Below are 135,398 nucleotides of genomic sequence, written 5' to 3'. Positions count from 1 at the left end.
TTTCGCTCGTTAATTTAGAAATGCAAATGCTTTCGATTGGTTTTATCTTCAATTGAAGACCGACTTAAACCCGCCGTGACATCCTAAACTAATAACGCACCAAGAAGTATGTCGTCCAAATGCTAGGGTAGTCCTTGTCGAGGTCAAATTGCATTGGATGCTCTGCTGACCAAAAAATGAAATCGAGCAACAAAGTTTGTACATAAAGCGCGTAAGGCCGGGAAGGGGGGCCTATTGGCTACTGGGTGTTTGCTGCTACCATGCATGATCTTTAATAAAAGGTATGAACTGATGATGATGTTCCCTTAATTTGTCTGTCCTCGACTCTTCATGAGTCTGAACGCTTTAAATTTTTGTTCGCGGAAGGTAAAGGTGCTTGAGTTTGGGTTTTTCTGTTTCCTCATCTCTTTGATGATTCTAGGAGATACTACATACGATATTCTGGATCACTATAAAATTTTCAATAACCTAATAGACCTCAAATCAAGATCAATGTGTACATCCTAAATTGAAATTAAAGTGTACATAATGGTTAATTGCTCCAATGCTAGTTAAAAGAGTACAGAACATGATTTACATACATATACACATAGTACATCTTTTTTATTTTATTTTAAATACAACGATATATTTTACATTAAGGGGAGGGAGAGTTCGTTTAAGCCATACAATGAGCAACCTAATTTGGTATCGAATTTACCATCTACGAGATTCGAACCTAAGACCTTTCACTCACAAGTGAAAACAATAACCAGTTCTGAGTGGCCATAATACATGTATAAATACTGGTTAAATACATACATACATTCATAAAACTAATAAACTTAAACAAATATTTATAATCAGTTGAGGCCAGTTCCTAGTACTACAAAATCGGGATCGGAACAGATCTGAGCCAGTCCGGTTCTGTTCTTAACTCGGTTTTTTACTTTTTCGGTCAACATGGTATTTTTCAATTTTTTTTTAATACGGTCGATTTGGTTTTCCAGTTTGGCGGTTTTAATACCCACCCCTACCTAAATAGATAGGGAGAGAGATGGAGTGTATCATGACTCTCTTACTTGGGACAAGACACATAATTCCCGGCTGAATTTTGGACTTTCTTATGACCGTTCAATAGCTTTGAAAATATAGGTGGCAAATCAATTCATTGAATTGTTTATGGGAAACCATTAACACCCGTTTAGTTTGATTTCATCATAATATGATGGTGAGATAGGTAGTGGTGATGATTGTGTAATACCTTTTTATGTGAAATCAAACTAAATTGGTAGTGGTGATGATTGGTCCGTTGGATTTTCCGATCAATAGTCTAGATTTTTCTGCTAAAAAGGTAGAAAAAAAAAGATGGAAAATCAGAAGAAGAAAAAAATTTAATTGTTACTGTTGGCTACACGTGTCAAAATCTGGAGTGTTGGATTACAAATTTTTTTGTAATCCAACAATCCATATTAATTAAGTTAGGTAAAGTTATTAAAAATTATTAAAAATACAGAAAAATATACAAAAAATTATAATTTTTTTCTATAAATACCCAGGGGTGGGCATGGTTTGGTTCTGCCTAGTTCCACCCTCAAATTTGAACCGGGAAAGATCAATGGTTCAGTTCGGTGCAGTTTCATTTAAATTTATTTCTAAAACCGTACGGTTTGGTTCACAATGGTTCTGGTTCGCTTCATGGTTCCGAATAATAAATCAATTGAATCTTGGAAACATATATTTAGAGCACGTAAAAAAATCAAAGGATTTTCATGGTAAAGGATAGTAATTGGATCACACAACGAAGAACATGCATGACCAATCATAAAGAATGATGAACTACAATAGAAAAAGATTTAAAAATATAAGGGAAATACCCCAAAATGGGACAATTTCTTAATCTTGGGACAAAAATAGGACAAATCGACCATACACACCATGTACAAAATCGAAATTACTATAATACCCACATATAAATACTAAAAATCAGAAGCCCATTGCATCACTTTTCTCATTTGGAAGAGAGGGATGCCAAGAGAGCTCTGAGATCTCTAGGTTTCTGGGTTGAGCTTAGATCTCTGAGCTTCGATTTCGAAGAAAGGGAAGTCCAAAGAGAGGTGATAAGAGTGAGCTGGGTTTTGGGTTGACTTCATACCTTTGATTTCGAACAAAGGGATGCGAGAGAGAGGTAAGAAGAGTGAATTGGGTTTTGTACCATATTTTCCGTTTTGACCAGAAAATTCCATTTTTTCCGGCGATTGAAGCTTCGGCAGGCATAATAAGGTAGAGTGTTTAGTTCCAAGTTCATTCATCAATGATTTATGGAATAAATGAGTTGTTTGTAAGATGAATTAATGAGTAGAAGTTAAATTAGGGTTTGTTTTCATGTTGGGGTCTATAGGCTGTGGAATAAATTTCAGGTTTTGACGGGCTACAAAACTGGGATGAAACAATTTCTGGTTCAAGTGTCTAATTGCAAAAATTTGTGAATTTTTTTAATGTGCATTTGGTGTGCATATGGTGTGCATTGCTACATCTTAATATGAGAAGCGGGATTGTTCACTAGTTATAATGCACGTATGTTGTTCCCCGGAATTTAGTGAATATGACCACAACCTAGTTGGCCTCGATGAAAAACAAAATTAAGAAAAAACTTAGAGGATGTTAAAGATCATGCGTGTCCATGAAATAACAACAATGAGTATTATGTTTTCCACGTGCACAGTTAAGCAGTGATTGATATGCATAACAAGACTTTTCAAACTACCAATGTAACCTTATATATGTAACAATTATGTTTTAATTGTATCCACTATATGTAACTGTTGACCCTAAAAACTACCAAGCCTACGTGGCGCGCAGGCCGATTAATCTATAAGCTAACTACGTCATTCAGTTGTGTGCAGCTTGGCCGAGGAGTAAAATATGTTGATGTTGCGTTGGGTGCGCGGCTGACTTCTGCGTCTTGCGATTGCGGCCGAGGAAGGAACTTGTCTCGGCCTTCGGGTTCTAGAGCCTGAAGACAAGGCTGCTAACTTAGTGAAGTTCAATATCAAATTCGGCTTCCAATGTGCCGAATGTAGTAACTCGTAACACCTCACTTCGCCGAGGCTAATGAGATGACCTCGACCAACAAGGATTCGGAAATCCTTTTCGACCGAGACTTGGATAGGTAACCAGTTGGCCTCGACGCAGTGCTGTTTGTGCTAACTGAAGATGCTGCGAGATTGGCTGATTCTACGGCGACAGTGCTGTTTATGCCAACTAAAGATATCACCGGTTGCCTCCATAGTGCTGTTTATGCCAACTGAAAATGTGTCGGCGAAAAAGAAAATAAAAAAATCTCAAAGTTGTTGAGAGGGTTTGCGCAGGGCAGTTTTGTATGTTGAATTGGAGGTCCTTTTCTTATTGCCATTGCTTCTGTATTTATAGGACTGAGGTACTTGCTTGGCACGGCTAGATAATTGTGTAGAGTCTGACTGCAACTCTAACTAGCTGAAATAAATCTGATTCGTGGCCTTCAGATTTCGCAACTTCTAAAATAAAGCTTATCTAGGCTTTGTCATACCACACCAGAAACCTAGCCCATCTAGGCTTCTGATCTAATTAAAAACCTCCAGTAGAAAACTTTATCACCATGCAAAAACCTAGTCTACCTAGGTTTCTTGTATCATCATTACCACCTAGGCTTATCACATCTCTACCAAAAGCTTAGCCTTCCTAGACTCCTTGTCTTATCCATCACCCAAGGCCATCATCATGTATCCTGATCCTACCTAAATAAATTTTAAAATCCATTTTGAACTATGCCGCACACCCACATCCGGATATCAACTTGAACTGTGCTAACATGTTTCCAGTTGGAAATACATCTCAACCTTCATAATAAACTATTATTAAAAGATAATTATGATAAAACATCATAACATTATCCTTTAATAATAACAAAATGAATTACTTCTATTTCTCATCCGACGGTGTGAAGCTATGCTCACTCAACGGCCTCGATTACGCGGGCCGAATGTGTAAATTTGGGCCCAAACAGTAACAAGACTTTTCAAATTGCTGGCTACTGGCACAATTTGGTGATTGTGGAATTTGTGTAATGTTGGTGATTGTTTGTTGCAAGTTAGAGCATGAAGCTGCTATATAATTTCTCATATAAATTGAATAATATGATGTCCATGAAAGTTTTAAAAGTTTTAAAAAGATGATTTGAAGAGATAATTCGGTCTCCCTGTTGTCTTGGCCTTTGGAGTTGGAACTGAATTTCGATTTCAAGGTTTCGCCCATTGGATTTAAAAATGCAAATGATTTCGGTTGGTCTTATCTTTAATTGAAGACTGACTTACATTTACTGTAACATCCTAAACTAATAACACACCAAAAAATTTGTCACCCAAATGCTACGGTAGTCCTTGTCGAGATCAAATTGGATTGGATGAAGTCGAGCAACGAAGTTTGAAAATAAAGCGCCGGAAGGCAGGGAAGGGGGCCCTAATGGCTACCGTGTTTTTGCCACTAACATGCCCTTGTGACTTTTGACTAATCAGCTAGCTTTAATAAAAGGTGTGAACTGATGATGAGGTTCCTTTAATTTGTCTTTCTTTATGTGTCTGAACGCTTCGAATTTTTGTTCGCCGAAGGTAAAGGTGCTTGAGTTGGGTAATTTTTTTTCATCTCTTTCATGATATTTTAGTATAGCTGTATAGACATTCCGGAGCACCATAATATTTCAATAACTTAATAAATTCTATTCATCTCAAATACTCCGTTCTCCATCTTTGATATATTATCAAGCATTCGTTTTTTTCTCTTCTTTTGTACTTACAAGTAACAAGTCCATTGTTAGTGCCTAATTACAGTGGGTTAAAGAGAATTACCTTAACTATAAGGGCAATTTACCACTTGTTTTTCTCGTAATTAGATAAATTATAGTTCATCGAAGCCAATTCCGGGAAGGCATGCATTTTCTATCTCAAGGTCTGCTCGTTCATTTTCGAATGTTTTGGTTTACTTATATCTTTAATTAAAGAGTTGTGGAAATTTGGTAATTGTGACATTTTGGGCTTAATAACAAACTAACAAGTGCGTGACTCAGGTGCTACGATGACCCACCGGATGTAGATTAGCTGTCATTGTCAAGATGTCATTGTCAAGATCTTCATCAGATGGTCTGCTGATCAAAGTTGAAACCAGTGGAAGGAGAAAAGAACTTTGTGGGTAAAGACTTAAATATGATTTTCCTCATATGTGTGAACGCATTGAATTTTTGTTCACGGAAAGTAAGGTGCTTGGGTAGGGTAAATTGGGTTCTCTTTTTTATTTTATATCTTTCGATGATTTTCCTTGAATAAAACTTTTGTAACCAAGTCAACTAGTATAATTGATTTAGTCTCTGCGGGCAACTACTTTCTCATCCCTTGCTTGCTACTTTGTATCTACCCCTCTCCATCTTTGCTTAGTTTAATGCTTAGATATAGCGGTAGGCACCATCCAGTTCAGTCCAGTTTTGCTTAAATTTATTACTAATCTTATAATTTGTTCACGGCGGTTTAGTTATGGCAGTTTACAGTTCTAACCAAAATTATATATATGAGATAGGATCGAAGGACAAAGATTTTGATAAATATTTTTGCACTTCTTCTCAACCTTTAGATCTAGTTTAATCTAGAGGTCCCTCGGTAAAACTTAAATTGTTCTTGCTGACATGGCAATGACAGATGGGTGCACATAGTCATAGCAAGTGTAAGTCTCGGCTTACAGATTGCCTTGGGCTGCCAGCCGTTGGGTCGTCGGCAGGGCATCTTACTTATAAAAGCAAACGGCCCGCGTGACCACTTAGGCGTCGTGCCTGGCTCTTGAAGGCGTTTTAGGCTAAAGGTGTAGGCGAAATCGCGCCTCAGAGGCCATATCCTTCTGAGTTGACGGTCCCTTGATCTTCTAAGCTGTACGCAGCTCGATACAGATATCTTGGGCAACGATTGTAACTTGACTCCACTGGTCGTTTAACTAGTATTGCAACACTTTAGAGCCGAGTTACGGTCATGAAGAGTTGCAAGCCAAGGACGGACCATCTAGTCACACGAATTCTTTCATGGGCAGGGATCCTGCATTTTACGTCTCTTCCGGTTAGAGACCTGGGCTCTCGCATAATTGAATCCTTCAGTCGGCTAAGTTTTTTTAGGAAAAAGTCTATTGTGGTCAATTCTGGGAGTCGTCTGGCGAAGGTAGTCAATGCATTCAGGGGGATTGAGCAGTCGAACAATCCATCCACTTCTGGATATTCCGAAGCATTTTACCTTCTCGCGTTAGAGAGCTAACCCAAATAGGTGTCGGGGAATAAGATTACCCTATCGCACTGGAAAGCATACCCATATGGGGTGTCGAGGAATTAGTTTACCCTCTCGCGTTGGAGAGCATACCCAGATGGGTGTCGGGGCATTAGTTTACCCTCTCGCTCTGGAGATCATACCTATATGGATGTCAGGGAATTAGTTTACTCTCTCGTGCTTGAGAGCATACCCAGATGGCTGTCGAGGGATTAGTTTACGCTCTCGCACTGGAGAGCATACCCAGATGAGGTTTTGAGCAGTTGTTGTAGGCAGCAGTTGAGCCAGGTTTGTGAATGACTTATTGGATCTTTATTGAGAATAAATAAATGTATCAACTATGCTGGAAAGTAGAAACTGCATAACAACTAGGATAATCCTTGGCCTGCGAGGTCTTGTTTGTCGGACTGCTTAAGGTCTCGAACTTATTTGGATAGGCCTGGACGAAGTTCAGGAGGTGATGAGAGATTTCCCCAGGCATTCCTTCACATTGCTAAATGTGGACCAAGAGTGCTCTGACCTGGCAAAGATGCCATTAATCCGAGTCATCTTCAATAGGGGTTCAATGTTGGTTTTCGCTACTTGTGTAAGCTGTGCAACTGGCTTGTCGATGTATTGTCACACCAGTCTTCCTTCGTCAGCTTCTCGAGGTACTGCTTCCATTTCAGGCAGTCATTGGTAATGCAATCTAGCCCTTAGCGGAATGCGCAATAATTTGTCTGATCCAGTTTGGTAAGATCACCCTTCATGGGTGGTGGCAGTTCGAACCATGGTTCATTCTTGAGCTTACGGAGAATCTAGCCAATCGGAACTATGAACTTGGTGAACGTTTCAGGCGCTGAGTTATCTCTGTTTAGGGAACAGTCCATGCGCCTATTTTTTTACTTGTTCCTGCATGATTGTTTGGCCTCGTCCTATAGCGTGTGCTTCTCGGCCAATGTTACAACCCCACCCACTTTCTATTTTTAAAAAAATGGTTTTTAGTTTTTAATTGGTGAGCCCAAAGGGCCCACCCCTGAATTTTTTGTCCCCCGAGTTTCTTATCTCTTCCTTCTCATTCCTCTCTTTCTTCCATTTCCTCGTACTCTCTCTCTAAACACTTTCTTTTATCTCTCCGATGCCGAGAAGGAAACCGGCCACCACCAGCGTTCATTCCTTCACAAATTTAACCCCAAATCTTGATACTTCGAACCTTTGGGACATAGGGAACACGACTGTAGCTTTGCATGCAACATCAGATCAACTCCGAGCGCTCTGCCATTGAAGACCCGAGAACTTTGAGCTCTCACCTTCAATCTCAGCCCTGTTATCCGCTGCATGTGCATGCATACTTTCCCCGAAGACGAACTCTGGCGAGTTTGTTGCTGTGGGAGCATGGATCATTTCGAATTCGAACCTAAGTAATTAATTACCTTGTTGTTTGGTTGATCAGTGCCAGGTGTGTGTGTGCAGTATAGTGTATGTGTAGGGTGGGCTGCGCTGTGTGTGTGTGTGTAGGTGTACCCGTGTATGTGTGTGTGTGTGTTGTTGTGTATGTGTGTGTGCGTGTACAGTGTGTGTGTGTCTATGTGGGTGTGTGCGTGTGTGGTGAGTGCGTGTGAACGAGTGTGTGTGTGTGTGTTATGCCGTGCATGTGTGTGTGTTGTGCTGTGTGTGCATGTGTGTGTGCAGGTATGTGCATGTGTGATGTGCATGTATGTGTGTGTGTGTGTGTGTGTGTGTGTGTGTGTGTGTGTGTGTGTGTGTGTGTGTGTGTGTGTGTGTGTGTGTGTTGTGTGGGTTTGGGCTCAAGCCCAAACCACCCCCCCTTTGTTCCTAAACCTATCCAAACCCAAAACCTAATAAGTCCTAACCCTATTTAACCTAAACCTAAACCCTAATCCGGATCCAAACCCAAGACCCATTTCCATTTCTTGAAATTCTATAGTTGGGTAGTTTGATAAATTGTATATTTTTGTGCTTAGGTGAAGTTGCTAGTGGGGATTTCGTTAAACTTTTTCCGCATAATTCTACTGCTATGGAGTATCTGTGAGTGGACCCCTTTCTAAAATTTGCATAATTTTATAGTATTTGCATAAATGAAATGCATGCCTTACGAGTTTATGAATTGATTTTTATGTTAAGCATGTTTATGAAAAATGTTGATTATCGTCTCGTTATTTTGTAAGGAATAAATTATTGGCCTATATTGAGCTATATTTTAATATATTGTATTTTCTATAAAAACGATGAACTGGTAGACTATCTGATGGATGACGATAGGATGCTAGAACATGTTTTAGAAACCCCTCTTTATAGTATAGACGATGGATGACTTTATACTATAAGGTGGTTATTTATGAGAGGTGTAACTATTTGTGTGTACCTAGTGGACACTATGTCGCCTGGGGCGAGGATCTGGTGTTGGCAGTTAGGCCGGGAGAAATCATCCCTAGCTACGAGCTGAGGTACACGGAGCAGGCATTGGGCTGGGAGTTGGTAATCTCTGGCTACGGGCGCAGAGACCACGGTGCTGGCATATGGCTGGGAGTTATATTTTTATTCAGTGATCTTACTAGCAGTACATCGCGTTACGAGACAATCTGTGAGACGTTTGATATTTTGTGTTCCACGATGTCTTTTGAGATATTTTTGGCATGCTAGGATTTTCAGTAAAACTATCACTTATTATGCTAGTAGTTTTTTTTATATAAACTGTGGGGGTTAGTATCTTGATAACTGTTTTATTATTATTGTATATATGAACTTGGTCCACTCATCTTTGTTTTGCGCCCCCATTTAGGTCTTAGAAACGAGGACTACGACACAACGTACGAGGCATTCCCCTACCAGTAGCAACCTATCACTCACTTGTTTGATATCCTATAATGATCTTTCCTTGGTGAAAACCAAAGAAAGTTCGTTGAAGTTTCGAACTAAGTGCGGTGGTAAGGCAAGGAACCAGTCTTGTGCTTCACCTTGTAATGTTGTGGCAAAAACCTTGCACATGAAAATGTCATTCTTGTTGTAAAGAATCATCGTGTTGCAGTAATGCTTCAAGTGCCTGTCTGGATCTTCATCTCCCTTGAAAAGGGTGAAATGTGGCGAGCTAAACTTCCGCGGTGGCTCCATCTGCCGATCTCGTTTGTAAACGGTGACCTGCTCATGTTTGCCATGTCTCTTTGAAGGGAATCGTCGGTGGTCTCAATGCGCTGGAATCCACGCAGTTGTTCTACTACGAGCCTTTGTACTTCCTCTTGGATTTGCTCCTAGTGGGGCAGCAGAGCCTCTAGTTGCCCTCGGTGTTGATCTGCGAGTCCATGTTGCTTTTTGGCATATCCTGCTCGCCTGTGCCGCGATTGCGGTGCATGTGGTTCATTATGTGTTGCTCACCGTCACTGTGAAATCCCGTTCCTGGATTTCACTGTTATAATCTACGTATTTGTATGATTGAGATTTTATATTATTTTTCAAGAATTTATTTTAATTTGTTTGAATTAAGATTTTAATTAAATTAGTTACGAAGTTTGAAGTTTGGAGATTAATTATTTAAAATCCGTAGACCTTTCGAGGTCACAATTTATATCGTTGAATAGATTTCGAGATCACGAACGTATAGGCGAAAGCCACTTGCGAGTTCGAGTTTTAACGGTATAGTTACAGATATTTGAAGTTGTGTTACTAAACTATATATTTTAATTTATTTTAAAACTCCCACATAGTGGGAGAGGGACCAGGGACAAATGGAAAATAAAAGGGAATGGACAGAAAAAAAAAAAAAAAAAGGGGAAGGAGGGTCTGATTTCGACCCGTTTTTGGGCAATTTCGACCATTTTGACCCATAAACTTGACCTGCTCATATCTTCTTCATCCGAGCTCCGTTTTGGGTGATCTTGGTGTCCATGGAAATCTCTTGACGAGCCCTACAACCCTGTGGTGTTAGATTTCCCATTTTCTGATCCACTTTTCCAGTTCGAGGCAGCAAAGTCCCGTGGGTTTTCCGGCGATTGTGTCATTTTTCCGGTGATTCCGGCAACCATTTCCTTCGAGTGAGGTATGAAACTTCATCTACTCTTCATAATATCCAAGTTGGTATGCTTGGTTTGTGCTTTCGTATTCGTTTTAGAGTTGGGTGTTTAAAACCCTAGAAACCCGGTTTTCCCCGATGAATTTGGATGGTTTCCGGTTAGAATTCGTTGTTGGCCTAGTTGTGAATAATGTTTCCCTTGTTGAGATCTTCATTCTTGTAAAATATGAGAATTTTTGGAAAAAGTCAAATTTTCCGATGTGTGGCATTCGATTTATGAAATGCTGTTGGTTGAGTATATTTAGATAGGTCCACCACTTAGATATTCTAACAGTTGACGATACTTTAAATTCTTATATTTATATCATTTGTGAATATGGCTTGGTGTTATAAATGTGATTTCTATTGAAATGTGATTTTATATATTTAGCCGTAGACATATGTTTATTAGCATGATTTGGCTTGTGTACTGATGATGGTTGTGATATATGTGAGTTTAATTATCTTTTTAGTAATGTGAATGATGAGTATGATTATTGTTATGACAATGTGATCCTAGAATCCTATTAGAGGTATGTTGTAGCACTTATATGCTTGGGTGACATATTAGTGGTGACCTCGAGGAGTGATGGTGTAGGTGACTACGTTGTAACTCATAGGGGTTGAGATGTGGATAAGTTGAGGTGTTGAGTTTACTACACCATGTAGTAGTTGTACATTGATGGCCCTGCTTGGTATATCCGCATTAGGGGACCATACGCATCCTAGGAGTGATCATGCTTGGTATATCCACGTTGGGTGATCACTACCTACCTGATTATTTTGACCCCTTCTTGGTTAATCCGCATTGGGGGGTCATTAGTGGTCCTGCTTGGTTAACCCGCATTAGGGGACCATACTATATATGGATCGCGCTTGGTTAGCCCGCATTAGGTAATCCTTATGGCCATGTATGCTTAGGAGTGATCATGCTTGATTAATCCGCATTGGGTGATCATTTCCTAATAGTTGTAAGGGTGACTCTGCTTGGTTAATCCGCATTGGGGGGTTACTGCCTACTTGGTTACTTTCTTAAAGGTGGCTCTGCTTGGTTAATCTGCTTTGGGAGGGGGGCACTTCCTGTTTGGTTACTTATGTGGGCTTCAGTTGAACTGCGTCCCTCTAGCCCTAGTTTTAATTTACATATGAATGATGGTTTTTGAGAATCTTGATGGTTTGAATGGGATAAGTTGTTGGATGTCTGGGTGACTCATTCGGAGTTGTTAGAGACTTGATTATGTTTTCATATTTACGAACTTATATTTGAGGTTATAAACTATGATCAATGGTCTTTCTTTTTATAGATTATCTCATACTTGTAATTTGGTTCCGTTGAGTAGTCTGGAATCCTTGCTTTTGCTCATTTCCATAAGGTTATCTTAGAATCCTAGATTCAAGTGAATGAGAATTACGCACAATGGATCTTGTGCATACAAATTAGAATTATCATGTTATTATTCATAACTCAAGTAGGGAATTATGTAGAGTTCTTTAATTAAACTCGTGAAATGATGTGCTATCTCACTGATTGATTAACGTAATTAAATATTAATATTGTGCTTCGTGATTCCCTGATATGTTACAAGCTATGGATAGAGATATAATGTTGGAAGCATAGTGATTAGTATGATGTAGTGAAATGTGATTTGACTTGTATATTGGAAATGGTTGTGTCATGTGATTGAAATGCCTATTGAATTGCTTGGGAGATGTGAGATCTAGTAATGGACCGATAACCCATTGTGATGGGGATTTGTTGCTCGATATTAGTTCGTTTTGTTGAGTCTTCGTGAATTGAGTAACTTGAATCCTGTCTTGTTCCTTCGAGCCATAGTTATGCTTCTTGGACTTCCGTTCAGTTCTGTTGAATGGTTCAGAACTAAGTTCTGTTTGGATTCCGTTGAGTGATGGTCCGGAATCCCTTCTACTATACGATTCCGTTGAGTGATGGTCCAGAATCGTATCCTTGTTTGGATTCCGTTGAGTGATGGTCCGGAATCCCTTTTACTCTGCGATTCCGTTGAGTGATGGTCCAGAATCGTATCATTGACTTGTTAGTTTCTTGGATTGATATCAACTTCAGAGATGTAGGCTTCAGCCAAACTGTGTCGCTCTAGCCCTGCATTTTGGTATATGATGTGTTGTTGATTGATGTGATTGTGGAATAATGTTGGTTATGATTTTTGTCATTATAATTAGACTCGTTGACTATTTTGGGTAGAAAATAGCATGATGATCCGTTGATTGTTCTTTGAGATGTTGCATATTATGAATTGGAGAATCATGTGAAATGTAGTGATTTATATGAAGGATGAAGTGGAAAATATATGTGTGGGCATAGCATACATGCGTGCATGACAAGATGATAATTGTATATGGCTTATGGTTGATGCGTAGTGTGGTACCCTATGTTTTTTCACTATAAGTATTTTACGAAAAGATTAAAGTTTGACGAACGTTGAACTACGAATGGCTTGATTCCTATTGAGGGTACGTATGCAGTCTAACGAAGAGGTTAGATGCAGCCATAAATTGTATGAAAAATGCTATGAAATTTGAATCTTGATTTATACTTGGTACATATCCCGAAGGCGGGGTATGTTAGATGTACGGGTATTGGTGACGTCACGTGTCGATTCTGGACGTATGTTGGGATCGGGGCGTGACAGTCACACTTAGCGGGGGCTGCCAAAGGAACTTGAGTTGGACTGCTTTCGTGCTCTCTTTGGTCCGTCATGTGGCTGCCTACTCCGGTGCCTCTCAGGAGGATATCCTTATGGCCTAGCCTTGTGTGGACGCTTTGCCTAGAATGTCCTAAGTGCTCATCAGAGTGTGGACCCAACCTCGAATGCACACTGACTTGTGAGCCAAGTCGGGAGTAAACACTTCTCTGCGCACCGAGGCTGGAGAATATATTTTCTCGAGAGCCCAAACGTGAGCGCACACTACCCGAAAGCACGGTTCGTGACGGGCTGAGCAGCTCTTTGCCAGGACGTCGTTGGAATGAGTCATGTTCTTTCTCCATTGTCCTACTTCGAGACACTTCGTCTGGGGCGCTTTGCATCTCGATGCGCTCAAGGAGCTAGTTCACCAACGTGGTCTGCTATGCAAGGGCGCTCGTCAAATTAGTGACCTGTTGGGGCAGGTGGTGCTCGCCATTTAGATTGGAAGAGTTCGGATAATGGGTGTCTTCATATGTGGTAAAAGCATAGTGGACTGCAGGTACAAAGCTTGAGCCCATAGCAGGCATTCCTGCAGAAAAGTCATTGTTCTAAAAATCCCTGCTTAGGCGCTAGGCGGCTGGCCACCGTCCCGATTAATGCCTAGGCATTTGAAAATTAAGAAAGGGTGCCTAGACATGCTGAGGCGCCCGCCTAGCCGTCCAGATCCGCCTAGGCACCCACCTAGGTTGCAAATCACTTAGACAAAAAATAGATAACTTTCATTTTGTATTTTATTTTTTACAATAAATTATTAGGGACTTATTGTATACTTAAATGAGCACACACTATATGTTTGTTCCCCATGTATTCATTATGTTCCAATACTTCATAATATATATATATATATATATATATATATATATATCATTCTACTTTGTAGTTTATAATGAAATTATATATATTTTCAGTATAAATAGACACTTATATACACGAAATATAGTAGATTTACTTAAATACGCCTAGGCGACTGCCTAAGCCTCGTTTAGCCCACTAGGCGCTAGGCCCTAGCATGCCGCCCGACTAGCGCCTAGCGTCTTTTAAAACCTTGAGAAAAGTAGGGTGAAAATAAACGTAGGCCAATCGCGAGATCGATGATCAGAATCTGGATTGTCGGAAGTGGCCTCAGATTGGATTGGGCCGTGGATCGAGTATTCAGAGCGGGTCGTGGGGCGGGCGAGCCAGGCTGGATGGCAGGGTCGTGCATTGCGCATTGGGCCTGCACATGATTGGGTTTTCCTGGCTGTTAGGCTGCCTCGTCGTGGCTTGCAGGCTGGGTGGCCTGGGTTTAGGCCCGTTAGGCTGCCTAGCTAGTAGCAACTGCTGTAGTTTGGGCTTAAGTATAGGCCTCCTGCCCTAGGCCTGCTATGGCAGCCGGTGTAGGGTGGGCCTCTTACTCATAGCCTGTTGATGCCTTAACAGCGTGTGTCTGGGCCACGGCTTGGGCTGCTGCTGCTGTGGTGGTCTTTGTCGTGGATTGCAAGGTGGTGGCCGTGGCAGTGGTGTAGCTCTATTGCAGTGGGGTTTCTCCCGTCGTCGCCTTGAGTCTTGAGGATCGCTGTCTCGGGGCTATGTCCTCATCTCCACTCTTCGGTCTAAATCCTTGTACGTACATGGTTTCGTTCATTGTGGTTTGTGAATTTCCTACCATTGTATCATTTCTCCAGGGATTGATCATGAAAATTTTCTAGAAAAAATTAATTTATACGACATGTGAGAAATTCAACGTAACAGAAAATTCAAGAAACTAAATGCATGAGGCTTATTCGAGTATTTGAATCAACTCTCAATGAAAGCACCAATTTGTTGACGCAAATTTCTGCCGTCTTTAACTTTGATGAAAATGCACCTGCAAAACAACCAACACCTTTGATCAAGAACCTAAGCCTCACGTGCCCACGAGGTGGGGGGGATTAGGCCAATGGATCTCCGATGCCCAAATTAGTTTCTCTGAGTAGAGTAAAGTGTTTATGGCTTTTTTAGGGTAGCAAAAGCTTCTGAAATTTGGTAGAATATGGGGTATATATAGGGGGAGAAGACTGGCCATAGTGTTAGGGTTATACCCTACACATGGTGGCATCCTATTGGCCAAGGTTTATGGGGAAATATTCTCAAGATATTAAATAGGAAATAATACCTTGAGATAATGGAGTAAGTATCCCTAATTGATTTAAATTGGGATTACTTACTTGATTGGAGTCAATCTTTAATTGGGGAATGTATTAAAGATATGATTTGGGTAATTGATCCTTATCTTTAATGCTTTGACTTTTCCTTGCTAAGGGCATGGGCTGTGGGCAGTCGTATTCAACGAGTGAGACCTTTATGGGTGTGAGCTGCGTGTGGGAGTATTTGAGGAGCTTGCCCATTTATTGATGGCAATCTTGTCTTTCTTGAGCAAAAGTCCACATGTCGCCTCTAGAATTTTTGGGATTATTTTAGGCTCCACAATCAACACGTGACGTCACCACATTCCTGTCTATTTATCATGTCTCGCATCCGAGACAAGACCAAAACACAAACAATGATTCAACCACGCAGTCATTTTCTTTTATTTCATGGCTGCATCTAACCTTTACGTTAGATTTCCTACGTACCCTAAGAAGGGATCAAGCCATTTGTAGTTCACCATTCATTACACTTCGACATTTCTTACAGTACGTTCTAACAGAAAGGCATAACATTCTTCAATCAATTATTAGAACTTGACAAACTTGACTTACTAGATTCAGGCTACATAACGAACCCACATGACATTCAAGATTTCCATGATCAATCATATAAATCACTATGTTTTCAACATCATACCGCAATCCATAGTATGTGACATATCAAAGAACCAACGAAATACAATATTATTCTCTAGCCAATTTGATCAACTAATTTGGTCATGATAATAACTAATGTAGACTATTTTGTTAAAAAAAGATATTCCGACACAATTGTTTGGTTAGAACAACATCATCGCAAATAACATATGTTGTCTTTAACACCTTCCCACATTCAATAAACCCCACCCGACCATCCCCCCACTTTTTTTTTTTTTTTTTTTTGGTAACAAATGAGATTATCTACACTAAGATGAGGGGGTGTGTGCTAAGCCTCACAATGCGCTAGCAATAATGTGGTTCAAATTTGCCTTTAGCAAAAATTGAACTTAAGACCTCTCACTTACAAATGAATCGTCCTAGCTTTTAATATAAAAAACCTCTCCAAAATCTAAAGCTTTATTTTTCAGAAAAAAGAAAAAGAAAAGAAGAAAATGGGTTTTAATTATAGTCAATGGCTTATGAAGCTGTTAGTTGTGCATAAGTGTATGACATAATTACCATGAGGTTTTATGACATAATTAATAGTGTATGATTTGACTTACGATATACGTTGTAGTGACTTTTTTTGTCAAAGAAGAATAATGCTTGGCTCGTCGAGGTTGAGGAGGATGCTTCGTGTTCAATTCATAAAACTTCGTGTTTATAGTTAAAACCATTCATACTATAAATCATTTTGAAAATATCGTTTCTTAAAAAAAAATCAATTAAGTATAAAATTGTTTAGTTAATCAACTATAACAAATAAATTGACAGTTTACAATGCTTTAGCCGAATCCTTCTATTCGTAGGTTGCGCGCTTGTTGATTAAAAAATTCATAGGTTTCAAATTGGTTTTATCTTACTTATGCCACCTTAACATTCTAAACTATTAATGCACTAATAAGTGTGCCGCCTAGATGCTACAGTGAAGTGTTTGTGTAGGTTAGTCCTTGTTGAGATTAGATTGCATGCTAGTGAGTTTGGTAGTGCTAATGATTGTGTAATATCTTATTATGATAAAATCAAACTAAATAGATCTTGGACTTTTAATAGTTACCTATCAATAACTCAATAGGTTGATTTGTTACCTGTGGTCGAAAAGACAATTTCAAAACTTGGCAATCTCCAATAGTAAAGAACTATATTCTTAGCCCTCCATAATTTTGTAGTTTGAAATTCAGTTGTTTTTATTTTTTCTAGAAATTAGAAAAAAGTACTCAATAGAAAGTGTTCGGAAAATTCTCTAAAGAAATTGGCCATTAACTGACTTCAAAATTTTGCAAAAATTTGCGTAAAGCACTTGAAGGGAGGCCCTATCCCATATGCCCCTTTCTCAACTTTCTTCAAAGAAATTGTGCTAATTAACTTGAAATATTCGCAATTTTGTCTGTAAAACGCGTAAAGGAGCCTCATCCCATGTGGCCCCATTTTATATACCAAGGGGATATAAGGGGATGCAGAAGATTAAGAATCCAAAACATAGTGAATTGAAGGATAAATGCCCTATTCATAAGGGAAATCCACCATCTCTCATAATCAGGCTAAACTCTAGTTTACCGAAGCCAATTTGGGAGGTGTGTGTTTTCTATCTCAAGGTTTGCTAGTTCATTTTCAAATTTTTTAGTTTGCTTTTATCTTTAATTGAAGATTCGTGACATTTCATGTTATCGTGATATATTAGACTAATAATCAAAGGATATACAACAAGTACATAATCCTTACATCTTGTCTTTGTTAATATTAAATTTCATTAGATTCTCTACTGATCAAAGCTGAAACCAATGGTGGAACAAGACAATCCAATATTATATTTCTAACAAAATTTGGGGGTGACATGTGAGTTTTGATTAGTCAGCTTTAATTAAAGCATATATTTAAAAGAAATTTTTAAGGTAGTAGCATTTTTTTATGTATGTGAAAGTGAATAAGCCTTGTCTCTCCAAATTTTTAATTTTTGTCCTCCTGGGAGCGTCTGTAACTTTGTGCACAAACCCAATAAGGAGAACAATTTCAATTTTTTTTATGGTAAACTTTGATCTAGTTTCAGGTGCAACTGATTCTCTTTCTGCTATCTGATCTAAGAGATAGAGGGGATGGAGTTGATTGGGTTCATTCAAGTTTTCAACATCATCATCATCGCCATCGGGACGCTGTTGTACATGTGCTGCAGACCATTTTCTTCTTCGTCTTCTGCGACTGATTCTGCTGTTGTTGATTCTGCTGCTGTTGCTGATGATGACGATGCTGATATCCCCCCATGTCAAGAAAAGTATGATGTGTTTATCAGCTTCAGAGGTGAGGACACCCGCCGTACTTTTACCAGCCATCTTCACGCTGCCTTACTTGCGAAAAAAATCACAACCTACATTGATGACAAGCTTAAGAGAGGAGATGAAATCAAACCTGCCCTTCGAAAAGCAATCGAGGAATCCGAGCTTTCGGTGATCATTTTCTCAAAAGACTACGCTTCCTCCGCTTGGTGTTTGGATGAGCTTGTGCATATCCTAGAATGCAAGGAAAAACATGGCCAGTTGGTTATACCCATTTTTTACGACACCCTTCCATCGGATTTACGAAAACAACGGGGGAGTTATGCACTTGATCTACTTGAACAACGTTTTGAGAACAATATCGACAAGGTGCGCAAGTGGAGGGATGCTTTGACAAATGCAGCAAATATATCTGGCTTTGATTCAAAAAATTATGGGTAACTAACTAATTCTTTAACTTGTATTATATTATAAATTTTCTTTAAACTTGTGTTGATTTTATTTGTGCTAAGATTTTGTAAGGTATATAGATTTAAGACTAACTATTACTTTCCTACATAATTATACATATATATATGCCAGGACGGATGCTGATTTGGTTAAGAAAGTTGTAGAGGATATTTTGACCAAATTGTGTCACGAATCATCATGCGATTTAGAGGGCCTGGTTGGAATTGAAAGCCGCATCGAGCAAATTGAATCGCTATTAGGCATTCATTCACAGGACGCTTGCATCAGTGTGGGTATTTGGGGAATGGGTGGTATTGGCAAGACCACCCTTGCTGAAGCCGTATTTAACAGACTCTCTTCTAAATTCGAAGCCTGTTGTTTTCTTAGAAATGTTAGGGAAAGAGAACAAAAAGATGGGCTAGAACACTTGCAAAATACACTTCTCAGTCATATATTAAAGGAAGAAGGTCTATCCATAGGATCAACTTTTGTTCGGGATAGGCTTAGCCGTACAAAGGTCCTCATTGTTCTTGATGATGTGCGTGATTCAATGCAAATGGAAGGTTTAGCTGGCAATCGTCTTCGGTTTGGCAATGGAAGTAGAATCATCATCACAAGTAGAAATAAGGGCACACTTAGGCAAACCGTTGAAAAGGATAAAATCTATGAGGTTGGGAGATTAAATCCAGATGACGCTCTTCAGCTCTTCTGTTCGCGTGCTTTCAAGAATACTCGTATAACAGATTATAAGGGGTTGGCAGAAAAGGTGATGCATATTGCCGGAGGCATTCCTTTAGCTCTTATACTTCTGAGGTCCTCATTCCTAAATTGCAAGAGCAAAGCAGACTTGGAAGATGAATTGGACAAATTGAAACAATTTCCTAATGAAAATATCCAAAGAGTGTTGAGACTAAGTTATGATGGATTGAGAAGAAATGAGAAGGAGATATTTTTGGATATAGCATGTTTTCATAAAGGGCATGGTGTGGATGAGGTAAAACAATTGTTAGATGTTCGTGGATTCTCTGCGACGGTCGGAATTAGAATTCTCAGTGATATGTCTCTCATATCAATTGGTTCAAGATGGGGACGAGAAACCATAGAGATGCATGATCTGCTTGAAGAAATGGGAAGGACAATTGTTCAGGAACAATGTATTGAAGATCCCAGTAAGCGGAGTAGGTTATTCAACGATAAGGATGTTTATCATGTATTGAAAAGTAACAAGGTAAGAGTCAAATGAATTCAATTTTTTTTTTTTCTTTTCTTTTCTTTTTGTAGAAAAAACACATGTGAGTCACATCTTTATTAGAGATTAATAGAGATTGTACAATTGATTGTGTAATTATATGGAAAGAGTAGCGTTTTTGCATTTATAATAAAAAAGTCAGATTCTTAAAAAAAAAAAAACGTTTTTGCATTTATAATAAAAAAGTAGATTCTTAAAAAATAAAAAAATTAATTTGATTGAATTTTTATTGTGTTAGGAAGTCTTTGGAATATGAACAAATGTTTGTTTTTTAAGACAAGTAGAGGAGGATACAATTATGTTGGATATTTTACTACACACTTGTACATCATTACCATCGCAAATACTCTAAATTATTATATAATGTTGTAGAATTCTTTTTCCAAATGCGCATTACATTTTAACATGTTGAAAAGATATACATATATTCACATTTAAACTTTCTTCTTATTGTCAGGAAACTTCAAATGTTGAAGCCATATTCCTTAATTATTATAACATTGCAGAGCGACCATTGAAACGTATAGACTTCAAACTGATGTCTAACCTAAGATTGCTAATTGTGGATGGTGGCTACAAGATCAATGCTTCTCTAGACCTTCCCGATTCTCTTCGTTATCTTTACTGGCCTAGATATCCAATGAAATCTTTGCCGTCAAATTTTTGTCCGGAAAATCTAGTTGAGCTTCACATGCCCAATAGCAAAGTTAAGAAGCTTTGGAAAGAAGACCAGGTATATTATATTATATGCCTATTTTAATTCTTGTATAAAATCAAGTGTAGAAATTATATTAATTCTTTATATTTCTATTTACTCTTGTTACAGAGACTTGTCAACTTAAAAGTGATCGATCTGTCGCGCTCTACAAATCTAACTGAAGTTCCAAGTCTTTCTGGGAGTCTAAAAATTGTGAACATAAATCTCTGTGGCTGTGAAAGTTTGGTTGAAATTCATGGGTGTTTTCAACATCTTGACAAGCTTACTCGTCTTGATCTTGGAGACTCGATCAGTCTCAATTATCTTCCAAAGATGCCAAGAAATATTAAATACTTGGATTTAGAAGGCAGTGGTATAAAGGAGTTGCCTGAATCAGTGTGGTCTAATGAAAATATTTCTTACTTGAATATAGGTTATTGCTATTACCTTGAGAAACTTCCAAGCAACAGTTGTAAGCTGAAAGTATCTGGTAGTTTTGATCTATATGGCTGCATATCTCTTCGCGAGTTTTCTGAGCTTCCCAGGGATATAACTAAGTTATCATTGGTTCGTTGCAGCAGTCTTGTGAGTCTACCAATCAACATTTGGAAGTTGAAATATCTCAAGGAACTCAATCTCGTTGGGTGCTCTGAACTTGAACATTTCCCAGAGATCTTGGAGCCAATGAAACATTTGGTGTCTCTTCGTTTGGAAGGGACGGCTGTACAAAAGCTTCCTTCGTCATTTGGAAATCTAATTGGGCTTCAAACTTTAGACCTTAGTGGCTGCAAGCACCTTAAGGTTGTCCCAACAAGTATCTACCGTTTAACCAAACTTCAACGTCTCAACTTTAATGCCTGTCGGGAACTTGAAAAATTGCCTTACAGCTCTGTCGGTTTTCTCTCTTTAGAGAAACTAAATCTCAGCAACAGCGGTATATTGGAAATCCCTGATGGTCTCGTTTGCTCAACCGCATTGAAATATTTGGGTCTGTCTGGAACCAAGATTAGGAGCATACCTGCAAGCATCAAACAAGCTTCTCGATTGTCTACACTCAACATAAACAACTGCAAGTGGCTTCAATCTTTGCCAGAACTCCCAGTGCAATGTAATGTTGAAGCTGAAGGCTGCACGGCGCTGATGAGAGTGGCAAGTTCAAGAAATAAGACTGAAAAACAGGCAAGGCTCTTATTATTTTAGTATTGTTTATACATTATAAAGCGCAATGTAATAGAAAAGTGTGTAATACCAAGTTTGTTATCTTTGATCAAGTCCAGCAGCATCTTGATATTCGCCTTTATAACATAAACTTAGACATTAATTAATACGCCAGACTTAAGGCAAGGTAAATATCTCACGACCAAGCGCGATAGTTTGAACATTCGACACCATAAAATTCGCAATGGTTCGATGGCAGAATTGCAAGGAGCGAAAAATATGAATGACCCAATTGGACTAACACCGGCAAAAAACAGTGTTCTTGTTTGAACAAAAGAAAGATCAGCAGAACAAATTTTATTAAGGGGGTAAAATATTACAGCAAATTAAGGTCGAAAAAAGAAAGGCACAGCCCCAGTTTAATAATACAATCATAAAATTTGTAACAACGATAAAACTATAGGGGTCTTCGCTTCAATAGGACTAGGAACATTCCTAAATTACGGAGAAAAATTATAAGCTAAAGGAAAAAAAGAATGAAGACAAGGCGAGATGCATATACAAAGAAATGAAATACAAAAGACACATTACAGGCACAGTGATTTCAAAGCATAAAACTTGGCCACGGCCCGTAACACCCACGATAGAAAGGCTTGGAACGGCGAATAACAGACACTAAAACGAAGCAGAGCAACTACCTGGCTAAAATGCACTCCAATGATCAGAGTCTTTTTTGGAGTCTCCAATGACGTCCGGAAAGGCCCTGAAGACCCAAATGGGTCCGAGTCTCTTCTTGGAGTGAATGATGTCCTAGATGGAGAGGACCGAAATGCGTCCAAGTCTCCTCTTGATGTTTGACTGTCAATGATGTCCTAAATGGCGCTGCTGAAAACCCAAAAAAATCTGATTCTTTTCTTGGAGTTTGACTGTCCAGTGACGTCCGAAATGGACCTGAAGATCCGAAGGGGTCTGAGTCTCTTCTTTGAGTTTGACTGTCCAGCGATGACCTAAATGGCGCCGAAGAGCCAAAAGGGTCTGGGATGTCATCAAATGTTGGAAAACCATTACCCTGATCAAAATCTCTACTGCTGCGCATAGAATCAAATCTTCCGAGTGTTTCTGGTTGAGGAAAAAATCCAGTATCTTGTGTGCTTCTGAACGAATCAAACCTAGAGAAGGTGTCAAATGAAGTTTCTGAGCTATCCTTGTACCTTGGCGGTGAATACCCTGAATTGAAGGCTAAGAGTGGTGTGCTAGGAACAGAATCGTCGAAAGTAAAAGGGCGGCTCTTTTGGGAAAAGCCACCACCTTGTGATGACCCAGTCCTGATAGGGTTGAGGCCGAACTCCCCAGGGCCGGAAAAGTAGTGATCCTTATTACTCTCCTGATCCATATCCTACATCAGACACGATTAAGAGCAGTTCCAGCACAATCAGCATGCCAGCAATAACAACAAATATAAAACCACAAAAACAGAAAGCTTGAAACTGCTACGTAACCGACATGCTATTAGAAAAGAAAGCGGATTTACAAGTTCCTGCATTTTGACCTGGAAATATTCAATTTTCTCTCTAGCATCCAAAATTTCTTTATCCAGTTCTACTGCAAAGAACAAACGGAATCGCATCAAAAGGTTGAGAAAAGACAACTGAGAATGGAGCAAAACTGCAATAAAGTATAATGAAAGCTTATCAAAAAGAAAGTATAATGAATGCCATGCACTAAAAACATGGGAAGTGCCAATCATTAAGATTACTAATACAAAAGAACCGATCATGAACTTCAAAAACCGAACAGCCTCCCTACTTAAACTTGATCAAAATCTTCTCCACGGAAATGAGCGATATTAAGAACAAAGTAAAACCCACAATCACAAGAATCCCAAGTCTTTCGGATTTTGTTATGATTTGACACTTATCAGGAAGTAACATGCACACAAAACTTTGTTGTTCAAGCTGAAAAAATTGGGGAAACATTAAAGTTCTAAGTACCTTTTTTTATCAGCTTCAGTTGCTTCTTTGAATTTTGAGTTCAGTGAGTTAACCTCCTATGTACTCAGTTGATTTACAAGATGTTTCTCCAATTCTGGTACTCTAGGTTTCTGCTGATTGGCCTGCTGCTTTTCCTCAGCATGAGAAGGAGCAACTGGCTTCAGTGGCCTTCCTCCAGCTGGGGTTGCCATGTGCCAAGCACCAGGACCAAGGATCGGTTGCTGTTGTTATAAGCCTTTTAAAATAAGAAACTATTCTCCATCAAAGAAAGACATATGGTTTAAAGAAAAAATAAAGTAATTTGTTTTACGGATGAATACCAGATGCAGGTCTCCAGGCTACATTGCAGCATTGGAGTAATTATTTGCAGGTTGAAAAATATTGGATAAATCAAGCATAACATTGTTTGGTAGCACTGCTGGAAGAGGGCATCCCTAAACTCTCCATCAAATATAGGCAACACAAAACTCTCTGACAGAAAGCATGCTTATCCTGATCGGATAAATCCCACACCTGCTTTAAAACCTCTGACAGATGTCAACAAGAGCATAAAGTTAAGAGTGGGGGAACTTATAGCTTCCAAAAGTTATGTTTGTCGTCATACTATATAGGTGCATAACTGTAACAATGGACAGTGTCCATGCCTGCACAATCAGCTCAAAGAAGTGCACTACATGAGCTTTTAACACACCCTGAAGTTTCATATGCGATAACGACATGTTCTCTTTCAAGATAATGTGGCATGATGGATGGTCATTCTATCAATCTAGAGTCCTAAACTGCACGTTCAGACATGACTCAATTTAATAGTACTTATGGATGATTGTATGTCAATTGGCCAGCCTAAAATTACTCCCAATTACAAATAAAATTTTATATCTACAAAATATTTTTGGCATCAAGTAAGTTTTTATATAAAAACACAAACACATCATGCAAAGAATGAAAATCCACCAGCAAAGCATTTAGCAGAAAAATATGCTTGATCCAGCCCGTTGTGTTCAGGAATTCAAGCTAAATGCTACGAACTAAACATTGTCAGTCATCCACCACCCAAAAGAGGAAAAATAACAACTTTAACTCCGGGTTAGGGAGAGTACAAGTTTTGCAAAGATGCATCAGTTCAGTTACATTACAAGTACAATATTGTAATGTAATAAACAATCCTAGGTCAATCCTTGGGTCATATAACACATTTCTAAAGTCTGCTTACCACCTAAGGTCGAATGGATACACCAGAAAATAAATTAATGACATGATAACATAACTCTCTCAACCTCACTATCTGCAGTATAAATCCTTCATCTACTTATTTTCTACCATTTGAACATCAATTCCGCATTTATACTAACATGAAATAAAAATCTCATCTTAGATCAGAGAAGTACGACATCCCGACCTCACATTAACCACTTCAACTACAATCAGACTACAAATTCAAAATCAATCTGATTTGGAACACATTTCCACCAGCATCAGATCCCGATCAACCACTATAATAACACAAATATAATCATACACACTACAATACACATCCAATTATACATATATATACAAGAATATACATATGTGTATATATATATATAGAGAGAGAGAGAGAGAGAGAGAGCATACCTGCGCAAGGACCAGTTTGGGGAGACCGGAGCCCTGGAAGAAAGCGACGGCTTCATTGCCACTAATCCGGCCATCGGGGTCCAAATCGGCTCGTCGGAAATACGCATCGAAGAGATCCACATTCGCCGATTGTTTCTGCGCCGACGCCATCGCCACCGTCTGATTGTTTCGCGCGCTGAGGCTACCGTACGCGCAAGGAGCGCCGGGGAGAATCGGAAAACCACGAATTCGGAGGACGAATATTTCAATGCCTTAGAAAACGACGACGGACAACGGGGATTTGGTTGCCCTTCTTCTCCGATTAGGAGGACAATCAGAAGACGACGGAGCACTAACAGATGCCAATAGTTTGAGGGAAAGGACGATGGTCGTTAATCGATTTTTCCTATCGATTTTTTGCGACAAAAGCGGTATTATTGTGATATTTCAAAACTGCCACTGGCTCTAATTTTCGGCTCTGGAACAAGAAGAATCGAAGAAGATCAAAGAACAAAATTTAATATGAGGTGCGTAGAACATTTTCATACATTTCCACGCACCTTCATAGATTTAATACTTGTTCATCCAATTAGTATTCTGAATAAATTTACAACTAGTAATGAAATTAAGGTAACGTGCTTTTTTCTTTTCTTAACTATGATATTTCAGCCCATGGAACGCTTTTCTCAAGCTTAGATTGTATCCCAATCAATAATCAAGCAAAATGCAGAATTTTGATATTACATGTTAGTTCTGATCCATTTTTAAAAATCATATGCATGGTACACGAAAATATCTTTTTGGCAGTAAAGAACAAAGAAGGCTGAATTATTGAACAACAATGTGAAACGTTGGGACATAAAAAACAAAATATTTTTTTTATGTGTATTATACTATATGAATAGCTTAATATATTCTATAACATGTGTCATTTGTTCGTGATCATAAAGATGTAAATAGATTTTGATATGGATGCAAATAAATTTTACCATATTCCACACATTTTCTTATGACCTCTTGATAGTCTCGAAAATAGAAGTGGCAAATTAACTTATTAGATTATTAATGGATAATTATTAAGATCCGTTTAGTTTGATTTCATTATAATGTAATATGATGGGAAGATTGGTAGTGATGATGATTGTGTATACCTTATTATGGTGAAATCAAACTAAATAGGTTTTAGACTCTTAATGGTTATCCATTAATAATCTAATAGATTGGTTTGCCACCTGTGCTCAAAATGGCAATTCCAAATCTTTAGGCGATCTCCAATAGTGAAGAACTATTGCTAGCACTCCATGATTATGTAGTGTGAAATTCACTTGTTTTTATTTTTTCTAGGAATTAAAGCATCACTTGTAGCTTGGATTTGGCTTGTAGCTTAACATCGTAGGTTTGACATTCATTGGCTTATATGTTAAACGAGTAGGCTTTGATATTTAAGAAGGCTGATTTCACATCTAGCTTAAACAACTTCTATTTGTTCTTTGCAGCCAGTGCAATTAGAGTCCTAATTGTGTCTAACCTTGCAACAGGTGCAAATGTTTCATTATAATCTACCCCAAACTTTTGTGCATAGCCTTTTGCAACAAGTCTAGCTTTGTTCTTTTGAACTGAGCCATCTAAGTTCAACTTTGTTTTGTACACCCATTTTCAGCCCAATCACAGGTTTATCAGATGGTATTTTCACTAGTTCCCAAGTCTTATTTTTCTCAATCATCCCAATTTCATCTTCCATTGCCTTCTTCCATGCGTCATCTTGTGCAGCTTCATTATAGCACTCTGGTTCAATGATACACACATGACATCTTTCATAAATCTCGCTCAAACTTCTATATCTCAGTGGAGTATCATCAGACTGAGGTGTAGAAATTGCATTGCTTGATGCACCTGAGACATTAATTGGAGAGTCTTCAGTTTGAATTTGAGAACCTCTAGATATAACTTGTTCCATAGAATCTGGACCTTCATCAACTTCTTTCATTTCCAGAGATTCATTTGCAGAAAATGGAATGCATACTTCATTGACTTTATGTTTCTCCCAATCCCACTTGCCATTCTCATAAAAAATCATATCCCTTGAGAGTATCACCTTTTGTGTTTTAGGATTAAGCACTTTATACCCTTTCTCAAAAGTGCCATATCCAATGAAGATACCAATGACACTAGTTTCCTCCAGTTTATGTCTCAGATTTCCTGGAATAAGAAAGTAACACACTAAGCCAAACACTCTAAGGTGCTTAATTCCAGGTTTTCTTCCACTGAACTTCTCAAAAGGTGTCACATTCTTCAATGCTTTTGTAGGGCATCTGTTTAGTAAATACACATATGTGTTCACTGCCTTACCGGCTTACCCCACAGATTATAGGGAATCCCTTTATCATGCAACATGCATTTTGCCATTCCCACTATAGTTATGTTCTTCCTCTCTTCAACTCCATTATGTTGGGGAGAATATGCAACAGTGAGTTGTCTCTCTAATCCCAAAGATTTACAGACCTTTTCAAATTCACTTGAATTGAATTCTCCACCCCTATCTATTCTCAATTTCCTCACAGAATAACCACTTTGAAGCTCAACCATAGCCTTGAACTTCTTGAACACATGGAAGACTTCTGACTTGTGTTTCATGAAATAGATCCAACACATCCTCGAGTAGTCATCAATGAATGTAATGAAGTATCTATTTCCACTCATTGTTGGTGTTTGCATGAGGCCACATACATTTGAGTGTATCAGCTCTAGTGGCATCCTTACTTTCCAAGTTGATTCTCTTGGAAAAGACTTCTTGTGATTCTTTCCCAATGCACATCATTGGCACACACCTTCACAGTCATGCATCACAGGTAGTCCAATAACCATATTATGTTCCTGCAACTGCTTGAAACTCTTATAATTGAGGTGTCCAAGTCTTCTATGCCACATTGTAGCACACTGATGCACACTAGCCTTCAACACCAATTGATCATTAGATTTGAAAACCAATGGAAAACACCTGTTCCCTTTTTGCTTCACACTAACCACCAAGTTTGTCAATGTCCTGTCATTAAAGATATCCACCTTATAGTCACCAAACACAAGGAAATATCCATGCTCAGTCATCTATCTAACACTGAGTAGGTTCTCTGCAAGTCCAGGTACTAGCATGACTTCTCTTATATGTCTTTTTCCCTTCTCAGTATCAATAACAAGAGTTCTTTTGCCCTTCACATCAACAAGAACTCATGTGCCAACTTGCACTTTTGCTCTAACACCTTTATCAATGTCTACAAGTAGATATTCTCTAGAGGTCATATGTTACTACATCCACTGTCAATATACCATATGTCACTCACAACTTTTACTTCAGTTGTTTGCTTAACCAGGAAAAGATTTCCAGGTTCCTCCACTTTGTTTACGAAGTTCCCTTGCTGAACATTCTTATTAAGATTGCAAATCCTGGCAATATGACCAAGTTTGCCACACTTGTGACATTTAACCTTCCTTTTCAGCCAACACTCTCCATAGTGTAGCCTATCACAGTATACGCAAGCACCACCAGTGTTGCTAGTTTCATTCCTTACACCTGAAGTGAACTTGTTGTTCCACTACTTTCCTTTAAACTTGAAATTCTTCTGAAATTTTGTTCCACCAGCATTGGTATTTTGATTACCAAATTTACTAGTCTTGGACGAGATATCCAAACTAGCAAATGCATGGTGAAAGCGTGAGGTCAGCAGGTATGAGACGATAAAGAAACGCACTTGGGAGTAGCATTTGATCACTTTTATTTTCCTACTGCCCAACCAACCCCCTCAAGTCGTGAATGAGAGGCGCTTGGGAGTAGTGTTTGGTCACTTTTGGTCACTTATTTTTTCAAGGTGCTTGGAACACGGAATGATACATTAGGTGTCATTATATAAATAGTGAGATATTTGTGTTAAAAATTTAACAACTTAAAAAATAAAATTTTCCACCATTTTTATAATAACACGTGATATACTACCCGTGTTCAGGTAACAATGAAAAATTTCTCCATGTCGTGAATGAGAAGCCCCCTCTCTCTCTAAACATTACCGTATTTATTGTCTCTTTTTCTTAACACCTTCCCACATTCAATAAATCCCACCCCAACAACATCCCTTCTTTTTTTTTGTAATAAACGATATTATCTACACTAAGGTAAGAGGGTTGACTAAATCTCACAATGAGCTAACAATAATATAGTTCAAATTTGACTGTGACGAGAATAAAAAAGCCCTATGCATGTTAGTTTTGATTCATTTCTAAAAATCAATAATCAAGTGAAAAGCAGAAGTTCTATATTGCATGTTAGGTTTGAACTATTTCTAAAAATCCTATGCAGGTACAAGAAAATCATAATTTTGACAGTAAAGAGGAAAGAATAGTGAAATACTAAACAATAACGTGAAAAGTTGGGACGTAGAAAACAAGATGTTTCTATGTGTATTATAACTATATGAATGGCTTACTGTATTCTATAACATGTATCATTTGTTCATTATTGAACATAAGAATATAAATCGATTTTGATATGGATGTAAATAAATTTTAACATGTTCCACACATTTAACAAAGTTTTAAAACTCAAAGTGTGGTGCGAGCTCAATGGCTTTTTTGTACTTAAAGCGCATAAGGCTGCGAAGGGGGGCTACTGTGTGTTTGCCACTACTGTGTGACTTGTGAGTAGTTAGCTAGCTTTAATAAAAGGTATGAACCGATGATGATGTGCCCTTAATTTGTCTTTCTTCTTCATTTCCATTTCTTTCCCATCATCTCTTTGGATATTTTCTTGGAGGCTTCGTATTCGGAGCACCATAACTTTGTGCAAGTAGTCAAATCAAGTCAACTGATACAATTGCAGAACTAAAATATAATCTAGTCTCTGCAGGCAACTGCTCTATCTTCCCTTGCTTGCTTCCCAATTTCTACCCGTGCCTTCGCTTAGTTTAGTGCCTAAAGAGAAGGAGAGAGATGGAGTGCACCCTAATCACTTACTTAGGCCAAGGCACATAATTTTAGGCAAAGTTCTTGATTCTCTTATGATCTCTTGATAGCTTTAAAAATAGAGATGGCAAATCAACCTATTAGATTATTAATGGGTAATCATTAAGATCTGTTTAGTTTGATTTCACTTTAATATGATGTTTGATTTCCCCATAATATGATGGTGAGATTGGTAGTAATGATGATTGTGTAATTGGTCTGGAAGATGTGTTGAGAGACAAACAGTTTCCTTAGTTCCTCAAATTAGTTTACTGTCTCGGGTGGAAAACGACAATACCAGTTTAGAGATCCGCCAGAAAAGGTGGAAAGGAAGAGAAGACATCGCTCTTCGTCGGTGTGCATCTGATATGCCATGGTGGACTCAAAGAGGTTAAGGTGTTCAATCGGGTCTTCCCTTCCAGTATAGAGTTGTAAACCAAGCTTTTGTTTTGTCTTCACTTGAAGGGGGTGTCGAGGATCCTCCTTGTGAGAAGGCCAGGCCTGGGTTGGTTCCAGTCAGGTTTCTCGCCATGACGTTCGGCCTTCAACTTGTTTACTTCCTTAAGAAGCTGTAGGACAAAGGGGTCCTGAGTGGAGTCATGTACCACTGGAATTTTGTTCCGTAAGTCTCCATCGTCTCTCGGAAGTAGGAAAGTTTGAGCAAGAGCGTGTGATTTTTTCTTGGACTCGCCGTACTGACTTCTAAGGCTAGTCTGTCGGAATACCTCCGAGTCCCCTGTACCTTCATGTTCCTCTAGGACCTGTCGTTCCTTCCTTAAATGGGCAGCTGGCCTAGGTCGTGGGAGGGGACCGAGTCTTTCAGAAACCCTTGGGTCATTGATCTTCGAGCTTATGTGGAGGGGATTCTCTCGACGTTGCTTTAGAAAGTCTTGGCAGTTACAATAAAAGGCTTTCGATCCTTCCAACCCTTATGCAAGGAGGTGTCTTCCTCCACTTCTCCTGCTTCGGATCAAAGCAGCTGGGTTGAGAGAAGTCTCATGTTGATTAATGTTTTGATGATTAGCTCGCTCCTCATCAGAGATACCCATGTTGAAAGAAGGTGACCCTCCGTGTTGGAGGGCACCCAGATGATGGTTGATGTCCACATGGGCAACAAGTTCGCATGTTTGAGTACGCCTAGTTTTGTGGAATGTCTCGAAGAGCTTCTCATATTGTTCTTGGAGGATCTTATTCTTTATTGCTATCTTGTTGTTCTGAGCCTCCAGCTCCTCGACTTTAGCTTGAAGAACGAGCTTCTTTCCTTCCTTCTTTCGTTGTTTCATCCTAGGTGCAAGAAGGGTGTCATTCTGTGTGTCGTGGCTTCCTTCGATCCCCATGTTGGAGAGGGATGCCTGGCTAAAAGAGAGTGTACGAATGGTGGAAACCAACTTGACAAAGCTGAAGAGAGTGGGAATAAGTGTCGTTCCTACAGACGGCGCCGAATGTTGATGCACAAAATCGATGAAGACTTTGGTACAACAGAAAGTGTTAAGTTTGTGACATTCGCTAGATTGCTTTGGTCACTAGTGTGGATAAGTATGTAAATGGATAGAGACAGGGAAGCAAACACAAGATGTACGTGGTTCACCCAGATTGGCTACGTCCAAAGAGTAGAAGAGTTCTCATTCGTTGTGAAGGGTTTACACAAGTACATAGGTTCAAGCTCTCCTTTAGTGAGTACTAGTGAATGATTTAGTACAAATGACATTAGGGATTATTGTGGGAGAATAATCTCATTTTATAGAATAGAGTTTCTAGCTTTGTTCTGACCTTGACACGTGTTATGCTGTGATTGGCCTTTGATGTTGACACGTGTCGCCCTATGTATGCTTTTATTTAAATTTTGGTTGTGTGGTTTTTGCATGGTGAGATATATGAGGAGTGATGAAGGAGCTATATGAAGTGACGAATGAGCTACATTCACTGTATGTACAAAAGGGAAGATGCTTTTATCAACACATCTTCAAAACAATTCAAGTTTGCATTTCGGAGTTTGAGGACTAGTGTTAATATGTTCAAACACATATCTTAGGTTTGTAATAAATGTACTGGCATTTCCACATTGATCTTATATAATTGTTTTATTAAAGATAATACAAAATATTTTTTGAACAATGCTCAGTGGAATTTTTACCATAAAGCATATATTTCTTACCTCAATTCCCATTGGAAATGTCTTTCATTTTATTTTTTCCAGTGAGGTGTTTTAAGATAACCCTATTGTATAGAAAATAATATTTGCGACAGCCTAGAGCAGTATTTAAGGGTCAGAGATTATAATTGTGACGATTGTACACTCTCACAAATATAGATTATTTTGTTCCAAAAGGATTTTCTAACACAATTGTTTGGTGACACACCCCGATCTGAAATGTCAACTAGGACTCCGAATCAAGTTATGTTGGCCGACACCTGGAAGGTGACGAAGCCATAAAGTGTAGTGATGTGGAAAATGTGAATAAATTTAAACCTAAAAGTGCCTAAATACAAGAGTGCGCTGTGAGTAAGAATAAACCCAATTCACACATGATGACAGAGCATAAGTACAATATAGTAAAATAGGATGAGAATTATACCATTAATGGTAATCGTCTACACCAAGATTTGCCAATAATCCTCGTCGGTACGAAAACTCTGCTACTAGAACCTGGAGGGGCGAAAAACAAGGATGAGTGGGCTTGGAAATAAAGTTTTAATAAAAACATTTTGAAAATGTTATAACCCCTCACCGTAAAACCTGTACAATTCCCAGAAAATACTACGTAAGTATAATAATCAATGCTCAAGGTAATGAAAATAGAAGCATGCCATGTTATAACATTTCAGCACTACTATATGTAAGCCAGATGTGCAATCGATCTAAACTAACATGCCAGTCGGAGTCACCCAATGTGACCTATACGACTGGACCTATAGCTCATCAATCTGGCTAGCAAACGAGTCAAAGTCACCTAGTGTGACATGTACGACAGGCTGGGTATAAATATGTACGCTCAAGTGCTATGATCACGTAAAGGCTATGCGATAAATTGTGGGTCACCTACGAGTCAGAACCACATATTGTAGTCTGTACGACATGCTAGCACTAGACTTGGATCCAAGGTGAGCGTGCGGTGTGAGAGGTGAACAATCACATGAAGGCTAGCCCTGGCCTCGGACGGGAGCACTAATACCAAGGTGCAGCCATGATGAGCTCTAAATAAATGTATGCATACCAACGCAATACAACCCATTCAATCACATAATACTCACTTGAACCTCACCTGAGTCTCCTCAGCATCACATCATACAATTCACAAGTATAACAATGCAATATTTAAAATATAAAATTATTTAATCATGATATGATATGCATAACTCAGTTCAAAGCATGCATAACTCAGTTCAAAGCATTTGTGGAAACTATAAAGTTTATATATATATATATATATATATACACACACACACACACACTATAAAAAGGAAAAATACTCACTCACCTGAGGTCCGCGCTACAACTTCCTAGCACGAATATCGAGGCGTTACGAATGATCGTCTCCTAGAACAAATATTCAGTCACGTCTCATAATTCTTATTGATAGAACATGTAACTTGATCCGGAAGATCCACATCTCAAATTTCCGATATGTAACTTCCAAAGATCCACATTATGCTTCTAAAACATCATACTAAAGTTTCATTACGATCCAACAGTTGGATCTCCGCCAATTGTAAACTCAAGTGACGGTCAACGTTTTATTTTATGAACTTATAAATTCAATTCAGGAAGATCCGTATGTCGGATTCCCGATCCGTAAGTTCCTATGATCTTCAAATATTACATACTATAACATATTAAGGTTTAGTGACGGTCCAACGGTCGGATCATCGATTGCTATACTATTCAAGTGGCGGACCTTAATAGAACTAAGTTCAAACGACGGAAATTTCATCAATCGGACTTCACATATGAAATTGAAGTATTAAATTTAGCCTAGAAAGGTCAGGGGATGCCTCAACCCACGCGTCGCCACCACACGTGGCAGTCGGCCCCCCTCAAATTTTACAGGCACGTAGAGTAAAAAACATATGGGGAACAATTTATATACATGGGCTGAGGTCCAATTCGGCTGGGAAATGCTCCAATTTGTCTCAAACCAGTCGAAAACCCTAGAAATTGGGTGTGGTTCAATTCGACGAATTTGCAGCTCTGATGTCCCTAAACTTGTTTGGGCCTTGCTCCTGACCTCCAGAGAAGGTGAACGAGGGTGGTGGTCGACAATGATGGTTGCAGAATCGGTGGATCACCATCGTCGTGGCTTTGGGACACCCACGACGAAACTCATCGTGAAACGGGACCTTATCCGCTCAAATAGTTGGTGATCAATGAAGGAGGAGGGGCGTGAGGGTGTTTTCAGGTGATGGGGAGTCCTGATTCGTGGGAAAAAGGGTGCAATGTCGCAGGAAAACTACTCGGGATGTCCAGGTTTAAGTCTGATCGAAGGCTGGGTCGAGGGGATCCGGCCTTGGTTGGATGCTTTCCCCCTTCTCTCCTTTCCCTCCTTGTTTTCTCCTCCCATTAGTCCATCTCTCTCCCCTCATCTCCAACTGATTTACCCCCTCTTCTCTAATTGGGCAGCCAATGCTCTTTCTTCTTTCTCCCTTCTTCCTCCGTTTCTTCTTCTTTTTCCCTCATTTCTTACCAAAGATAATCTTAAAATAATATAATAGTACTTATAAAAATATATAAAATAATAAATGGTAATACCGTTACTCCAAATCCGCTTTTAAAATTTATAAAAACTAAAAATTAGGGACAGGTCAAAACATTTGGTCGGAACAACATCACAAAAAACATGTCGTCTTTTGGAAAGTAATTTGGATAACTATATAAGTATTTGCAACCATATTTCCATGACAAAAATAAAATAAGTTTGCCATTTCGAAAATTCATTTCTAACGAAAAACGAACGACTAACGACAAGTCTTGTGCATCGATAATAAAGTATTTTTGATAGCTGGCATGAAAAAAAGTATTTCCAACGAGACAATTTTCGACACCCAATGAGAGCTTTTTCCCGTCGGAAATAAGTATTTGTGATGGCAAAATGTCGATTCCGATGACATTTAACCCTCGCTAATGACAATTTGTCTTGTAGTGGTTCAACGAGCTTGCGTTTTAAGAAGGTTTTAGGAAGCACGTCTAAGGCCTCATCATCCTCGTCGTCTTCTTCCTCAACCATCCCTTATGGAGGTCCAAAATTGGTAGGCTTGGTAGTCTTTATTGATATGTATAAGTAATGAATGAGCACTAAATTAAACCTATTAGTGACACGTTATATGATTTGTAAATTTGGTTTACATATTACTCATTTAAAAGGTTAGACCTGAATTTGAACAAATGTTTAGAAATTGCAACCCACATAGCTACTAGCTAGTAATTAAAAGAAATTAACAACCAAATAGAAATTCGTAAAAATTGAAAGAATAAGCATGCACATAGATTTCAAAGCACATAATCCACTAGTTCTAGTTAAATTTCTTGACTATTTAACCAAATGTTGAAATTAACAACCAAATGTTTGTACCATACTTGACTAATCCCAAAACTACCGAGTACCGGTCAACGTTATACCGTTAAGGACCCAAAAGAGTTTCCCTCCAACTAGGAGGCCAATCACAGCACGGCACATGTCGACATCAGAAGCCAATCATAGCGCGACACGTGTCAACATCAGAAGCCAATCACAACACGACACGTGTCAATGTTAGAACAAAGCTAGAAACTCTCTTCTATAAAAGGAGATCATTCTCCCACAATATTTCCTAATGTCATTTGTACTAAATCATTCACTAGTACTCACTAAAAGAGAGCTTAAACCTATGTACTTGTGTAAACCCTTCACAATTAATGAGAACTCCTCTACTCCGTGGACTTAACCAATCTGGGTGAATCATGTACATCTTGTGTTTGCTTCCCTGTCTCTATCCATTTACATACTTATCCACACTAGTGACAAGAGCAATCTAGCGAAGGTCACAAACTTGACACTTTCTGTTGTACCAAAGTCCTCACTGATTTTGTGCATCAACAGATATGTATAAGTAATGAATGAGCACTAAATTAAACCTATTAGTGACACGTCATATGATTTGTAAATTTGGTTTACATATTACTCATTTAAAAGGTTAGACCTGAATTTGAACAAATGTTTAGAAATTGCAACCCACATAGCTATTAGCTAGTAATTTAAAAAGAAATTAACAACCAAATAGAAATTTGTAAAAATTGAAAGAATAAGCATGCATATAGATTTCAAAGCACAAAATCCACTAGTTCTAGTTAAATTTCTTGACTATTTAACCAAATTTTAAATATATATATTCTTATGAAAACATATATGAATATACTGCCATAATAATTTTGGTGCCCCCATTTCTTTTGGACCTTGAACGGTCATCCAACCCGCACTGTGCCTGGGCCGGTCCTGACTATATTCATGAGAATATAAGTGCACCGAATTGGTATCAAAATGTATGGACAAATATACTAAAATTAAAGAAAAGATGAGAAAACAAAATATTAAAATTTTTCCCAAATAAATGGTTTGATTTGTTGTGGGAGGCTTGGAGTGCGGAAACAAATGTATGGTGAACGCGTGAGGTGAGCAGGTATGAGATAATAAGGAAACGCGTTTGGGAGTAGTGTTTGGTCTCTTCTTTTTCTCGAACCTATGGCTAAATTTGTAAACAAAATATGCAAATTAGATAATGTGTCACTAATAAAAATAAGTACGTTTATCAACTTTTAAATCCTAACTAATCACTAACTTTTATATCATTTAATTTATAAATTTTTATCTATAATTTGATATTATTACCCCTACTGTATTTATCGTCTCTCTTTATTGACACCTTCTTGCAATCAATGAACCCCACCCCACCATCGCCCACTTTTTCAAATTTTAATCCAAAAATTTGAACCTCCAGCCCAGCCCAGCCCAGCCCACCCCATTCTCATTGCACGCCACCATCTGAATCCCTCCCAGCCTTTAACAGAAAAAAAAACTCTCCAAAGTATAAACCTTGAAAAAGAAAAAGAAAAAAATGGGTTCTAATTCTAGTCAATGGCCTATGAAGCTGTTAGTACTTAGTTGGGCAAAAGTCTATGACATAATTACTATGAGGATTTATGACATAATTAATAGTGTATGATTGACTTACCATAACTATTATAGTGATTTTTCGGTTGTACATAAATGTTTTTTCTCTTATTTGGTCATGTCAAAGAAGAATAAGTGCGTAAAGTATGGCGGCAGATGTGCTTACGTCGCGGGATTGTACGGAGATGTGTGATGTTGTTTGGGCTGATCGGCCCCCATCTTCGTTAGCTTTTGTTTTGAACAATGATGGACTTCCTTGTCCTCATTAGGCGGGGTAGGCAGTGCTCGGGGGTGACGCTTCCACTTGGTTGTAGCGTCTCGCTTTCTCTGATCTTCCTTGCTCTGCCTTCTTTGCTTTTTCAAGCTATGCTATTTGCCTTTCTTAGGCTTTCCTGTTTTCTTTGGCCTCTATGCCCGTGGAATGCTACTCCTTGTTCTCCAACAAAAAAAAAAGAAGAAGAATAAGTGCGTCAAGTAAGGCCCCATCGCATGTGACACAGATTGTCTGCCCTTCCACTTCCAGTGCCCTTCCGTGCCCTCATGTTTTATGTGGTCACAGTTAAGGCACGTTAACATTTTATATTTTTTTTAAGAGATAATAAAACAAAATTGAATAGTAATATAAAATGTTGACGTGACTTAACCGTGATCACACTAACAGGAGGGCACGGGAGAGCACCGAAAGTGAGAGAGCAGACAATTCTTGTCCCATCGCATGTGCCCCTTTTATGACCATTTACCATTGATTTTGAATATTGCACATTCATTAAGGTACCGTTTAATACGTGGGACGGGACGAAACGGAGTGAGACGAAGCGTTCCGTCCCACGTTTGGTGTGCCTAAAACGGGTGGAACGTGATGTTCCACGGAACGAATTTTGGGTGAATTTTTGTTCCGGCTCACTCCCTGGAACGACTCATTCCACATCCGTGGAACACAAAATTATAACCTATCCGTCTTCTTCTTCTTCCTCCTTGTTTCCATCCGAGGGCATCTTTGCTCCCTCTTCGTTTTGTCCCTTCCTGTCCCGTCCCGTCTCGTCCCGTCCCGTCCCGTCCCGTCCTGTCTGCATACCAGACGATACCTAAGGCCCCATCCCATGTGTCCTCCACTAGCACTAGGAAACTTCCTCCATCAGGAGGAGCTGGATTCAATTCCATCTTTCTTTCTTTAATTCCTCCACTAGGGATTTTCTTCCGTTTGAAAGCACATAGTTTCTGCGCAATTATATTTTTTTTGTTTACTCCTTTATGATTTTCTTCGAAAGTGTGTATATTTTACTGAAAGATGCTCTACAAAAAATGCTTTTGGGCAGTTTCCAAAAAAAAAAGCTTTTGGGCAAACTTTTCTTTTGATTAATTATATTTAAAAGAAAATTTTAAAGTAGTAGCAGTATCAATTATCAAATATTTTTAAGTATGTGAAAGTGACTAATCCTTGTCTCTCCAATTTTTCAATTTTTGTCCTCCCTGGAACCTTTGCAATTTTGTGCACATACCTAATAAGAACTACAATTTCAATTTTTCTATGGTAAACTCTGATCTCTCCGATCTAGAGATAAGAGGGATGGAGTTGATTGGGTTCATTCAAGTTTTCAACATCATCGTCATCGCCATCGGGACTCTGTTTTACATGTGCTGCAGATCCTTAACATTTTCTTCTTCGTCTTCGTCTTCTGGGTCTGATTCTGTTGTAGCTGATTCTACTGTTGTTGCTGATGATGATGTTGCTGATTATATCCCCCCACTTCTAGAAAAGTACGATGTGTTTATCAGCTTCAGAGGAAAGGACACTCGCTGTACTTTTACCTGTCATCTTCATGAAGCCTTAGTTCAAAAGAAAATTGAAACCTACATAGATAACAATCTTAAGAGAGGAGAAGAAATCGGACCTGCTCTTCTAGAGGCAATCAAGAAATCTAAGATTTGGGTGATCATTTTCTCAAAAAACTATGCTACTTCCGCATGGTGTTTGGATGAGCTTGTGCATATAATCGAATGCAACAAAAAAAGAGAAGGCCAGTTCGTGATACCCATTTTTTACCATACCGATGTATCGGATGTACGAGACCAACAGGGGACTTATGCGGCTGCATTTGCTAAACACCAAAGTATCGACAAGGTGGACAAGTGGAAAGAGGCTTTGAAGAATGCAGCCAATATATCTGGGTTTCCTCATCCAAAAAACGCAGGGTAACAAACTAACTCTTTAATTAACGTGTACAAAATTTTAAATTTTCTTTAAACCTGTGACGATTGATTTCTGCTAAGATTTTGTAAGGTATATTTAAGATTAACTATTGCTTTCCTTCATAATCATATATACATTTATATATATATATATATATATATATATATATATATATATATATATATATATGCCAGGACGGATGCCGATTTAATTAAGAAAGTTGTAAAGGATATTTGGACCAAATTGGCTCGCGAATCATCCTGCGATTTAGAGGGCATGGTTGGAATTGAAAGCAGCATCAAGAAAGTTGAAGAGCTATTGGACATTCATTCACAGGACGGTTGCATTACTGTAGGTATTTGGGGAATGGGTGGTATTGGCAAGACCACCATTGCTGAAGCCGTATTTCACAAACACTCTTCTAAATTCGAGGCCTGTTGTTTTCTTAGAAATGTTCCAGAAACAGATCAAAAAAGTGGGCTAGAAAACTTGGAAAAAACACTTCTTAAGGAGATATTAAAGGAAGAAGGTCTATCCATAGGATCAGATATTGTTCGAGATAGGCTCAGCAATACAAAGGTCCTCATTGTTCTTGATGATGTAAGTGATTCAACGAAAATGGAACGTTTAGCTGGCAAGGGTCTTCGGTATGGCGATGGAAGTAGAATCATTATCACAAGTAGAGATAGGAGAACATTTACTGTTGAAGAAGGTAAGATCTACAAGGTTGAGGGATTAAAACCACTTGACGCTCTTCAGTTCTTCTATTTGCGTGCTTTAAAAAATAACAGTACTCCTGGAACAGATTTTAAGGAGTTCGCAGAAAAGGCGGTTTATTACGCCCGAGGCGTTCCTTTAGCTCTTAAGCTTCTGGGGTCCTCATTCCTATATTGTGAGAGCATAGAAGACTGGGAAAATGAATTGGACAAATTGGAAGAAAGTCGCAATGAAGATGTTCAAAGAGTGTTGAAACTAAGTTATGATCGATTGGGAAGATATGAGAAGGAGATATTTTTGGATATAGCATGTTTTCATAAAGGGATGGATGTGAATGAGGTAAAAAAAAGGTTAGCTATCCGTACACGCTCCGTGGCAGCCAGAATTAAAGTTCTCATTGATATGTCTCTCATATCAGTTAATTCAAAATGGGGACGAGAAACTATAGAGATGCATGATCTGCTTGAAGAATTGGGAAGGACAATTGTTCTGGAACAAGGTATTGAAGATCCCGGTAAACGTAGTAGGTTGTTCAACGATGAGGATGTTTTTCATGTAATGAAAAGTAACACGGTAAGAGCCAAACAACAACAACAATAACAACAACAAAGCCTTTTCCCACTAAGTGGGGTCGGCTATATGAATCCTAGAACGCCATTGCGCTCGGTTTTGTGTCATGTCCTCCGTTAGATCCAAGTACTCTAAGTCTTTTCTTAGAGTCTCTTCCAAAGTTGTCCTAGGTCTTCCTCTACCCCTTCGGCCCTGAACCTCTGTCCCGTAGTCACATCTTCGAACCGGAGCGTCAGTCGGCCTTCTTTGCACATGTCCAAAATCACCGGAGCCGATTTTCTCTCATCTTTCCTACAATTTCGGCTACTCCTACTTTACCTCGGATATCCTCATTCCCAATCTTATCCTTTCTCGTGTGCCCACACATCCCACGAAGCATCCTCATCTCCGCTACATCCATTTTGTGTACGTGTTGATGCTTCACCACCCAACATTCTGTGCCATACAACATCGCTAGCCTTATTGCCGTCCTATAAAATTTTCCCTTGAGCTTCAGTGGCCTACGACGGTTACACAACACGCCGGATGCACTCTTTCCATCCAGCTCGTATTCTATGGTTGAGATCTCCATCTAATTCTCCGTTCTCTTGCAAGATAGATCCTAGGTAGCGAAAACGATCGCTTTTTGTGATCTTCGCTAGATTGCTCCGGTCATTAGTGTGGATAAGTATATAACTGGATAGAGATAGGAAAGCAAACACAAGATGTACGTGGTTCACCCAGATTGGCTACGTCCACGGAATAGAAGAGTTCTCATTAATTGTGAAGGGTTTACACAAGTACATAGGTTCAAGCTCTCATTTAGTGAGTACAAGTGAAATGCATTTAAGAGCCAAATGCATTTAATTTTTTGCTTTTCTATTTTTAAGAAAAAAAACAAATAGCATACTTTAGATTAACACACCAAAGTAAAACTCATTTATATTATTTTGTTACAATTATCTTGGATATTTCACTAGACACTTTTACATCATTACCATCGCAAATACTCTTAAGATTATGATAAAGCATCTACTGCAGCATCTAATCTTGATGCCCATTGGAATTTCAAATCTGAAACTCGTTAGGATAATAATCTTTCAGATATTCTTAAACACTTTGTAAAGAGTGTCATTACTTGTACAACTCTCATGTAAAGTTATGTAAATCAATACATACACACTGCTCTTTTTCAAACACTTATAGATTATTCTACAACTTTTTAGAATTCTTTTTCCAAATGTGCATTACATTTTAACATGTTCAATATATATACATATATATCTATATATTCACATTTAAACTTTGCTCTCATTGTCAGGAGACTCCAAATGTTCAAGCCATAAAGTTTAATTGGTCTCAGTGTAAAGAGCAACCATTTGAACGTGCAGACTTCAAAGTGATGTCTAACCTAAAATTGCTAATTGTTGATTACTATCCTGGCCATCCCCACAAATTCACAACTTCTCTAGACCTTCCCAATTCTCTTCGTTATCTTCGCTGGTGGAATTATCTGTTGGAATCTTTGCCGTCAAAGTTTTCTCCGGAAAATCTAGTTGAGCTTCATATGCCATATAGCCAAGTTAAGAAGCTTTGGAAAAAAGACCAGGTATATTACATGCCTATTTTAATTCTTTTATGAAATTAAGTGTAGAAATTATATTAATTCTTCATATTTCTATTTAATTTGTTGCAAATACTTGTCAACTTAGAAGTTATCGATCTGCATGACTCTCAGTATCTAATTGAAGCTCCAAATCTATCTGGGAGTCTAAAAATTGTGAACATAAATCTCTCTCGTTGTGCACGTTTGGTTGAAATTCCTGGGTGTTTTCAACATCTCCACAAGCTTACTCATCTTCGTTTTGGACACTGCACCAGTCTCAAGTATCTTCCAGAGATGCCAGGAAGTATTAAATACTTAGATTTACAAAGCAGTGGTATAAAGGAGTTGCCTAAATCAGTTTGGTCTAACGAAAATATTTCCTACTTGAATATAAGTCATTGCAAAGACCTTGAGAAACTTCCAAGCAACAGGTGTAAACTGAAAGTCTCTGGTTGTTTTAATCTAGATGGCTGCACATCTCTTCGCAAGTTTTCTGAGCTTCCCAGGGATATAAGTAAATTATCATTGGTTGATTGCAAGAGACTTGAAAAATTCCCAGAGATCTTGGAGCCAATGGGACATATGGTGTGTCTTAGTTTGCGAGGGACAGCTGTCGAAATGCTTCCTTCGTCTATTGGAAATCTAATTAGTCTTCAAACTTTAGACCTTAGTGGCTGCAAGCACCTTTTGAGTCTACCAACCAACATTTGTAAGTTGAAATATCTGGAGGAACTCAATCTCTCTGGCTGCTCTGAACTTGAAAAATTCCCAGAGATCTTGGAGCCAATGGGACATATGGTGTGTCTTAGTTTGCGAGGGACAGCTGTCGAAATGCTTCCTTCGTCTATTGGAAATCTAATTAGTCTTCAAACTTTAGACCTTAGTGGCTGCAAGCACCTTTTGAGTCTACCAACCAACATTTGTAAGTTGAAATATCTGGAGGAACTCAATCTCTCTGGCTGCTCTGAACTTGAAAAATTCCCAGAGATCTTGGAGCCAATGGAACATTTGGTGTCTCTTAGTTTGCAAGGGACAGCTGTCGAAATGCTTCCTTCGTCTATTGGAAATCTAATTAGTCTTTAAACTTTAGACCTTAGTGGCTGCAAGCACCTTGTGAGTCTACCAACCAACATTTGTAAGTTGAAATATCTGGAGGAACTCAATCTCTCTGGCTGCTCTGAACTTGAAAAATTCCCAGAGATCTTGGAGCCAATGGAACATTTGGTGTCTCTTAGTTTGCAAGGGACAGCTGTCGAAATGCTTCCTTCGTCTATTGGAAATCTAATTAGTCTTCAAACTTTAGACCTTAGTGGCTGCAAGCACCTTGTGAGTCTACCAACCAACATTTGTAAGTTGAAATATCTGGAGGAACTGAATCTCTCTGGCTGCTCTGAACTTAAAAAATTCCCAGAGATCTTGGAGCCAATGGAACATTTGGTGTCTCTTAGTTTGCATGGGACAGCTGTCGAAATGCTCCCTTCGTCTATTGGAAATCTAATTAGGCTTCAAACTTTATACCTTAGTGGCTGCAAGCACCTTAAGGATGTCGAAACAAGTCTCGACTTGTATGCCTGTCCGGAATTCAAAATATTGCCTTCCAGCTCTCTCGGTTCTCTCTCCTTAAAGGGCTTTGTTGGAAATGAAAGCTGCATCGAGCGGATGGAATCGCTATTATACATTCATTCACAGGACACTTGCTTATCTGTAGGTATCTGGGGCATGGGTGGTATTGGCAAGACCACCCTTGCTAAAACTATATTTCACAAACTCTCTTCTAAATTCGAAGCTTCTTGTTTTGTTAAGAATGTTACGGAGAACTCAGAACAAGCAAATGGACTAGATCATTTGGAAAAAACACTTCTTAAGGAGATATTAAAGGAAGAAGGTCTATCCATAGGATCAACTTTGGTTCGAGAAAGGCTCAGCCGCACAAAGGTCCTCATTGTTCTTGATGATGTGAGTAGTTCAATACAAATGAAACGTTTAGCTGGCGATCGTCTTCGGTATGGCACTGGAAGTAGAATCATTATAACAAGTAGAGATAGGGGCACACTTAGGCAAACTGTTGAAAAGGATAATATCTACGAGGTTGAGGTACTAAAACCGGATGACGCTCTTCAGCTCTTCTGTTCGTGTGCTTTCAAGAATAACAGTACTCGTAGAACAGATTATAAGGAGTTGGCAGAAAAGGTGGTGGCTTATGCCAAAGGCGTTCCTTTAGCTCTTAAAGTTCTGGGGTCCTTGTTCTTCAATTGCAAGAGCAAAGAAGAATGGGAAGATGAATTCAACAAATTGAAACGATTTCCCAGTAGAGATATTCGGAAAGTGTTGAGAATAAGTTATGATAGATTGGGAGAAAATGAGAAGGAGATATTTCTGGAAATAGCATGTTTTCTTAAAGGGAAGTCTGTGGTTGAGGTAAAACGAATGTTAGATGTTCGTGGATTCTTTGCGACACCTGGAATTAGAATTCTCATTGAGATGTCTCTCATATCAATTGATTCAGAAATGGAAACCATAGAGATGGACGATGAAATGGGAAGGGAAACCATAGAGCTGCACGATTTGCTACAAAAAATGGGAAGGAAAATTGTTCAAGAACAAGGTATTAAAGATCCCGGTAAACGGAGTAGGTTGTTCAATGATGAGGATGTCTATCGTGTATTGAGGAGTAAAACGGTAAGAGCCAAATGCATTCAATTTTTTTCTTTTCTTTTTTTTAGAAAATAAAAATTACAAACTTGAGATGATAAAAGAACAAAGTAAAACTAATTTATAATAAAGAAGTGAGATTGTTAAAAGATGAATTTGATTGAATATTTATTGTGTTAGGAAGTGTTTGGAATATGAACAAATGTTTGTTTATTTAGACAAGTAGAGGATGATACAATTATGTTGGATATTTGACTAGACTAAGACACTTGTACATGATTACTATCGCAAATACTCTTTGTTCCAAATGTGCGTTACATTTTAATATGTTTATATTCACATTTAAATTTTCTTCTTATTCTCAGGAAACTCCAAATGTTGAAGGCATACAGGTTGATTGGTATAATCTTCAAGAGCGACCATTGAAACGTGCAAACTTCAAAAAGATGTCTAACCTAATAATGCTAATTGTGGATGGTGGCTACAAATTCAACGCTTCTCTAGACCTTCCCGATTCTCTTCGTTATCTTGACTGGTTTCAATATCCACTGGAATTTTTGCCGTCAAATTTTTCTCCGGAAAATCTAGTTGAGCTTCATATGCCAGGTGGCCAAGTTAAGAAGCTTTGGAAAGAAGAGCAGGTATATTATATTATATGCCTATTTTAATTCTAGTATCAAATCAAGTGTTGAAATTATATTAATTCTTTATATTTCTATTTACTATTGATACAGAGACTTGTCAACTTACAAGTGATCGATATGCATGACTCTAGATATCTAACTGAAGTTCCAAATCTCTCTAGAAGTCTAAAAATTGTGAACATAAATCTCCGTGGCTGTGTAAGTTTGGTTGAAATTCCTAGGTATTTTCAACATCTTGACAAGCTCACTCGTCTTGATCTTGGAGGTTGCACCAGTCTCAAGTATCTTCCAGAGATGCCAGGAAATATTCAATACTTAAATTTACAATACAGTGGTTTACAGGTGTAAGCTGAAAGTCTAGATGAATGCACATCTCTTTGCGAGTTTTCTGCATTAAAAAGAAAGTATAATGAATGCCAAATTTGTACTTTGATAGCTCACTTGTCTGTCCAAGAGAAAAGACTGACAAATAGGCAAGGCTTGGACTAACAAATAAGGGGAAGAGATCCTCTCCGGATCTAAACATTCAGAACTCAGGGATCAAATGATTCGGGTCTTAAAAATTTGATCCAACAGTTAAAAGAAGAGAAGTTAATCAAAACTTTTAAAAGCCACAATAGTTTTTTGCTGTAAGATCAAATTTTAAAGGTCTGAATGAATTGATCCCGGAGCTCCGGATGTTTTGATCTGGAGAGGATCTCTTTCCACAAATAGGCAAGGCTTTTATTATTTTAACATTGTTTATTTATTGTAACGCGCAAATTATTAACAAGTTGTAATATCCTATTTGTCATCTTTACAACTTGATTTTCAAGTTCAACGGCATCTTGAAATTCGCCTAAAACGCAATCCAATCATCAGACACAAAAACAAAGAAAACAACTACCCGACTAAAACGCAATCCAATCATCAGTCTTTTCTTGGAGTCTCTGTACGGAAAGGCCCTGAAGACCCAAAAAAATATGATTCTCTTCTCGGAGTTTGACTGTCCAGCGATGACCTAAATGGCGCCGAAGAGCCAAAAGGGTCTGGGATGTCATCAAATGTTGGAAAACCATTACCCTAATCAAAATCTCTACTGCTGCGCATAGAATCAAATCTTCCGAGTGTTTCTGGTTGGGGGAAAATCCAGTATCTTGCGTGCTTCTGAAGGAATCAAACCTAGGGAAGGTGTCAAATGAAGGTTCTGAACTATCCTTGTACCTTGGCGGTGAGTATCCTGAATTGAAGGCTGGGAGTGGTGTTCAGGGACAGAATCGTCGAAAGTAAAAGGGCGGCTCTTCTGGGAAAAGCCACCTCCTTGTGATGACCCAGTCCTGATAGGGTTGAGGCCGAACTCCCCAGGGCCAGAAAAGTAGTGATCCTTACTCTCCTGATCCACATCCTACATCACACATGATTAGAGCAGTTACAGCACAATCCAGCATGCCAGCAATAACAAAAATGAAACTGCAAAAACAAAAAGCTTGATGGTGCTACGTAACCGGCGTGCTATTAGAAAAGAAGGTGGATTCACTGGAACTAGAATTAAATTTTTTTTTTCCCCAGAGGAAGAAACCTACAATATCGTAGCCGCTCATGGTTATTTTGGCCAATTTATCTTCCCCTTCACTATTTTTAACAATGATAAATATATTGATTAACCCGGAATCCGTCAATATTCCAAAAATGTGCGCAATATGACACCATCTCTTGTCAACGTTAACACAAAAATAATCTTGATTAACCAAGATCCAATGCTTAAATCAGAGTCCCCTCCAATGTGCAGTTAATTGCACCAAGAACAATCCTGCAACCCATTCTTCGCCATATTTGGTTGAAATACCCGTACTACTAACAGATTTACATGATAAACCATCAGAACTGGAAACATGGTGAAGATAGAAACTGTTCAAGCATTGGTAAAATTCCCAGGACCTCCTTTAATAACTAAACAACTCAGCAAGCATAACGACACTTGAGGCAACTCTTGAAACAAAAGATAAATGATCACCGCCACAAACAACTAGGTGGTATTAACAGCAATCATGGAGCAAGACACAGTCGCATAAATACAAGGTCAAAGAATTGATTTCTATTAAATAAACACTGAATGCACTCGAAAATTCAAAAAAGAAAACTGAATGTAGTACAATATCAGCTTACCTTGGTGGTACTAACTGCATTGAAACCCCACACCGAATCAACGTCATCATTAGGGTCAAATGTCCCCCATGCTGGCTCATCGAAACCATTGTCACCAGAAAACAGAGACCCAGCACCCCCATGATCATCATTGCACATGAAAGTTTAGAATTCCAATGATATTGCAGGTACCAGAGTATCTTAAATATGTAGAAAACTTAAGATCTAGAAGTATACCTTTGAGATTCCTTATCACGGGGTGAGGCATATGCGCCTGTTGTCTTTCCATACTTCGAATCTGAAAATTCTCTAGATGGGATATGCTGCTCCATTTTCAAAGACCTTATCATCCGCATTTTGAGGCTTTTCTGACTGTACATCAACTTTAGGTGAAGCAGCAGTTGTTGGACTCTCAACTGAGGGAGCTTTTTCTTTCTGAACTGATGATGATTTCTGTTTTGGAGGCGCCAAGACATGTGACACATCAAGAGCGAGCTCCTTGACAAAAGTGAATCCTGAAAAGTAAACTTGTGAATCAGTCACCTCGAATGGTTAAAACTCTTGAACAGGTTGGCAAACCACAGCCAGACGACAAAGAACCTACATAGCAGGCAATATGATCCATTTACCGCAAGGTGAAAAGGTAAAAGGAATCCAAGTGCTACCAGAAATTTATTATCTCAGAGACAATAATGGACCTATAATAATTCATTTTTGCCGTACCTTCGTCTTCAAACATATCCTGATTCTCATGCCAGTAAGCAGCTCCTTCTTGGATGCCAGGTTATAAAATTTCAGATTACAAAATGCAATGTAGTACAAATACTGCAGCAGTGAACAATAACGAAAAAGAAAATGACACACTCATGAACGCTACATAGAATTCGAATTATGATAATCAGACAAACCAGAGTGATTAGGAAAATGTTATAAGAGTGAAAATAAGGGTTTTTGTGTAGGAGTTTGATAATTTAACAACAGCATGACTTTCGGCTTCTAGAAAGGCAATGCTATTAATGAATTGAAAAAATTTGACCACCCAAAGCAAAAGTATATACAAAAACTCTGTGTTCTATGTACAATCCATCAGATAGTTTGATAAAGAATAAGCTAATGTAAGTACTCTTATCATCAGCATCACTGTCTTGCTCCATCTTGACAACTGCCCCTGTATAGCTCCATTTTTTTCGCCTGCAAATAAATCATGTAAGATAACCAGGCCGTGATAATAAAAAGAATACACCACTAGGGGTATGACATTCAACTGATTCTATTTTGCCACACTACTTTGTCCTTGTCATCGGCTATCTATCCCACTAGGCCTAAAAACTATAAAATAATTTTGTCTTTGTTATTAATTGTCCACAAATTTATAATTGCTGAAAGGTACCTATAAATCAAAAAACGTGGCTTCTTCAATAGTTAACTTGGAAGCTACATCTCCAGCTTGTTTGTAATTCTCTTCATATTTCTTAGCCTGGGACTCAGCCTAGATTCATGTAGTATTCATCAAGCCAAGACAGTAACTTAAGATTAATACAAATATGTGCTTAGGCTCAAGTATCCTACAGCATACCTCACGTTTATCAGCATATGCCCTTTCTGTGATCTCATTACGGCAATTGTCACATCTGCTCTTGTACAAAAAACCTTATACCAAATGGAAAACAGATTAAAGCAAATATGAATCAGCATTCAAAAACTGAAAGTTTAAAACATCATTTTCTTATGCTAGTAGCTAGATATGAAAGTCTTACATTTTTTAGTCAAATGCCTTTTAAAAAATTCTGAGCCTACAGTAATATAAATTATCTTCTAAAAGTGTGGTCTAAATTTACACACGTAATAAATTCTTCCATGCCTCAGTTCCCTGTTCAACCAAATTTGGATCTTTATTTCCTCACCATTATGGTGCAAAAGAAGGAATGCTTTAATGCCTACCCAATCTCCTCAACAAAATGCCTTCTCTTTGGTTAAGTTGTCCCCCACCTTAAAACGGACAACAATGAAAACTAGAATACATGAACAATACAGTTTCTTCCTACAGACAGGACCTTCAATATAAACCAGAATATCCAAAAACAGTATCTTTCCAATCAAAGAATATGGATCATGAAATTGAGAAAATACTCGGCCAACGTGATGAACAAAATCTAACTTTATTCCATAACTAGTGCCTACCCAAATATTGTTTTCAAAAATCCTCATCTGTCTCTCAAACCTAGAAACCCCAACAAATTGCTGGCATACTGCACCCTCAGAAAAGCCTTCATATCACCACCAAACTACTTATGTACCCTGCAGGAATTACCCAACTTACATTTCCTTCCCTACACAACCTCAGCCACACATATAAAGCTATAGGACAATGATAAAACACATGATCTGCACTTCCTCCCAAGTGTACTTGTCAATTCAAGTATCAACACTAATTCAGATCAGACACAAACATCCAATTGTTAAAAAATAAAAACATCTTTCACCACTGAAAAAAATCAGATAGTAAGAAGTCTGCAGATTTTTTAAAAGCAACAAATGATTAGGACGTCCAAAAATCTATCACTCGTAGAACAATTATATTCAAACGCAAAAATTAAAACTACTGTAGAATGTTCAATATGCACAACCAATGACTTACAAGAAAGAAAGGGCAGAAATAAACATGAGGTGCTCACAAGTTCCTGCATTTTGACCCGGAAATATTCAAGTTTCTCTCTAGCATCCAAAATTTCTTTCTCCAGTTCTTCTACCTGCAAATAACAAACGGAATCACATCAAAAGGTTGAGGAAAAACAAGCTGAAAATGGAACAAAACTGCAATAAAGTATAATAAATGCTGTATCAAAAAGAAAGTATAATGAATGCCATCCACTAAAAACATGCGGAATGCCAATCATTAAAATTACTAATATCAAAGAACTGATTATGAACTTCAAAACCCTAACAGCCTCCCTACTTAAACTTGATCAAAATCTTTTCCATGGAAATGAGCGATATTAAGAGCAAAGTAAAACCCACGATCAAAAGAATTCCAAGTCTTTGGGATATTTGTTATGATTTGACATTTATCAGAATGTAACAGGCACACATCACTATGCTGCTGAAGCTGAAAAATTGGGGAAACATTAAAGTTCTAAATACCTTTTTATCCGCTTCGGTTGCTTCTTTGAACTTTGAATTCAGCGAGTTAACCTCCTCTGTACTCAGTTGATTTACAAGATGTTTCTCCCATTCTGGTACACTGGGTTTCTGCTGATTGGCCTGCTGCCTTTCCACAGCATAGAGAAGGAGCAACTGGCTTCGGTGGCCTTCCTCCAGCTGGGGGCGCCATGTGCCGAGAACCAGGACCAGGCATCGGTTGCTGTTGTTGAAAGCCTTTTAAAGTGAAAAATTGTGAACGTAAATGTCAGCGGCTGTTTTAGTTTGGTTGAAATTCCTGGGTGTTTTCAACATCTTGACAAGCTTACTCATCTTAATCTTGGAGGCTGCACCAGCCTCAAGTATCTTCCAAAGATGCCAGGAAAGATTCAATACTTGGGTTTACAAGAAAGTGGTATAAAGGTGTTGCCTGAATCAGTGTGGTCTAACGAAAACATTTCTTACTTGAATATAACTCTTTGCAAAGACCTTGAGAAACTTCCAAATAACTGTTGTAAGCTGAAATTCTCTGGTAGTTTTGGTCAAGATGGCTGCATAACTCGTGCGAGTTTTCTTGAATATAACTAAATTATCATTGGTTCGTTGCGGCAGTCTTGTGAGTTTACCAATCCACATTTGGAAGTTGAAATATCTCAAGGAACTCAATCTCGATGGGTGCTCTGTACTTGAACATTTCCCAGAGATCTTGGAGCCAATGGAACATTTGGTGTCTCTTAGTTTGCGATGGACAGCTGTACAAAAGCTTCCTTCGTCATTTGGAAATCTAATTGGGCTTCAAACTTTAGACCTTCGTGGCTGCGAGCACCTTAAGGTTATCCCAACAAGCATCTACCGTTTAACCAACTTAAACGTCTCTACTTGTATGACTGTCCGGAACTTGAAAAATTGCCTTTCACCTACACCGGTTTTCTCTCTTTAGAAGAACTAAATCTCAGCGACAGCGGTATATTGGAAATCCCTAATGGTCTCGTTTGCTCAACCTCATTGAAACGCATATATCTGTCCGGAACCAAGATTAGGAGCATACCTGCAAGCATCAAACGAGCTTCTCGGTTGTCTGAACTCAACTTAGTCGGCTGCAAGCAGCTTCAATCTTTGCCAGAGCTCCCAATGCTATGTAATGTTCGAGCTCAAGGCTGCAAGGCGCTGAAGACACAGGCAAGTTCAAGGACAGCACTCACTTGTCCGTGCAAGAAATAAGATTGACAAACAGGCAAGGCTCTTATTATTTTAGTATTGTTTATAAATTATAAAGCGCAATGTTATAGACAAGTGTGTAATATCATGTTTGTTATCTTTGATCAAGTCCAGCGGCATCTTGGCATTCGCCTTTATAACATAAACTTAGACATTAATTAATACGTCAAGCTCAGGGCAAAGTAAATATCTCACGACCAAGCGCGATAGTTTAAACATTCGACACTACAAAAATTTGCAATGGTTCGATGGCTGAACTGCAATGAGCGAAAAATAGGAATGGGCCAATTGGACTAACACCGGCAAAACAGTGTTCTTGTTTGAACAAATAAAAGATCAGCAGAACATATTTTATTAAGGGGGTAAAATATTACAGCAAATTAAGGTCGAAAAAAGAAAGGCACAGCCCCAGTTTAATAATACAATCATCAAATTTGTAACGATAAAACTATAGGGGTCTTTGCTTCAATAAGACATGGAACATTCCAAAATTACGGAGAAAAATTATAAGCTAAAGGAAAAAGAATGAAGACAATGCGAGATGCATACACAAAGAAACGAAATACAAAAGACACATTACAAGCACAGAGATTTCAAGCATAAAACATGGCCAAGGCCCGTAACACTCACGATAGAAAGGCTTGGAACGGCGAATAGCAGACACAAAAACGAAGCCGAGCAACTACCTGACTAAAATGCACTCCAATGATCAGAGTCCTTTCTCGGAGTCTCCAATGACGTCCGGAAAGGCACTGAAGACCCAAATGGGTCCAAGTCTCTTCTTGGAGTTTGACCGTCGAATGATGTCCTAAACGGAGAGGACCCAAATGCGTCCGAGTCTCCTCTTGAAGTTTGACTGTCAAATGATGTCCTAAACGGCGCCGCTGAAGACCCGAAAAAATCTGATTCTCTTCTTGGAGTTTGACTGTCCAGTGACGTCCGAAATGGACCTGAAGATCCGAAGGGGTCTGAGTCTCTTCTTGGAGTTTGACTGTCCAGCGATGACCTAAATGGCGCCGAAGAGCCAAAAGGGTCTGGGATGTCATCAAATGTTGGAAAACCATTACCCTGATCAAAATCTCTACTGCTGCGCATAGAATCAAATCTTCCGAGTGTTTCTGGTTGAGGAAAAAATCCAGTATCTTGTGTGCTCCTGAACGAATCAAACCTAGAGAAGGTGTCAAATGAAGGTTCTGAGCTATCCTTGTACCTTGGCGGTGAATACCCTGAATTGAAGGCTGAGAGTGGTGTGCTAGGAACAGAATCGTCGAAAGTAAAAGGGCGGCTCTTTTGGGAAAAGCCACCACCTTGTGATGACCCAGTCCTGATAGGGTTGAGGCCGAACTCCCCAGGGCCGGAAAAGTAGTGATCCTTATTACTCTCCTGATCCATATCCTACATCAGACACGATTAAGAGCAGTTCCAGCACAATCAGCATGCCAGCAATAACAACAAATATAAAACCACAAAAACAGAAAGCTTGAAAGTGCTACGTAACCGACATGCTATTAGAAAAGAAAGCGGATTTACTGGAACATAGAATCCATGCCTACTTGGAAGGTGCAAAATAATGGAAACTTTCCATCGGCTACAAAATGTTAACAAGAAGTGTTTCTAACATCACAATGAATCCTAGTTTTTTAACTTGAAATTTAACTTTCTTTTTTCCAGTCACTATTTTTAACAATGATTAATACATTGTTAACCTGGAAACCGTCAATATTCGAAAACTGTGCGCAATATGGCACCATCTCTTGTCAATGTCAAGTTGTCAGCACAAAAAAGATCTTGACTAAGATTAACCAAGACCTAAGGCTTAAATCAGAGTCCCCCTTCAATGTGCAATTAATTGCACCAAGAACAATCCCGCAACCCCTTCTTTTTATATCTACAGTGAACCAAAACTAAAATCAGGAAACTCGGTTTCGCTATACTTGGTTGAAAGACCCATACTACTAACTGATTTGCATGATGAAACCATCAGAATGGTGAAGATAGAAACTATTCAAATAATGTTACAATTCCCAGAACCATCTTTAATAACTAAACAACTCAGCAAGCATTAAGGACACTAAAGGCAAACTCTTAAAACAAGGATAAGTGGTCATCACCACAAGCAGCAATCATGGAGCAATATCCAGTCAGCATAAACACAAGGTCAAACAATTGAGTTCTAATAAATAAATACTGAATGCACTCTAAAATACAAAAAAATTAAAAAATTAAAAAAAAAAAAATTACTGAATGTACAATATCGGCTGACCTTGGTGGTACTAACTGCATTGAAACCCCACACCGAGTCAACGTCATCATTATTGTCAAATGTCCCCCATGCTGGTTCATCAGAACCTTTGTCACCAGAAAACATAGACCCAGCACCCGCATGATCATGACTGAGCATGAAAGTTTAGAATATCAACAATTTTGCACCTATCAGGGTGAAATATGTAGAAAACTACAGATCGAGAACTATACCTTTGAAATTCCTTATTATGGGGTGAGGCATCTGCGTCTGTTGTCTTTCCATAGTTAGAATCTGAAAATTCTCTAGATGGGCTTCCAACAGTACTGCTGGCAAATGGACTGTTCGGAGCACTTTTTGCTGACTCGTCCTCATTTTTATCATATGCTGCTCCATTTTCAACAACCTTGGCATCTGTACTTTGAGGCTTTTCTGACTTAACATCAACTTTAAGCGAAGAAGCAGTCGTTGGACTCTCATCTTGGGGAGCTTTTTCTTTCTGAACTGATGATGATTTCTGTTTTGGAGGTGCCAAGACATTTGACACATCAAGAGTGAGCTCCTTGACGCAAGTGAATCCTGACAATTAAACTTCTGAATCAATCACCTCGAATAGTTAAAACTCCTAAACAGGTTGGCATACCACAACCAGACGACAAAAACTACAAAAAGCAGGCAATATAATCCATTTACCACAAGGTGAAAAGGTAAAAGGAATATTAAGTGCTACAAGAAATTTATTATCTCACAGACATTACTGGACCTATAATAACTCATTTTTGGCAATACCTTCGTCTTCAAATTTATCCCAATCCTCATCCCAGTCAGCAGCTCCTTCTTGGATGCCAGGTTGCCAGCCTATATGAAAATAAAATAAAATTTCAGATTACAAAATGCAACGTAGTACAAATACCACAGCAGTGAGCAATAACTAAAAAGTGAATGACACATTCATGAAAGCTACATAGAATACAAATATTGATAATCAAACAAACCAGAGTAATTAGGAAAATATTGCAATAGTGAAAATAAGGGTTTCTGTGTAGGATATTGATAATGTAGCAACAGAATGACTTTTGGCTTCTAGAAAGGCAATGCTATTAATAAATTGAAATAATTTGACTACCCAAAGCAAAACTATATCCAAAAACAGTGTGTTCTATGTACAATCCATTAGATAGTTTGATAAAGAACAAGCTATTGTAAGTACTCTTATGATTATATGTAGTATTATTAGATTCCCAAGAAATTAGCTAAGAGATCAACTTACCAAAGGGAAGCTCAGTTAATGTTGTAGGCTTTCCGCGTAAACCGTACTTCTTGCAGCGCTCATTGAGAGTTTTCACAAGCCCATCAAGATCTAATTGGATGAGATCAACACGATCCTGAAAATTTCAGTTGGAAATGATCATAAGTTGAGCAAAGATATTTTTTAAACAGCAAGGTTGTGCAAAGGTACCTGAAGCGTGCCATCACCATCACCTTCTTGCTCCATCTTGACTATTGCCCTGTATAGCTCCATTTTCTTCTCCTGCATATAAATCACATAAGATAATCAGTCCAGTGATAATAAAAAGAATACATTGCTAGGGGTATGACCATTCAACTGATTCTATTTTCCCACACTCCTTGCCATCAGCTATCTATCCCAACAGGCCTAAAAACTATAAAAAAAATCTCTTTGTTTCTCCAAAAAGTAAAACGTCCTACTCATACTTGTTTTTTAATTTTGATTGGCACTTATCTCATAAAAAATAAAAGCACACCATCTCACATCACATGTACAGGCAATTATGACTCAGATCTAACAAAACAAACAGCAAGCACTTGACACCTTGATCTTCGAATGAGCAAAAGTAAATACACAACATGGGGTCACTAATTGTCCACAAATTTATATGTGGTGAAAGGTACCTGTAAATCACGAAACGTGGCTTCTTCAATAGTCAATTTGGAAGCTATATCTCCAGCTTGTTTGTATTTCTCTTCATATTTCTTAGCCAGGGACTCAGCCTAGATTCATGTAGTATTCATTAAGCCAAGACAGTAGGTAAAGATTAATGCAAATATGTGCTTAGTCTCAAGTATCCAACAGCATACCTCACGTCTATCAGCAGATGCCCTTTCTGTGATCTCATTGAGGCGATTGTCACATCTGCTCTTGTACAAAACCTTATACCAATAAGAAAATATATTAGAGCAAATATAACAAGGTATACATCATAGTTTCAACACCACACCCTATATATGTGAGACTTAAAATAAAGCACCTGCATTCACAATTATCCAGAATCAGCATTCAAAAACTGAAAGTTAAAAACATCATTTCCTTATGCTAGTAGCTAGATAAAAAATTATTACATTTTTGAGTCAAATGCCTTCGACCCCACTTAGTGGGAAAAGGCTTTGTTGTTGTTGTTGTTGTTGTTGAGTCAAATGCCTTCTAAAATATTCCGAGCCTAAAGGAAGATAAAATTATCTTGGAAGAATGTGGTCTTAATTTACACACATGATAAAATATTCCCAACCCCCAGTTCCCCGTTCAACCAAATTTGGATCTTTATTTCATCACCATTGTGGTGCATACAAAGGAATGCTTTAATTGCCTACCAAAGCTCCTCAACACAATTTTATTCAAACAGTGCAATCTCTTCGAGACTTGGGAGCAGCCTCTCCATAAATGGGGGTAAGGCTAGCCGACATTCACCTCTCCCAGACCCTGCGTAAAGCGGGAGCCTTGTGCACTGGGTACGACCTTTAGTGCAATCTCTTCGGCTAAATTGTCCCCACCTTAAAACGGACAACAATGAAAACTAGACTACATGAACACTACAATTTCTTACTACATACAGGACCATCAGCATAGAATATCCAAAAACAGCATCTTTCCAATCAAAGAACATGGCTAAGAAATATAGATCATGAAATTGAGAAAATACTGAGCCAACGTGGTGAACAAAATCTAACTTTATTCCATAACTACTCCTTGCCCAAATATATAGTTTTCAAAAATCCTCGTGTTTCTCTCATACCAAGAAACCCCCAATAAATTGCTGGCATACTGCACCCTCACAAAAGCCTTCATATCACCACCAAACTACATATGTACCCTGCAGGAATTAGCCAGCTTACATTTCCTTCCCTACACAATCTCAGCCACACATATAAAGCTAGAGGACAATGATAAAACACATGATCTGCACCTTCTCTCAAGAGTACTTGTCAATTCAAGACTCAATACTAATTCAGACCACAAACATCCAATTGTTCAAAAAAGCATCTTAAACCACTGCAAAGATCAAATACTAAGAAGTCTGCAGATTATTTAAAAGCAACAAAGAATTAGGACGTCCAAAAATCTATCAATCGAGAACAATTATATTCAAACGCAAAAATTAAAACTACTGTAGAATGTTCAATCTGCACAACCAATGGCATACAAGAAAGAAAGGGCAGAAAAGAACACGAGATACTCACAAGTTCCTGCATTTTGACCCGGAAGTATTCAATTTTCTCTCTAGCATCCAAAATTTCTTTCTCCAGTTCTTCTACCTGCAAAGAACAAATGGAAAGGTTGAGGAAAAGCAAGCTGAACATGGAACAAAACAGCAATAAAGTATAATAAATGCTGTATCACAAAGAAAGTACAATGAATGCCATGCACTAAAAAAATGTGGAATGCCAATCATTAAAATTACTAATATCAAAGAACTGATCATGAACTTCAAAACCCTAAAAGCCTCCCTACTTAAACTTGATCAAAATCTTTCCCATGGAAATGAGCGATATTAAGAGCAAAGTTAAACTCACAATCACAAGAATTCCAAGTCTTTGGGATATTTGTTATGATTTGACATTTATCAGAATGTAACATGCACACATCACTTTGCTGCTGCAGCTGAAAAAATTGGGGAAACATTAAAGTTCTAAGTACCTTTTTATCAGCTTCGGTTGCTTCTTTGAACTTTGAATTCAACGAGTTAACCTCCTCTGTACTCAGTTGATTTACAAGATGTTTCTCCAATTCTGGTACTCTGGGTTTCTGCTGATTGGCCTGCTGCCTTTCCACAGCATGAGAAGGAGCAACTGGCTTTGGTGGCCTTCCTCCAGCTGGGGGCACCATGTGCCGAGCACCAGGACCAGGCATCGGTTGCTGTTGCTGAAAGCCTTTGAAAGTGAAAAATAAGAACTATTCTCCATCAAGGAAAGACGAATGGTTTCAAAACCAAAAAAGAAAAAAAAAGTGATTTGTTTTATGGATGAATACCAGATGCAGGTCTCCAGGCTACATTGCCAGCATTGGAGTAATTATTTGCAGGTTGAAAAATATTGGATAAATCAAAAATAACATTGCTTGGTAGCACTGCTGGAAGAGGGCGTCCCTCCCTAAACCGCTCCATCAAAAATAGCGCAACACAAAACTCCCTGACAGAAAGCATGCTATCGTTATCCTGATCGGATAAATCCCACACCTGCTTTAAAACCTCTGACAGATGTAAACAAAGCATAAAGTTACGAGTGGGGGAACTTATAGCTTCCAAAAGTTATGTTTGTGGTCATACTATATAGGCGCATAACTGTAACTATGGACAGTGTCCATGCCTGCACTATCAGCTCAAAGAAGTGCACTATGAGCTTTTAACACACCCTGAAATTTCACATGCAATAACGACGTTCTCTTTGAAGATAATGTGGCATGATAGGTATTATTTATGGATTTTGTAAGTCAATTGTCCAGAAAAAAATTACTCTGATTTCCAAATATAATTTTATATCTACCAAAATATCTATGGCATCAAGTAAGTTTTACATCAATATACAAACACATCACAACGGTTGATGAGATGCAAGCTAAAAGATGCTTGATCTAGCCTGTTATGTTCAGGAATTCAAGCTAAATGTCACCAACTAAACATTGCCAATCCACCACCCAGAAGAGGAAACATAAACAACTTTTAACTACAGGGTTGGGATAGTACATGTTTTGCAAAGATGCATCAGTTTAGTTACAAGCTAACATAGAAGAGAAACAAACAAAAGAAAAGAGCTTCAACAACCACATGGCACCTGTGCCTGTAAAACGCAAGCTAAAAGATGAATTCAAAGAAAATAATACTACCTCTTGGTAGTCCCCATTTCAGGAATAGGTCGCGGGCTTGTTCACCAGTGATTTTCCCATCTCTATCTGTGTCAACTTTCACAAAAATATTGGTGTACTTTTGAACATCAGTTTGAATCATCCTAGGCCATGACATATGGGACTGACTAGAAGCAGAGTTCCCAGCTCCAGGTGATACTCCAGTAGCACTAGTCTGAGCTGAGACCTGGTTGTTTGCTTTTGCAAATGATTGGGCCGGCTGAGGCTGCCCACCAACCTGTGTACTTGGGCTAGCTGAAGACTGGGTCCCAGCAGATACTGGCACAATGGTTGATGAGACAGGTACACTGCCAAGAGGAAAATTCTGCTTTGGTTGAGATGGGGTTGCAGAAAACACATCGACTCCAATAGATGAGTCGGGAGCAAAGCCATTCCCAGATCTATTTGCTGGTTTGGAATCCTTAGTCAGTGGTCCTGGTGGTCTGATCCCAGAACCTGCCTGTAGCCTAGGTGGTAGGGAAGCTGTTGGTCCTGATGTTGCCTGCCCAAATACATCTTGTGTTGCAGAAGGAGTGATCCCTTTGTTTACAACCTGCGAGGGTATCCCAGTCGTTGATCCACTTGCCCTTCCACCAACCCAATCATTCGACACGCTTGAATTTTGTGGTTGAGGACCACCCACTGAACCTCCACCGGGAAAGCCTGGGGCAGCAACACCCTGTGTGGGTTGGGAATCAGAACTATATGGAGGCACTGGAGGCCTAATTGACTTTCCATCTTGAGAAATGAAATTTTGCTGGTTCACATTCACACTTGGAGGTAATCCCCTGAACCCAAGATTCTGGGAGGATGTTGGAGTAACAGCACCGCCCTGAGTCGCTGTTGGAGCAGAATTAAACTGAGATCGTATTTGTGGTCCCCTGAACTCAAAATCTTGGGAGGATGTTGGAGTGACAGCACCACCCTGAGTGGCGGGTGCTGCTCCAAAAGAACTATACTGAGGTGGTACTTGCGGTCCCCTGAACCCAAGATTTTGCGAGGACGTCGGAGTGACAGCACCACCCTGAGTGGCAGGTGCTGCTGCAGCAGAATTGAACTGAGGGGCAGGAGTCGCTGCAAGATTTATCTTGGGTGCAGGTATTTTAGCTGCAGCCGGGCCATATAATGCTGCCTTCACCATTTCTGGCGTAAGTTCTCTCTTACTTTGTGCCACAGTGACAAGTCTAAGGGCATCGTAAAACTCTGCCCGACCAAGGAATCCAGTCTGCCTCTGGTCTGCATGTGCCCATATCTGCCAATAAACATAAGCAACCAATATAAATTAGAACAGATCCAAACTTCTGTTACAAAAAGATAATGAGAAAGTGCATTCATATAATCAATATTCAACATATTATGCCCCCGGTTATCATTTTATATGGAAATTCCTTCAGCAAAACAAATATACAGCTTCAAGAACCTATTTGTCGATATGATCATGACCTAAGAACATTTCCCTTGTATGCTACAATCCTAACTGTTCCGTAGTCATCTTATGCTGCAGGTTTTCACTACTACATTATTGTAATGTAATAAACAATCCTTGGTCAATCCCTGGGTCATATAACACATTTCTAAAAACTCTCTACCTCACTACTGTAGTATAAATCCTTCACTAACACGGCATAAAATCTCTGCTTAGATCAGAGAATTACGACATCCCGAGCTGACATTAACCACTTCAACTACAATTAGACTAAAAATTCAAAATCAATCTGATTTGGAACGCATTTCCACCAGCATCAAATCCCGATCAACCACTATTATTACACAAATATAATCATACACACTACAATACGCATCCAATTATACACACACTACAATACACATCCAATTATACATATATATACAAGCATATACAAATAGAGAGAGAGAGAGTACCTGCGCAAGGACCTGTTTGGGGAGACCGGAGCCCTGGAAGAAAGCGACGGCTTCATTGCCACTAATCCGGCCATCGCGGTCCAAGTCTGCCCGTCGGAAATACGAATCGAAGAGATCCACATTCGCAGATTGGTTCTGAGCCGACGCCATCGCCACAGTCGGATTGCGATTCGCGGAAGATCGGACCATGGAATCAATCGTGAGGAGCGCCGGGAAGAATCAGAAAACCACGAATTCGGAGGACCAAGACTGCGAAGCCTTAGAAAACGACGACGTATTCTTCTCCGATTAGCAGGAAAATAGGAAGACGACGGAGACGCTGAGAGATGCCAATAGTTTGAGGTAAAAAGACGGTCGCGTTAATCGATTTTTCCTTTTGATTTTTTGTGACAAAATTGGTACTGTATTTGTTGTGATATTTCAAAACTGCCACTGATTCTAATGAGCCCGGCCCATTAAGTATTACCAATGAAAATTCCTCAAAACACAAAAAAAGGTTGATGATTAGATCCGATGACGGCCTTGTTGGGAAGACCATTTTCCAAGTTGCTTCGTATCTTGGAGGAGATGTCATTTTCATGTTCCATGGGACGTATTTTCTTGGGTCAACAGTCCAAAGCAAATTGGCTTTCTCATCATCTGTGTAGATACCATATTGCCTAGTCATCAACAACATCGATGACACGTTATCAACGTTTTCGCTTTTTTTTTCTTTTTGAATGTAAAAAAGAAAAAGAGTGCAAGAGGGTAAAATGAAATGCGAAGATCATTTCCCACATACATTAGTGAGAGTAAAGGGTAAAACAAAACAAAAGTTGCACGAACCATTGAAACATGTTAAATTACACTAGTTCGAGTTGTTTGCTTTAGGTTTTATATACTAAAATACTACAATTTTGGACTAAACCAAACTAAATCGCAATTAGTCTAGTTCAGTTTTTTTTTTTTTTTAATGTTATCATTTTCAATAAAATGTTTCATTCCACACATTGATATCAACCATTTAGTACCAAAAACTAAAAATCTCGTTCCCATTTCATTGTATCTCTCCCTAAATCTCTTCATCTTCAATAGAAGGAAGTTTTCGCAACTTTTTTTTCATTTACGGATTGAAGTTCCCTAAATCTCTCCCATCGTTAAGCACGAATGAAAAGATCCAATATATACGTTCATGGAACTATTAAAATTTCCTACTTAGAGTAATTAGAAGGAACCAAACATTTCTGATACATCAAGTTCTCTTTGATATATCATATATGTCAGCTAATACAAAATGTTTACTTAGTTAGGAGATTTACCAAACACTATAAATCAATAGCACATCTAGTATTATATCTTTTTTTGTTCATTTTAAACAGTCGCGTCTATTTTACATAAAATATACCAAATACTATGACATAGGTTTTTTCGCTTTTTTTTTTTTTTTTTTTTGCAAAAAAACACTTTATTATTTTATTTCATATCTGCTTATTCTTATATCATAACAAAAATAGTTTTTTTTTTTTTCAAAGCATAGTAGTACCAAACTAGCTATCAAGCGATCAATAATTGATTAGCCAGCGAACAATGGGCCACATGGGTTTTTATCTTTCAAAATAGGCCTTACTTTTAGCTAATAAAAGCCCAATTGCCTAGGCCTCTCAAAGCATTTAGTTCAAATCAGAATTAGAAGCAGACGACAACGTGACGATGTCCATATTTTCTTATGGCACATACCTTGTCATGTCACAACAAAAACGACACAAAAGACATAGTTTTCCTTTTACAACTAAACAACACTAGACATCTCACACGCCTGTCGTTGTCCTTATTCCTTTGTTTTTGGCTGCACAAATCACATCATGACACCTAAGCATCCCGTTGTCCATTTTGGTGTGCCACACGGCTGCATTTCTCTTGAGCATCAAAAGACAAAGACAACACCAAATTTCCATTTCATACCGTATAAAGTTGGGATAATGCTAAGGAGATTATCTTAAAATTCTTTTGTAAATTATATAACGCGATTATTGATAATTGAAATATTATTTAAGTATTTATTAATATGCTTATTTTATTAGTGACACATTAGATGATTTATAAATATAATTTAAAAAATTAATTAGCCTAGCATTATTCTTAAAGTTGAGTCTGTGGCCAATCATGTAGAAAGCAACGAGAACATTATGATGAAAGTGAAATTTGATGAAAGGGTGCCAGTGCTCTTTCAATTTTCAGCATACTCAATCCTCATCGTAATGAGACACAACACGATCGTGTTGGACCATTGGTGTTGGGTAATGTAACGAGCTTGTGTCAAAGAATTGTCGATCGAATCAATGCTAAATACAAGGTTAAAGATTAATACAACTCCTAGGTTAAATTGAAGATTATACAGGTGGAGAATCGGGCACAAATGTGTTGAATGCTACTTTCAACCAAACATGAACAGTGTCGTGGGGTATGGTGAGTGGACACGAACGAAGATGGTTCGTGATGTGTAGAAGATTACCAGACCAGAGGTGATTTTTCAAGGACAGTGAATGTGTGCTAGAAAGAGTAGGGAAAAAAGGCAAGCCACGGCTATGATGGGAAGCTCTTCTATGCAAGCCCGCGAGAATGGCAGTGATGGGCACGAGATGCATAGGTCGCCACAAACTGATGGGCCTCAACTTCTGATTAGTGATGGCCTGACTCAGAGGCAAGCTAGGCAATCTATTGGTGTGATTGGGTCAACCATGCTTAATGCTAAAACTGAAATCTCAGGGATAAGGCCTACTATTCCCAACCTACCTGCTTTGCAACATTCACTGCCGGAATTAGTTGAGGGAGGTACCAAGAATAACCATCTTAGTGCTGTCTTAGGGAAGCTGGGAATGAAGCGGGCAGTCGAGGGGACGAGGGCCAACTCTAGGGAGTATAACAAGAGGGTAAAGGGTGGGGGTAGGGGGTAGTAGCTTGGGTAGTGGAATGAGGAAAGGTTAGAGGCGATCGACAAGGGGGCTAACTATTAAAGAGGGAGGCATCATAGCATGTGTACACCCGTTGAGGAGGAAGATCTTTTGGAAGTCCCAATCCAGAAGGTAGATGACTGGAACCGAAAGGCTACTGAAGTCAATGAATCAAAATATGGTGGTGGCGGTTGGCCCGAAATAACCGCAAAATCGCCATGATTTTTCTGATGTGGAACTACCGTGGTCTTGGGTCGGACACAGTGGTTTGGGCCTTCCATAGGCTGATTAGGTAGTATAGATCCTCTGTGGTTTTTCTTTCAGAAACCAAAATGAAACACCACAAGATTGAAGGTGTGCAGAGAATGATGGGTTATCAGGAAGGATTTGATGTTCCCCTTATAGGCACTGCATGAGGCTGAGTCTATGGTGGAATGGCATGATTGAGGTTAATATACTCAACTCGTCAAAGAATCTGATTCACTGTTCCTGGATGTATAGTAACCCTTATAAGGCTCAGAAGGGGGATTTTTGGAGATGGATCTCACGGGAATTGGAATCGGTGGATAGGCCGTGGTTCTGTAGAGGAAACCTGAATGAAATTCTATAGGACTTCAAGAAGGAAGGTGGGTCTCAAGGATTGTTTTCATGATCGCGGTACCTGCAGGAATTCATGGACAACATGAAGCTTATTGATCTGGGATTCACGGGTCCTAAGTTCACTTGGCGGGGAACTCGTAACAATTTTCTTGTTTAAGACAGACTGGATAGGGGGATTAGTTAATGGTGCTTGGTAAGCCCAGCTTCGCACCACCGTCGCGCATGGCACGGTCTGACACGTCCCAACCCCGATATTCTCTAAATACCCGGATAGGCAAGTGCTGGCCGACACATGAGGGTAACGAAAGCCATTTATTGATTACAAGAGTAATGATTAGGAGGAAAATTTCATGAATAAACATTATAATCTAGAAGTAATAAACAAAGTTTAAGGAAATGTCTAGGGTGCATAGAACACAATCTAAAACATGATCATAAAAGGAAAGATCATTACAGGATATCACACAAGTGGGTGATAGATTGCTACTGGTAGGGGAATGCCTCGTACGTTATGTCGTAGTCCTCGTTTCTAAGACCTGAATGGGGGGCGCAAAACAAAGTTGAGTGGACCAAGTTCATATATACACTAATAATAAAATAGTTATCAAGATACTAACCCCCACAGTTTATATAAAGAAAACTATTAGCATACTAAGTTATAAGTTTAATGAAAATCCTAGCATGCCAAAAATATCTCAAGAGACATATCATGAAACACAAAATATCAAACGTCTCATAAATCGTCTCTTAGCGTAATGTTCTACTAGTAAGATCACTGAATTAAATATATCTCCCGGCCCTATACCATCACTGTGATCTCTGCATCCGTAGCCAGAGATTACCAACTCCCGACCTAATGCCTGCTCCGTGTCCCTCAGCCCGTAGCTAGGGATTATTTCTCCCGGCCTAACTGCCAACACCAAAATCCTCGCCCCAGGCGGTATAGTGTCCACTAGGTACGCACAAATAGTTACGCCTTTATAACCACTTCATAGTATAAAGTCATTCATCGTCTATACTATAAATAGGGGTTTCTAAAACATGTTCTAGCATCATATCGTCATCCATTAGATAGTCTACCAGTTCATGGTTTTTATAGAAAATACGATGTTTTAAAAATATAGCTCAATATAGGCCAACAATTAAATGCTCACAAAAAACGAGACGATAAACAACATATTTCATAAACATGCTTAACATAAAAATCAGTTCATAGCTCGTAAGGCATGCATTTCATTTATGCAATTAAACTATGAAATTATGCAAATTTTAGAAAGGGTTCACTCACAGATACTCCTTAGTAGTAGAGTTGTGTGGATAAGGATTACGAATTCCCTCACTAGCAACTTCACATAAGCACAAAAATGTAATAAATAAATAAAAGGATTTTCTAAAGGATTTGGACTTGAACTAAATTAAATAAAGGATTTGGGTTGAATGGGTTAAGGTCTAATGGGTTTTAGGATCCTAAGGTTTTTGGGTTAAAAGGGTTTAGGGTGAAGAAGGGTGGTTTGGGCTTAAACCCAAACCCACACTTACATACACACGCACTGAACACACACACACGGCCCTGCACACACATAGTACACAAACACACACCTGCACACACAACATACACACACACCCACACGTGCACAACACACGCACACACCCACACGTGCACAACAGATGCACACACTCACACAACACACACACGCACATACAGCCCAAAACACACACACGAGGCCCATGCAGGGCACGACCCACATCACACATACACACACACACTCCACACACATTCACGGCCCAAGCAGGGCATGGCCTGCAGGCCAATTAACCAAAAAGGGAAATGGGCCGATTCAATTAAGGGCTAAGGCCCGTGGGTTTGAGAAAGCATGATGGCCTGGGTGGCTTGGGTGCAAATCGGGGAAGAACACCGAAGCTGTTGTAGCTCCGGTCGACGTGAACGTGCAAACTACTACCAAAACCAATTACTAAAATGAAGAGGGAAGAGAGTGGAGTATTTTCCATACCCTAGCTTTGCCTTGAATGGCCATGAGAGCTCTGAAAAACCCTTGAAGGTCACGAGTTCGTCGGAAAATATGGGTGAAATTCCCCCGAGCCGTTCCCGTCCTCAAAACCTTGGAAGAACAACAAAATTTTCATCACACAACGCCCAGCAACCACAATGGTAATTTAAAAAGGTAATTGAACTTACCTAGTCGGAAGAAATGGAGAAATCCGTCGGAGGTGCCTTCTCTGGGTTCCCCGACTTTGCTATGACGGAGAGAGAGAGAGAAAGAGGTGGTGCCAGGAAAATGATGAAAATGATCTATAATGGAGTTGCATGCAGATTTCCCAGGGGTTAGTCACGGTGCAGGGACAGAAATGGAGAGAAGAGAGATCCCGTGAGAGAGAGAGATGTATGAGAGGGAGACTCGGGCAGAGGGGAAAAAGAAGAGAGTTGAGGACCTGCCACGTGGCAGTTTAAGAGAGGTATGGAATCTAGATCAACGGCTAGGATTAAAAGAGAATAAGGGATTAAATTGATAAATTTAAAAATGTTCTAAGGAAAAATAGAAATAAAGGGGAAATATGGGGGGTGGTTGTAACACGGTCTGTGCCTCTGATCATTCTCCCATAATTATTAATTCGGACCCTGGTGACATGCAGGGTAAGCACATGTTCAAGTTCGATGCTTTCTGGTGTAAGGAGTCAGGGTGCAAGGAAGCTATCGAGAGAAGTTGGAACTTGGAATTTGAGGGTACGTAGTTAAATAAGTGGCATAGGAAAATCCAAGCTACCAAAAGAAATTTGAAGAGGTGGAGTGCAGTTTCTTTCAGAGGCCGGAAAATTAGATTACCTCCATTTATGACCATTTGGGGATGCTTCAGATGAATTGGGGGGTAAATATGGATGAGATTAAGGTAACCATAGAGAAGATTAACAAACTTGAGGAGCAAGAGGAGCAATTTTGGCATCAAATGTCACGCGTTCGATGGTTACAAGTGGGGGACGCTAATACTGCTTTCTTCCATCAATCTACGATACAACGTCGGCGTTCTAACCACATTGGCAGACTCCAAAACGCTAGCGGGAATTAGACAGATAACCTCCTTGGTATCCGGCATGTGGTTGTTTTCTACGGAGGGGAGTCACCGGTAGGGGTACATTCTGGAGTGTGTTGACCCAATTGTAACACTTGAGATGAATGATGCGTTAAGGAAGCCTGTGAAAGAGATGGAGATCAGAAAGGCTTTGGCACAGATGGGTGGGCTAAAGGCGTCTGATCCTGATGGATTTCGGGGGGTGTTCTTCCAACACTTTTGGGAAATTATTTCTTCGGAAGTGATGGGGATGGCTGTTGAATGTCTTATTGGGGGAGCTTGTCCGAATTTGATCAACTCGATGCATATTGTTTTAATTCCCAAGGTCCCGCACCCGGAGTTTGTGAACCAATTCAGGCTGATAAGTCTATGCAATTATTCCTACAAGGTATTATAAAAAATTCTTACCAATTGGCTGAAACTGTTTTTGCCGGAGTTAATATCCCCTAGTCAAAATGCCTTCGTCCATGGTTGCCAAATTCAGGACAATATTATTTTGGCCCATGAGGTCTTCCACTTCCTCAAGCTCCGGAAAGCTAAGCATAGATTTGAGTTGGGCATCAAGCTAGATATGAACAAGACTTATGATCGGGTTGAATGAGATTTTTTGGAGGCATTGATGAGGAAAATGGGATTCTGTGATGCTTGGGTGAATGTTGTGATACGTTATGTATCATTTGTCCAATTTTCTGTGTTTCTAAATGGGCAGCCTGGGAAGAAGTTCAAGCCATTGAGGGGGCTGTGGCAGAGGGACCCCCTGTCCCCATACCTTTTTTTATTGTTAGTGAAGTTATTTCCCGCCTTATCAAGAGGGCTAGTAATCTTGGGTTCTTGGATGGTATTCAGCTCAGTGCGAATAAACCAAAGCTTACCCATTTACTTTTTGCTGATGACACGCTTGTGTTCCTGAAAGCTACTCCTGACAATTGCAGGAATATGTCGAACTTGCTGAAAGTTTACTGTCGGGTTTCTGGTCAGCAGATTAGCTTACAAAAATCAACAGTCTACTTTAGCGCCAACACCCCTGTGACATTGGCCCAAGAGCTCAGTGTCAACCTGGAAATGCCGGTTATGGAGGATATAGGGATGTATCTGGGTGTCATTACGGTGTGGGGGAGGTCGAAGTATGACGCACTGACTTACATTAAGGACCGGGTCCTGGCAAAAATTATGGGGTGGAAGCAACAATTCATCTCCCAGGTAGGTAAAAAAGTGCTTATTAAGGCTATTGACATGGTTGTCCCAACATACCCGATGAACGTGTTCCAGCTGCCTGATCGACTATGCAGGGAGATTGATGTTGTTTTTGCCAAGTTCTGGTGGGGAAATACGAACAAAGAGCGGAATGGGGCGCACCAAGAGGGATGGTGGTTTGAACTTCTGTAATTTGAAAGATTTCAACTCCACCATTCTCGCCAAGCAATGTTGGCGGCTTCTCCACGAGTCGGATTCGCTATGAGTTAAGGTGTTGAAGGATAGATATTTCCCTCAGGATTTGTTCTTGACGGCCAAGAGGGGCGAGCGTGCGTCGTGGATTTGGTCTAGCTTGCTGGAGGGATGAGATCTTATCACCCGTGGATCGAGATGGCAGGTTTTAAGCGGGAATTTAATCAATCTGTGGATTGATAATTGGGCTCCTAGCATCATGAATGGCCATCCGACTCCTAGATATGGGGTTGAGGTTGACAGGACACCGGTGGTGGCTTTGATCATTGACACGGTACGTAGGACATGGAGAACAGATGAACTTAGGGCCTTTTTTTTCGAGTCGGATGGGGTTGCGATCTCCAGGATTCAGGTGGGGATTCATTTTCCTTGGATCACCTTATCTGGCCCACCTCTAAGAATGGCGAATATTCGCTTAAATCGGGGAATTGGTGGGTAGAAACTTTACTCCTGGTAGGTGGATTGATCGTCATTCTTCCTCCTGTTTTGTTGAGTCTGTGGTGTAGGCTGGTATTTGGAAGCTTCAGGTCCTTCCAAAAGTGAAAATATTTGTGTGGCACTTCATAAGGAATGTCATTGCTACTCGGGAGAACTTGTTTAGGATGAGGTATGCTGATAATTCGTGTTGTCCTATTTGCCTTACTTATTCGAAATCTGTTGAGCACCTCCTGCTCCTATGCCCGTGGGTGCAACTTGTGTGGTTCGGTGGTCCCCTTTGTATTCGAATTAATGGCACTTCAATTACCTCATTCGATGGCTAGCTCTCTCACTTGTGTGCGCTGCAGCTGGGGTCTAATGAGTCTAAGTCTCGATTTTTGTCTCAGGTGGCCTTTTCCTGTTGGTTTATCTGGAAAGCCAGATGCGATGCGGTGTTCAACAGTCGTACCCCATCTCTATCACAAACCATATTCAATCTTTCCAGTGCTTGGGAGAATTTTGTTATTGCTAAGTCAAGGGAATCTGGTCTTGTTCCCCCACTCTTGCCCAGCCGTGATCGTGCGGTTCCGTGATCTCCTTCTCCTTGTCCCTTGGTGAAGATTAATGTGGATGCGAGCTGGAGACAATGTGCTAATTCGACTTGGGTGGCTTGGTGGTCCGAGACTCGAGTTGCATATGTTTGGAGGTCAAAAGGGTGGAGGTTCCGGCTTCATCGGCGGATGTGGCTAAGTCCTTGGCAGTTCTTGAGGGGTGCCATCTAGCGAAGGGTCTGAATATCCCTCGGGTGGTGATAGAATAGGACTCGAAACAGATTATTTCATGTTTGCATGATAGCTCTTTAAGTTGCGCTTGGGAAATCCTCCCAATCCGAAACCGTATCTGGGTGGTTGGGAAAACTTTCCAAGCCTGCTCTTGGTCTTGGTTTCCAAGTTCAGCAAATTATGCGGCGAATTTTGTTGTGAAGAATTTTACTTCGGAGATGTGCAATTCTGTATGGGCAAATCGACCCCCATCTTCGCTTGTTAGAATTTTAAACAAGGATGGGTTGGCTTGCCCTCCGAGTGGTTAGTTGTGCTTGTTTTTTGTGGGACAACGTGTTCGCCAATTGTGGCAGCATCGTGTGTAATCATGTGCCTCTTGTTATGTTGGGGTATGTTGGTCTCCCTATTCTGTTAGCCGTCTTCGGCTTTCTTTGTTCTTGTCTGGCCGTTGTGCCTTGATAATGAATCCTTTCTTCAAGGACCCAAAAAAAAAATTATGTTTCATATAAACATAAAATAACACAACTCCTCTTTCTCTTCTGCTAGTTGATCGCTCCCATTAAATGCAACTGCAGTAGTTACTAGTTACAGAAAACTTGAAGTTTTCCACTAGATATTTTCAGAGGTTTTGTAGATATTTTTAGAAACTCAACAATTTAAAAGGTATATCTTTGCATTTTCTGGTCAACGTCATTTTGTAGGCCCTTTTGCCCTCTCAATTATTTCAGAAAACAGGTAAAAAATTAGTAAATTTTAAGCAGATCTGTCTCCAGTTCCATGACAAAACTTGCGTCTTGATCACAACAAGGAACATAATTTTGGGTCAACTTGGGATGTTATTTTCATACTTTTTGGAAATTTTACTGAAATGTTTTGTGTGTTGTAATTAGACAGCTCAATATTCACTGTTATTTTGTTTAATTAAATAAGTGTTACTAATATTTTTAAATAATAGTCACTTAGCACTATGGTTTAACGATATTTTTTTTCACTTATAAGTGATAGATCGTAGGTTCGATTCTTATCAAAGATGAATTTGAAGCACATTATTACTAACATATTGTGATGCTAAACCCATTCATAATATGATTTATTCAAAAAAAATTATTGGCAATAACAAATATTGCCCCAAACTTTTAGGAGATATGTCTCCATCGTAGTCACAATAAATTCTAACATGTTTTATTTTAGTTTAAAAATAACCTTTTTTTATTTTTTTGGGTTCTGGAGTAAAATGAAGTTGCTCGTGTAGCCTCCTCCGTTCATTCGATTCTATTCCAAGTAGAAAATGGTAGCAAACTGTAAAGCGTTTTTTTTTTTTTTCCCTTACAGTTCGATATTTTAATTACTATAATTCACAGGAAAGGGATATCAAACTTAAGTGGAAGATAGATAACACACTACTCCAATGTCTGCGCAACCTACAGTATTCCTCGGTTATCATTTATTTCAATATATTTTTGTATTTATCAGTGAACATTTTAATTTTTGAAATAAATCTTAAGAAAAATTTCTTCACTGCCAAAAAGGAAAAAGGCAAGCGTCTAACCTTTTTATCACCTCCCATCTCCTTTGATAACGAATGTTTGGGAGCCCCATGCCTATTGACCATGTGTTTCTTTCTCCTAAATAATAGAGAAAGTTTAGAAAAATGAGCCAAGACAACGATAAGAAACAAACGAGTGCTAATTAATTTATTCAAAAATCCTTTCGGGGTTAACAATTTCTTTGCCAAAATTATATTTGTGGCCCTTATCCCTGTATAATGGGAGAAATTAGGGAACCAATTTCTTGGTGTTATGGTAGTTTGAATTTTGTTATAGCATTATTAACAACTGTAACTAGGTCTTGAATAAAAAAATTAGGTCTAAAAGGATTATGATAGAATTATATTAATGTAGTTTATATATATTAGTAGAGCGATAACATTAGTTAGTTATATAGTTAGTTGTCAAGAAAAGTGAAATTAGTGAGAATACCAAGGTGCAGACAGAGGATCTCGAGAATTCTCTAATCGCATTCGTTCATCATGCATCGTACGGCTAATTTTCGTCAGGTGTTGTTTATATTCAATTTTAAATAAAAAAAATTTACAATAATTTATAACCGCACGATGTACGATAAAGGGATGTGATTTGAGGATCTGGCGAGGATCCTCGCTCCCATGGTGCACATGCATGATGTTTTCTGCACCAATATGTAATTTATATTTAAAAGACTAAAATGTTAATTTTTTTATTATATTATCATAAATCAAAATAAAATAAAATTTAATACCGTGAATTTGTGACATTTTTCGAACTTTGCATGTCAATTTTTTGAGTTGGTGATGAATTGTGCTTCTAGAACGGGAGCGGCCAAATTATTTTGGGTTCACAAGGAATTCATCTTGAAAACAGCTCGGAGTGACTGCAATCTTGAAAAGGAGAAGTCGTTTTCTTGTTCAAAGCTTATGGCGAGGAAGAAGATAAAGTCGACACCGTATTGACTCTCTCTCTCTCTAGAAATTCTCTTGAACCAACTCCAAACCCTAGCTTTCTTCATGGCCGCCTGCCTCTAGCAAAGGCTGCCACAAGGGCTGGGGGTCGGTGGCAACTTCTCCTTCTATTCCCACCTCCTTCCCTTCTTCCTGTCATCCATTTCCTCTATATTCCCCTCCTTCTTCCCGTCATCTCTTTCCCTTTTTCTCCTCCTACCTCCCTCATTTCTTCTCGTCGTCTATTTCTATCACCTTGCTATCCACCTCCCCCCTCAATTTTCTTACGCCATCTCCCCCATCCCAGCCTTCTTAACCTTCCATCCTCATCCCCCCTCCCGTGTCTCTCCCCCAGCCTTCTGATCCGGACCTTCCCATTTTAAGGTTCTTCTTGTTATGGCACATGTGCTCAGGGTGTATGGGTGGGTCTGCAGATGCAGGTGGTTTTCTCTCCCACCATTTTGATTCTTAGCTTCACGCCTCCTTCCTAGATCTAGGTTATGCCTTGCTCAAGGTCTCTTCCTTGTTTCGGGGTATGACTTGTGATTTGGGCTTAGATTGGGGCCTGGTGGGTTGGAGCCATAGTTCGTCACCTTGTTTTGGTGTTGTGGATTTGTCTATATCTACGCTCGGAGTAAAGAAGAGAGCCTCCTTGGTGGTGCTATTTTGGTTTGGGCTTGCAAATCTGGTTGTGGCTCTGTTTGGGCCGCTCTTGATAGTGGTTGCATTTGGAACCTTTGCCGCTTGGTGTTCATCTTTGATGCTCCGTTGGACTTGTGCATGTGGCAAACCCGTCTCGTGTCGTGGCACGGCTGTGGTCCTTGTCTGCGGGTCCTATCCTTCCATCAGATAATGTCGTTTTGTGGTTCCGTTCTCGGATTAATTTATTTTGACCTAGTTTAGTTTAATTTAGTTTAGTTAGTTTGAGCTAGTTTAGTCTAGTTGTATTGTCTTGCCTAGTGAGTGTTGTGGCTGTGCCGCAACGATGACTGTATTTGGTTTTCGCTTTGAGCGTTGTGTTATGTGGTCTCGTTTACTAATGATGACCTTATATGGTCTCGCTCAAGCGATGACTTTATGTGACCGAGTTATTTGGCGGTGACTATTTACAATCACTATACAAATCTATTATATATCGTTTATGTGACAAGTTTGTATGGGTGTAGTGGGAAGTTTTCATACATATGGTAGCTGTTTAGAGGTTTACTAGTATTGTCTCATTTGCGTAAATTCACCTCTAGATCATTTTCTTGGTCACTGGAGGATTGTACCCAATTGGCACCTATGTATTGCTCTCGGTTGTTTAATGAAATACCAAATATTGTTGCTTGTCAAAAAATAATATCGTTTCTCTTTTTTTCTCTTATCAATCGAAATAATAAATAAAATTATTAATAAAAAATACTAAATAATAAGACTCCTAATAGTAATAGAACAATTTCGAACACTTATTATTATTAAAATTACTTTAATGTTTTTAATTGACGAATTCATGCCGCTCCCAGACTTGAGTTCTTTGAGTTTTGACGAATTGCCAAATTCACCACTCCCGGTTCTCCATTACCGCTTTTCTGCTTAAATCTTGGCACAGATCTACACTACAAGCCCCTTATAACGATCCAGTGAAAAAGCGAAGTCAGAAAAATGATTACTATTTTTAACAAGGGGTGTGATATCCACACATCATTTTTTACTTTTCTCACACATTTTTAATTTTCTACCATCAGATCGGATAAATTAAAGAATATCAAAGGACATAAATTAACAAAGGTGTGTGAAAAGTAAAAAGGGGTGTGTGGATAGCACACTCCTTTTAACAATTATTGAAATAGAAGCTCTTGAATCCGTGCTAGCTGACTATTTAAATTGATACTTTTTAATAGATTAGAGGATTTACAACCAAGTTGAATGTTCAAAGTAAATGCTAAACTTGTGATGTAAATTTGACAATTTTGCTATAAGGTCTAAAATCAAGGGAAATTGTAGTTTTTTTTTTTTAATTTTCAATATGATAATATCTTAAAGAACCTTTTTTTAATAATATCTTAAATTATTCTAATTTGCGATGTAGAAACTTCTACAAAAGATGTAAACTTGAGCATTTAAAACAAAAATTCAAACTTGAGTGCAGTAAATTACACACTATTTTTGTCAGTTAAACTAACTCACATCTTTTCGGTACAAAAATTTCAAAACAGAAGAAAAAAAAATTAAGACTTTTTAGCCAAAATGATTCATGAGATTTGCATAACTCCTTACTTTTGGTTCATGAGAATTGAAATCAATAGAAATGGTCAATGAGTTTGTCCATCATCAATCATTTTGGTCATTCCATGAAAATTTCTATTAAATAAGGCTAAAATAACAAAAACACCCTCAATTTTTGTCAAATCATTTGGTCCATTATTTATTAAATTGAGGATACTTTTGTCATTTTTGTCTTTATTTAATACAATTTTTCATGGAATGATCAAAATGATTGAGAGTGAATAAATTCAGAGTTTACTTCTATTGATTTCTAATCTTATGAATCAAATGAGTTATATAAATCTTAATAACCGATTAAAAAGCTAAAAAAAACCCATCGCTCAAAAAGCCGATACCCGGTTTCCAGAACAAACAGAAGAGAGAGACAGTGACACATCCACTCTCACTCACTCACAGTAAATATCACACTCTCACTCTGTCTTCTATGCCCCCACATTGCAGCTGTCTCCAGCCTATTTCCCTCCCAATTCCCACTCCCACCTTTATATACCCCTCCTCCCTCCTCCTCTCTCCAATTCTCCTCCACCCCCAACAATGCCGCTCTCCAATCTCGCCTCCCTCCTCCTCCTCCTCCTCACCGCCACCACCACAATCTTCTCCCGTGCCAATGCTGCCGCCACTCCCTCCGTCCAAACCCTAAACACCCATGAGCTCTTCAACCCCAAGCTCCCTCCCCGCACCCTCTCCTCCAATAAGAAATTCGAGGGCTCCTCCAACCTCGTCGACCTCCGCTACCACATGGGCCCCGTCCTCTCCTCCTCCCCCATCAACATCTACCTCATCTGGTACGGTAAGTGGGCCCCGCCCCAAAAGCTCCTCATCACCGACTTCATCCACTCCATCTCCGGCGCTCCTTCCGCATCCCCCTCCGTCGCGGAGTGGTGGCGCACTGTCTCCCTGTACACCGACCAGACCGGCGCCAACGTCTCACGCTCCGTCGTCGTCGCCGGCCAGTACTCCGACATGAAGTACTCCCACGGGAATCACCTCACCCGCCTCTCCGTCCAGCAGGTCATCGCCTCCTCCGTCCGATCCGCCCCCTTCCCAGTCGATCACAAGCACGGCGTCTACCTAATCCTCACTTCCGAGGATGTCACCGTTCAGGACTTCTGTCGAGCCGTTTGTGGGTTCCATTACTTCACCTTCCCCTCCATGGTGGGCCACACTCTGCCATACGCCTGGATCGGAAACTCTGGCAAGCAATGCCCGGAAGTCTGCGCCTACCCGTTCGCTATCCCAGGGTACATGGGTGGCGGCGGGCCCGGGGCGCTGTCCCCGCCCAACAGGGACGTGGGCGTGGACGGGATGATCAGCGTGATTGGGCACGAGCTCGCTGAGCTTGCGTCCAACCCGCTGGTGAATGCGTGGTACGCCGGGGAGGACCCGACGGCGCCGACGGAGATCGGGGACTTGTGCGAAGGGTTGTACGGGAGCGGTGGCGGTGGCGGGTACATTGGGCAGGTGATGAGGGATAGGGAAGGGAGGACGTTCAATGTGAACGGAAGCAAAGGGAGGAAGTTTTTGTTGCAGTGGATTTGGAGCCCTGTTTTGAAGGCCTGCGCTGGGCCTAATGCTTTGGACTAGATTAAATTTGAACGAAAAATGATAGAAATTTGTATTATTTTGTTATAAGAGGGATAGTTGGAGGCAGAGAGTATCTGGATGGTGGTGGTGGTTGCGGCGGCGGCGGTGGAGGAGGAGGAGGATAAAGTAAGCTCTGCTTGAGCTTATAGTAATTTTCTTGATTTTTCTTTTTTATTTTGGTGGGTTTAGTTAGGTTATTTAGATATCAATTTTTATACTATATGTTCATGTGTTTATTTCCTTTTTCTCCATTTGAAGGAAATTTGCATTGGCAATTTTTTGCTAAAGTTTGCATTGGCAGTTTTGTTCACTTTTTTTTTTTGACAAACAGTATAATCAACACCAAGGAAATGAGTGGGTTTTAATCTTACAATGTGTTAACAATAATGGAGTTCAAATTTATTATTGGCGAAAATCGAACATGAGACTTCTCATTTACAAGTGAAGAAGAATATCATTACATTGTAGTACTAAGTGATTTTTAAGTTGATAAGAATGCAAGTAACCAGTACTCTCACGTAAAGTTACAAATTCACGTATTATAAAATATGTTGATACGTATTGGGAAATTGGGTTGTATGAAAATGGATAAAAGTGGATGCCGATGTCATTATCAACACTAACAACTTGGACAAAGAGTTAGGTATTTTAAACGGAAAATGGATACTTTTTGGATCTCTTTCACCTGATTCTCCTCATCAAACAATCTGGGTTCTTAAAATTTGATTAAACGACTATAAACAGGAGCTCACTCAAAAAATTATAATAACTTTAACCGTTAAATCAAATTTCAAGAGTCCGGATTGTTTGGTGAAAATGATTAGGTGGAAGGGATCCTTTGTGGAATTCACTATTTAGTAGTAGAATTTAGAAGCTTGTCAAAGTGAATAAAGTGTAGCATTTACTTAAGCATTTTACTTAGATTTTGATACACAGAAGCTGGAGAGCCAAAAATGTCATATTTCACGGTCGTCGTCATTGTCATGCTTTGAATAGAAGCTAGAGAGCCAAAAATGTCATATTTCACGGTTGTCGTCATGGTCATGATGTCAAAGGCACTACCATTGGAATTTCAAGTCACCATTTCAATTGGGGTTCTCGTGTCTTTACTCAATACAAAATTAAAGAAAAATTTTAAAAAATAAAATTAAGATTAAATAATTTTAAAGTATTTGTTGAACATAAGTCCAAAAGTTTGATTACATAATCTTAATTGTTTGTCATTTGGCGGACGAAATCTTGTATTATGCAGCTAATCACCGTCGCCACCTACCTTACAAGCATTTTGGTCATGTGATTTGATGCCCCTTCCCTTCAATCTTTAAACAAAATGCTTCGCTTCATGCATGAAAGGAGTCATTTATGTTGACTGTATCTCGACCTTCATATTGAAAATGGATCTTTGTTAAGCTTAAATTGAGCATGTTTACTTCCATGAGTTAGAAATATAAATTTTTTTGATTCTTGAGTTCTTTGCGTTCACTAAAATATACGTAAGGGAATCATTTCACTCCTTAATTTTCTACTGTATTTATTTGCACATAAAAAAATGGAAAAGTTCCCTTGAAATCCATATTAAATACCTAAAAATCAGAAACCAAATCGATCCATAAAGACTAATTGATCTGATTCTTTTTTCTTCTCGTATCTTTAGCTCTCTAATGCCTTCATTTCCCCAATTTTATTAAGTAAACATGCCCTTTTATCCAAAGTGCGGGAAGAGAAATTCAACCTCACGAGCACATCTGTCTCTACATAATGTGATAAAAATTCAGAGTCTGATCCATCAATTGTTATCTTGATCACATGCCACAAGAGATCTTCGTACAATCAGAAGTAAAATAACCGAATATACTTGTTACGTCAGATTTCCAACACACAACAATATGCAATTAGTTTTAAATTCTCTTATTATCCATGTGGCATGTCCAACGGTTCTAATCACTTAAAAGGTCTTGAATCTCTTGGGCCTATTTATTATTGTTAATTAATTTATTATAATTTAAAATGTAAGCATTTCCAACCGTAATTTGCAGGTTAAGAGAAGTACGTCGTCCAAGAGCCAATCAATGTTGATTCTGTAACCTCGCCGCCATTGCCAAAACTTCATTTTAACCAAAAGATTTTTTTTTTTAAGATTTTGAAAAGGAGACCGTTATAGAATTTCGTGTTTATGATCAAAATCGTTCATAATATAAATCACACTATAAAGATTATCTCTATATATACTCATTTAAAACTAAGGTCATTTGGTCATCTAGCTGTATAAAAACAGATAAACGAAATTGGTAAAAACATTACTAACCATCTATGTATATGTTACAATAAATTGACTAAACCACCTTAGTTTTAATTTATTTTTAGTAGATATAATATTACAGAATGATTCATAATATGAATATTTTTAATCATAAACATAAAATTCTATAATTCAAGCATGAAGAATTTTAAGTGTTCTTACTTATCTTTGAGTTGGATGAACATTGGCATATTTAAGCTTTCTGTAGTCAAATTGTGTGGTGGTGGAAACTTGGACAATAAGGCCGCACCCATGACCCAAAGGTCCCAACTTTAATGGCATATTCGAGATCTACAGCTAATATTGGGGACCACAAAAGTACACATATTATTATTTACAAAAGAGGGCCCTGGGCCTTGCAATTTTGCAAAGCCTTTGGAGTGGCTGCTTGTAAAATAAAAAATAAAGAAGGAATTAAATTTAATTATACCAAATTATGACTACGGTGGCGGTGGGTCCAAAAAGTCCAAACACCAGGCTCTGCTGCAGATGGCGGTGGTAAACTCTGACTCGTTTTCCCCCCTTCCGTTGACAATAATATTTGGGGGTGCTAATGCTATTTATATTTCCGTTTTTACTTCTTATACATTCTAAAAATTTTTAATTATCGAATCAAATGAATTAAAAATAATCAATAAACAAAAATTAATAAAGATGTGTAAGAGATAAAAAGAGTGTAAAATTCACTCCTTTAAAACTTCTTATATGATATGATGTGACGTTGTCATTTCTTTAATCATGATAGTTTTTGTTCGTTTTTTCTTGAAAGGATGTCAATGTTAGAGTTAACACGTTAATTTCAATTACCGCCACAGTTATTAAGCTGCATTTTAATTAAAAAATATACAGAATCATAGACGGTGCTCCATTTTAAGGACCTTGGTAATTTAAATGAGCTAATGTGCTAAGATTAAAATATAAGAGGGAGAGCTAGTTTGAAAGCTTTCAACTACATAACTACAACAATTTATCCTATTTTACCTAGAAGAATCTATACAATATAAACACAACAGTTTTATTCCTTTTATTGTACATATAACTTGTCTTGCCCAGCTAAGTAAAATAACCACCATAAAACATTTTAAGTTTGTATGTATACACTCCTTGTCAAAAACTTTGCCCACTTGGCTCATCTATCAAATCACTTATAATTTCTCAACGTTTTTAAATTAGGAATGCTTTTTAGCCAAAATGGTTTATAAGATTGGTATAATTCTTTATTTTGGTCCATGCGATTTGAATTGGATGAAACTTGTCTATGAGTTGGTCTACCATAATTCATTTTGGTCATTCGGTGTAAAATCATCATTAAACGAGGATAAAAAGACATAAATATCTTTAATTTTTATAAAATCATTTTGGCACATTGTTTATTAAATTGAGAATACTTTTGTCATTTTAGTCCTTATTAACAAATTTTTTATGAAATGATCAAAATGATTGATGATGGACAAACTCTCTGACCACTTTTATTGATTTCAAATATTAGGGACCAAAGTTAAAGAGTTATCTCAATCTAAAAGACAATTTTAATTAGAAAGCCAAATAGAAACTAACACTATGTTTGGATGAAGAAATTTGAGATTACTAAGCAATTCTAAAATGGAGGAAATTGAAATGATGAGATTTTTTTTTCTAGAATTTGTAAATTTTCTTGTTTAGTTAACCTAAAAAGGAACAATGGAATTCAATACGGAATTTGTTATTTTTAACTCTCAATCATAGAAATTAGGAAAATGACACCTATTTACATGAAATTTAAACTTGGGAATTGGAGGTCCCAAATTTCAAGTTTTTTTTTCCATGCGAAAATTCTAAATTTCTATGTTTACGAGTTCAAACAAGGGAACTGATGCATGTCAATTTATAAATTCTAACGTTTATCCAAATTTCAAGTTTATTTCCCTTATCCAAATATAATGTAAGTGTTTTTGTCTTCTCATTGCCCTTGCTTGCATGAAAATTTCATATTCATCTTACATATTAGCTCATAGTATATATCAACAATCAGATCCTGTAAAAAAACGCATGAGCGACGAACGATATCCAATTGTTTAATTTTAGTTTATGATATATACTCAAACTTGTTCATAATTTACAACCCCTTAAATGATTGTCACTTAAAAGTTGGGTCCAATTTTTGTCGCAGTAAATTTCTATGTTGTGCATGTGAACTACCTCAATTATCGATTATGGAATGATTTGTTTCTCACTGTTTTGTCAATGATATTTGTGAAATATCTAACGCTCGCACCCCACCCCACCGGCCATTCTGCCCCCACCCCCCAAAAGCGAAGGTGGATGCTTAATTCAATCTAGCTAAAAAGATGGTGGAGCTTAATTTCTGTTGTCTGCTCGTGTAAACAATGAAATTCACATAAAAACATCCTTAAGCAGGCCCTCCATGGGACACTGTCTTCTTTTCTTTGCTCAATTTTATATGACCCTTTCAAACACTAACCTTTTTATGTTCACGTGATAAGAGAAATATAAATATTAATTTATAATCGTTGAGTGCAAGTTATTTTTCAGAGAGGTATCAGACATGCTTAAGTTTTGGTGAACATTTTAAACTAAATATGATTGATCACCAACATTATTGATATTATAGTCAACTTAATCATCTAGAGTTTTATTTTTTATTTTTTTTAATAAACAATAATATCTATTTAGGTGGGAAATTACTGTAAAATAAATAAATATGAAAAATACTAAACATTTATCAATTTAAAGAAAAGACAGTTGAGTTAAATACTTTGACTTTCGAGCGAGGATGGGAAGCACGCACACGAGGCTGGAATTTTCAGGAACAATATTTTCCCTGAATTTAATGATAATTATCTCTTCACTTTTCCAATAAATTCCCAATCGCTAGAAGGATATTGAATGTTTTGTGTACGTGGTGCAACTACAATACATGCATGGAAAAATATTGCCACCTCCACTGCTCCTAAAATATCGAATCACCACGATATCTATTATCTACCACTTGTTGGTCTCCAGTGCGAACGAATACGGCATGCATCACACGTGTCCCTTCTTCCAAGCAGTATAAAAGGAAGCAGTTAGTTCTAGCAGCTGCTAGCTCTGTCAGTACATCTCACAGCAAGAAGCAACAATGGCAGATACAACCACAGCGGGGGGTCTCAGGGCCAGCTGCAACGATCGATGCTGCTGCACTAATCCGTGCCCCGGTGGCGCCTCTTGCAAGTAAGTAACTGCTAAAGAAATCGCATATCTGATATGTTGTGTTGTAAGACCTTCAGATAGTTGGTATGTTAAATTACCAGACTTTTGGATATTATATTTAGTTATGAAAATATCGTATTTGGTTATCAGATTCCACATCAATTGAGATATACTATGTTTTTAGATTCCATTTGGAATTAAACAGAATGTTCTGCCATAGTTTTCGAAATCATTTCATCGATCTGATGATTCTAATTCACAATTTGACGCATCTAACTCTTTGTTACGTACTTGTATGTATTTCCAGGTGCACAACCACCTCCGACACCACAAGCGGGGGCGACCACATGACATGCTCCTGTGGCGAGCACTGCAGCTGCAACCCATGCACTTGCGCTGAGAGCGTCGTCACGGCTGGCAAGGCCAAATGCACGTGTGGCGCGGGCTGCGCATGCGTCTCTTGCGCAGCCTAATGGTTCAGACTCGTGAACCCCCAAGTATCTAAGAAGGTGTAATTAGCTTTAGACAGCTTAAGTTAAGCTCCATCGCGGTCGATGGATAGTGTCGTGTAATCAAGTAGTTATAAACCCTACTGGCTCTATGATGCTTTGGAATGGTAGAATAAGTAAAGTGTGTTTTTAGTGTTTTATGTTTCCCCTCTTTGTTCCTCTTTAGATGATTATTCCTCCTCACAATTACAGTTATCGATATTATTGATACTGAAATCCCACCAAAGCATTGGGGTTCAATCTCCTTTGGAAGATTACAATAACTCGGAGAATCGAGAGACATAAATAAACAAACGCAAGTATTTATAAGGCGATAAAGGATTTGCGGAAATCATTTTCCTTTCAATGAGTCCAAACTGGATAGTCAGTAAAAATTTAGCACAAGAATTTAATCTTACAAAGCTGAAAGAGTTACAAGTTACAGACATCTCCAATCTGATAAGTTACTGTTCCTTCTTTCCACACTTGATTTTCCTGATATCTCTCGTAGTAGCTAACATCCCCATTTGTCTTCACAGACAATGCCGAGGTGCTTCGAGTGCCATAGTGTCCCTATATATGCAAAACAAAGCATTTGAGAGATTCTGTTGAAACACAGACAAAAGCTGCATGGGGAGATAGATAGATAAATGGATTTACCAACGGAGGGGCTTTCTCCACAAATATGGAGCTGAGATGGTACTCCAGTTCTGGAGGATATATGTGAGGCAGGAGGCTTTCGTCCTCGACTTTAACCGTGTTCGTCATTAGTTTCTCAACCATTAATTTTATCGGAAGATCGTCGCCGCTGGATTCCGTAAGTGTCTCTCTGAAACTATCGCCTAGTAGTTGAGCCTGCAAAAGAGGAAGCTGAATCAAAACGATATGCGAGATAACTCGGAAATCTGTAAGCCCGGGGATTGAAAGTTGAACAAAAATATAGAGATGGCAACACAATTGATAGTAGTTTAAACGATGCAGGACCTCTCCGGGTCCGTTGGGTTGGATGCTCTCGTTCTAATATGGTGGTGGAGTCGGGTTCCAGGTTCCGATCCCAGGACCGATATTTTACTATTTCAAAGCAAACAAGGTGGAACAAGAAGCTTTCTTACCTTAGGCCAAGGAGAATCTAGTTGTGCATTTGACAAGACATGGATCCCGGGAGAGACCTCAGTGACAAAATTCCTGTCCTCCTTCGGTCTGTTGGTTACATAAACCATGGTCCTAGAACAAAGATCGGCCAATACCAGGTTAAACCCGTTGTATTGATCCGCCTCCTCCACAACTTCATCGGCGAACTCCATGGGACTCTTCTTGCTCTGCAGTCACAAAAAGCTGCGATAATTATCCGAGGAAATTTCTCAGCTTGTCTCTAATAAAAGGAATTAGTCTGATGAAACATTAAAGTTTAGAGTTTAGATTGGAAATCACCATGCTTAGAAGAAAAAGGAATAGCAATAAACCAAGAAATATTGAATGATTGTTGAATTCACTAGAGAAAATCAGACAGAGAATCAACAACAACAACAGAGCCTTATCCCATTAAGTGGGGTCGGTTATACGAATCTTATTGCTCTCAGTTTTTGCACAAGTCTTCCGTTACCTCCATACAGATAACCAAGATAAAAATAAGAATTGAACATTATTACCAACAAAATTTCCTTTTCGATATTATCTGAAGAATTGGCTGGCAATTGAATCACATGTCAGAGTTGAAGCTCTCTACAGTACATTGCAGTAAAATCATTCACCCTACTCAAACAATAACATCAATAAGAACCTAAAACTTAATTAACCACGTAAACACAAACCGGTGGAGTAACTTTCTTCACTGCCAATCTAGAAGGTTGGGGGGATGGAACCTGCTCCATAACTTCATATAAGTTAATAAGTTTTCACCTACACCTTAAATCTTGAACCTTTATACTTTGTTTTCTGGTTTGCCGAAAATATGATACTTCAATCTGAAAACGAATCGATTTTTAACCAATCCGAGACTAGAATCCTAAGTTTAAGCTCTAAATGGCGTGCGTTCTTTAAATCCTGCCAGGAGAATAACTGGTGTATCACAAGCTCATTGGATCCCTATACTTCAATGTTCCACCGGATTTTCCATCAATTATCTCCCTGCACATGGGATTTCAGCTTGCAATCCATTAAACTAACTAAAAGTGCCCAAAACCCCATCAATATATGCAAACAAAACTTCTTGCCAACAGATGGTAGAGAAAATTAAACAAGCAGATGGAGTGGGTGAAGCAAAACATATGAAATCAAACAGGATAATCACCTCCAAGAATCGAACCGGAAGGTCCCCTCTGCTCTTAGCTTGAGCAAGCTTCTGAACTTCTCTAACATTTGTGATAAAAGCCACCTTACCATCTCTGGTGCAAGCCAGCCATGTCCCACCTGCCAATCCATCTCTTCCCCCTAAGATCTCCCCTCCTTCCCACCATGCCAGAGGCTCTGTTGGCCTCCAAAAACAAAAAACCAAAGCAACACCCACTTGAAATTTTAGCTCATTAACTCCATCGAACCAAATCAAATTCAATCAGGAAATATAAAATTAAGAACAACCCATAAAATCAAATGAAATTCAAGCAGAAAAGTGAAATTCAGAACAACCCAGAAGAACCATCCAAAAACCAAAACAAACCCCCACTTGCAGTTTTAGCTCACTAACCCCATTGAATAAAATCAAATTCAATCAGAAAACAGAAAATTAAGAACAACCCAAAAACCAAAACAACCCCACTTGCAATTTTAGCTCACTAATTCATTGGATAAATTGATTTCAAATTCAATCGGAAACATAAAATTAACAGCAACCCAGAAGAGCCATCCAAAAACCAAACCAATTAACCAAAAAAACCACTTTTACTTTTAGGTTTTAGCTTAGTCTCCCGATTGAATCAGATCTGTCATCAAATTTCAATCAGAAAATAGAAAATTAAGAACAACCCAGAATTGCCACACTTACCTGCTGTGAAACTCGTCCCTGTTGAGCAGCAGAAGGAAGGGGTAAACTGGGTGATTTTGCCACACGAACACAGCTATACACATTTGGTAGCCTTTTTTTATTTTTCCCCACAATTTTTACTTCGTTTTTGCAGAGTTTTGGTTCCTCAACGCTTACAATCTACAACGATTCTGCGTTGAAGGTCGGTCCATCCCCTCTCGCTTTCTCTCTCCACGTCGTGAGTTGGGCCCACTGAAACGTGGGTCAATAGCTGCCTCCTTGGGGTAAAGCTCTGCACTTTTTCAGGATTTTACGTGGGATTGGCGGTAAGGTTTTGATTCTAAAAGAGGAAACTTTTTTAGCTGCGGAGGATTTTGTGTCACATATCACATGAAGCGTACTTTTAATATCTGTCTGATTCATGTTCTAACAAGACCCAAAGAAGCAAATGCTTCATTTTACAATGATCAGATGAAATTTACATGCATTTTGGATCCTCTATTTATTTTTAGTACATATTAACTCAAGACCACGACATTAAATGAGAATAAATGTCGAGAACATAAACAGGTAGAACAAGGAGGGGAGATAAATGTCATAACCAATGAAAAATATGAGATTCTAGATCGACATTAAATGACAACCGAAAACATAATCAACATGCAATTTAAATTCTTATTGATATAACGATAGTTGCGCTCTTGAGTCTTTAAAAATAGCCGGTCACTTGAGTCTTTGGAAATATTGAAGATTGATAAGCTCATTTGAATCCCCTATCGTTTCCCAATTACAATCTTAAAACTCATTTCAGGTCTCTTTGTTAAAATTTACGCAAAATTTAATTACTTTGAGTCAATTAAGTAAAACTTTTTTTTTTTATATTCTTCCATGAGGATGCAGTATAAATATTTTTCGAGCTGACAATAACAGCACCCGAAACTACTCGTACTTGTAAAACAACCTATTTATGTTTTATAATCCACTCTTTTACTGTTTTGTCAGATCAGTCGACATTAAAACACGTTGTGGAACCTCGCCTCACAAAGCTCTTGTCCCTTCCGTCTGCAATTCCGCCACGTCGACAGTCGTAGGTACACAAAAAGACAAAAAACCGAGTCAGTTCTCAGAACCGGGAGGTTCCCCTCTGACACGGCTCCCATTCCAGGCATCTCCCGCACCACGTGTCGATTCACCACGCGAAGGCAGTGTGAATCACGTGATTCGCATGCGCCTTCCGTCGCCAAAAGTCATAATTTCCCACATAAATAAAGTAAAAAAAGATAAATATAATTAAAATTTTTAAAAATAAGACCCTGTTTGTTGTCTGCCTAGAGAGAGAGGAGGAGAGGAGAGAGAGAGAGAGAGAAAGAGAGGGCACCAAAAATGGGTAAGGTAGTGGAGAGGAAGAAGAAGAAAGGACGGCCCTCTCTTTTGGATCTTCAAAAAAGGACTCTCAGAGAGCAGCAGGAGCAATTGCAACAGCAGCAGAAGCGAAAGCCCAACTCTGCCCCTCATTCCAACCCTAATTACAGGACTGCTCCTGCCGACTCTGCCCGCGCTTCCCTGCGTCGATCCACCCGCCGCAACCCTGACCCCGACGGTAATTCAAACGACGAAGAGGAGGATGAAGACGAAGACGAATACGCTTCGGCCGGGAAGCGCCGCGAGAAAAAACTCAAGCTCGTCCTCAAATTGCCCCCCAACAATCAGAAATCGTCGGCCAATTCCGCGACTCGGAACTCCCACGGCGGCGGCTCCGAGTCCAATGACGACGACGACGGCGACTACAGAACCGACCGGAAGCGCAAGATCAATGCGATCGGCGATGGATCTGGTCTCGCTCACCCTCAAAAGGTATTTCAATTTTGGGGCTTTGGGCGAGATGCCCAGATTTTCAGTTGTCTTTAATTTTCGCGGGTTCGAAGCGCCAAAAAATATACCTCCTTTTTAACCCGGTATTTTTCTGTGGGTCTGGAAAACTATACGTTGACATTATTATTTCAAAATTCCTTGAATTTCGCACCTTTGAACTATGTTTTATTTTAGGTCTTTTTCTTTTCTAGAATCTTTAGTAAATAGGGTTGACCTGGTTGGTCTTTATTGAATTTCTGCAGAGCTGCATAAATTTCCCAAAAAGTTTTTAACTTTGATCATAATTGTCAGTGTTTTTCTTAGATTTTGTTGATTAGATTCATGTTTTATTTACTAACCCTCAATGATGATTTGACTGTCATATCTATCTGCTAAAGTTTAAATTTGTCTTTTGTCCTTTTTTCAAATTTTATAATTTTTATTTCACAGTTTTTGCAAACTGTATTATTTGCCCCTTTTGGGGTACCTTGAATCCCTTTTCACAGCCAACAATGGAAAATATATATTTGCTGTTTTTGGGTTGCTAAATTTAATTTTTCACTTTTGCAGGGTGAGAAATCAATTCCTGCTGCAAACCCACCAAGCAGCCTCCAAGGTTTGCTTTTACTGGAAACAACTTTGATTTTTTTTTGGTTGGGATTTGGATTTTGGAAGCTTTGTTTTTTATACAATGGGGTTTTAATCATGTGCAGGAGTGGCTACAACGTTGGACCCTGGACCCTCTACCCCTTTGCCTGATAAAAAGTTGCTGCTGTTCGTTCTCGACAGGCTCCAAAAGTGTGTTTTTGTGGTTTTCTGGATTTGTGCTATGCTTGCTTTGCTGCAGTAGCTTCTAGAACATCAGAGTTGGATGATGTTTGATTGTGTTTTTTCAATTTTTTTTCAGGAAGGACACGTACGGAGTGTTTTCTGAACCAGTGGACCCAAAAGAGGTTGGTATATCTTGTGGTAACACATTAACCTCCAGGATTTGTGTAAAGATTTCTTTTTTGTTAACTTTTATTCTATGTTATGCAGCTCCCGGACTACCATGAAGTAATAGAGCACCCTATGGATTTCGGGACGGTGAAGAAGAAACTTACGAGTGGAGTGTACTCCAGTTTGGAACAGTTTGAGGTCAGCTTACACCAATATCATCTTCTTTTAGTCCTTCTTGCATCATCTGTTTGAGATCTCCAATTATTTTATCCGGTACTGGTGTGATGTGTTTCGGTATGCCATTTGAATAGGTTGATTATGAGAAGTCCTGATTTGGAATGAGGTTTCCTTGCAGTTATTTTAATAGCATGTTACCCCACCTTATCAGAGTTTGTCGGCTGAAAATCCATCCTGCATGTCTTCTAGTGGTCATTTACATTTAATTGGTTAAGTGACCATTGGATTAGTTCTTCTTCTAGTATCCATTTTCATCGTGGCGTTACGAATTACTTTGATCAGTTGTTAGTTAAACAATAAACACTATAAGCTCTAGTCTATGTACATTCACGTTTCATTTTGGTTTTATTTTGAGCTGCGTACTTAAGTCCAGTACGTACCTTTCTCTAACTTTCACAAAATTTGCACTTTGTTAAATGCCATTCGAGTAGGTCAATATACAATGCGTATTGGGAATTTGAGATTATTAACTTCAACAGTTTATATTTTTCCAGCTTAGAACCTTTTCAGTTTGGAGAGTTAATTACTGAAGATTCTATTCAGAAGTGAAGCATAATTGGACAGCTCAATCTTCACTTGTTAACATGATTGTACCTAATAAGAAAGATTCCACTGTATTGCTTTCCCTGAATCAAAAGATCAATCTTCTGATGCATTTGTCAAAAAAGCATTTTGTTCTGATGCTCAGCTAGGAGTTTATGTGTAGATGCTCAGCTAGGACATTATCAAATATTCACACCTTGAAATTCGGGCCACCAACATGTTGCTTTTATAGTTACTAACTGCATAATTCCCTCCTTATTTAGTTTAAGCAATAACAGTTTACCATGTTTGATTGTCATGCAATGTTTGCTTCGTGTTGACCTTGTATGTTCCAAAAATCTATTTTTGCTTTAAAATCATTTTCTTTAAAAACTTTTTGGCTTTCTTTTGGTTCAGACTGTTGAAATTCTAGTATGTAGTATCTTCATGGAGTACTATGTAGCAAATTCTGTCTTGGACTGCTGAAAATTAGCAATAGAATTTGGTGGTGCCATTGACGAAGGGATGATTATCTAAATTTTCCATTTTTGCTGGAACATGGCATATCAGAATTAAAAATCGATTTTATGATCTTGCAGGATGATATTTTCTTAATCTGCTCCAATGCGATGCAGTACAATGCCCCAGATACCATATATTTTCGACAGGTACAGTTAGATCCAGCTCCTTTCATACTTTGTTTGAGGTTATTTGTTTGTTGTCTAAACTTTGATGACTTCTTTCCAGGCACGCTCAATACAAGAGCTTGCGAAAAAGAATTTTGAAAATTTGAGGCAAGACAGTGATGATAATGAATCAGGACCAAAGGTCGTAAGAAGAGGTAGACCACCAACAAAAAATTTGCATAAAAAACTGGGCAGGCCTTCCCTGGACCGTGCTGGTTCAGAGTTCTCACATGCCACTCTTGCTACTGGGGCTGAAAACGCCACATTGGATCATAAAAAAGGATCTCATCTTTCAGACAAGTCTGGTTTGACAGGTTCACGGAATAATGATGTTTATACTAATTGGTTGACGGATAACAAGTTTGAGAGGAATGATGACGTCACAGGTTTCAAATGCTTTTATGTAAATCAATTCTGGTATTACTTGTCCCTTTAATAGGCTTGGTGGATCTTTGATTAATATGGATCTTAAATCTGCAATTATTTCAGGTTTCACGAAGGCTAATTTGAAGCTAGGGAAAAAACATTTTGTGTTTGATGAGAACAGGCGTAATACATATAATCAATCTCATCCTTCAGCCAGTGGACAAGAGTCATCTGTATTGACTACATTTGATGGAGAAAGGAAACAGCTAATGGCTGTACGTATATAACTTTATGCATTTCTCTGAGTTCATACTTTAGTTGGTGCCTGAATTTTGCCACAACTTTGTATAAGAACTGTGTATATTGGTGTCTTAGATATATTTAGGGCTTACTTGTTTGCTAGTGAATGGTCATGACCCGTCTAGGGTGTTAATTTAAGTGGAAAACCCATACTTAAGGAAAAAGGATATTTAACTCTATATTACATACGATTAAACCATGCAGTAGGTTTGGATTTTTTGCTGCCCTGTGAGAGATTTTCGTTGCGGTGGTTTCACATACCCCAGCACGTCCTGCTTCCTGCCTTTTGGTGGATGATATTATGTGGTCTGCTGACTTGTCGGTTGTGTGGATTTTGATTTGTGTGGTCTGCTGACTTGTCTTTTGTGTGGATTTAAATTTGTGTGGTTTGCTGACTTGTCTTTTATGTGAATCAGGTAGGGCTTCACTCGGACTATGGTTATGCAAGGAGCCTGGCTCGATTTGCTGCAAATCTTGGACCTGTTGCATGGAACATTGCTGCAAAGAAGATTGAAAGGTCTTTGCCCCCTGGTGTTAAGTTCGGCCCAGGGTGGATTGGAGAAAATGATGTTGCGCCAAATAGGCCACTGCAATTAGCCTCAGCCTCACTAGGTCAGCCATCTTCATCAGAGCCCTTTCCCATTCGTCCAAATGCATCTTCTGCTGCAACATCTTACTCTGTTGAGTCTAACGGAGATAAATTGTCAGAGAAGTTGTCGGGGCATAACTCTTCAGAGAAGCCATTGGGACATAACTCATCAGAGAAGCATGTGCCTTCTATTCCTTCAGCAAATACAAGTAGTCCTCTTCCTCTGTCTGCTGCTACCTCATCACCCCCCATTGTTGCCAATAAATCTCCTGAACCCCTCCCTGGAAAAGTAGAAACTGCTGAAGGATCAAACGCTCATACTGGGTTTAATATGCCGAGCAGCAATCTTGGTGTAATGAGACCGAAGTCTCCATTTCAGATCCATCAGAATTCTGTATTCCGACCTGGGATCAACGGATTTAACGGCACATACGGATTAAACATTCCTGCTCAGATGGGAAAGCCAGTTGGAGTGGCCAGGCCCGGTGGTTTTAACTTCCAGCCGTCTCAAATGCTCGACTCAGTATCTAGGACTAACGCTAACTTCCATCCAGCTACTTCAAACAGCTTAACTTCAGAAGAAACTAAACTCTCCAAAACTCCAGGTACAATAAGCTCTTCCAGTTCATTTCCAAATTCAGTGAATGAGGCAACGGCAGCTCGGACAATGGGAACTCGTCCTCGGCCATCTTGGCAAGGGTTGTCACAACAGCAGAAAGCCAGTTCAGCATTGTCGCCACAACAAAAGCCCGACTCAGTTCCACCAGACCTGAATGTGAGGTTCCAGTCCCCAGGGTCCCCTAGTTCTAGCCGGGCTGATTCAGCGCAGCCGGATTTAGCATTGCAGCTCTGAGATTAATCCATTTTTTTCCTCCCCCATTACGATTCTCCTTCGATTAAGTTAACCAATAGAATGGGGAGTGATTCAAGTTGCTCCTTGTAGCGACGAGACCATAGGCGGTCTCTCTGCGTGGGCGAGCGCATCCCCACTCGACTGTAATGTAAAGGAGTAGAGTGTTCTTGTACAGGTTATTAATGTATCCTAATGCTAATTGTTGGGGGGCAAAAGTAAAAGAAAAAGGCTTGATTTGTGAGGTTAGGAAGAAACGATGATGTAGGCAGGGTTTAGGATGTTTGTCTGAAGAAGATGTACGACAATCTATTCTTCAACTTAGAAAATCCTTGTGTAGTCCTGCAAGGAGTGTAATCTCTGATGATAATATTGTTATTTCACACATTTGGAATCTTTGTTGTTAGCCTGGAGAAATAAAGTTTGCTTCAGGTTTTGTAAGCGGTGAAATTGACCTGGTGGTTTGGGGTTTTTTGCTTTAACTCACTGTTTCTCGGGTTTATGTAAATTACAATAGAATGTAGTTTGTATAAAAAAGTTCGATTGAGATTATTCAATGATGTGTTTATAAGCGTCAGATTTGGAAGACAGAATTGGTTTTTGTTTTAATTGATGTCTTATTATATGTAATTCATGACACGTCATATGATTTGCAAATTTAGTTTATCAAAGTTGGTGAAAGCTTTATTTTTCATTATTTTTTATTTTTTATTAAGAAGTATAATTAGTTTTTAATTTAAAAAAAAAATCCAGTTATGAAAAATGAGATGATGAGAGTCAGACAATTTCCCTTTAAATGGGACAATCATGATTGACAATTTCTCTTAACGTGGGCAGTGGGCACAGTTTTAATTTTTAATGTATTACACAGTTACTTTTGGGATGAATAAAATTCTTTTTCATACATTGTTGTTCTTCTTATCGGTTTAAAATTGAATATTTCATCAAAATTTTGTAGAATTTCGATCAATGTGCAGAAAAATTCTTCTATGCTATATAGCATTGGATGATCTAAATTGGTATGAATTATTGCGTTAATATGGTTCTTTAAATTCAAATCATTCAATACTCATAATATTTAATATTACGTAGCACCAAAGTAGAACCCCTAAGTACGTCTTAGTTATAATTGTGAATATGCCTGCCATTAAAGTAAACTTAACCCTAATTTAGGCTTGAAAAGACTCTTGCACCCCTGCAAGCAATGCGCACATTGGTTGAAGAGGATCATTACAGAAACAAGAATCGAAACTTGAGACGTTTAGTAAACTAATAAATACTTTTAACTAAGTTACAAACTATTTGTCTTATGGTGTTAATGTGAAATTACAGGTAGAGGTTCGAGCTTTTGTTTCATTTTTATCCTTTTGTTACTTTGGGTGGTGTTATCCAAACACCAATTTTTACGTTTTACACATTTTCTCAATTTCATTCGTCGAATGAAATGAATTAAAAAAATCAATAAATTAAATTAACAAAAGTGTGTGAAAAATAAAAACGGATACGTAAATAACATTATCCTTTTACCCTTACCTTTTAATAGACATGTGTACGATCTAGATAGTGTGTGTACACATTTTCTTCTTGTGGAATTGTCTTCAGTTTTGGTCGTGACTCGTACCCTTGTGAAATTGTTTTGTTATTTAAAAGTCGGCCACAGGTTTGACTCCGGGAACAAAAGGTCTTGACCTGAGGCAGTGGATGACCCATGAGAGAGAGAGAGAGAGAGGTAGTGCTGTCTTTATGCTCTTGGAAGGAACTTGGTCAACAATGGCACGATGTTGCTAACTCAATTGCTCAGTCTAAGCATAGCAATTAACAGCGTCACTCATAGAAATGGATGACAAGCAGCTGGCACCTTGGAGGCCATGTCGAGTCCCTTTACACACGCTCTTGAATGATTGCGAGTTGTTAATATGCTGCGAACCCTCATTAACATTATGTAATTTTCAAACGCGTAGACCAAATTTTTATTAATAATATGAAAAGTTGTCTAAGTTAAATGGCTAACAAGATTTGGCTTCTATTTGGATCAATTCGAATATTCGGTGACCAGTCAAATACTCCATTAGCTAATTTATTGACCCAAATTACATTTTGCAAACCCTTATCACCTTTATATTTGCCTGGAATTGTTGTGCTTCAAAGAAACAACAACACAAACTTTAGTTTTCAGGACCAACAGTACCCCATCTGTCACCTCCCAAAGACGTTGTCAATGGGGTTGCAATGTCTCATCTACTCCAACTCCATTTACCTTTTTTGTTCCAAAAATTAGGGTCTTCTGTTGATGACCTCTTTGAAGGGTACCCTAATGGCGAAAATATCGGTAAACACTTTTTTTTTTAAAATCCGGTGTAGAATATACACTAAATTTCGAAGCATAATGATAAACGCAACTCACTTGGGAAACTCTTATTGAAGTCCAAATGTTTCATAAAAAACAAAATATTATGTATTTCTCTAAAAAACACTTTAAAACTCGAAAAACATATATAACTTTTTCTGTCAAACGTATCGTAATTCTTCAAAAAAAAAAAAAAACGTTTTAGTCATTCCCCCAATTCTTAACAAACACGAAGTCAACGTCAAGGAGCACAATTATAAATTTTAACAAAAGTTTAATTAAATTGGGGTTACAAATTTCATTTTAAGGTGGCAAATTGGAAACAAATGACAAAACTTGTCTAGTTCCCACACTAATTAAATAATAATTTGAAGGTAGAAGAGAGAGACTTATTTTTTGCTCAGGACAACTTACTATCTAACAATAACAACGTAGCCATCACAAAGAGATTTAGTAGCTAGGGACGAATTTTAGGTTTGTATTCCACATGATATGTTTTAGGTTTATATTTTGGCACTGATGAATCATACAATGGTGGTTAAGGAAAGCTAAAATGTCTTTATGAGTTTTTCCGACTTTTGAAGTAACGAATTACCGTAACGAAGTTTACTGTTCAACCTTTTAAAAAAAAAAAAAAACAGTAACAGCCTGGCTCTTAAATTTATTAGTTTATTGCGCACTCTTGTTACTTTGATTGAATTGAAATTCTGTGTGGTGACCAAACTGATTTACAAATAGTTGCGGCAGCTGACTTGACTTGGAATAAGAGAGTCCGCAAATTCTGCATTACCCGCCACCAAGCTCTTCACCTTCTTCCTTTGTAAAGGACTCAGTCTTCACTCGCTTTCTCTTTTATGCTCAATTGGCTCACAAAAACCAAAGCCATAACAAAGTCATAGCCTTTTTTTTCTTCCTTCTCTGGGTAAGTGGCGAGAGAGAGAGCAGAGAGAAATATCATTTTAGTGGTTGAAGCTTTCAGGAGGTAGAATCCAAGAGTAGCCTTTTTTTCTTCTTCTGGGAAACTGGAGAGAGAGAGAGAGAGAGGGAGGAGGGAGAAATATCATTTTAGTGGTTGAAGCTTGGAGGAGGCAGAATCAAGAGGAGGAAGAAGAAGAAAAAGAAGATGGGGAATTGTTGGGGTTCTCCAGTTGAAAACCCAACACCAGTAACTACTGGTGATCTCAGTACAGGTAAAACCCACAGTTTTATATATATATATATATATATTTTTTTTTTTGTTGTTGTTTTCTTTCACTAGATTTAATAAATTTTTCGACTTTTGATTTGGGTTTTTGTTGTATTTGATTTTGTGGGACTAGATTTTGAGCAATGCCCATCATTAATTGAGCTGCAAATTGTGTTTATGAACTGTGTCATTGATTGACCAGTAACTACTAAATCATGAATATTGTGGCTATTGGATTTCAAGTTACTATAATTGGTTTCTGCTGGTATTTGTTTGGATTTCTAGGAAAAGTTGATGTTCTTTCTGCAAGTCAAATGGGAAAAATGAAAAATCCATGGGTTTTAATTTGAATATTATTTTCTGACTTTGTGCTACTTCTTCAGTGGTCAGCAACTTATCTCAGACAACCAGTATTAACATCAGCAACTTATCTCAGACAACCAGTAATAACACATCTTCAGGGGAGTGTACTGTTTCTCGGAATAGCCAGTTCTCCGCTGCAAGCGGCGACGAGGCCAGTGCACATGGGCAGATCTTACCCACCCCAAACTTGAGGATCTTCAGTTTTTTGGAGTTGAAGGTTGCAACCAGAAACTTCAGACCAGATACAGTGCTTGGGGAAGGAGGTTTTGGGATGGTCTTCAAAGGCTGGCTCGAGGACAAGGCGCCGGCCAAGTCAGGAAAATCAACAGTTATCGCGGTGAAAAAATTGAGTTCTGAGAGCTTGCAAGGATTTGAGGAATGGCAGGTAAATTAGCTGCACTTGAGGGAATGAATATAATTGGTGATGCTCTCTTGTTTTATATTAGCAAGTGTTCAAGGAAATAAGATCTTAAGAGTTGCAGTTCTGATTAGATATGTTAATCGAAAGTGGAAAGTAAAATACTGATCCTTTACCAAAATTAAACAGTAAATAATTATTTTTGTAGCTACAATCACTGTGGTATCCACTGCCCCTTAGGAGGGCGGAGTGCCGATTGGTTAATGCAGCTGGTGCCCTGAGTCCACAACAATTTAAGGGAGATATAGAGTTCTATGGATGATAAAACAATGCCATGATATGTAATTTCTTCAAATTTGATTAGGTGATACTGTGGATTCTAGTTTGAATAAAAAAAGGGCTAAGTCAAGCGAGTTCTTTTCGCCAAACCCCCAAACTCAATCCATAATCTCTCTCCCGCATTCCTGGCATGCATTGCTCACACACATAAATATTAACATTTGGCAGACTTCTGGCCTGTTTTATCAGTCTTCTGGGAGTATAAGTTTGCAAGCAGTGTGTCAAGTCAGTTTAGTTAATGCATTGTATTCTTATCTGAGTATTCTTTGCTGGTGCAGTCAGAGGTGAATTTCTTAGGGCGACTATCTCATCCTAATCTTGTAAAGCTATTCGGATACTGTTGGGAGGATAAGGAGCTGCTGCTTGTCTATGAGTTCATGTCAAAGGGTAGCTTGGAAAACCATCTATTTGGAAGTAAGTAAATAAGCATAAATAAGTTTCAAACATTACAAGTTATACATGCGCATCTTCCTGTGTGCAGGCATATGGTGTTTGCAAATATAGCAAGTTCGTTCTTCACCTGACACTTCATGTTTTCTACTTTTGCAGGGGGATCGGCTGTTCAACCACTTCCATGGGATACACGGATTAAAGTTGCAATAGGAGCTGCTCGAGGCCTGGAATTCTTGCATACATCAGAGAAGCAAGTTATCTATAGAGATTTCAAAGCTTCAAATATACTTCTTGACGGGGTAAAATTCTATTTGATTTATGAACAGTTATCAAGAATTAAGCTAAGAAACGCTTATATGTTTCATTTTCTTACCATCAAAGTGCTTCTCCGATTGCTCAAGAGATATTTTTTCATATGTTCAAACCTTACCCATGCCACATACTCATTTTTATCCACCATATTGTTGAAATCATTTCTAATTCAAAAGTAGTTGATTGAAAAAACAAAAGAAGAAGACAAATTAGACTTATATTTTACTTTTTGTTGTACTGCAGTCATATACTGCCAAGATATCCGACTTTGGCTTGGCAAAAATGGGTCCTTCAGCAAGTCAATCGCACGTGACAACACGGGTTATGGGTACATATGGTTATGCTGCTCCTGAGTATGTTGCCACAGGTAATTCTATATAACTTATTGTGGGATCCTAACACCAATTGGTGGAAAGGGTCAACTTTTTGATGCTGGATTGGCAAAGATTTAGGCCAATTACAAAATTCAAGTTCAAGCCATGACATTCCTCGTACCATGCTTAATTTTACAGGTCATCTGTATGTGAAGAGCGACGTGTACGGTTTTGGTGTTGTTTTGATCGAGATATTGACCGGCTTGAGGGCCCTTGATACACATCGTCCAAGTGGAAAACAGAATTTAGTAGACTGGATAAAACCATTTCTTTCAGACAAAAGAAAACTGAAAGGCATTATGGATCCCCAGCTGCAGGGAAGATATCCTTCCAAAGCTGCCTTTCGAATTTCTCTTCTTGCTCTAAAATGCATCGAATCTGAACACAGAAACAGGCCATCAATGAAGGATGTCGTGGAGGAATTGGAACGGATAGAATCTGCTAATGAACTTACAAGGGAACCAAGGCCTCGTTCTACTCATCCTATGACTCATCGACAAGGCCAGAAGCCGTTGCATCATCGCTCTCCACTTCACCCCAGGCAAGACGGATCTCAAAGCTACCAACAGTCGCACCAGGTTCGAGTGAAGTAACTCTAGCACGACTGCTGTCAGGAAATATTGTGTCAAAAAGTTTTGATTTGTTCATGTATGTATCTCCTGGGAGGTCAGATTAAGCTTATTGTTGTGTTAAACTGGGTGTGTTCTGTTAGCAGTGACACTGTAATTATTGTTTAGCTTCGGTGATTAAGCTTCAAAACTTGTAAGCAGAGTAATTAGTTGTGATTTTTCTGGAAGGGAAATTTAACCTTCTATTTTGTTATCAAGTTTAAAGATTCAAGGACAAAATATTTCACTGTCAGTTTACCTTTTGTATTGAAATGTTGGTATTACAGCAACTTCAGCGCAAATCATGTAAAACATAGAGACGTTACATTAATTTTATAATAGTGATGTTTACACTAGTTGTTATTAGAATGCTACCTTGAGTTATAAATTTAAAATAAGCGTAAACGTAAGCACTAGCTCATAATTCGAGGCGTACAATGGACGAAGTCAACACAAATATAACACAAGTATAGCCTGTTTTAAGTGTGTCACGCATGACACACAAGTGGTATTTGCTACTTAAATAGATTCTCCCACTTTATGATTTAGACTAGATATTGGTTAGTCATTTGAAACATTACCACGCGATTAAGTTTTGTATCCCATCAGTACACATATGATGTTCATTTAGTGCCCAATCAATTATATGTTTTTTTTTTAATTGGATTCAATTTATTAGTACAATGACACGCACAATCCTTCAAATCCTTCATATCTTGTAGTGCAGTTGCATACTGTCAAGATATTTGACTTAGGCTTGGCCAAGATGAATCATTCAACTAGTTAATCGCACGTGAGTCGTGACAACGCGGTACATATAATTATATTGTTTTCAAGTATGTTCCCACGTGTAATTGTACGTAGCCTATGGAATTTGAGGACTCCTAATAACACCAATTGTTGGTAAGGCTCAAATTTTTAACATCGGTTCTCGTTCTACTCATCATATGGCTCATCTTCAAGGCTAGAAGCCGTCCCATTTTTAATCATTTGGTGCCGTGCTTGTCCCACTTTAAACGAGTCGTAATCGTGCTGGATTCGTATTGGTGCGATCCTTGTACAACTTGAAATATAAATAAGAAATGTCCTTTTATCAAATACTTTGAAATGTTATGCTGTTAGATTTTCCTTTTGAACTACTAAGTTGTTTATGCCTATATATTAAATATCTAACTTAAATTATAGGTCACAAACTATACACGTGACGAATATAAAAATTAAAATTAAGAGGTATAATTGCCTAAATGTTGTAAAATTAACGGTGTGTGCAGCGTCCTCGGAGCAGTAATGATACTTTCCATTTATAATCTAAAATAATAAGATTATAAAAATAGCTCCATCTATTCTCTCATCTCTTTTTCCTCTCTCTGCCATGAGCCTTCTGGCTTCTCTCTTCCGTTCTTTTCTTTTCTTTATTCTCTTCGTATCTCCTTTGATTTATAGGCAAAGTAAGTAGTGGCTGCTCCTAGTGGAAGGACATGTAGAGTGGGATGAGTGGGATATAGTGGGTTGGCCATCACACGTTGAATGGCTCGTAATATTATAACACTAAAAAATATTTAAAAATTAAAAGGGTAAATCGGAGAAAACATCAAATTGAAAAAAGGCAGGACGGCATGTCGTCGAGTGAATGGGAATTCAGAAATAGAGGCGACGATCTCTCTCTTTCTGTCTCTCTGTCTGTACATCGGCAATGGAAGTTCTTCCGAGAACGTCAGCTAGCTTCGCTTCTCTGCTTATCCTCTGCATCTCATTGGTACCAAGTTTACTCTCTCTGTGATTTTCTAGGGTTTTTTGTTTCCATGGCGGATCGATTTCCATAACTTACACTCGTAGATCCCTCTTTATTATGCATATAAGCCGCTAATTATTCATCTAATTGTATTAATCGAGACCGATAGCTCAGATTATGCTGCATTCTCTGATTGACTGATTAATGCTAATCTCGGTTTAGTGATTAGTGTTTTCCCGTTAGATCATTCACTTATTTGAGCAGTTTCTGGTTATGCATCAATTAATTTCAGATTCGGTATTAAGTTCTGCTTTTGATGAATCAATTAATTCAGGTTGCCTTCCACTGTGACCTGGTTGGAGCAGATGTATCTGATGCTACAACGCGGTATGTCCCGCTTTGTTCTTGGTTTTACGGAGTTGCTTCTGTTTGTTTTGTTCCAATTTTTTGTACTCTTATTGTTTTAATTATTGTTGGTGATTTTAATTCAGACAAAGTGATATCAGTAAATACCGATCGCTCTGTGATTGCGAGCAATGTCGAGATAGCAAGGTTTGTATCCCGTCTTTCCTCATTTAATGTTCATTTAGTAACTATGCATTTGTGGTGATGCTAGTTTAGTTGTACCAGTCTGTAGGAAACACACATGTTTAGTCGCCTATGTTCGTTTTGCTTTCATGGCCTTGCATCCAGTTGTGTTATATTTTTTATTTGTTGAGAGAGTTCTTAGTTTGGAAACATTTGGGGCCATTTAGAAAAGGCCAACGAAATGGAACCTAAGTTGGGAATTATAGTTTCTGCATAGCTGTTCTCGGAGTTAGTTAGATAGATTACTAGATATTTATTTTATGAGAAAAGTTATCCTTTGTGATTTTTCTTGATGATCTAGGAAAATACATTACACAGAAGGATATTTCCGAAGGAATTGTATTTGATCTACAATCGTTTAAGTTACCTTACTGGGTTGCTATATGAGAGATAGATTGATCGCTGAAGTGATATAGAATGACTGGTAGAATTCATATGATTGTTAGAGTAGAGTAGATTGATCGCTGAAGTAATATGTATCCGTGACTGACACCCACAAACCCTTCATTCATATGTTTATCTTTATCATCAATTAAAGTGGCTATGTAAACGTCTCATATTGCCAAATCTTTACCATATGCTGGCTGAGCAGGGAGAGGGTGCATCTTCTGTTATTGGAGCCAGCACTCTTCCAGATGAAAAGGTAATTGATAACGGGTACTTTTTCTTTATGTTTGGAGTATATGCCATTGGTACTCATGTCTTTTATCCTATCCTGAACAGAATATTGACATAATTGCAACATACAGCAACAATCTTGGAGCTGTGCAAATTAGTAGGGTTAGAATGGGGGACCTATCTGCTTCCTGGGTCTTGGAAAATCCTATTGATGGAAAGCAGGAACATCCAAAGAGTTTTCAGGTATTGAATATTCAGTTTCTAATCATAGCTGAAGGAAATGAACGTCACACAGATTGAAATTTCACAACTTCTATGTATCTATTTGTCACAGGCTCTTAGTTGAATTGGATTGGAGTTGTATGTTCTAGATAGAAACAAGATAGGAAATTAACTTAGTTAATGCTACTTTCCAGATGGTGGAGGATTCATCTCAATCTGGAATGATATTTGAAGAAAAGACTCAGCATCCCACAGATGATCATCAATCTGGAGAAGGTGAACTCCCATATCCTCGTCTATCATCAATGAGCCCAGTGAAGCTCAAGCGTCGGGTGAATTGTCAAATGCTTCTTGTTTTACTTCACTCTATTCATTTTGTTCAGTTGGGTTTGAATTCTGAACGTTTTCCTGCCCCATTAGGTAATGAGGCAAGAAAGGAGGAATCTTCGGACTGCAGAGTTGATAGGAAAAGATACAGAAGCTAATAACCAGATGGCTGCAGCAGCAATTGAACGATCAAATGACTTTGACCCCCTAGTCAAGGGAAAGTACAGCATATGGAGGAGTGATTATGAAAGCCCAAATTCTGATTCAACCTTGAAACTTATGCAGGACCAGATCATAATGGCCAAAGCTTACGCAAACATTGCCAAGTCTAAGAATGAAACTGATCTTTTTAATTCTCTCATGAAACACCTTAAACTCAGTCAGCATGCTATTGGAGAAGCAAGTTCAGACCTTGAGCTTCATTCAAGGTTTTTCTATTCCTTATCTGCTTGGAAGCTTACCAGGGTCAGTTTTGATTTTTCATACAGAGTTTTTATTTCGTTTCTTTTTTCTTTTACCAGTGCATTTAATCGAGCAAAAGCAATGGGCCGTGTTCTCTCCGCGGCGAAGGACAAACTATATGACTGCCTCACTGTGGAAAGGAAGTTAAGAGCCATGCTTCAGTCAACTGAAGAGAAAGTAAATGATTTGAAGAAAAAGAGTGCATTCTTGATTCAGCTTGCTGCAAAAATAGTCCCTAAACCGTTACATTGCCTTCCTCTACAACTTGCATCTGACTATTTCTTGTTGGGTTATCATAATAGAGAGGATGCGAAAAAAGAAAAGCTTGAGGATCCTTCTCTCTACCACTATGCCATATTTTCTGATAATGTTTTAGCAACATCAGTGGTTGTTAATTCTACCGTAGTGCATGCGAAGGAACCCAACAAGCATGTTTTTCATGTAGTCACTGACAAACTAAATTATGCTGCTATGAGAATGTGGTTTATTGTCAACCCTCCTGCAGGAGGAGCAACAGTCCAGGTTGAAAACATTGATGATTTCAAGTGGCTGAATTCTTCTTCGTGTTCTGTTCTCCGTCAACTTGAATCTGCCAGACTTCAAGAATATTATTTCAAGGCAAATGATCCTTCTTCCCTCTCTATTGGTTCTGACCATCTCAAATATCGGAATCCAAAATATTTGTCCCTGCTGAATCATCTGAGATTCTATCTTCCTGATGTTTACCCGAAGCTGGATAAGATCCTATTTCTGGATGATGATATTGTCATTCAGAAGGATTTGACACCTCTTTGGTCTGTTGATCTTCAAGGGAATGTAAATGGTGCAGTAGAGACCTGTAAAGAGAGCTTCCATCGGTATGATAAATATCTCAACTTCTCAAATCCATTAATCTCTGCGAACTTCGATCCCCATGCTTGTGGCTGGGCATACGGCATGAATATCTTCGACTTGAAGGAGTGGAGGAAGCGAAACATCACTGGAATATATCATCGTTGGCAAGACATGGTAAAATTCATCACCATTTCCGTTCTTCCCATTATTTTCCATTTTTCATTCCCAAGTTCTTAAGATATTCCCAATTAAGAAACTGTAACTGATGGAAGAACTGTTTTGCAGAATGAGGATAGAACTCTTTGGAAACTTGGGACATTGCCACCAGGACTTATAACTTTTTACAACCTGACCTATCCGCTGGATCGGGGTTGGCATGCGTTGGGACTCGGCTATGACCCGGCCCTCAACCAAACAGCGATAAAGAACGCAGCTGTGATCCATTACAATGGAAACTACAAGCCATGGTTGGATCTGGCTATTTCAAAGTACAAGGCATACTGGTCAAAATATGTAATGTTTGATAACCCTTACCTTCGACTTTGTAGAATCAGTGAATAAAAACCTACCCTCCCCTCACCACACACACACGCTCTTGTAATATTCGTCGTTGTCGGAAGAAGAAATGGAAATTTGAAGTTCTTTATTTCGTTCAGAGACGTTGCCATTGTAGCCTAGGAAGAGAAGTAAGATGTTTTTGCAGATTGGAAACTGTACTTGTTATTTTGGAGTGCTACTAACAGCTTCCAAAAACTAATCCATAGTCTCGAGTGTGAAAAATTGCCCAAAATCATATTAAGAAATACACTTTTTATCAAATGCTCGTTGATGGTTACGGCGGTTCTCTTTTCTGTTGTTTCTATGCTGGCTGCTGAACGTAAATAGTCATTTTTCTCCCCTTTTTTCTGTTGATACAAATGAGATTGGGGGAGGGGGAAATCGAACACAGGATCGCTGTTACGAATTCACTAATATTATAGAACATATATATATATGTATATATATAATTTATCATAACATCACATGTGATGACCGTTACGCTCATTGAAAGGCGGTGCATAGAAGCTTGATCAAGACCGGTTTCGAATCCTGCACTTCCGTGGCGAACTCCGCCATGGATTTTTACGTCAAAGCAGGGGAATTGGGTTCTGCATTGTGTGTTTTTGAGCATGAGTCGTATCTTCCGCAGAACGTCGTTCTTGCCAAGGCTGTATGTCTTTTTTCAACGGCATGAGGAGCAGAGAATATTGTGGTTTGTGGGTGCCTCGATGAGGGTGATTTGGCACAAGGGTTGTAGTGGTTTAACAATGCTGGGGCTTCTGCTGATGAGTTTCAATTTCAACCTAATAACTCTACTTTGGTGCTTGTAATCCAAGCTTGTCGCTGCCTCGGAGCTAAGTGCAAGGGGCTGGCGGTGCATGGTTATGTGATTCGAGGCGGGTTTTACTTTGTATCTTTGGTTCAGAACTCTTCGTTGAGTCTGTATGCAGAAGAAGGTGACATGGACAGCGCGCGGAACTTGGTTGATGAAACGCGTGAGTGAGATGTTGTCTCTTCGAGTGTGATGATTGGTGGCCTTGAGTGTTGTGAGGAAGCTCGAATTGGGATGCAGATGTTCTGAAAGATGGTATCTGAGCTTGGCATTGGACCGGATGGTGTTACTATGGTCAGTGTTCTTAAAGCATGCACTAATTTGAAGGGCTTGACCATGGGAACGGCGGTCCACGGGTTGGTAATCTGTAGAGGTCTAGATTGTGATATGTCTGTTGGAAACTCTTTGATCGATATGTATACCAAGTGCAGTGCTGCGATGCAGATTCTGCACTAAAACTTTTCGAAGCAATGCCGCGAAGGAATAAGGTCTCGTGGAATTCTATTTTATCTGGATTTGTGTTTAACGAGAAGCATTTGGAGGCCCTGTCTCTGTTTTTTCTCTATGGAGAAGGAAGGAATTGACGCGGACGAAGTGACTCTTGTGAATGTTCTTCAAACATCTGACAATTGGGCTTGATTCATTGCAAGTCAGTGCACTGCATAACAATCAGATCGGGAGACGAATCAAACGAATTGCTCCTAAATTCTCTCATGGATGCTTATGCAAAGTGCAACGATGTTGAACTTGCATGGAAACTTTTTAGAGGGAAGAAGAAAAGGGATATGGTTTCATGGAGCAATATGATTGGAGGTTTTTCCAGTTGTGGCAGACTTGATGACGCCAATTAGAAGCCCAATAGATTGGCGTCATATATGTTTTTGACGCTTGTTCAGCTTCAGTTGAATTGAAGAGGTCGAATTGGGCTCATGGAATTGCTATTAGAAGAGGTTTGGCTGCACAAGTAGCCATCAGAACTGCAATTGTTGACATGTACTCGAAATGTGGGGCAATAGGAGAATCAAGAAAGGCATTTGGACAAATTTGTGAAGAAAAAAAAAACATTGTGTCATTGAGTGCCATGATAGCTGCGTATGGAATGAATGGTCTTGGCCATGAAGCGCTATCTTTGCTTGCAGAAATGAAGCTGTATGGTTTGAAACCAAATGCAGTGACCATTCTTTCTCTGCTATCTGCATGTAGCCATGGAGGTTTAATTTAAGAGGGCCTTTCCTTGTTCGCTTCAATGGTTCAAAATCACGAAGTTGAACGAAGATTGGAACATTACACTTGTGTCGTTGATATGTTGAGTCGAGCAGGAAAGCTTGTAACAGCAATGGAATTTATAAGAAAAGTCCCGGAAAGTTTGATGGCCTCCGGAACAAGTAATGCTTGGGGTGCATTATTGAGTGTTTGTATGTGGAATTTTTTGGGTCGACGGGCCAAGGGCCCACTCCAACAACACCGATACTGTCCCCACTTAACCACTTGCACAATCCTCAGGTGTGGGGTTTTATCACAAAAGGCCTCGGTGTTAGTTAGAGTGGGGTAATTCAATTTACATTGCTTTGCTTTCCTTTCCCTAGCCGATGTGGGACAAACAGGGGGTTCCAACATTCCTCTGCACGTGAGACCCCATTTATGGGTCACACGTGAAAATCCACATCGGTGTGCACCATTTCAAAAAGTTTACTTGTCCTAGACATTGAGTTACCAAAAGGTAGTCTAGTAAACTTAGAAAATTGACAAGTATCACAAGTAAAATGTGATTTACAAAAATTTGGAAACAGTTTAAACAAGATAACTTCAGAGAGGTGAGCTAATTTCTTATGCCAAAGTTGGTTTTCATCTATGGAATTCGAATGAGCTTGAAGAGCCTAAGTAAAACAAGCGTTCTTGCACAGGTAGTAAAGTCCATTTATGAAGACCCCTTCACCAATCATCTTCATGGTGAGAACATCCTGAAACATCACGTTATTTCGTGAGAAAATGGCACGGTAGTTTAGGGTGTTTGTGATCTTTCCAATTGACAGAAGTTGGAAGGGAAATGTTGGTACATATAAAGCAGTGGAAGGTGTTTTGTGTGAGAGTAAGTTTATTTCTCATTTTCCCAAAACTAAAATAGTTTTTCCATTTGCAACAGACACATTTGTGGGATTTGAAAAACGTTTAAAATGATGCAAATTTGTGATTTTGTTTGTCATATGATATGTGGCTCCTGAATCAATTATCCAACAATCATTTTCAGTACTAGTTAACAAGGCAGTAGTGAATGCTTTGAGTATACTTGGTGCTTCATCCCGTGAAACTTTCTCATTTTCAGCAAGAAAGCCGGCAAACTGTCCCAACATGGCTGCATGATTGTTCTCTTCATTTCCTTGAGCTTGTGAACCTCCTCCGTGTCCCTTGCTTTGAAGATAAGCTGCAAACTCATTGATAAGAGACATTGAACTCCATGGATCCTTGGGAGACAATAGAGGGATAAGCATTAGCAAGTTGGGCCTTATACTGAGGTTGAAATTGCTGTGAGGACCTTGGTTTCATTTTTCCATCTTTGCTGAACTTAGGCTTGAGTTCAGGATGAAGTTCCCAACACTTGTCTTCCACATGACCAACGCCGTTGCAATATTTGCATTTCAGGTGTGGATTTCTACCTTTGTACACCTTAGCCTCTAAGGTCTTGTAATTTGAGGCGTATGCACGAGTCTCAATCAATCTCGAGTTGTGCTCAACATTCATCACTTTCTTCCTTGCTTCTTCTCGTTGGATAGTTGCACATACATTATTGAAGGTAGGAAGCTCTTGACTCATCAAGACGTGACTCCTTAGATCCTTGTACTCGGAGTTCAAACTCCCCAACAGCTGGTAGATTCTGTCTTTCTCGACTCATTTCAGGAGAATGACAGGATTTGTGGTATGTGGAAGGTATACATCCAACTCATTCCACATAGCCTTGAGGTGGCCAATGTGTTAAACAAATGCTTTCCCTTCTTTTTGGGCACTGGCAATGTCCTTCTTAAGTTGAAAGACACGTGCATAGTTGTTTTAATTTCCATACATATCTTGCAAGGCTTTTCAAATCTCACATGAAGAATTGTAGTAGCTAAAAATCTCAGCAACATGTTTCTCCATGGTGTTGAGCAACAAGGACATGACAAGTTGATCCTTGCAAAGCCATGCACCATTTGTAAAGGACGAGATGTCTAGAGCTTCCACACTTCCATTTACAAACCCTAATTTCCCTTTGCCTCTGAGAGCAAGAGACACAGCTCAAGACCAAGGGAGATAATTAAACTCGTTCAAGAGAACTGAACACAAACGTTGATTGGTGTTAACCCGTACATCTGAGAAATTTGAAGGAGAGGTATGCGAGATGCAGAGGTGGATCCATATAAGGACCCTCCGGAAGCTTGAAGAAACACTTGTGATTGACCTTTGGGACCCTCAAAAAATTTGGACAAGTGCAAAGGGACGAATCTATTAAGGGACCTGGGTGGTCCTAGACCACCCAGAAGATGGGATAATTTTTGTGAGGACCTCCGAGGATCACCCAAGTCTGGGAATATGGTGGAGGAGAATAGTAATGGAGTTATAGAGTATGTATTCTGCAAACCAGAAGGAAGAAAGAAGAAGACGACTACTTTTTATTCAAATGACTTGGGAAAATGGTGCGTTTGATGTATGGTTTGAAAGCAAAAGTAAAACGGTGCGCTCAATACAATGTTCTTTAATATATAGTTTTTGTAATTTTTTATCAAAAAAATATGGTTCAACTTTCAAACAGAGTCAGAACTTTTCCAATTCCATTTCTAACTCCTAATTGGCTAATCCCATTCTCCAGTCACTTCCCCACCCTACCGAAGGCCACCCACCTGCACAACCCTAGTCTCCTCCCCAATCTTCACAAACTAAATAGTTCAACTCCAATTTTAGAGAATTTCAATTATATTCTAGATATTTTCGCTCCAATTGACAATAAATCTATAATGACACATTTTCGAGTATGAAACATTGTCGGGGACAAGTTTTAGTCTTTGTAATTTGTATTTTCGTCTAATATTTTTTTGAACTTTTATATTGGGATCACTCAATCTTAAAATTCTGCTTCTGCCATTGGGTGCAATGGAGAGGCTTGTTGCCTCCATGGATGTTCAGGTAGCAGTGCTTATAACGAAGAAGAAGAGGTTTGTAATTTTTATTTTTAAAAGACCTAACCAAACCAACAACGGTTTTTAGCTAGGTCGTTATAAAAATTTAAAAACTAAAATATCTCTGCTTTCTCTACAGAGCCTGAGAACCCCGATCTTGTCCAGTAGTCCAAAATTATATTTAAAAACTCGCAGCCCCAATCATCGCAACCTTCCAACTTTAAACCCAAGTTACCCTATCCCCCATTGCCTTCAACTGCCTAATTTTATTTCTTCCAAATTCATATAAGTTTTTTAATCCCAGGCTCTAGTCCCAACTCCCAATTGATAATATATATGTTACATTAACAAATTTTATCTTTGTAGAGTCACTAATTGCTTTATGTTGCTAAGGGGAATTTGTTGGTTTTATTACCCTTGAGATTAATCTTGATTTATTCAATGAACCAAATTCAATATAAAATAATGATATAGAACTAAATTAGTCTAATATTTTTTTGAACTTTTATCTTGGACCCCCTGGTCTTGAAATCTTGGATCCGCCCCTGGCGAGATGTCAATCTTCGTCAGTCATGGCTTAAGATTGAAGGAAAGATGCAGCAGAAAAAAATGGCCAAAGGCAGGTTAAAAAACCTGCTCTGATACCATGTGGAATTTTTCAGGTTGACTAGCCGAGGGCCCACTCCAACAACACTGATACTGTCCTCACTTAACCACCTGCACAATCCTCAGGTGTGGGGTTTTATCACAAAAGGTCTCGGTGTTAGTTAGAGTGGGGTAATTATATTTAAATTGCTTTGATTTCCTTCCGTTAGCCGACGTGGGACAAACAAGGTGTTCCAACATTGTAGAAGTTATAGGAACAACGAAGTTGGTTTAGAAGTTGCCTCTCGTGTCCCTGAGTTGGAGCCTGAAAACTCAGCCGGGTACTTACTGGCGTTGAGTATTTATGCAGCGAACATGCTGTGGATTGATGCAGCGAGTATGAGAAGGCTGGTGAAGGAAATAAGGGTGAGTGTTGTGGCTGGTTACAGCTTAGTGCATATTGGTAACAAGGCATGTAGATTTGTTGCTGGTGACAATAATTCCCACTCCAAATCCGTTTCACCCTCTCATGGAAATACGCATTCGATGCTCGAGATGCTGTATACCTGCATGATCAAGACCGAAAGAAGGATGTTTTCTAAAATTTCGACTTAATCGAACAAAGTTCGTTAGTCAGTTACTCGTCGTGACTAGGATTGATGGTGTAGGTTCAGTGTCAAAAATTGAAAAAACTTCAGGGAGAACCCTATGACATAGGTGATAGGATTTTTATCACCTGCAAAAGTAAATATAAAAACACTAAAAAATACTTGCAATAGAACAAGGTAGTTATAGTACAAACGGCTCAAGCAATGTCGTTTTCCACAGGGATTGAATGAATAATTTGTATTTAAACTAATTCTTAATTAATTATTTAGAAAAAAGTTCCGAAATGGTTGATTTTGTGACTTAAAATAACAAAAACGAATTTAAATTAAAAACAATTAAATAAATCAACTAGAAACCAATTTAAAGAAAATCAATTTGTAAAAGCCCTAGGGTTTATCTGGCACCTTAACAATCTTATGTAGTTCTTCCAATTACTTATGAATTACCCATGCCTATTTTGAAGGCTAGGTTTTCCTAATATATATCCTACTTGAAAGCTCCAACATAGAATGTATATCTAACATACAATCTATCCGGACGTTTGGATCAAATATGAACATGAAAGATTCATTATGTTTTATGAAAACCTTTCGAAAAACCATGCAACCCTTAAGACGTGGTGTTCATCCTAAGTGAAATTACAATTATTAACCACAAGAAGCTAGCGCCAATTTCAGGGAACCTTCCGACCAAAATTGAATCAAATTACTTTTCTAAATATCCTAATGGCCGCAAATTACTTAGACACTTAGATAGTTTAAAATGGTGATTAATAATTCAAAACATGCATGCATAATATCATAAGTAAATTGAAAATAAACTAAATATTCTTGCTAAGGTTCATGCCCTCACCCTAGCAAAAGAAACTAGCGACGAACAATCATAAAATAAAATATTATTAAAAATATGTATAGAAAACACCTTGAAAATAAACTTGAATCTTCAAATCCTAGCAAAGTATTGATATGTGCATTCTCTTCCTCTCCTCCTCTAAACCCTAATGGCTAAAAAGCCTTATTTATACTACTAGAAAATAAAACCCTACCTAGAAAAGGACTTAGAATAATACTAGGAACCAAATAAATTAAAATAAATTAGGAAACATAATCCTAAATTGACTAGTAAATTAGGAAATGAAAGACGTAGGATAGTATATGGGACTTGTTTTCGTATGACCTATAACGCGAAAATGTGGATGATGCATGATGACTTTTTGGGAATGAAATACAGTTTTTTGTACACAAATCACTTAGTTGTGTGCAAGGTATAAAATATCGATGATATCGAAAATATCGGTAGTTCAAAAACATGGAAATTTCGATGGAAATATTGGGATATTATCGATATCAATAAAAATTGAATAAAAACCACGGAAATTGTAAGAAAAACTTGGAAATTTTTATTGAAACTTTGCAGAATGTTTATTTAGTCAATTATCTATTAGTTTATCACAAAAAATTGGAAGGAAATGCATTATATGATGGATTTAACTGATTTAAGTTGATTATATAGCGAGCTGACAAACATTGTGAGTGTAGAAAATATGTAGTAATTAATAAAAGAAGTTTAAACACACCACTTTATAAACCGTCCACCTCACCTTGCTCTTTCCCATCACCCATCCACCTTGGGTGGTTTTCATGATTAAAACCATCTCAGAGTCCATGGTTTTCAATTTTTAAACCATCCAAAACGTCAACCTCATCTGCTATCTCACATTACCCAATTTTTTAAGTCCTCAACTTGCACAACCACCACATATTCTTCGCACTCTCTCATCTCTGCTCTCTCTCTCTCTCTCTCTCTCTCTCTTCGCACTCTTTCATCTCCGCCTCCGCCTTCCTCACCGATCCCACCAACAACAACCCCACCTCTGTCGTTGACTCCAGTGACGATCACCACAACCCCCAATCGCCCCCAAACCCCAACCTCAACCTCCACAACAACCACCCATTCTCCTCCTCCCCCCCGGAGCCTGCCCAGCCGGCGCCGCGCTAGCCTCCGTCTCTATTCCACGTCTGCTTCAACCAAGACCACGCCTGTTTCATCGTGGGGACAGACCACAGGTTCTGGATCTACAATTGCAATCCGTTCCGCGAGCTCTTTTTTCGCGACTTCGACAACGTCGGCGGAATCGGCGTCGTTGAGGCGCAGATCTTGGGTTTGAGACTGGATTGCAGAGAGAGATCTAGGCAGCTGCGACGACGCAGCCTCGGCTGCCTTTCCAATGACGGAGCAACGACGACTGTTTCGATAATATTGAATATATCGCGATATTTTGACGATAATTAGGCGAACACGTGGGAAAATATCGGTCTCTCTGAAAAACGATGATATCGGCGATATTTCGTCGATATTATCGATATTTTAGTCATTGGTTGTGCGTATAAGGGGCATTCAAATGCCATTGGAAGTCTCCTTATAACATTGTTCCTATACGGTTGAGAGATAGGTAACAGCCTAACTTGACAAATATATATATATAGAACGGTGATTCATTCTAACAGGGTAATTTTTATATCATTTAGCAATGGTAAAAATCAAATACCATTGCTGAATTGAAAAAAATTATATATCAACAGCATAAAACTTAAATATTGATGATGTAACAAACAAATGACAACAATATGATAAAAGATCGATCATTTTAGAGTAAAAAAAAAAACACAACACACAAAGAAGAGAAACATTCGGAGGAAAGGAAAGGAAAGAGGAAAGGAAGACAGAAAAGAAAGAAGAGATATGCTGGATAAAATACTAGTGAGCCAGGCTAGAGAAAATAGAGAAAATAATGAGAGTTATTTTATATTCCTATTATTTCAGATAATGAAATAAAATACTATTGCTGTCTCGAGGACGTAGTCACACTTCTCAAACCTCGTAAATATTATGTCTTATTTACTTTATATTTCACTGCACACATATCCTCAATTTCATAACAAAAATCTTGTAAAGAAATCGTATAGTGTCCTCATCTGTAATATTCATCCATTATGATTCTCTTTTTGTGGGTACATTGTGCATTAAGTAAGAGGAATGTTACCTGAACCACGTTTATGCTTAATATGGGCTGCGATTTGTACGGGTGGAAATAAACTTTGCCAATATGTAACCGGTGTCTCACGTTCGTGGCATATGACGTAGCAAAGACATACAACGTTGCAGGCTTCTTGTGTGGGCGCGTCAAGGGTCGCATAGTCTCTCGCGTGTATACCTTCCATCTTTTTAATGGTAGTTTGTTTACAGATTTAAGTAATTACCTTCTTTTTTTTTTCCTTTTTTTAGGAACGATATGGTATTTCATTGATTAAGTGTTCAGAGAACAGCAGCAATTACAAAGAAACAGGAGAAGCTCCTGCTACATCAATGAACTATTGTTCGACAACAATATATCGATAATAACATCCAGTGGTTCCTCGAACCAAGTGCAGTCGCTTGGGGAGGACAGGAGAAAACAAGCAAGGCGGTGAGCAGCTTCATTGGCTTGGCGACGCGCATGGGAAGTAGAAGCTCCAGTGACCCCTGGCAGCAAAACCTTCGAATCCTCAATGATGTGGTAATTACCTTAAAACGCAATGTCGTAGCAATTAGAGCATTGTCGACGTCGTACCGTCGTCCCTCAAGCAAGGCTAAGTTGCTGCACCATGTGGGCAGGGCGGACCCAAGTGAGACGTAATTAAACGGATTAGGGTTGACAATAAGAGGAAGTGAAGCAGGTCCAAATTGCGGGCACAACGGACACCATTTCAACTGGTAAATAAAAGTAGGTCTAAAGTCGCATACATGACCGTTTGGTTGATCCATTTATATACGTCGTATTGGTGTCAATTTATTAGTTGATTGATACACGATAACTCATACTATTTATTAGAAAAATGAAGAAAAAAAATTATCATTTTACTAATATATTAAGTTGACAATGTTAATTGTATACACATTAGCAGCCATGTCATGCCGCGTATTACCTCCTGTCTTTATTTTGGTAGAGGAGATTATGATCTAGGGACAAGGTATAACATATCGATGATATTGAAAATATCGGTAGTCCAAAAACACGAAAATTTTGATGGAAATATCGGGATATTATCGATATCGATAAAAATTGAATAAAAACCACGGAAATTGTAAGAAAAACTTGGAAATTTTTATTGAAACTTTGCAAGATGTTTCTTTAATCAATTATCTATTAGTTTATCACAAAAAAAATTGGAAAGAAATGCATTGCATGATGGATTTAACTGATTTAAGTTGATTATATAGCAAGCTGGCAAACATTGTGAGTGTAGAAAATATGTAGTAATTAATTAAAGAAGTTTAAACATACCATAATCATTTATATATAATGAATTAGTACAATATTTTACACTTCATACATTGCATGGTAAGATACATGAGTGACTTAGTACCACATAGAGTTCCTATCAAGGTCTAAAATATTGAAGATATCGGAAATATCGGTAGTCCAAAAACACGGAAATTTCGATGGAAATATTGGGATAATATCGATATTTTAGACATTGTCTAGGGATGACAATTCTAACCGTTAAACCCGTCCGAATGGATTGGATTTGAGTATAAAAATTCGGGTATATTTTGGTTATGGGGAAAAACCGTGAATATTATTCGGTTATAGTTTTGGATATGGTTATAAGGGTCCCCAATCCATATCCGTAACCAAATCCGAACCGAATAATATATAATATAATTATATGTACATATATGTATTTCATTATTCACCGAATCCATTACTTTGATAATACAAAAATTGCATTGTGTGAGTTTTATTTTGTGGCAAAGTTCAAAAGTTTTTATATGAATCAAAGTCGATGAGAATTTAATAGTATTTATGCGAGATATCAAAGATCAACCAACATTATCAATGTTTAGCTTTAATTTTTATGTTTAACAAGATCCATTAATTAAATATTTTATACATCAAATATTTAATGACGAAATTAATATTTACTAAATTATCATGCGTCAATTGAGCGAATATATTTTTTGTATTAATGAAGATGGATATAACCGTTAACCGATGAGAAATCCGTTATCTGGTGGGTATGGTTATGGATAATACCCGATGGTTAATTTGCGGTTATAAATATAATTAATTTTCGTGGTTATAGGAATGAATATCGTATTTCCATCCCCAAACCGATCCGTTGCCATCTCTATTATAATCTCATTTCTTAAAAACGGCACTTGTTAAATACTAAATTAAATAAAATAAAAAGGAAGAAAAAATATTTAAAAGTTAGTTACTCCAGTTAGCAGCTCTTCGTCTCCCGCCAAAACATGGACCCAACAACGTCACTCACCAAAGCTTTGTTCAACAACGCCCACAATCCCAAGCTAGCATGGCACCTCTTCAAGCGCATTCTCTCCTCCCCCTCCTCGGATCTCCGCCTCTGCTCCCTCCCTGTCATTGCCCGTATCCTCATCGACTCCAAAATGCACCGCGAAATCGACAGCCTTCACCAGCTCCTCCTCCACTCGCAGCCCCTCGAAACCCTTCGCCCTTGCCTCCCTTCGCTCATGCTAATCCTGGCCAAGTTGAATCTCCCCAATAAGGCCGTTGCCCATTTTAAATCCCTCCGCAGCCGGTTCCCTGATGAGCCCCCCTCTGTGTATTTGTATAATTTGCTCCTCGAGTCTTCTCTCACGGAGAACTATGTAGATTTCGTGTTGTGGCTGTATAAGGACATGATTCTCTCCGGGGTTAAGCCCGAAACGTATACTTTTAATCTTTTGATATGGGCATTTTGTGAATCAGATTGTTGTATGATGCCCGCGAGGTGTTTGATAAAATGCGTGGCAAGGGTTGTCTACCGAATGAGTACAGTGTCGGAATTTTGGTTCGTGGGTATTATAGAGCTGGGCTTGCTGGCAGAGGTTTGGAAGTTTGGATGAGGTGAGGAGTTTTGATTTCTAGCTTTTGTAAACAAGGCAGGACTGATGAGGCCGAGAAGTTGGTAGAGAGGATGGATTGTTTCTGGATGCCGTTACTTCCAATTCTAGGATTTCAGCTCTCTGTAGTGCCGGGAAAATCCTTGAAGCTTCTAGAATATTTAGAGATATGCATATAGATGATCAAGAGTTGGGGCTGCCTCAACCTAATTTATAACATATAATTTGATGTTGCAAGGATTTTGCAAGGAAGGGATGTTAGAGGAAGCAGAGGCATTGATCAAATCTATGGAAAAGGCTGGTAATTTTTTTAATTTAGAGAGTTATAACATATGGTTGTTGGGTCTGGTCAGGAACGGGAAGCTCTTAGAGGCATGATCGACTCTTCAAGAGATGGTAGATAAAGGCATAGAACCCACTATTTGCTCATACAACATTGTGATAAATGGGTTATGCAAAAGCGGGATACTCCGTGATGCAAGAATGGTGATGAGTCTAATGGTAAGAAACAATATTTCCCACATACGGTTATGTACAGTACTTTACTTCATGGTTTCTGCAGTAAAGGTAAGGTATTTGAGGCCAACAATATTCTGCATGAGATGATGACGAATAATTGCTTCCCAAATACTCATACTTGCAACACTTTGCTGCATAGCCTATGGAAGGAGGGAAGGACATCAGAAGCAGAGGAGCAACCGAAAAAGATGAATGAGAGAGGCTATGGCTTAGATACGGTGACCTGCAATATTGTGATTGATGGTCTATGCAACGATGGGAAATTGGACAAAGCAATTGAAATTGTGAGTGGGATGTGGACTCATGGAAGTGTGGCTCTTGGAAACATAGGGAACTCGTTTATTGGCCTGGTTGACAATAGTAATAATGGGAAGAAATGCATCCCTGATTTGATAACGTATTCAACCATAATTGGTGGGTTATGCAAGGCTGGGAGGCTTGATGAAGCGAAGAAGAAGTTCATGGAGATGTTGGGGAAAAGCTTGCACCCTTATTCAGTGATTTATGATATGTTTATACAAAGTTTTTGTGAACAAGGAAAGATATCATCTGCATTTTGCGTGTTGAAGGACATGGAGAAAAATGGTTGCAACAAGAGCATTCGAACTTATAATTCACTGATCCTGGGATTAGGGAGGAAAAAGCAAATTTTTGAAATATATGGACTGATGGATGAGATGAGAGAAAGAGGATTCCCTCCTTATGTATGCACTTATAATAACATGATGAAAAGTCTCTGTGAAGGAGAGAGAGTCAGAGATGCCACTTCTCTTTTAGATGAAATCCTGCAGACAGGCATATCCCGGAATATATCTACCTTCAGAATATTGATTGAAGCTTTCGCCAAGGGATGAGATTTTGGAGCTGCGCATGAGGTATTCGACATTGCTTTAAGTGTATGTGGCCACAAGGAAGCCTTGTATTGTTTGATGTTTAATGAGTTGCTCGCTGGAGGGGAAATATGGAGTGCTAAAGAGCTATTTGAAATTGCATTGGACAGGTATTTTTATCTGGGGAATTTTAACTACAATGATCTCATTGACAGACTTTGCAAGGATGAAAAGTTAGAGGATGTTGCTAGCATCCTTCACGCAATGAAGAATAAAGAATACGGATTTGATCCAGCATCATTCCTGTCAGTAATTGATGGATTAGGTAAAAGGGGAAATAAGCAGGAGGCTGATGAACTTTCAGAGATAATGATGGAAATGGAGACCAAAGGTAGGGTAGCAGATAAGGTTTACCGAATTGAGAGGTAAATGATTGGTCGGAAACCAAATAATACATGTGGAAGTGATTGGCAGACCATAGTGCACAGGTATGGTTGACATACATGCATGATTCTTTTCCGTTTCGTTTCAAACAACTTCTGGCATTGCTTTGCCATTATACATGGACCATGTCGGTTTCTTAATATTTTTGAATTGATGTTTCATGAGTTGTACTCTTTTTTATTCTACTGCTCTCCACTTTACAACTTATTAAATGACTCCTTGAGGTACTTCATAAATGCCTTGATCATCAAATCAATAGTTGATGGCTGAGGCAGGCCTGCCCATATTAATTTCACTAGGTTTTTTATCTCACCCTTGCAGTGGTGCGGGCTTGATGCTTGAAGCTCTTTACGCTTTTATTTGTGCAATATAGTCTTAATTTTATTATGATGTTTGGTAACTTACCTTTTTTCTTTCACAGAGATGATGGCAGTGGAATTGCATTGAAAACCCTTAAGCAGGTACAGAAAGGCTGGGGTCGAGAAAGCCTAACGAGTTTGCAGCCCCAGACAAATGAATTTATCGATTACTGTGAGGAAATGATCCGTCAATTTCTTTCAGTTGGTTGGAGAGATGATGGAACTCCAAAACAAAGCCAAGAAAGATATCAACCTTTAGGATCTCAGGTACAATTGGTTTTCTGGTTTTGACTTTTTCCTTTAATTTTCTTCTACTTTATATTTTTATACAATTTCTCACAAGTGTCGGGCAATGTGAAATCAATGACAGCCCAGAAGTAAATCCTGTTAACATCGCATTTAAGATTTGCAGCCAAGTTCGCTGGATTTTAATGCTTGCTCAGCTCAATGATTAAACAGAATACATTAACTGATTTCAGATATCTTATGACACACACATACCGGAATCCTTCCGATATTGAATGGACTAACTAGAAATTGATTAGCGTCCTGTCCATAATTAGAACGCCCTTATTCATTGTGGATATGGGAGGCATCTATTACTATGGTGTCGATGCTTCTTCCTTTGTTTTTAGTTGCTAAAATTTGCAAAAGGAAAAGTTTATGGTATCTATGGCTATGCAACTCACTCAGTATTAAGCTGCTCGCTTGAGTTCTTATCTTCCATAAAGTTCTCTTCACCCCAACATGGTTGGTGTACATAGTTTCACATTGTCTCTGAATAAAATTTAACTGACTAGGTGAATTCTTATCTTCTCCTTGTGAAGATCCAACCTTTGTTGTCTCTTATTCTAACCTTTCCACTACCTGCTATAGTTCCTTAATTTCTGTCACAAAAGCTCACCCAATCTTTCTTCTTCAGGAGTTTCTTCCTGATGTGCATCAAGTTAACTAGATTCAGCTTCTGTTCCTATGATTTGATGACATTCCAATAGCGTTGGCGACACAGCAAAGTTAGAGGAAGCTAGAACCTCAGTTGTTACCTCCAGAGGATGCATGAGAAAGGAAGTGTGTGATTTTCGTCATTGGTGCATGCTGCCCCAAGTCATAAACTGGCCTCTACTCAACTGTGAGACCTCCATCAGTCCATTGAATACCTCAGATCGGCATCTACTCGATTATTACGCCTCCGTTGGCCCTTACGTGCTTCATATTCGATACTTTTGTACTTGGGTACTCCACTCTGCCTGTATCTGTGAACTGATCCATATTTCTAGCATTGTATAAATATAAAATAGTAGTGAAAAACACTTCCAAAACCAATGTATAATACAAAATCAGTCGGCTGTTAATTGTGTTCAGCAGCGGTGTTTTAATTTTTATTGTGAGAGTTTTGAGCAACTTATTTGTGATGAGAAAAATTAAGACGGGTTTTTATCACAAATTATCTCTTTATGTTTTGCTAACTCAACAGTTTGGTCATTTAGATTTTGGAATCTTAAATAATCCATGTGGCATTATGTAATTGGTCTTGGGGGTCATCTATGTATTATGAAAATTTTATTTGTCAACTATACTATATAGAGGATAAAATAACTACAGTGTTCTTAATACTTTAAAAGGTTTAAATGTAACTTTAGTAACTAAAGGCGGCATTATAATTCCAGTTTACCCACTCCCTCTCTGTCAACAGAAATTCTGGTTTGTGTTGCACCTAAAACCTCCTCTTTTACGAGAACAACTTGTATGGTACGAGTTCATTGCTACAGTGTTGCGTCTCATGCCAATAAGACAAGGACATGTGAAAAAAACTAACACATGTCCTTACGTTATTAACACGAAAAGCTACGTGACGGTGAACCGTTGCCAAGCAAGTCCTTCTCTTCTTTCACACCCTAATTTTTCTGTCCTTTTATCTCTACTCTCGTGTAGAAACTATCTCACATGCATAGCATGTTGCCTCACTCTAGTATTTGATGGTATGGAAATAATGATTTGAAGTTGAGCGCACATTCTTTTGTATTCTCTCTATGTGTTGGTAAAGATGAAAAAGCCGCGAATTGAAAAAATAATTCTTTTTTTCTCCTATCCCTTCTTAGTAAGTAAACAAAAAATTATTGACAAATGATAGGATAATTTATCATAATTATATAAATTACAGAAAGAGGAATTCGAACATGAAAACTTGAGTGCAAAGAAAAATCATTTAAGCAATAGAGCTACAAGCCACTTGCAATAAGTAAACATTGTTCGGTTACTCCTTCCTGCACAAAATCTCCAGGCAGGAAAAGGAAACAAAATTTAGGCCAATAAAAACTCTATACAAGAGCTCTCCCACCACCACCTTCATGCGCACGCAATGTGCTAGCAGAGGAAGAAAAAAAAAAGAAAAAAAAAAGGTAAATATTGTGGGCTAGTGGGGTTTGAACTGTACGGATAGGAACTAGAATAACTGTCTATAACTGCCAATTCAGAGATGAGTCCAAAGTAACCGCCCTTTGTTGCCCTACAAATTCTGAACCCACTCCGACTGTTGAACTTTTTTCCTCTTCCCCCATTTTCTTGTCTCTTCTTCCACCAAATCCACTCATCTTTTACAAGAAAACAGCACATTTCTCAATGAACAACTCTCCCGACATCGATTTCCGATTCCCCATATCCCCTCCAACCCACCAAGACGCCGTCGTTCCCGCCGCTCTCGCCACCACCACTGCCTACTTGGCTTCATCTTCTTCCACTTTTTTCACTGCAGACGATAAAACCCACCACAATCGCAGGAAGAAACGCTCCAAGCTGATCAGGCTCGACAACCAGGCTGCTCCGAACAAGGTTTTGAGGCCCAAGTATGCTAAAAAACCCGACCCATCTGCCCCAAAGATCACGAAACCCTGCACTGAGTGCGGCAAGACGTTCTGGTCATGGAAGGCTTTGTTCGGGCACATGCGGTGCCACCCCGAGCGCCAGTGGAGGGGCATTGACCCACCGCCAAATCTGCGGGTGCTCGCTTCACCCAACATCACGTTGAGCAAGTTGGGATTGGCCAAGGGTGAAGAGGACCACGAGGCCGCCTCGAGTTTGCTAATGCTTTCCAGTGGGATTACTTCTGGGACAAGTAATGAGATCATCGTTACTACCGCCGCTACTCAGAGTGTGAGTAATAATAGTAATCTCCAAGGTATACAGGAGGTGTTTGATGGTGGTAATAGTAACAATAGTGGTAGGTTTGAGTGCTCGAGTTGTAAGAAAGTGTTTGCGTCCCACCAGGCGTTGGGGGGCCACAGGGCAAGCCACAAGAATGTGAAGGGCTGTTTTGCAATTACAAGGAGTGATGGAGAGGTTGATCAGGATCATCATCATCACAATGAAGATGGTGATGGTGATGGTGATGATGATGTGATGGATGAGGATCACATGGAGTTGGTGGGATCATCAGCAGGGCACAAGTGCAGTGTTTGTTGGAGGGTATTTTCAAGTGGGCAGGCATTGGGAGGGCACATGAGGTGTCACTGGGAAAAGGGGGAGGAGACCCAATTAGAGTTAGGGTTAGGGTTCAACCTGCAGCAGCCTTATGGAACTTCAAAGGAATTATTATTAGGTCAAAATTCTGGTGGTAGTGGTGGTGGGCTGGACTTGAATTTGCCTGCTGCTGCTGCTTCTACTTCTCACACTGCAGATGATCAGTACTGCTCCTCTTCTTACTCTTCTTCTGGACTCACTTTGGATTTAAGGTTGGGTCTTTGAATGAATCTGAATTAGTGTATATGTATATGTATATGTATATGTATATGTATATGTGTGTCTTGGAACATAATTAGGTGATTTATTTTGTAACAATTGATATTTGACTTGGAAGATATATATGTGTATTGTAGTTAAAGTACTTGTTATTGGCTCCTCAATTGGGAGATTATATATAAATTAATATTGTGGTTTACAGAATACCTGAAAAGACAGCTTTATATTTATACGCATAAATTACAAATTATCTGAGTTTGGTTTGTATCAATGCTTGTTATTCTGTTCAACTTTCAACTTCAACTTTGCACCTTCTTGCTAGTTTGGTTTGTCATTTGCTTTGTGTTGTCCACTGAACTACAGATTCAACTCTGGGATTGAGTTACAAGCCATGTTGTGTATAATTTCAGTAGTTAGACCTAATTTCTGAGCGGCAACCGGATCGATTTGTAGCTACAAGCTGTCTAAGACAAAAACAACCAAGCATTATCCCTTTAAGCGAGGTCACTGTATGAACACTAGAACGCCACTGCGCTCAGTTTTGCACCAAGTTTTCCGCTAGCTTCAAGTATTCCATATCTTTTCTTAATCTCTTTCAAAGTATTCCTAAGTATTCCTATACTCTTTTTGTCGTGAGCATGTCTCATAATCGCATCTTCTAACTGGAACATATGTAAGTCTTCCTCTACAAGCTGTCTAATACAAGGACATCTAGTCTGAAAATCAGAAAGTTCAGACGTTACGGCTATTGAATCAAATTGGCAATTGTGTTCCATTCCAATAGCTAAGTTGGTTAGGAAGCAATTATTAAATTGGTGTTTTTGAGTTAGGTCTTCTTTGGACACTTGAATATGCAGCAAACTGATTAAACCATGAACTTAAACTAATGGATCCAGATTAGGGTATTTAGCCCAAATATTTTTTATTTTTTAATTTGTTTTATTCACTTCCCTTATTCCTAACCATGCTTCTTTTTCAATAACGCAAATCTTGCCACATCGTCATGTACTTTCCACAGTGAAAATTCCACCTAGACTGACACTAATAAACATATATTTAACTATAAGGTTAAAGTATCAATAACATCAATAATATCGACCACTTATCGATAATCAATAACACAAAAAATGCGACCCAATTATGCTGCATGACCCAAGATTCTCTTGCAAAGGTGAATGATAACTATATTTTTAATGACACTCAAAAGTATGATTTAATCATACAACTATGTTATAAATGATTTTATGCGGTTATAATTAGGCAAATCTGTACTTCCTGTTTACAAGAAATGGAACACTCAAATTGATAAAAAGGAGACTTCTAAAGATGCATGGGAAATTAAAAAATAACCTAAATTTGAATCTTATATAGGATTATAGCCACCTTTTTAAGTTTATGATAACTATAACAAAAACTTGATATAAAAATACCAATATGCCTCTAATGACTAAAACTTCCTATATGATACATACAAGCTCCATGATGTGCCTCTAAAAACACGGTTTGCACAGCTTTACCGATGCTTCCATGCCGATTAGATACTAACACCAAGTCCGTTACATCTCCAATGGCACCCTCTCAATTTTGTAGGAAATCATGTCCATGAAGCATCATTTTCCATGTCACCCACGCCAAATGCCAAATAATATATTTGATTTTGTCCATCGTGGCATGCACCGACAAATAAGGTGCCAAAAAGTGTCCCATCAACTAAGGAAGTTTTTGACGGTTAGGAGCAAATGACGAAGTTTTAAGTTATTAAGGGATTATCATAAGCTTAAAAGGATGACTACAATTCTAAATACTTTCTCCACATTGATTTGTCACAAATCATAAGTTGTAAAACCAAACTTTCACATAAACCTTGGGTTTAAAATATAGACAGGCCCACCATATTTTGGGCCCAATGCACATCAGAGGACAGAGCCCAATACACAAACAAACAAGTATAAAATTAGAAGCTGCACCGCAGGAACAAAGCATTGAGATAGCAGTTGACAAATTTACCCATTTAATTATATTTTTCAACAGTTACAATTCAATACTTTCAGCAGCTTTGGCTACAGCTGATGTAAGAACACTGCACATACGGCAACCCAAATTTTACAGACAACTTGCGGTGAATACAACCAGGAGAACCAACTGCGGAAAAGGTCGGAACCGGTGGAAAATAAACTAGCAGGCACACCTTTATCCAGCTGCAATTTACCTATTAGCACAATCTGCTCCTTCTTCCTTGGTGTCATTTCAATCCTCCGATCAGTCTTCCTGAGTTGAGGGCACTTTAAACTGCTTCGCAGATTTCCCTAGAACATTCAATCGCCCAACGTGCTGCAACTCTTTTGCTGCAGTAATGGGAGATGTAAAGAGGAATGTAAGAGAGAGGTTTTGTGCTGCGTCCAGACATTCAGGGCGGTATAATAGGAAAAATAAATAGAAAGCTTGAAAAGTTGATACGTAACCACCATCTCGCTACAACAGTTATGACGACAAAAGGAACAGTCATGATTACCAGATATGACATGAAACATTATGCTTTCAAACGAATCATAAGAGTTTTTAATGATAAAGAGTAAAGAGTAACGGATTATTTTGAAAAAAGGTAAATGCCACGTATTTGGACGACTGCACTTACATTGAAGTACCAAAACACAAATCCACCCAAAAGAGGTCGATAAAAATATCATCCATCAGTTTAGTGGATCTAAAAGTGATAGCAATTCACAGATCACATACATTTGTAACCTAACTCATTGACAAGAATGAATAAGGCGCAAGCTGCCTTGCAAGGTTTGTCATCACCAACTCACCCGTATCATGTGGGCGCTACAATGGCCAACTCAATGGATGACTTAATTTTTCTATGCATGAGGATAGGATAAAAATATCATCTTGCTTACAGAACCTGGACAAATATGTGTGCCATGCGCCATGTGGACATAAACATCTCTACTTATTACCTTAAAAGAAGAAGAAATTTAGAAACTTACTGATTATTATTGTTTAAATCATCTTCATATAAACATTCTCTTTTATCCTATTACACAAACAACAACTATGGCAAAACATATTAGCTACCAAACATGTGAAAAACTTTGAGAATTTTGAGAAACCAAATAGCAGACACTGAAGGTGTCAATGGTTATAAAAGAAAGTCAACTGACTATTTATTCACAATGTTGCTAAAATAGGTAGGACCACAGTACAAGATCATTTCAACCAAAATAACCTGTGAATCTTCACAGATTAAGTAGACAGATATTTTGCAGATTTGGCAAACATTTGCAACCTAAAAATCTTGAAAGCAGGTCATAGATTTCTTAATCTATATTATAGCTAACTTTCCCAATGTGGAGTTACACAAAGACCATGATAATTATATTTGTAGTAAGACAATAAAACAAGAATTTCCATTTTAACATCCTTTTAACTACAATAGATATTTAAAAAACATAAAAAGAAGAGAATCACATTACCTTCCTCCAGTGAAAGTTGAATTGATCTCTTTTCCAACTCAACTGCAAGTCTGCTCAGTTCAACCGAGGAGAGCGACCGCAGCACTAACAGATAATCAAAATCCAAAGGGTAAGTCAGTACAGTTACAATTTAAGGAAATCCAAACAAAACATATTAAGGTGGATTTTCTCAATTCAAGTGCGTACTCTGGATATAATCCTCATGTTCTGATTGGTCCAAGTTCCTCAATAGCAACTGCAATTGATGGAATCGCTCTTCCCAGTGCAGATATTTTAGACCCAATGAACAAGGCACTGTAGAAGAAGTATGGGGATGACCATTGGCTCCTGCTGGTGGTAGTCCAGTACCAGACTTACTAGGCAGGACCGGAACTGAAGGTTTTCCAGGCGGAATGGTTGAAGCTGCCACTGGAAAAGGTGCAAAAGCAGGCACACAATAAACTTTTGTTTCCTTTGTTTGGGGTATGGGTCGGGTGCTTGCCTCATGGTGACTAAGTTTCCTTGACACCTGACACTCAGCATTAATGCTTGCATTATCACATGAACTATTTCTGACTGCATCTGCTTCAGATTTTCTACGAACATAGACAAGCTGCGCATTTGCAGCACTGCTACTGGGGGATTGGTGTTGAGGAGGGCTCATTGGCTGCTCAGGTAAAGGTCTCTTGATGCCCGAAACTCTAGGGGCATTACTAGTGGGTCCATCCTTGGGCACATTTTGCAGATCTCTTAACACTGTCTTCTTTACAGGAACTGGCTGTTGTTTATCATGAATAGACGACTCAGATTCTGTAGTTCCCATCCCATATTCACTGACTATAGAATCTATGGTTTGCTGAACCATCTGAAGTAATTGACCTTGTGACGGAAAAACCAGTAAAAATTAGAAACAAAATAGTAACCCGATGATTTACTAAATCCAACTTATAATGGGAAACTAAAACAGACAAGCTTATTTGCATGAGATCACCAGAGCACGACAAACAAAGAATGTTCTTGATCGGAAATTCTCTCCTACAGACCCTAATGGTGCGCATAAGAGACTAGATCATCATTGACATAGGTTGCAAAGTAGTACACATAGCTAAAACCGTTGGGAGAGTTCATCTAAGCACAATACTACAAAAGTAATATCTTACAAGAGGTAGTTTGACCAAGTGTTCATCCTCTGTAATTATCTACACAGGAGTAGAAAACTACTATTTCTAAAACAAGAAGGTGCTAATAAGTGCATTATAAATAAACAAATAAGCGAAATCAGCAAAAACATTAAATGTTGTATGCTCAACATTTTATCTCCCTCGTTCTTTCTTGGCGGGAAAAACTCAATTTTGGTATTGTAACCTAAAATTGCATTGCAAGTTTATTTTTAACTTACTTACATGGAAGACCCAAACTCAAGTCTCATAAAAACACCAATTTTGCTTCCAAATACCTAACAATGCATACTTTTTTCACACCAAAAGCAACTTAAAGGCTAATGAATGATCAACTAATTTGCTCTATGGATGCGTTTTGATACCTCTATCTAATTCCGGATACTTTGAGACAATTATCCATCAAAGAAACTACCCTTATCCAACTGGGCAAAAACATTAAATGTTGTATGATCAACATTTTATCTTTCTAGTTCTTTCTTGGCGGGAAAACTCTAAGTTCGGTATTATGACCTAAAATTGCATTGCAAGTTTCTTTTGAACTTTAACAACTTACACACAAGACCCAAACTCAAATCCCATAGAAACACAATTTTTGCCTCCAAATTCCCAACAATGCATACTTTTTTCCACACGAAAAGCAGCTCAAACCCTAATGAATGATCAAATAACTTGATCTATTCGCACATTTCGATACCTCTATCTAATTCCGGAAACTTCAAGACAAACATGCATCAAAGCATTACCCTTACCCAAATCACTGCATTTATGCATGAATTTATCGATTTCGAGACATGGGTTCTACTAAGATCGAAAATTAAGCAACACCCATTTGATCAATTTAACTTTAAAATCAAAATCCATACGAAAAGACCCACATGCAATTGAAATTTTATTCATGTTCTATCACCACAACACCTAACCAAAAAAAAAAGACCAGAACAGCGAATGATTCGAAAAAGAAAAGGAAGACGTTGATCGAGAAAAAGCAATGGAAGGTGAATGGGAAGAGCATTTACCTTAGCTCATTGGAACCGCTCGAAACATATAAAGGAAGAAGGGGTTTCAAAAGCCAGAAGCTTTGGCTCTCTAACAACGCAACGAATTTGTAGTCCGGTCCCTCCGTTATGTTTACTACTTTTAGAAAGTTTGGAATTGGTCCTAGAGTCTTTGGATATTTAATTTTCACCCCAGAAGGACCTGATTGTCATTTTCAACAGAAGCCTGTTGGGCCTCAACTTTTATTTTGGTTGTATATTATTGGACTTAAGTTGTAGCTTAATCGGTTAAAAAGTCTTCTTCATGCATCTAAAATCTCAAATTTGATCCCCGCTAGTAATAGGTTAACACAGATAAACACCCAAATTACAGAACAAAGAGAATTGATAAAGGATCTCATCGCCATGTTCCCCCTACACAAGGATACTCATGTACGGGTACTATTTATAACAGCAGTATACACGTGTCAAGTAAATTGTTTTCCTAAATCAAGGCATTGAAATATGAAACCATTTATTTAATTAAAATGTGCACGTATACATGAACCAGAAAGCACTTTTGTATACCAAAGCACTTTTCAAGCAAACATGAGTGAGAGTAGGATAAGCAGGTAAACAGTTGGGGCAAGGCGTAAGCTTAGCCACAAGTTCACGGCTGTATCATCATCGTGTGTGTTGTTGCTTATCCACACCCCCAAACTGTAATCTACAAGTGCCTGTATGTCTTGTGTCTTGAGACGACTTCACTCCAAGTTTTTACTAATTTTACACGTCCACAAGAAAAATAATCCCAATTGAATAAATATAAAAACATGAAGCCGAGTAAAGTTACGCCCCGGGATTCCCTAAAAGTCGCTCCACCGCAGCGTGGACGTTCCCAGAAGTGGCTTGCAATGCCCTGATATTCTCTTGGGTATCGAAGAAACCCATTTCTTGAAGCTGCCTTAGCTGATTTTCATACAGCTCTTCCGGTGGTACTGCAACCGCAAAGACAAATGTTCAGAGACAACATAACAGTTGATTTAATTCGACTTCTTATGACAAAAAGTTGAATTCATAAAGGGTAAGATGTATTGAGAATGAATAGGGAGCCCAACCATTAGGGTTTGCCGCGGCCAAGCTGCCAGCTCCAAGACCTCCAAACATGTTCATCAGCATCTCCAACCCAGCATTATTGGGTGCACCTGATTATGCATAAGAAATTAACAAAAGTGAACACCCAAAAGGAGAAAATTCCAAGAATCCGTAATTATATTTGAACTTCTTTATTATCAATGTACCTGTAGCACCACCAGTGAGAGTTGGATCCCTGGCAAGAACGCAACAAATGATTAGTAATAAAGTTAACATAAGGACAAGTATTGTTCTGTTTCTTTTTCAGTGGCCAAAACTCCTAGTTGAGATGAGTTGGCACACCTCCATGGACATGGAAATAATTTAGTGGTAAATGATGTATATTTATTTAGACACAAGTATATTATGAAATCATTGACACCTTAGAAGGATGCTGTATTTAGACAGAAGTATGAAGTAAAAAACCAATCACATAACGACACAATGTAACTACAAAATTTGAATGTGGAAGCCAAGCAGGCATGGTAAGGTCTATTAAGACTCACTGAGTTGGTTGCTGTCGATTGCCTGAAAATAGCGACTGCTGTAACGCGAGCATTTGCTGAGAGATGAAAAGTCAGAGCACGAAAAAGATTAACGTTAAAGATTTGTGGTTCACAAGCCAAACAATTTCTGTGTTCTTAGGGACAGCATGTCTAGATTAACAAAGACATACAGATCCGTGCAGGAAATGGGGAAAATTAGCAAACATTTGAAAGGGAAAATACCTGCATTGTTTCAGGGTTTGTTAACTGCCGCAGTAGCTCTGGATTTTGCATCATTTCTCTAAATTGAGGATTTGAATCAACCATTCCGCGTAGTTGTGGATTCAGAATCTAAAGTTAAACATAATAGAAACATTAAAAAACATCACTTTCTGAAAATGCTAACATCTTGGGTGAGGGAAACTTTGTCAAATGATGGTACCTGATTCATGTACTGGGGATTGGAAAGCATGCTTTGCATCATTTGTGATATCGCTGGATTCTGCAAAAGCTGATTCATTGCATTAGCATCTGGCATGCCACCAAGCATCTGTTCCATTCCGGGGAGACCAAGACCTCCCAGGCCAGCAATACCGGCTGCCCTTCCATCCCCAACAGGATTTGTCCTGGTAGTATTTGGCTGATTTCCTCCTAACAATTCAGATCATGATATATCAATATGGTTTTCATAATATATTCAAAGAACCTATTCTTTTAAAAGATAAAAGTCTATAAAATTAAAATAAAAACAAAAACAAGAAAAACTCAAAAATAGAACAGAAAATGGCCTAAGTTAACCTAATAATCAATTTCAAGGTCCAACTGCATTTACTAAAGACTCTTATGCAACGATTTAAATAATATTATGCAGACTTGAACATAAACTTCCAGAAGGGTGCACAAACTGAGAACATCTACATACCCCATTAAAAATGAGATGGCCATATCATGCTAAAATTTCCACAACTACAAATGTAACAAGTGTTGGAATTGACAACTAAGCATGTTGGTGTTAAGATTCAAGACCCAGCAACACGTTTGCGTAACCAAGACTATCTCCAACAGCAATATCAGTCCTACTTTCAGGATAGAATTTAGTGCCGATAAAAATATTATACTTTCATGTGAAGTCTCTTCCATTTAATATCCATAATTTGCCAAGAATAATAAAATTAAAACACTATCAACAAAACTAATATTTGGAAAATAGAGAACAAAGAGGGAGAAGCTCACCACCAGCAGCGCCCCAAGGGTTAGGAAGTGGGTTTGTATTAGGAGCAACAGAACCTGCAGGTGTTTCTGAGCCAGTGGTTGAAGGGTTGTTAGACCCATCCCGGGCCTGTGCCCCACCCTGGTTGCCCAAAAGAGCAGAAAATGGATTTGAACCCAAATCATTTCCAGCATTCCCGGTTGTAGCATTCAAAAATGGCTCCTGAACGTTTTCATACATCCGCCTCAGCATGTTGAATCCCTCAGGGGAAGATTCAATGTTACTCATTGCCCTGTCAGTGTTTCGCATCATCTCACGCATGAGTTCAGGGTTCCTTGCAGCTTCCAATGTCTGTCGGAGAATGCCAGGATCATTAAGTACATGTGCAAGCTCTGGGTTCCGGTCAATGATATCACGCATTTGCGGATTGTTCATAATCAAGCCACGCATCAAATCAGGGTTATTCATCAAACTCTGAATGGCAGGCATGTTCATTATGTCCCTCATCATGTTCGGGTTCTGAGTCAGTTGCTGCTGCACTTGTTCAAATTCCGGAAGACCAGCTCCAAATAACCCCTGTCCTCCACCACCACCGAGTGGGTTTAAACCCTGCCCAAACAACAAAGATGCCCCAAGGTCAGGAGTCTGAAGCCCCTCACGCTCAGTGGAACCAACACCGCGAGTAACACCTGGAGCAGTTGTAGGACTAGCAGAAGTAGCATTAGCAGCAGGAGGAGCGGGGGTTGATGCAGGTGCAGCAAAGGCACGGACCATGTGAACAGTATGATCTGTCTGCAGACCTTCAACACAAGAAACCAATCATGGATTAGATTACAGTAAATCACCCAAAACATGACATATGGGCACTTTCACAACCATTGACAGCATCCAAATCCAACTATCTCACCCCGAAACATTCATCGATAAACCACAAAACCCAAATCAATTTTCCGAGACAAATATAACAAAATTATAAGCATATTTCGACAAATTTACACAAACCCACATCACAATCAAACCCAGATTCGATACAAAATACAAATTAAAAAATCGAAACGAGCAGAGAATAAAATCGAGCGTACCATAACTAGTGAGGGTCTGGTCGTCCTTCAAAATACGACCTTTGTAAATCAACCTCTGCTGATCAGCTGGAATATCGCAATTCTGAGACAAAACTTCCTTGAATGCCCCAACAGTCGAGTCCAGGCTCGCCCTCACTGAAAACTTGGAACCATTCGAGCATCGAATGTTAATCTGCTCTCCTCCTTCTCCTCCTTCGCCACTGACTTTAGGCTCGCTGGAATCGCCCTCCCCACCCATAATTGTCTCCCAACCAATCGATCGATCGCAAGGACGAATGAATCGAAAACCCTAACCCTAGAAATTACGAAATTGAAATCGATGCCTCTGAAGTGAAAGGTAACAGCCCAGAAAAATTGTGCTACTGATTAAATGTATACATTATATATATATATATATATATATATATATATATATAGGTATGGAAATAAAAATTTTGGGGGAATAAAAAATTAAAATTGTAATGAAAACGAAGGAAATTGCAGAGGATTTGGAATCGAACAGGTAAAAGGAGTGTACAGGTGGGTTTGTGTGCCCAAGGGGAAACCTATTTGTAAGAGAACAATTATAGGGAGGTGAGAGTCTCTACATTTAGGTTCGCATATTCTTGTGGAATTGGAGTTTATGACTATGACTTGTTTAAGTGGTCAACCTCATTTTTGCTCATGTGTGAAACTATTCAATAATATAGAAAAGAAAAGTTCCGAACTCAAAACGTATGAGTAAAAATTTAACACCGTATTCAATAAAGTACTGGTTCACATGAAGCTCATCACCTTATTAGTTATAATAGCGGTTAGACCTACCTTATTGTCACGTTTCCCCAATTACATAATAATCTCACTCACCATATAAAGTTAAAAATTTGAAATGTTATTTCCTCACTCACTATTTATTCCTAAAAAAATTGGAATGCTATTTGCTCAACAACAAAGTCTCCTCCGATGATGATCTACTAGCAAATGAATAACCCTTCAATTGCTCTGTTGTTGAGCGATTATGCAATCTAATAATATTACCATCAGTATCCAATCAACATCGGTTGCTAGCTTCTTACTCTTTAATATGTATCTTTTGTGAATTTGGCTCACGTATTATCCATTCATTTCACAACTTAATGTAAGTCTAGAGCTCCTGTTACATTTTCGCACCCAACCTATTATTATTTTTTAAGGTATTTATTGGTTATTTTACAAATGGGCAAACTTATAATAAAAATTTTATTAAAAAAAATGGATAGAGAAATAAAGTACTGGCTGGAAATAACAGCACTATTTTTATTTATGACATAATAAATTAATTTTAATTCTCTTTATAAGTCATATTATATAAGATGGACCTACACAATTCTCTTGCATTTAAAATTGAAGAGGAAAAGTTTGTTTTTTTTAAAATACCATTTTGGTCCTGTATTTTGCTCGGATTTTTATTTGGTATCCGTCTTTTTAGTTTGAGGAGTTTATCATTGTGTTTTATGTCGTTAATTTTTCTCTTTAATCTTTTTTTGCTTAATTTGACGTTAATTAACTCTAATATATGATATGAGCTCTTATTGTGCCATGCATGTATGAATAGCTACTATAGTAATATGTATAAATTTCATGGATTAATATTCTTAATCATTGTAATTATAATGTAAACGAAAAGAGACTGGGGTGTTGAACATTTTCCATACATAATCCATTTTGTACCCCTTTTAAAAAATAATATTTGTTACAACAGACTCTTATTGTGGATGTGAGAACGTTATATATTAGCTTTGCAGAGGACAATTGCATTTTTTATGGAGCATTATAAGATGAGTAGTTGTCATTAAGGGAAGAGGATCCTCTCCGGATCTACTTTGTGGGGATCCTAGGGATCCCCACATTCTAGCCGTTCATCGTACATCGTGCGGCTAGTTTTTGTCAAATATTATTTGTGTTTAATTTTAAATAAAAAAAATCAAATAATTTTTGAACGCACGATACACAATGAATGGTTAAGATGTGGAGATCCTTAAGATTCTCACAAAGTGAATCCAAATGAGATTCAATTCCGTCATTAAGCTCCTTGGTTGCGTGTAATTATGTTATAATAATCTCAGGGGACCTTTTTTCTTTTTTTGTGGCCCTTCAAGCTTTTTATCAAACTAAACTAATCTTCACCAAAAAAAAAAGACACTAAACTAATAAAATTAATATGCAAACAAATAATTACATAAAAAACAAACTAAACTAATCTTCACCAAAAAAAAAAATCACTAAACTAATAACATTAATATGCAAACAAATAATTACATAAAAACATATTAAATTGTTGTAGGTCTATTTGACTAAACTGTATTTAGAACTAGTGAGGGACAGAAGACGGCGGCAAGAGAGATAAGAGAGAGATTTAATTGTGAGATGTGTGTTATATCATCCCATTGTGTCTTTATTTATAGTAGTGGGGAAGGTAAATTACTTACCTCTATAAGATTACAACTCTAATAGGATAATATCTAGTCTAAGAGATATGGTAAAATCTCATAAGGATATCCAAGATAGTTTAGGATTTATACAATCGCATTCCTACTCTAATAGGACTGCAACACTCCCTCTTTAGTGTGTAAATACTCAAACAAATGGCGCATCAAGTCTTCAGCAATGAAGTTCAATTGATGGAGTCGTCGGCACAATGAGCAAATGCGAGTCTTAGATCAACGAAAGAATGCATAAAAGGTAAAACTCACAAAACCTCGCTATGGTAAACCCCAATGTGGGATAAAAACCCATAGACTAAGGAGAAAAGTGAGAAGTTGCATTAAGTAAAAAATATACGCCTTCTGAACGTAAGTAGAAGAACTCACAAGGGTATGACCAGGCCAGGATGGGTGCCTCGTCAAAACCTAGTTAGGTAGCAAAAACCCAGTGGGAAAAATGCTCCTAATCGTAGGGAAAATAGTACATTAAGATCAAGTGAGTATACTTCTGGATACTCCCCCTGAGTTTGACAGAACTTCCAAATGAGAACTATAAGCATTGCATATGAATAGTTAGGCATACCAATTCCTCGGACAAGTTTTTAGAAGGTTGACTTCGGCAGTGACATCGTGTAGAGGTCGGCATGGTTGTCTGGGATCAGCTTGCATGACTTTAATCTCATGATGCTTTGTTGATGTCGATGTAGACGCAATGTGTCTTAACGTTGACTTCGTTGATGTATCATGTCTTGGTCGAGTTGATATGCGGTATAATCTTCATGGATCGTCAGCAGGACTCAACGATGGATGAAAACAGCAAGTACTTAGAATATGTTCAACAAGAGTTCTCAACCAAGTCTCATGTGTGGCATAATGAAGTAAGGTGAGTCTTGGAACGATTTGAAGATTTCGCAACTAAGGTCATGTCGTGGACCTCCAAGATATTGCGATATCCCTAAAGGTAAAGACATAACCATTTGGGAATATGCCTTGTCCGGGTTTGATAAGTAACCAAAGTCAGCATAACAAATAAGGCAAGCATCATTTCGAGGATCAAAAGGGTCATATCTGCTCGAGATACTTTGAGATTAGCCCAAATCTATAACACCTTTTAGGGTAGCGGAAAAACATCTTTAATACAAATTCAGTGATCGCATGTAGGCGTGGTGCTGCATCTTTACCAATAAATCAATAGCGAATGAGATGTCCAATCTAACACAATGAGCTAAGTACAACAAAGCGCAAAGTTGAACTTAGATATTGAATTTCGGATTCCATAACCTCTTCAAGGGTCTCATTTGCATATAGCGTATGGAAGATCATAGGTATACTCAAAGGTAACACATTCGGGGTGTAGTTTGACTAGTAGACCAAAGTACCGTCAGAACAATGCTTGAACTTCAGTTCAAGGTATAAACAAGTTTTCCTAATATCCTTCATCTCAAATTCCATCTTCAAGTGCAAGACAGTTTTCTCA

At 38.6% G+C, this 135,398-nt stretch overlaps 12 protein-coding genes and 3 pseudogenes across 28 annotated transcripts; 10 read left to right on the top strand and 5 right to left on the bottom strand.

Annotated features, from left to right (window-relative positions):
- The first annotated feature begins 10,205 nt into the window (after positions 1-10,205).
- Positions 10,206-21,823, top strand: LOC103440969 (disease resistance protein RUN1-like). 4 transcript variants are annotated; one of them, XM_070822468.1, is made up of 5 exons: positions 10,206-10,344; positions 17,934-18,593; positions 18,739-19,834; positions 20,313-20,588; positions 20,682-21,823. In XM_070822468.1, exons 2-5 carry the CDS (start codon positions 17,980-17,982, stop codon positions 21,750-21,752), a joined length of 3,057 nt encoding a protein of 1,018 aa, XP_070678569.1. In that variant the 5' UTR covers positions 10,206-10,344; positions 17,934-17,979; the 3' UTR covers positions 21,753-21,823. The 4 variants fall into 4 exon arrangements, with proteins under 4 accessions (XP_070678569.1, XP_070678568.1, XP_070678570.1 ...); XM_070822467.1 differs by having other exon boundaries at positions 10,208-10,344; positions 17,928-18,593; XM_070822469.1 differs by lacking the exon at positions 20,313-20,588 and having other exon boundaries at positions 10,208-10,344; positions 17,928-18,593.
- A 229-nt stretch (positions 21,824-22,052) lies between these two features.
- Positions 22,053-48,115, bottom strand: LOC103421066 (uncharacterized). Of its 9 annotated transcripts, none has more exons than XR_011581395.1 (5): positions 25,316-25,717; positions 24,022-24,228; positions 23,702-23,936; positions 23,260-23,312; positions 22,053-23,106 (listed from the first exon to the last, which is right to left on the bottom strand). XR_011581395.1 is itself a non-coding variant. In XM_070822471.1 (5 exons), the coding sequence occupies exons 4-5, from the start codon at positions 23,251-23,253 to the stop codon at positions 22,432-22,434; spliced, it is 687 nt and encodes a 228-aa protein (XP_070678572.1). In that variant the 5' UTR covers positions 23,254-23,312; positions 23,702-23,936; positions 24,022-24,228; positions 25,316-25,617; the 3' UTR covers positions 22,053-22,431. The 9 variants fall into 9 exon arrangements, 4 of the variants coding, with proteins under 4 accessions (XP_070678572.1, XP_070678573.1, XP_070678571.1 ...); XR_011581396.1 differs by having other exon boundaries at positions 23,702-23,922; positions 25,316-25,689; XM_070822471.1 differs by having other exon boundaries at positions 23,242-23,312; positions 25,316-25,617.
- Positions 38,864-46,167, top strand: LOC103436205 (disease resistance protein RPV1-like; annotated as a pseudogene).
- Positions 48,116-52,600: 4,485 nt separating the features above from the next.
- LOC103409301 (uncharacterized) lies at positions 52,601-61,915 on the bottom strand. 4 transcript variants are annotated; one of them, XR_011581394.1, is made up of 13 exons: positions 61,525-61,880; positions 59,626-60,895; positions 58,774-58,992; positions 58,441-58,673; positions 57,984-58,058; positions 56,607-56,678; positions 56,421-56,519; positions 55,966-56,037; positions 55,777-55,891; positions 55,296-55,364; positions 54,740-55,085; positions 54,528-54,613; positions 52,601-53,659 (listed from the first exon to the last, which is right to left on the bottom strand). XR_011581394.1 is itself a non-coding variant. In XM_070822464.1 (13 exons), the coding sequence occupies exons 1-13, from the start codon at positions 61,711-61,713 to the stop codon at positions 52,955-52,957; spliced, it is 3,594 nt and encodes a 1,197-aa protein (XP_070678565.1). In that variant the 5' UTR covers positions 61,714-61,915; the 3' UTR covers positions 52,601-52,954. The 4 variants fall into 4 exon arrangements, 3 of the variants coding, with proteins under 3 accessions (XP_070678565.1, XP_070678566.1, XP_070678567.1); XM_070822464.1 differs by having other exon boundaries at positions 54,528-54,657; positions 61,525-61,915; XM_070822465.1 differs by lacking the exons at positions 55,777-55,891; positions 55,966-56,037; positions 56,421-56,519; positions 56,607-56,678 and having other exon boundaries at positions 54,528-54,657.
- A 14,056-nt stretch (positions 61,916-75,971) lies between these two features.
- On the top strand, positions 75,972-77,400 carry LOC103436198 (protein EXORDIUM-like 5). The gene has a single exon (XM_008374626.4). The coding sequence runs from the start codon at positions 76,064-76,066 to the stop codon at positions 77,111-77,113; it is 1,050 nt and encodes a 349-aa protein (XP_008372848.1). The 5' UTR covers positions 75,972-76,063; the 3' UTR covers positions 77,114-77,400.
- A 5,066-nt stretch (positions 77,401-82,466) lies between these two features.
- LOC103436199 (metallothionein-like protein 4B) lies at positions 82,467-83,250 on the top strand. The gene is made up of 2 exons (XM_008374627.4): positions 82,467-82,622; positions 82,909-83,250. Exons 1-2 carry the CDS (start codon positions 82,531-82,533, stop codon positions 83,072-83,074), a joined length of 258 nt encoding a protein of 85 aa, XP_008372849.3. The 5' UTR covers positions 82,467-82,530; the 3' UTR covers positions 83,075-83,250.
- A 181-nt stretch (positions 83,251-83,431) lies between these two features.
- Positions 83,432-86,517, bottom strand: LOC103436200 (uncharacterized). Its single transcript, XM_008374628.4, has 5 exons — positions 86,070-86,517; positions 85,380-85,563; positions 84,202-84,408; positions 83,750-83,944; positions 83,432-83,662 (listed from the first exon to the last, which is right to left on the bottom strand). Exons 1-5 carry the CDS (start codon positions 86,150-86,152, stop codon positions 83,522-83,524), a joined length of 810 nt encoding a protein of 269 aa, XP_008372850.3. The 5' UTR covers positions 86,153-86,517; the 3' UTR covers positions 83,432-83,521.
- Positions 86,518-87,330: 813 nt separating this feature from the next.
- On the top strand, positions 87,331-92,829 carry LOC103436201 (uncharacterized). 2 transcript variants are annotated; one of them, XM_029102240.2, is made up of 10 exons: positions 87,331-87,902; positions 88,470-88,515; positions 88,613-88,697; positions 88,807-88,852; positions 88,938-89,036; positions 90,197-90,265; positions 90,345-90,669; positions 90,773-90,924; positions 91,366-91,561; positions 91,658-92,829. In XM_029102240.2, exons 1-10 carry the CDS (start codon positions 87,432-87,434, stop codon positions 92,389-92,391), a joined length of 2,223 nt encoding a protein of 740 aa, XP_028958073.1. In that variant the 5' UTR covers positions 87,331-87,431; the 3' UTR covers positions 92,392-92,829. The 2 variants fall into 2 exon arrangements, with proteins under 2 accessions (XP_028958073.1, XP_028958072.1); XM_029102239.2 differs by having other exon boundaries at positions 87,346-87,902; positions 91,366-92,829.
- Positions 92,830-95,422: 2,593 nt separating this feature from the next.
- Positions 95,423-98,921, top strand: LOC103428100 (probable serine/threonine-protein kinase PIX13). The gene is made up of 6 exons (XM_029102238.2): positions 95,423-95,925; positions 96,305-96,669; positions 97,260-97,395; positions 97,531-97,673; positions 97,930-98,053; positions 98,199-98,921. Exons 1-6 carry the CDS (start codon positions 95,859-95,861, stop codon positions 98,651-98,653), a joined length of 1,290 nt encoding a protein of 429 aa, XP_028958071.2. The 5' UTR covers positions 95,423-95,858; the 3' UTR covers positions 98,654-98,921.
- Positions 98,922-100,057: 1,136 nt separating this feature from the next.
- On the top strand, positions 100,058-104,106 carry LOC103420035 (probable galacturonosyltransferase 3). 2 transcript variants are annotated; one of them, XM_008358104.4, is made up of 9 exons: positions 100,058-100,424; positions 100,735-100,787; positions 100,892-100,952; positions 101,581-101,631; positions 101,712-101,849; positions 102,023-102,160; positions 102,249-102,583; positions 102,677-103,625; positions 103,737-104,106. In XM_008358104.4, exons 1-9 carry the CDS (start codon positions 100,362-100,364, stop codon positions 104,010-104,012), a joined length of 2,064 nt encoding a protein of 687 aa, XP_008356326.3. In that variant the 5' UTR covers positions 100,058-100,361; the 3' UTR covers positions 104,013-104,106. The 2 variants fall into 2 exon arrangements, with proteins under 2 accessions (XP_008356326.3, XP_070678564.1); XM_070822463.1 differs by having other exon boundaries at positions 100,223-100,424; positions 101,738-101,849.
- A 262-nt stretch (positions 104,107-104,368) lies between these two features.
- LOC103420045 (pentatricopeptide repeat-containing protein At2g17210-like) lies at positions 104,369-107,184 on the top strand (annotated as a pseudogene).
- Positions 107,185-115,442: 8,258 nt separating this feature from the next.
- LOC103420043 (pentatricopeptide repeat-containing protein At2g17140-like) lies at positions 115,443-119,585 on the top strand (annotated as a pseudogene).
- Positions 119,586-120,619: 1,034 nt separating this feature from the next.
- Positions 120,620-122,110, top strand: LOC114825230 (zinc finger protein ZAT3-like). Its single transcript, XM_029103650.2, has one exon. It carries the CDS (start codon positions 120,844-120,846, stop codon positions 121,963-121,965), a length of 1,122 nt encoding a protein of 373 aa, XP_028959483.2. The 5' UTR covers positions 120,620-120,843; the 3' UTR covers positions 121,966-122,110.
- Positions 122,111-123,947: 1,837 nt separating this feature from the next.
- On the bottom strand, positions 123,948-127,740 carry LOC114824856 (uncharacterized). The gene is made up of 4 exons (XM_029102236.2): positions 127,612-127,740; positions 125,622-126,293; positions 125,436-125,519; positions 123,948-124,304 (listed from the first exon to the last, which is right to left on the bottom strand). The coding sequence occupies exons 2-4, from the start codon at positions 126,277-126,279 to the stop codon at positions 124,219-124,221; spliced, it is 828 nt and encodes a 275-aa protein (XP_028958069.2). The 5' UTR covers positions 126,280-126,293; positions 127,612-127,740; the 3' UTR covers positions 123,948-124,218.
- Positions 127,741-128,087: 347 nt separating this feature from the next.
- LOC114824855 (ubiquitin domain-containing protein DSK2a-like) lies at positions 128,088-132,143 on the bottom strand. The gene is made up of 8 exons (XM_029102235.2): positions 131,481-132,143; positions 130,422-131,198; positions 129,631-129,839; positions 129,432-129,539; positions 129,210-129,265; positions 128,871-128,899; positions 128,688-128,774; positions 128,088-128,567 (listed from the first exon to the last, which is right to left on the bottom strand). The coding sequence occupies exons 1-8, from the start codon at positions 131,716-131,718 to the stop codon at positions 128,419-128,421; spliced, it is 1,653 nt and encodes a 550-aa protein (XP_028958068.2). The 5' UTR covers positions 131,719-132,143; the 3' UTR covers positions 128,088-128,418.
- Between the last annotated feature and the right edge of the window lie 3,255 nt (positions 132,144-135,398).

Source organism: Malus domestica, chromosome 05, assembly GCF_042453785.1.
Source record: "Malus domestica chromosome 05, GDT2T_hap1".
In the NCBI taxonomy this organism is placed as follows: Eukaryota; Viridiplantae; Streptophyta; class Magnoliopsida; order Rosales; family Rosaceae; genus Malus; species Malus domestica.
Note: the sequence above shows the minus strand (reverse complement) of the source record. Positions and strands in the feature narration are given on the sequence as shown.

Coding starts and splice junctions, on each gene's coding strand:
- LOC114824855 (XM_029102235.2), bottom strand. CDS start 131,718: ATGGGTGGGGAGGGCGATTCCAGCGAGCCTAAAGTCAGTGGCGAAGGA. Junction 128,900..129,209: donor AATCGACAGCAACCAACTCA/GTGAGTCTTAAT, acceptor CGTTCTTGCCAG/GGATCCAACTCTCACTGGTG. Junction 128,568..128,687: donor GGCCGCGGCAAACCCTAATG/GTTGGGCTCCCT, acceptor TTGCGGTTGCAG/TACCACCGGAAGAGCTGTAT.
- LOC114824856 (XM_029102236.2), bottom strand. CDS start 126,279: ATGGTTCAGCAAACCATAGATTCTATAGTCAGTGAATATGGGATGGGA. Junction 125,520..125,621: donor ACATGAGGATTATATCCAGA/GTACGCACTTGA, acceptor ATTATCTGTTAG/TGCTGCGGTCGCTCTCCTCG. Junction 124,305..125,435: donor TCAACTTTCACTGGAGGAAG/GTAATGTGATTC, acceptor CCATTACTGCAG/CAAAAGAGTTGCAGCACGTT.
- LOC103421066 (XM_070822470.1), bottom strand. CDS start 48,067: ATGTGCAATGATGATCATGGGGGTGCTGGGTCTCTGTTTTCTGGTGAC. Junction 23,107..47,929: donor ATGCAGTTAGTACCACCAAG/GTAAGCTGATAT, acceptor TGTCTGATGTAG/GATATGGATCAGGAGAGTAA.
- LOC103420035 (XM_070822463.1), top strand. CDS start 100,285: ATGTCGTCGAGTGAATGGGAATTCAGAAATAGAGGCGACGATCTCTCT. Junction 101,632..101,737: donor GCACTCTTCCAGATGAAAAG/GTAATTGATAAC, acceptor TGCAACATACAG/CAACAATCTTGGAGCTGTGC. Junction 101,850..102,022: donor AACATCCAAAGAGTTTTCAG/GTATTGAATATT, acceptor GCTACTTTCCAG/ATGGTGGAGGATTCATCTCA.
- LOC103409301 (XM_070822464.1), bottom strand. CDS start 61,713: ATGGTCCGATCTTCCGCGAATCGCAATCCGACTGTGGCGATGGCGTCG. Junction 55,365..55,776: donor ATTAACTGAGCTTCCCTTTG/GTAAGTTGATCT, acceptor ATTTTCATATAG/GCTGGCAACCTGGCATCCAA. Junction 54,658..54,739: donor CATAATAAGGAATTTCAAAG/GTATAGTTCTCG, acceptor TTTCATGCTCAG/TCATGATCATGCGGGTGCTG.
- LOC103428100 (XM_029102238.2), top strand. CDS start 95,859: ATGGGGAATTGTTGGGGTTCTCCAGTTGAAAACCCAACACCAGTAACT. Junction 97,674..97,929: donor CAAATATACTTCTTGACGGG/GTAAAATTCTAT, acceptor GTTGTACTGCAG/TCATATACTGCCAAGATATC. Junction 98,054..98,198: donor TCCTGAGTATGTTGCCACAG/GTAATTCTATAT, acceptor TTAATTTTACAG/GTCATCTGTATGTGAAGAGC.
- LOC103436198 (XM_008374626.4), top strand. CDS start 76,064: ATGCCGCTCTCCAATCTCGCCTCCCTCCTCCTCCTCCTCCTCACCGCC.
- LOC103436199 (XM_008374627.4), top strand. CDS start 82,531: ATGGCAGATACAACCACAGCGGGGGGTCTCAGGGCCAGCTGCAACGAT. Junction 82,623..82,908: donor CCCGGTGGCGCCTCTTGCAA/GTAAGTAACTGC, acceptor ATGTATTTCCAG/GTGCACAACCACCTCCGACA.
- LOC114825230 (XM_029103650.2), top strand. CDS start 120,844: ATGAACAACTCTCCCGACATCGATTTCCGATTCCCCATATCCCCTCCA.
- LOC103436200 (XM_008374628.4), bottom strand. CDS start 86,152: ATGTGTATAGCTGTGTTCGTGTGGCAAAATCACCCAGTTTACCCCTTC. Junction 85,564..86,069: donor AGGGACGAGTTTCACAGCAG/GTAAGTGTGGCA, acceptor TTGTTTTTGGAG/GCCAACAGAGCCTCTGGCAT. Junction 83,663..83,749: donor TGGAGAAAGCCCCTCCGTTG/GTAAATCCATTT, acceptor TTGCATATATAG/GGACACTATGGCACTCGAAG.
- LOC103436201 (XM_029102239.2), top strand. CDS start 87,432: ATGGGTAAGGTAGTGGAGAGGAAGAAGAAGAAAGGACGGCCCTCTCTT. Junction 88,698..88,806: donor GTTCTCGACAGGCTCCAAAA/GTGTGTTTTTGT, acceptor ATTTTTTTTCAG/GAAGGACACGTACGGAGTGT. Junction 88,853..88,937: donor AACCAGTGGACCCAAAAGAG/GTTGGTATATCT, acceptor TATGTTATGCAG/CTCCCGGACTACCATGAAGT.
- LOC103440969 (XM_070822468.1), top strand. CDS start 17,980: ATGGAGTTGATTGGGTTCATTCAAGTTTTCAACATCATCATCATCGCC. Junction 18,594..18,738: donor TTTGATTCAAAAAATTATGG/GTAACTAACTAA, acceptor TATATATGCCAG/GACGGATGCTGATTTGGTTA. Junction 20,589..20,681: donor AGCTTTGGAAAGAAGACCAG/GTATATTATATT, acceptor CTCTTGTTACAG/AGACTTGTCAACTTAAAAGT.